This window comes from Melitaea cinxia, chromosome 14 (assembly GCF_905220565.1).
Source record: "Melitaea cinxia chromosome 14, ilMelCinx1.1, whole genome shotgun sequence".
NCBI classification, from domain to species: Eukaryota; Metazoa; Arthropoda; class Insecta; order Lepidoptera; family Nymphalidae; genus Melitaea; species Melitaea cinxia.
Window position 1 is genome coordinate 8,267,974 of NC_059407.1, and position 114,125 is coordinate 8,382,098.

The following is a 114,125-nucleotide window of genomic DNA, read 5'->3' on the forward strand; positions in this document are numbered from 1 at the left end:
AACCAGTGACCATCGGCGTTTAAATGAGACTTAAAATTGTTAGAGTTTTATTTTACTGTTGATAAGAACTGATTTTAATAGGTCAAATTATTTAAAATCCACGGTCAGTTATATACATAGAAAGCAAAAATCCTATACATAATATAAATTATACATTTAACCAAAAACGTACCTAATGTAACCAGGAAATTCTCGTTGTGCAATTGTGTTTAACAGGGTGGATATGTTTTAAATATTTGTAACAATTATTTGTGAGTCTTGCCTTGAGTTATTCACTGCAACAATAATAAAATAACATTGCAAGACTAGTATGAATGTGATGTAGTTTTTTTGTTGTTGAAGGCTTTACGCTTTTCTTTCATGATGGTTATTTATATTAAAAATTTACCAAAATACTTATTTGGTTAAGTTCTTTAATGATATTTTATGATCACAGTAGCATGCTTAATAAGTATATCAACTGTTGTTTACATATTAGTTCTATAAGTATATTAAGGCTCATTAATTGTCACAAAATCCGCCATGATTGTCTTTTTATCTTTGGATGATATAAATGTGTATGAATTGAATATGTATGTATTGAATGTATATGTATGTATTTGTATATATATTTATATGTTTATTTATTTGTTTGTATATATGTATAGTTTTATATTAGACTAGCTTTACCCGCGGCTTCGGTCGTATGTTACTTCTAATACCTTCAAAAATATAGGTTTTATGATGATCGGTTAAGTAGTTTTCGCGTGAAAGCGTAACAAACAAACTTATATTCACATTTATAATATTAAATCATTACGGACTGTATGTAACTTATTCTAATTTATATAACAATTATTTGTACAAGTATTATACGCTTTTCTGTGCCTTGTCCTATACCCAAAGGTTGTCTGGAAGAAATCGCCTTTATAACGATAAGACCGCCTTTGTACATCTTCCTCTAATTGTACTACTTTTGTTTGTATCTTTTAATGGTGTGTAATAAAGAATATTGTTATTATTAGTAAAAAAAAACTATTTTTAGACAAACTAAACACAGAATGATGAAGTAACATTACATTAATAATAACTTTATTGTAAAGAAATTACATACAAGATTAAGAATTTAAAAACCCTATATCGTACATAAAATAAATATACATATACACCCTACCCTTAGTTTAACATACAATTTTTACAGGTGATTGAGCTCTATGCGGATCAATTCTTCGCTGACCTGTAAAGTATACGGAAATGTGATAACATAGCGGCCGCGTATGGTAAATTATTGTTGTGCTTGTTACTTCAATAGGAAACAAAATGATATACATTGAAATTAAAATGAAAGACGCAAAATATTATAGCCTTCATATGTAGATCAAGAAATGTACTATGTATATCAAGAAATCCGACTATTCGTCTATCGACTTTTTATAAAAGTTACAAAATAATAAATAAATAAAATAAATAAATATTATATAACATACACACATGGTCGTCTGTTCCTATGGTAAGCAACTTAATGCTTGTGTTACAGGTAACAGCAGACTGTTATAACTTTTTTTTTTTTGATAAATGTACATAGAAATAATACATATATAAATATATAAACACCCAGACTCAGGCGGGAATCGAACCCGCAACCCGCGGCACAGAAAGTAGGGCCACTACAAACTGCGCCAACGGGCTAGTCACATCCATCTATAATAGTCCATCCACATTTACAGTGTGTTCCATAGTTACTGTGTATGTGTGTGCTAAGTCAACTTGAAATATAACTATAGCTCATGCAAATTTTGGTAAGATGCAGGAATTTTACTACGAAAAAGCGTTTTTATTAAATAAAACAAGTGTTTAAATTTATTTATATTTATACGGTCTTACATAACAAACATTTCTTATCCATTAATTTACTAGCGACCCGCCCCGGCTTCGCACGGGTGCAATGCTGATACTAAATATACTACACAATGTCTTTGTTTATAGTGTGAAGCTAGCTTATAGCATGGTTATTAACATAATAACAACAACATTCAAATATGCGTCGTTAGATTACGCGTTGTTACAGAATGCGTTGAAGAAATAAAGGTTCACTGCTCGTTCTCCGTAGGTGATAGCGTGATAATATGTAACCTATATGTTGACCCGACTTCTTAATAATATTCGTGCCAAATTTGAAGTAAATCCATGCAGTACTTTTTGAGCTTATCCCGGACATACATACAGACAAACAGACAAAAATTCTAATAACCATATTTTTGGCTTCGGTATCGATTGTAGATCACACCCCAAGTATTCTTTTAAAAAAATATTCAATGTTCAGTTTTGACTTTCCTACCATTTTATTATACCTATGTATAGATTACTATTACTAGATTATCATTCAGCAAAATTAATTTACCTTGTAGTTTCTCCTTCGCAACCTTTAAACATGATAGGTAGAAACAAGTTCAATTGAAATAAAAAAAATTACACATATCGATATTTTATCCTTGATAAAAACTGATTTACTTTATTTCAATGATTTAACACTACATTGTTGATTTTTATTTTAAAAGAAATTACTTCTATACCATATTTTTCAATAGAACGACAACAAGTTTCGTCAAGACAACAAAAGGCAAAGATAATTTGCTTATGGAAAAATCGTTTCGTACATAATGTATTTGACTTATTAATTACCTGAATATAATTATTAAAAAGTGAATACAAACAAACATATATAAATATGTATTTCATAAGCACAGATCTTATCTATACTTATATTAAAAGGAAATGGCAGTCGTAATTAAACCAATAATACTCATTTAAAAATGTTGGCATTCAACAAAATATTTATTTTATAATTGTACTATACGTTGCCACTGACTTTGTTTATTCTTAGTAGCTTTGGTATTTATTTATTTATTTAGTAAGAACCACTAATAGAATTACACGTTTAAAAGTAATTACAATTAGTTATATGCCAAGGTATTAAATATATATATATATATATATATATATATATATATATATATATATATATATATATATATATAAATTACCAACAAAAAAAACAAAAATTTTTGAACATTCAGGATTTAAACAAAAAAATACATACAAAATAAAGAACTAAATAACTATTAATATTATAAATTAATATTAGTGCTACATAGCTTTTGAATTGAGGAATCAAATGACTTTAATAGTTTCTTCTTACATAAAGCTAGGTTATCTGCAAAGATGTCTAATGACTCGTTTATAACTGTTTATTTTCTGTAGAGCTCAGTCTAGGGATGAGGGAATAATAACCGAGGTTTGTTCTCTGGGTTTTATAAGCAAATAGCGAAATGGGATATTGTATTTGAAAACGTACTAAATTTTAATTTTGAAGATATAATTATATGATTATACTAGCCGACCCGTGCCCACCTCGTTGGGCGTTTATTATTATTTTTGTGATGCAAATAAAGTATAGTTTTCATATCGCTCGCATTTCTATGACTTGATTTACATATATTATTATTTTTCACTGTTGTTTTTTCTTCAATAACAATAAAATTTAGCCTATATCACCCCTGAATTGTGTAGCTATCTGTCAGTGATAGAATTTTTATGATCGGATCAGTATTTGCGGAGATTACCCCCTACAAACAACCAAAGTTTGAAACTTTACCTCTTTATAATATTAATATAGATAATACTAAATTTAAAGACTCTATTTAAGGGATGAAATTCAAAAATATATTACAATTATTCTATTAATTTCAAATTAAAAATTAGAGCTTTATGAAAACTCGTAAAAAAATTATAATTCCTCCAGTTACACCTCTTTTGGGGTTAGATTTCGAAAAATCATTTTTCAAATCACATAGTGTCACTTCAGCCTATCGCAGTCCATTGCTAAACACAGGCCTCCACAATTTTGCGCCAAAATGGCATGAACTCATGTGTGTTGCCCAAAGTCACTACGTTGGGCAGGCGGGTTGGGGACCACAGGGCTGGCTTTGTCACACCGATGACGCTTCTTCGTCTTCGACCTACGTCTTTGAAAGCCAGCAAGCAGTTGGATGGTTGTCCCGCCATCGGTCGTCTTTTAAGTTCCAAGGTGGTAATGGAATTTTGTTTTCCCTTAGTCGCCTCTTACGCCACTCACGGGAAGAGAGAGAGTGGCTACATTCTTTACTGCCATAACCACACAGCAATGACACAGTGAAAAGCTCACAAACTTTCAAACTCGAAATCGATATTCCATCAAAATATGAATTTTAAACTTATAGGTGATATTGTGTAACGTAATAAAAGATTTTGCATCTAAGTCACGTATTTTGCTTAATATAAATAAGCTTTATATATTAAATTTAAGCTTTATATATTAATTAAATTTCATAAGCTTTATTTATTAATATAAAAAACTTTATATATTTCAAATAAGATTTGAATTTTTTTTGTAAATTGCAATATTAAACAATAAAATTTATGTATTTATCTTAGCTATATACGATTTGTTTTATTTAATTATTATTTTTCATATTATATTTATATTTAGAAATTGTATTGTAATACAAAACTAGGGAATACGGTATAATAGATACAGAATACATATACATATACATATACCTGGTTACATATACAATTATTAGACAACAAGTAGTTAGGTACGGTATAATAAATCCAAAAGTAAATAAACCAAAAAAATCCAATTAATTTTCCTAGGAAATGAGACAAAATTGTACAATTCTGTGTCACCGCGTTGGTACCAAATTAAACAAGTGTTCTTTGGTCGTCAACACTCGCAAAATAAATATATTATTTACCGTAATGATTTTACTAAAAAAATTGTTATTTTGAAGCGGAAAAATATTGGCTTCTTATAATTTAAAATTATTATTAAAGCCATTATAAGAAACCGTACTTGGAGAACATTCACAACATTGTTTTTTTACGCCTCTTGAAGTAGTTTAAGCATATCTCAATTAGAACACAAAATTAATTGAAATAAATTCATATATAACAATATTTTTAATCATAGCCAGCATAATACCACATAATCACTTAATCGAATTATTAAGGAAGGCAAATAACAAATACAGTTTTTTGCTTTCAAACAAAGTTAAGAAATTTTGATAATCACAACAGCGTAAAATATTTTGGGATTACACATATCTGGGAACACGTTAACATTTTTTAAATCATCATTTATGTTAAAATTATTTGACATAACTTAGGTACATTACTGGGACTACGTATGCGAACCTTTCCAGTTTTTTATAATTTATTTTACAGCCGTCTTAATTACAGAACAGGATCTATTAAATTAAAATTTACTATATGAATTAAACATGTATGAACATGACCGATGTTAGTGACGAACTCTATAAAATTTATACAAATATGTGTTGTAATACGTTACCTACTATTTAAATGAGATGTTTATATTAACAGACCCGTAAATATTTAAAATATTCAATTTGGAGTTCCGATGATCTATAGTTATCTTAAAACAAGAATTTTCAGTAACTAGTGGTCGTAGTTTGCTTCACGTATTTAATATACAAAAGATTATGTAAATTAAATTCAATTGATGAAGAATGACAAGCAATTTTCTTAAAATACGTTTATGAATCACTTCAGCCTATGGCAGTCCACTGCTGGACATAGGCCTCCCCTAGTTCGCGCCAGACATCCCGCGGTTTTCCGCAATCCTCATCCAGCCTACACCGGCAATCTTACGTAGATCGACGGTCCAACGATTATGTATATGACCAAACATTTTGGAACAAAGCTCCTTATGGAACTATGCAGAGGGGTGTCCTAGCCGACAAAAAACGTCCGTAACGAAAATCCGCACCGCACCGCACCGCACCGCACCGCACCGCACCGCACGACTACGACTACGACTACGACTACGACTACGACTACGACTAGACTATTTGTATGCGATATACTTACCATATTACAAAAAAAAAATTGGCTGTTATTTATTTATTTATAATCGAGTGGAAGGGAGTTAGATGCGGCGCAAGCGTACAATGAGCGTAATGGGACAATGAGTCACTCTTTTTCGTGCATGCAGCCGGCGTTCATCGACTTATTAGACGTTGTAACGTCTATAAATCCTATAAACACAATTCTAAAATGTTATTAATTAGGAGTATATATTTTATATGTGTTAATTATGATAAAAGTCGAAAGATAATTTCATTATTAAGGAAACAGTTTGATATTCAACCGGTACCTTAGAGATTTTGCTTTTTAACATATTTATAACACCTTGACTATGGCATTAAAATGCGTTTTAGTCTTATATATCTCAATAGACATTTTTTTAAAGTTTTTATATTATTTTGTATCGTGATAAGTCTATAACCATTAAATACTGGTTCGTATTATACAACCTAACGTACCGAAAACATAATGAAGCAATATATAAACCCCAAAAAACCATAATCGTTTAACAGTCTGCTAATGTGTGATTATACTTGAATTGATTTTATCTCTATGTTGTAAGTTTCACTTTTGTTACCCACGATTTTCTATCTTATATCAGTGCCAAATCAGTTCAAATTGAATTAAACATTACCTTATCAGCTCGTTTAATTTATGAACTGTTTATGACGCGTAAATAAGTTCACGTTTCTTTTAAGAATTATCTCAACGAAATTCCTGATTTATACAAATAACTTGATGGTACCCGCGACTTTTTTTTAAAATCAAATTTAAGGGCTTTATCGCAAGAACAATTATGTCGCCCTGGTTAGGAGACTTAGATTATTACATATACATAAATATAACTTAACTAACATTCGGGCCAAGTCTGAGAATTGGTCAACCAGAATACTATTACATCTTCCTAACTCATTAATAAAAGAACATCTATCTCTGCTGTCCTTGTTCCGGGCACATCCCATCGATATGAGGTAGAAGTCATCAATAACATTACAGATGGAGCAATTCGGAAATGTAATTTTCCGCATTAGAAATGCGAATTTATTGCATGGCATGTGTCCGGAACGAAGCCTCAATGCCGTTACAGTTTCTGTTCTACTCAAACATGATTTATCGCGACTTCGTCTGCGTAGGATTAGTAAGTACTTCGAGTAGTTTATTATCGTCTCAATATCTATCTTTATACCAAAATCCATCTAAATTGGTTCTGCGATATAAAAATCAATTTCTTACTACCAAATGTGCATTAGAAATATATTAACAATTTTTATTGTATTTATTTATTTATTTAGGTTCACTGTTTTGTCCATAGTGGTTTACTAATAAAAGAAAGATATATGCTAGCGCGGACTTCATTGTAGGACTAAGTAAGATAAACATTTCTCTCATACATTATATATGTATGTGTAAACTCCTCAGTTGTTGCAGTACTTCACAACTATTATTATATTTTGAACAAATCAAACACTATCTTCAAAAATCATAGCCTATTAGTTATTCTAAGTTATATTATTGTAAACTTTTATTAAAATCCGTTCGGTAGTTTTTGCGTGAAAGAGGAACAAACATCCATACATCCATACATACAAACTTTCGCGTTTACAATATTAATAGGATTCACATATATTCTAATAAAAGAAATTTTAATTTGTATAAGAAATAATTCGCAAATAATAAAAAATCTGCTTTACTAATTATAGCAGAAAACGAATTTCGAAGACTATTATTATAATAAAAACAAAAGTGGCAGGAAACGTTATTTGCTCAAATGTAAGAAGGTAACAATCGTTCTTGACCCAGATATAAATCTTAGATTTACACAACTGCACTCAACATATTAAGAATGTGATTATTGTCATCGTGAGCTTTAAAAATATTATTTCAGATAAGTTTGTTTTGTCCTTACAATTTCACAATTCATATTATATTGACAATAATTTTTTTACCAAATATTAAGGGCCGAATTTCATGACGTAGAAATCGCACACTTAATTTATTGTAAAGTATTACCAGTACATTAAAAGTTTCAGTGATATTTAAAAAGAAAATTTCTGGAATAGAATTTACACAATATATTGAACTCTACATTTACTCGGGCCGTAGCGAGAAACTAGTTTCATACGGCTCGGACCAACAATGTATAATTATGGCGAGTGAACGGCCACTTACATAGTCTCTCAACTAATTAATCTTCTACTGTCGAATTTGGTCGACAGTATTAAAGGCAGTAATATGAAATATAAGCTCAAGAAATTCCATCTTTCGAGGAAACATTTTATAATAATCAATTGTACAATGGAGTGATGTAGCACCTTTTGAAACCTTACTTGAGATTGAAAACGCTAACTGCACCTTGTAGGTTTTGTACGAATTTTAGTCAAAATCAAAAAGGCTTCAAAATCACCTTCGAGTCTTACAAATGTGGTTTTCTCGTGCTACTTATAATTGTAATTTTGCACATATTGTGTTGATAATTAAATAAATATTAATAATAACTAGTGGTCGCCCAGTGGTCGAAATTCGACCATAATTAGAAATTTAAATTAAAAAAAAATACAAAAAATACTGAAAATAAAGAACGTTTTTAAAAAGTTTCAATTTTTTGACAGACTTTGACAATCAACAAAAGAGTATAATATGCGTGTGTGTGTCAAATACATGGTAGTGTGTGTAATTTTTTTTATTGATTTAATATATATTAATGCATAATTAAAAAAAAAATATTAGCATTCTGCACCCCTTATCTATATAAACTATAAGATAATAATATATTATTTGATTATAACAAAATAAGTTCAACATTTTACCAGTTATCGTAACTTGTAACTTGAAGATACTAGTGTAAAATACTCTTATACACGGAGGCAGGCCAAGTTAATACAGTTTTAAATCAAAATAGAAATTAAGAATATAATATATTGTTCAATTGTCGATTGTGGTTAGGGTATAATGGGACTGAAGTAAGGGATTTTTTTAGTAAGGCCAAATTAAAAAAGAAAATAAATAAATACAGTTGTAGAGAAACATCAGGTAAGTAGGTAAAGAGTTTTATTTTTTTAGTTACAATATTTATTTATTTATATTTGTTACAATCGCTTACTAACCTTTAATAGCAAATAAAATATTTTTATGTAAAATAAATTTGATCTTGATTATAATTTTGTCTCATGAAAATTAAAGATTAGGTAGTTATTAGTTAGGTACGGAAATGGGATCTGTTTTAATAACGTTGTTTGAAAATATTTCAATAAATACTAATATTATGCCTTGAAGTAGCAGAAGTAAAAGTTGAATGTCAATGATTTAAATTGTGGGGATATTTCATCATCCAGATACCTGAATAACTTACCACTGAATGGCCCTTAGAAATAACTAATCAAATTATTACAATGCCAGTACATATTTTAAACGTAGGTATATTAATTAAAACTGTTACGCATATACTTAACTACAAATTAGTATTTTTCTGATGTTGGTTATTCTCTAGTATTTATTTAATACATATATATTAAATCTGACATCATAAATAATAATCAAATACGTCTAAAAAAATGCATAATAATTAAATATATATATATATTATATAAATATATATATATATATATATATATATATATTTATATAATATATATATATATATATTTAATTATTATGCATTTTTGTATAAAAACATTTTGTTTAATTTTTTTCTTTAGTTGTCCACTAAAAAAATAATAAACACGTCGAATAAGTCTTTCCAAATAAAGATAAATATTTAAATATTTTTATGAAATTAATGGCCAACCCCGCAAACGCTGTTTTGCCATATTATGCCATATCTGCTAAATTTTAGTTTATAAACTTTGACATATTATTTAATTCTAAGATGATATGAATTTAGTGGACTGTTTTTGTTCGTTTACTTTTTATTGTATTATTTACTGTATTAATACTATTACATCTTGCTAAAATATATGTAATATAATTGTGTTTGCTCGCAAACGAAAAAAAAACCGACTTCAATTACATCGACGAGTAATACAACGTAGATCGACGAAAAAATAGTCAAGAAACTACGCGTTATCAAAGATTACTCAAAAAGTAGTTATCAGATCTCAATAAAATTTATATGTGACCACATGACAAACACCAGCTTTCGATTAAATTAAAAATTATTAAAATCGGTACACCCAGTAAAAAGTTATTGCGGATTTTCAAAAGTTTCCCTCTAATTATCTGGGATTTCATCATCAAATCCAGATTTCCTTATCACGGTACTAAACTAGGGATATCTTCTTTCCAACAAAAACAGAATTATCAAAATCGGTACATCCAGTAGAAAGTTATGCGGTATAATACAACGTAGGTCGACAAAAAAAGCGTCAAGTAAAAACGCATTATTAGATATAACTCGAAAAGTAGTTGTTAGATCTCAAATAAATTTAAATGGAACATACATAAAAAAAATACAGTCGAATTGAGAGCCTCCTCCTTTTTTGGAAGTCGGTTAAAAAATAAAGAACTCATATTATCAAAAATTGAGCGATTGTGTGGTAATTCTGTTGTTTATGAGATCTCTTAATCTTAAAAATATCTAATAAAACGTGCAGTACCTTTTATTCTTGTTTCTACGCCTAAAACGTGAGATATTTTATTTCACAATTGCCTTTATAAAATAATTTGATTACTTTAAGTCAAGTAAAAATTTGAATGTACATTCCTTCATAAAACAGTTTCATACGTTTGTATAATACTAGCTGACACCGTAAACGTTGTTTTGCTATATATGTTATTAACCCTCTATATGCCCCCCTCTTGTAACTTAGGGGTATAAAAAAAGATGTTGGCTGATTCTCAGACCTACCCGATATGCACACAAAGCTTCATAAAAATCGGTCCAGCCGTTTCGGAGGAGTATCGTAACTAACACTGTGACACGAGAATCTTATATTTAAGATGTTATCATGATGATGTTTATCATGTGGTCACATTTAAATTTCATCGAGATCTGATTACAACTTTTGGAGTAATCTTTGATAATGCGTATTTACTTGACTATTTTTTCGTCTATCTACGTTGTATTACTTGTCGATATAATTGAAGTCGGTTTTTCTTCGTTTGCCTGCAATTATTTACGTAGAATGAATTTGAAAAGTACATTTTCTAGAAGTCACGAAAATTGTATCATCTCTTACGCGGATCGCATGCATGAAATTACGAGGCGTACTAACGGTAGTATAAATTTTAATTATTTTTTATCAATTTTTAATATCTTACAGAGTGGTAAATGACTGTAACCGATACGAATACACGTGACAAAGAAATACATATCCGTATACAAAACACCTTGAGGTGCAGTGCAGCCCTGCACAAGGTCTTGGTGTCCAAAGCTTCTTAGTAGGAAAACAAAAATCACAATTTACAAAACCATTATTCGCCCAATCCTGATGTACGGTTGTGAGGCTTGGACACTTACGCTCAGAGAGGAGAATAGGCTTCTGGTTACGGAAAGGAAAATTTACCGTAAGATCTTAGGACCAACTAAAAGGCAAGACGGCAACTGGCGAATGAAAACTAATACTGAAATTGCAAAACTGGTGTCTGAGCCAAATATCATTGGAGTTACCAAATCCCATCGGTTGCGGTGGCACGGACATGTCGAACGCATGGCGGAGGATCGAGCAGTTAAGTGAGCGTACCTGGGTCGACCAACTGGACGTAGACCGGTGGGTCGCCCCGAATACCGCTGGAGGGACATGGTTGAAGCAGACTTGAGAAAGATCCAAGCCAATAATTGGCGGGAAATCGCGCAAGATCGTGCGAAGTGGAGAAATCTTGTTTCGCAGGCCAAGACTCACTTCGGATCACTGAGCCAGATGAGTCATCGTAAATAAGTGTATGTTTCGCCTGTGGTTACCATAGCCCTTGGACCATATGGACTTTTGCAACACGAGTCGCCTCGCAAGCGCGTTGCTGACCCTATCCGGTCGGGCTGCTCCAGATTTTGAGCAAGACAATCAGTAATAATAATACAATAAAAATAATACATACGTACTAATACTACACACACACGTGCCTTGATTGAAGCATTAGAAAAATTTAAAAAGAAAATACAATCATTTTAAATAATGTTTTTATTAGTTTTAAAAAGTATAAGGGTCTTTGTCTAAAATATTTTATACATTTTTAAGACATAAATATTCAAATAAGTCCTTATCAAACGAATATCTGCTGCATTGCATGTTTTGTAGGTAGTATAAATAATTTTAAATGATAAATATGTACTAATTAATTTTATGCATTGTAATTATACGCGTCGAGCAAATCATTTTTGTTCATTTTGTATTTTTGTGTGTAAAGGTCATACAAACTTCACTTTTCACTAGTTATTTTTTTTAAAGTTTATGAAATCGATCCAGATTAGCTATAAATATTTATTATTACAGTTACGAGTAATATGCTATAGGTATATATTGCTGGAAAAAACAGGAATGTTTAAGTTTTTTTTTTTTTGTAATTATTTGTTGAACTTATTCCATTTCCTTCCTTAATTCTTTTAACAATTTATTATGAAACGCGAATTGTTCGAGAACTTGGATCAAAGACGCGTAGTGTATTGTTTCGAACTATCGAATCGATATTTCTAACATGTTACGTTTCTCTAAAGTCAAGTTCGGCAAGGTCGAGGAGCTTTCGTTTCATATTTGAATTATGTTGTTTAGCTGAACATTGGTTATTACATTATAATTTTGACATTTTTGGATTTCTTTTACAAGGGAATATGTTTCATTAGCAACAAAAATTAATTTTTTAATGTTGTGATTAAGAAAATATTGTGGTTTTATCTAGATATTATAACTTAAACATTCATTTTGAAACTTAAACATTCACTTTTTACTATCAAAATACACTAAATAAATAATTACAATTATTGGTTGAGTAATTTAATATCAAAAACTGTTAATGATCAAAGTACGTTCATTTCGTTATACTAAGCAAACCGTGAAAACATGAATATTCTAATACAATTATACTAAAGACAAAGGCTTTTATTTTCGTGAAGCAATCGTGCTTACATATATTTATAAAAAAGAAGTCTGTTTGTTATTTCATTCGTATATCAATTGCTCTAATTTTATATATTTTTTTGTTTTTAAAACTCATACATCCGGAATAGGTATTAGCCAATATAAAGGAGAAATGCATAGAAAGGAAGCAATAAAACAAACTCCGATAAAGCCACGTGATTTATTCAGTTTATTTATTTGTGTATATACATAACTTGTCTCAATGTACTGGATCAAGGTAAACTGCGCGGTCGACCAGTTGTTTTAAGCTCCCCCGCAAATCGATTCAATATGTAATTGGCAACTTGTATTTGTATTTATTATTTACTATAATCGGTTAGTTTTACAATTGCTCCTTATTTAGCTAATGCCACATTCGTACATATATATAATGCAATAAGGATATCCTTTATTAATATAATACAAGGCACTTCTCATGGAAAATATAATTATGTAAACAATAGAAATACTTGTAAGTTGTAAAATATTGCTGTGATATCAACAACATATACAAACAGTATTTTTGTGTATATGTTTGTAAAGTATAACGTGTTCATTATCCTTAGTGTAATATTAACTGTGCCCCGCGATTTCCGTCACGTTAATTTGAGGAAATACTACTACTAAAATTTTACATAGCCAATAGCCTTCTACGGTAATTTGGCTATCCAAAACAAAAATAATTTTTGAAATCGAATCCGAGTAGTTCCTGTTTTTGAGATTAGTTAGTGCGTTAAAAAAATAAACGAACTCTTAATCTTTATAATATTGTATAATAAATATAAATGTAAAAATAGATATTTGTTAGAATGGGGTCAAAATTTCTAAGAAGAAAAACAATATTAAATCCTATTTTTTAAATCGTTGTGCATAGTTTTTCTATATATATAAAATCGTTAGGCCATTGACTCATATCGAAATCTCAAAAATTGCTGGACGCATAAAGCTGTAGATAAGTCCATCATTTTTTTGCTATGAACTTAAAATTTGACTAGTTTGTATACGTTCACCAATAACGGATTTTGCAACAAAGTTGCACTAAAGAGATCTAAGGGCGATTTCGAACTACTACATTATTTGCCAGTTACTTGTTAGTAGACATCCTCTAAGAAAGGATTTTGCGCCGAGAGCCGCAAAAAAGAGCTCTAGCGGCTTTCATGAAAAAAAGGAACAATTATTATCTTTTGTTCTTAAATCCTATATATATATATCTAAACTGTAGATAGTGTTAGGATATTACACTCTACAGATGTTCTACAGTAGAATATTGTACTCTCGACTAATAAAAAACATAGTAATTTTATAGTGAAATGAAAGTCTCCATCAAAAACAGTAATTTGTGAATGTAATGGTACAATTTTATTTTTACTTCAGTTTCCATTCGCTCATGTTCAATGAAGGAAGTGGTCTGATTATTGGTTCGACTAGATTTTTTATAACGTTTTTATACGTAGCCCCTGACCTTCAGTGGCACACCGTCCGGTCTCGTTCGATGGCGGAAATTATTACACATTGAATTGCGTATAGCGAGCTATTTGTGGTTCTTTTGTGTATTTTCTTCCTGCATTTTATAATTTTAATAGATTTTGATTATTTTTTATTCTGTTTATGAAATTTCTATAGTTTATTTAAGGAAAACGATTTTTTTAATAGTTATTATAAAAATCGATCGATGCGTTTTCAAATGAAGGAATAATACAATCTTTTCCATCTATTTTTTGCTTAGAAACCGGAATCATATTAAACTAAGTAATTATATTAACTAACATATAAAAAGATATTACATGTGAAAAAGTATTATTTATTTATCTATACTAAGTAATACTATAAACCTGAGAAGTTCTTTTTTGCTATAAACTGTTTTTTCCCTCAAATAAACGTGTATGCACACACCACAAGGCACACCTAGTTTATGTAAAAAATGCTACAACAATAACGGTTTTCATCTCACTCACACACATAAACACACACACACACATATATATATATATATATATATATATATAATTAACAATCTTGAAAAAAGTTTAATTGTATATTTAGATACTAGCCGACCCGTGCCCACTTCGTTGGGCGTTAATTAATATTATATTAACCAAATAACATACTTTAAAGAACAAATTTTATAGCACTTAAATAAATAATGTTTTGCTCCAACGCCATCTAACAAAATCGAGAAAACGTCGTCGATAGACTAAAATTAGACTAAATTAATAACGTCGAAAGACTAATAAATTGTTTTCTAATAGCGATAGATGGCGCTAGTTTATTGACCATTTTGATATTATATTTTAATCTTTTTCTTCTTTACTGAATTTTTTCTTCAATTACAATAAAATATAGCCTATGTCCCTCCTGAATAGTGTAGCTTTCTGTTAGTGAAAGAATTTTCATGATCGAATCAGTATTTGCGAAGATTACCCCCTACATACAAACAAAGTTATAAACTTTACCTCTTTATAATATTAGTATAGATAAGTATAGATAATAAAATAGAAAACGCTAAAAAAACATTATGTATTAATGTCAAAAAACACCCGTACAAGTAAAGTAAGTAAAAATAAGTAAATGAAATGACAAAACTGCCAAATAAAGTTATTGTTACTGTATGTTAATTGCAATATTTACTCTTACGTAATATGTTATTAAATAAAGGCAGATTACTAATAGACTATTCACAACGTAAACATACAATATAAATAATGGATGTGTATTTTATATAACGTTGTAGTGAGAATGTACAGCTAGTTATCTTACAAACTGTCCACTCTGATGGAATTCACAATGCATTCGTGCAAGTAAAGTTGTAAATAACTCGCTTTAATCACGCCGCGTCGGTGTAAATATAGTAATAATTTGAGCTGTATCCTATTTATAGGTATTTAGTAAATTAATGGTATTGATTTAAGGGCTGATTTTATGTTAAAGTTATGTTTCATTTCCCTTTTGTTTTGACTTTTTAGTTCAAGCGGCGACCGTTATTAAAAAGTGGGAAAAAAACAAGACAAATATAAACAGTTTGGTAATCTGAAACTTGCCTATTGTTTTTTTCTTGTATTTGTGCAAATTTTTTAGAAATAAGCGCGATGTTACTATTTGACGGAGGTTTTATCAGTAAAATATAAAATTTAAATCTTCTTGTTTTTTTTTGGCACAATTATTGACGAGACAACTCTCAAAATATTTGTTGCAATGATGAATATTTTATACAATGTATATTCAAAAATTAAATGTTAAACTTTTTGCTTTTATCTCTCTTTGAATAGAATTTGTCTGTCACTAATAATTGACCAAAGTTCTGCCAGACCATGAAAACAAATAATAATAATAATTAGACTAGTTTTAGACCACCAGAACGTTGTTGTTGTATGTTTATTTCAAAAAAATGTCTCATAAAATTAAACATATTAAACGAATATGATAATTTTAAAAGGCATAGGAATAATTTAATTGGCGTAGAATAGAGACCTTGCTTTGTGTGACAACCGTCAATAAAGTAATTTCCTGACCCGGGTTTAAAATACTTTTTAATTTATACTCAACGTGGTCTTATTTTTTTAATGTTTCGTTTTAAATATTTATTGTCTTATTTTTTTTAGGATATTTCGTTTTCTGTTATAATGAAAAATGATGTTTGAGTTACATATTCAAGCAATTGGAGGTAGTAAGTTTTTCTTGTGATTGTTTTATATTTATATCATACAAATAAATAAATAAATAAATACATAAATAAATAAATAAATAAATAAATAAATAAATAAATAAATAAATACATAAATAAATAAATAAATAAATAAATAAATAAATAAATAAATAAATAAATAAACAAATAAATAAATAAATATCTACACAATACACACACGGTCGTCCGTTCTTTTGTCTGTTGTTTTGTTCTGTTTCGTCTGTTTCTGTTTTAAGCAACTTAATGCTTGTGTTATAGGTAACAGCCGACTGGTATAGCTACACATTTTTTATTCGATAAACATACTTATAAATAATACATATATAAATAAATATTTATATTACACCCAGGGGTTTATACGGTAATTATAGGTATTGTACACTCGGGGTGGGAATCGAACCCACAGCCCCCGGAGCAGAAAGCAGGGTCACTACAAACTGCGCGAACGGGGTAGTCAAAACTTTTTATATACATTTTTTTTTTCTAGCCCGTTGGCGCAGTTTGTAGTGGTCCTGCTTTTCACTCCGCGGGTTTTTATTTATATCTATATTTGTGTTACTTCTATATATATTTATATACAAAAATAGCTATAACAATTAACCGTTACCTATAACACAAGCATAATTGCTAACCATAGGCACAGATGACCGAGTGTGTATGTTATTAGATAAGATATAAGATATAAAAATAAATTAAAAATATTATGTACTAGCTGACCCAGCTAAATTCGTACCACTTATGAATAAAATAATGTATCAACGTTCATAAACCAAAATTTAACAGAAAACCAAAAATAATAACGATACAAAAACATACTCCAAAATAATCATAATACATATTTAAACTATATGCCTTTAAAATTTCTGTACGCACTACTCCGCTTTTCATGAGACCAACAAACGTCATTTCATTTTTACATTTATAAGATGATATTACTATGTAAACGTTTGCAGTATTTAGTAAAAAAAATTAAGAATCGAATATTACCTAGATTTAATCACTAGTAAAATCCTTATATTATAGACTTTTATTAAAAAGAACATTTTAAATTATGCCAGCAGCATCACATACACGCACGTACGTATACCGGTCAAACGTCTATTTGTGGACCGGAACTGTTATACAAGTTTAAGTAGTGTTTTTGGTTGGGCGTTTTTTGACGTCATGCAGTCATGTAAATGCTTACGTAGAAAAATTGCATTCGGAAATTATAAAGATCTATTTACATTCACGTAATGGAAGAATACATTGCTAAATAAATGTAACAGAAAAATTATTTTCTGATCTCTTATAGTTTGATCATCTTGATGTCATTTTTATTAATGCATACTAAAAATGGAGCAAAAGTAGATAAGAAATAATTCAAAAAATGTGTATGGAGTTTTACTTTAAAATCAAAGTTAAATTATGTACTTACTATCATGTTAGGAAATAACAACTAGGGAGCAACCTAAGTGTTTATTTTATATAAATTCACAATCTCAATAATATCTCTAACTTATCACGCCTTTTTAACCGACTTCCAAAAAAGGAGGAGGTTCTCAATTCGACTGTATTTTTTTTTTTTTTTTTTTTTTATGTATGTTACATCAGAACTTTTGACTGGGTGGAGCGATTTCGACAAATTTTCTTTTAATCGAAAGGTGGTGTGTGCCAATTGGTCCCATTTAATTTTATTTGAGATCTAACAACTTATTTTCGAGCTATATCTAATAATGCGTTTTTACTTGACGCTTTTTTCGTCGACCTACGTTATATTATACCACATAACTTTCTACTGGATGTACCGATTTTGATAATTCTTTTTTTGTTGGAAAGGAGATATCCCAAGTTTAGTACCATGATAAGGAAACCAGGATCTGATGATGGGATCCCAGAGAAATCGAGGGAAACTCTTGGAAATCCGCAATAACTTTTTACTGGGTGTACCGATTTTGATAATTCTTTTTTTGTTGGAAAGGGGATATTCCTAGTTTGGTACCATGATAAGGAAACCAGGATCTGATGATGGGATCCCAGAGAAATCGAGGGAACTTCTTGAAAATCCGCAATAACTTTTTACTGGGTGTACCGATTTTAATAATTTTTAGTTTGATCGAAAGCTGATGTTTGTCATGTGGTCACATATAAATTTTATCAAGATCTGATAATTACTTTTTGAGTAATCTTTCATAACGCGTAGTTATTTGACTATTTTTTCGTCGATCTACGTTGTATTACTTGTCGATGTAATTGAAGTCGGTTTTTTTTTCGTTTGTCTGCAAACACAATTATATTGATTAAAATCAAACATTTGGGTTATTGTTGTTAGATGCCATAGTCTATTTCTATCTAGTATTCATTTATTCTTAAATTAATTTCAGATCCTGGTTTCCTTATAATGATACCAAACTAGGGATATCTCCTTTCTGACAAAAAAATAATTATCAAAATCGGTTCATAAACGACGGCGTTATCTCCGTATAAACGGTCGAATTGAGTAACCTCCTCCTTTTTTTGAAGTCGGTTAAAAAAGAAGATACATTTTAGAACGATTAAATACAAAAACAAATAATGTATGCAAAGGCGGCCTTATCGCTTATAGCGATCTCTCCCAGGCAACCTTTAATAAAAGTAGAACATAAAAATATGTCGGTAATAGTGCGCAAGCAACAACGCAAGTTTATTACACATAATTAAATCAATTTATAGTACTAAGCGTAGTTATATAATACAATTTTCATACACTTAAACGGTATATAACTACATAAACATATACACATATATGTAAATACATACAAAATATATTTATACAAACATACAAATAAAAACAATTTACCAATAGAATACATATATTTAAAACTATGTAAGAGTTAAGTAGTATTTGTGCAAACGATTCTTAACTATTTATAGACTCTGCTGGACGTATGTTATTGGGCAGGGAATTCCAAGGTCTGATCACTTTAGTAGTGAAGGAATTACTATACGCATTAGAGCGACAAAGAGGTACCACAAGCAAGTTATTACTACGGGAACGCAAGTGACATTCAGTGTCATGTCCTAAAAAACTAAACCTTTCCTTAAGATAAGCGGGTGTGTGAGGTTGATAAAGGATATTGAACAATAAAGAAAGAGCATGCACATTTCGTCGCTGCCTCATTAATAGCCAACCCAACTGTTGACGATATTGAGATATATGGTCTTTGCGCAACCCGAATATAATAAAGCGAATACATATGTTTTTTAATCGTTCCAATTTTTTTAACAGTTGTTCAGATAAATCGATATAAACAATGTCAGCATAATCTAATAAGGGTAGCAGTAAGGAATTAGTCAAGGCAACTTTGGTTTTAAAGGGGAGAAAGTTCTTCCAACGTTTTAGCGAACTTATTGTTGCAAAGACCCTTCGACTGACTTCGGCAACTTGAGGCGCCCAGGTAAGAGTCAATTAATAACCCCAGATCTTTAACAACAGGAAAATGTGAAAGAACGACGGAATCGAATAAGATGGTAGATAAGTCGAGTGAATTAATTTTGGATAGCTAATATGAGTTGCCAATACCAGTTACTTGAGATTTATTTGGATTAATCAGTAGACCGCATGAATGACACCACGTAACGATTTTATTTAATTCAATATTTAGAGTAGTGATAGCATCAGCGATGTCAGCAATAGTTGTAGTAACATATAGTTGCAAATCATCAGCGTAAAAGTGATGTTTTACAGTGAGAAGTGAAGACAAAGAATTGATAAATATAGAAAAGAGCACGGGTGACAGAACTCCTCTCTGAGGACCCCACAGGGACTGTATTTAAATTTATTTATTTTTCGACTCTTTCATAAAATTTCCTTTAATCTGACTTTATTAGTTAAAAAGAAATCTACAAAATTAGTCACTCAGTCAGTCAGTTCAGTAAGTTTAATTTGTTTTTTTTTTTAGTTTCAGTTAGTCACTCATTTAATACAAATTAATTTGTTTATTACCTTGATAAAAATGTAAGTCATATAGGTATCTTCATGATAACACGAGATGTAAATTAGAATGGGTCATCTAAAGTTGTTATAGTGACGGTGTAAAGGTTAACGACCTTATTACTGCAACTATTTAAACAAACTGTGGTTATGGTAGTTTAATTGTTGTTTATGTCTACAAAGTCATAGTCACGTATTTGAAATATTTAAGAGATATAAGATTAAATTCAAATTTCGAAATATTTGAACCTTTACTTCAATAAATATAAACTGTCTAAAGATTATTTATAGTTGTAATAAAACTGTAACAAATTATACGTACTTTGAAGATATTTTAAGTTTTTTGGAAGACATTGTAATCGATACTGTATCACGCTTCAGCTTATAATATCCCACTACTGGGCATAGGCCCCTTTCCCTATGTAGGAGAAGGATCAGAGCTTAATCCACCACGCTGCTCCAATGCGGGTTGGCGGATATATTCCCTACTATGAGTAACGATCGTTATCAGGTGTACATGATAACAACCGGGACCGACCTAACGTGCTCTCCGAGGCACGGTGGGGTGAACTACAAATACTGCACAAACACCCAGACCACGGCAAACACCTGTATGGCCAATACAAATGTTTGTCATGTGCGGGGATCGAACCCGCAACCCGACAACACCCCCACCCCTTTAAGGCCAAAACGAAGGTGCGCACAATGGCGTCCATACTGGCAAATGGTTTTCGTGAGGGCGTTAAGATAAGCCGATTAACGGTAGACGAAGCCCTTATGAACCATTTCGGAGCCATAGTCATGGCTGCCCGGCTATCGGCAGCAGAAGAGGTGGTCCTCATCGGAGACGTAAACCAGCTGCCGTACATCGACAGGGAAAACCTGTTCGAGATGCGGTACAGCAGACCTTACCTGACAGTAGGTATCTCATACGAGCTGTCCTGCACGCATCGAAACCCAAAAGACGTTGCTTTCGCCATCAGTGAGGTGTACGACGGGATCTACAGCTCGAGCCCGATCATCCACTCGTTGCGCATGGAAGGATTCACCGACTCACGAATACCAGCAGAACAGGACCGGACCCTGTACCTGACTTTCACGCAAGAGGAGAAGAAGGCGTTGATAGGTCGGAGATACGGAGCTGGGGAGGGGTCGAGAATCCTGACCATTCATGAGGCGCAGGGACAGACGAGTGAAAACGTCATTGTTATCCAGACGAGGGCGGAGAGGCTTCGAATCCATGATAGTGTCTCGCACGCGGTGGTCGCGGTGACTAGACACACTAACACCTGTGTCTATTACACCGACGACAAGGACGACGCAATTGGCTACTTCGTCAGAAGGGCGGTGGAGGCTAACCGTAGGCAAATTCTCGAGCACAGCCTCAAAATGGCGATCCATAGTAGGGATGCGAATGTTATTGAGGATGTGCTCGCGAAACTGGCGGCGGGCGCTGGTTTAGAAAAATGAGAGTGGCCGTCGACAATGCGGTAAATTAACAATGTAAGTCACACAATGTAAATTATAAAGCATGTAGTGCATTATAAAATTAATGGAGCATGTAGAAAAAAAAAAAAAAAACCATAGTCGTAAGTGATTATTCTAGTTATTGTTATTTAATTTAATTCTAATAATTATTCTAATTATTATTATTATAAAATTATATATATCTCTCACGGTCAGTTTTGGACTCACCATCGAAATAGGGAAAATAAGCTTTAATTCGTAATTCGAATGCAATGTTGAAAATAATACGCCTCAATACTTGAAAATTAAAATTGAAATAAAAAAAGGCATGGGCACTCAAGAGCCTATGGATGTTAAAATTTAAATAAGAAAAAAAAAACACCCCCACCCCACAACCCGCAGCCCGCGCAACAGGCAAATCCATAGCTGTGACCGTTGCGCCAACGCGGCGTTTATACTGTATACAAAAATGTATTCTTTGTTTATTATATTCTGTTTGCATGCATAACCAGAATCAGAATCTTGGTTGCGAATACTGTTTTTAAATTTCTGTGTGAAATGAAAATGAAAATTAGGTTTAGAGAATTTATTCTCAAAAAGAAAATTAAACACGGATTAATTTTTATTTATATTTAGGAGTTAGTACTAGGCATCTTTTATTTGGAAATTAGTTAAGAGATAGGGCGTAAGTCAATATGTGTACTTAGGTCGTAACGAAAATACGTTTTTCTATTTTAAAAAAATTCAGATTTCATAAACTTGAAACTCAGAATGTAATGAAACTTAAGCTAAAGGCATACTCTATTTAATAGGCTTAATAGAAGAAATAGAAAACATTCAATCAAACGAAACTCTTAAGCTTTATAATATTATTAATTAGATTTGTAATTCAATTCTGTCTCATTTGCATTTTTTCTGTTTTGAATCTAGATTGAAATAAAGAGGAAATTTATCATTTTGATAATGTGCTAGGGTCAATTGATCCTACGACTTTACTGATAATTTGACTAACTTTATACTATAAAGTATTAAAAATTGCAAAGTTATAAAATGATGTGTGATTTAAGGCAAAAATTTTACACTATGATTTCATACTGATTGTGTTATTTTATTATATGAGGTAATTGTCAATCATCTTTTCTGCTGTGTATTATTTTGTACAACAAAACATGGAAAGAGCATTCTAATCCTGAAAGAACCTCTAACGCCACATGCGAAGGTTAAGTATTAATTGTGCTGCTTTACAACCACGTTGATTTTGGACTGATAATTATATATATCCCTTGTCCAGAAATCACTGCGAAGTTGATAAGTTCTTATCACCCTCTGACTCTCTCTTGCAGTGGTTTTTGCTACTCTTATTGAAAAAAAGAAAATATACTAATATTATAAATAAGTTTCTAACTTTGTTTGTTTGTAGGGGCTATTCTTCGCAAATACTGATCCGATTACGAAAACTCTTTCACTAACAGAAAGCTACAATATTCAGGTGTGATTTAATTGTGATTGAACAAAAAAATCAGTGAAAATTTTTATATATAAAATTCTTGTGTCACAATGTTAGTTACAATACTCCTCCGAAACGGCTGGATTGATTTTTATGAAATTTTGTGTGCATATTGAGTAGGTCTGAGACTTGGCCAACATGTATTTTTTATACAGCTAAGTAATAGGGGAGGGGAGATTAAGCGGGGTTAGTGACATATATGGCAAAACAACGTTAGCGGAGTCAGCTGGTGTGTTATAAACTACAATGCATGTTTCAACATTGACGTAATATAAAGACCTGATTTATGGTATACCTAACGTAAGAACTTAACAAAAAAATATAGCAAAGATACATGAGAAAGAAATTGATATAACATTTTTAGGCTTCAAAAGAATCAAAGAACAAATGTTCTTGTTTAAGGTAAAATATTTCATCTGTAGTCTTCAAGAGTTCATCGAAGTTGTAATATTAACCACATCAATTAATCTCCTTCGTGTTTTCTTCATTTTACGTAAAATTGGCGAAATAAAATGTGCTACTTTGGTGCTATTGGAAGCCATTAATATAAGTGAATGAGTAAATCAGATGAATAATTCATGAAAAAAACAAAACTTAGATCAAATTCTATTAAAAGAACTATATTATTTTCCAGTAATACAATACAGGTCGGTACGAACCCCACGAATGCGGAGTTCGTCGACCGACCTAATTGCTGTTATTTGTATTTTAGAGAACGCTTATTTATATCACATTTATATATTAATTTTGGAAGCAAAAAATTTGTACCCTTTTTTACGAAAATTGCGCAGACGGAGCAGTATGAAATATCGCACACTTAATAAATGAAAATAAAGAACTGTGTTTTGAAATTTTTCAATTAGATTACAGACTTTGACAATCAACAAAAGTGTATAATATATCTATACATATAATAAAAGCGAAAGGTCACTCATCACGAAATCTCTAAAACTATAACACCTACGAACTTGAAATTTGGCAGGTAGGCTCCTTATAGGACGTAGACATCCGCTAAGAACGGTGTGTCAAGTGTGTCAAATACATGGTAGGGTGTGTAATGTTTATTTATTTATTTAATGTATATTTTATGCATAATTTAAAAAAAAACATGAGCATTCTACACTTCTTCTCTATATAAACTACTAGCGGCCCGCTCCGGTTTCGCACGGGTATAAAATATAATTATAGTCTATGTCATTCATTGAAAAAATGATTAAAATGGATCCAATAGTTTTGATTTATTCATTACTGCCCGTGGCCCGCACGCGTTAACTTTAGAGTAAAAGCCGTCCGGAACCGCCGCAAACGCTATATGCTGTAAAGGGCCATTACAGATCTATAATATAAAAATGAGTCGCTGAATGTGTTGCTAAGCGCAAAACTCGAGAACGGTTAGACCGATTTCGCTAATTCTTTTTTTAAAATGTTCCTTGAAGTACGAGGATGGTTCTTACGGAGAGAAAAATTCTAAAAAAAAAAATTTAAAATTTCTCGAAGAAGTCTAAAAACAACACTTTTCTATACTCCCATACAAAAGATTTGTGATAATACTTAAAAGTCAATTTGAACTTTAATACCATACGATAAAGTTTGTGTTAGGCGATACGAAGTTCGCCGGGTCAGCTAGTCTATAATAAATCAACAATGTATTTAAGGTATTTAATTAGATAAGGATTAATGTTGTATTGGTTAAAATTGCTTTGAAAATTAGCCATTATTTGTCGTAAAAAGTAAATGACGAAAAAATGTTATTGTGGGATGTCCATAAGAAATAGACATATACCATAGCAAAGTTTTCTGTAAACCTTTTCAATGTGCTGCAAACCTTTTCAATGGCTGCGTTTGCAATGTAAGCGGAAAAAATGTAATTATTTACGACATCACATTGAAACCTTAAAAATAACAGTATTTCTCCACTATTTAATGGATGTTATTATACATATAAACCTTCCTCTTCAATCACTCTATCTATTAAAAAAAAACCGCATCTAAAACCGTTGCGTAGTTTTAAAGATTTAAGCATACATAGGGACATAGGGACAGATAAAGTGACTTTGCTTTATACTATGTAGTGATAAGTGTGCGAAATTTCATACTCCTCCGTCCGCGTAATATTCGTAAAAAGGGGTACAAAGTTTTTGCTTTACGTATTAATATATAGATTTTAAAATAAAAGACTTCAAATTTAATTAGCAAAGATGCAAAAGAACTGATGAATTTTATGTATAAAATTAGAACTTATCTACTTGATTGTATCGTTTACGCTTTTAAATGAAATATACTTTAGACATGGTGTACATATCAATGTTAGTAAAGTGAATGGATCTTTGTGATGCGGAAAAAGTTATGTAATTTGTTGACATTGTATAGGACTAATATTAGACGTTATAAGGTTTATTTTTATGTCTTATATTGATTATTTTCAAGTGTCGTTTGTCCTATCCTTGAAATAAATATCTTTCTCAATATGATGTTATAGTAATGTACTATTGCATAATCTTAAACGTCACAAAGCCATCTGGAATATGTCCTACAAGTTCAACCGGTATAAAAGGCTAACCTATCGAGGAATTCTTCACAGTTAGCTTTTGAACTGATAACAGCACAGACCAAAATGTTCAAACTGGTGGTGTTGTCTGTCGTATTGGCATTGGCGGTAGCCAAGGCTTCCGTCGTTGCTCCACTATGGGGTGGCTTAGCTACACCCTGGGCGGCACCTTGGGCTGCACCTTGGGCTGCACCTCTTGCTGTGGCTGCACCGATCGGCGCTCACAACTACAGAGGTCCATTGTCACTCGCCCCCGGTCAGCCCGCTAACATCCTAGCTGCTGATGGCAGGCCACTTGACACCTTGGACGTAAACGTCGACCGTGCTGCTCATTTAACCGCCAAAGCTATCGACCACGCTGGAGTTCATTTGTTAAAGAAGAGATCGTTAGTCGCCGCTCCTCTGGTAGCTGCTCCAGTAGCTGCTCCTGTAGTGTGGAACGGTGTGCACGCTGCACGTGTCCTCGCACCCGTCGCCGCTGCTCCTCTTGCTGTGGGGTGGGGACACGGAGCCTGGGCTCACGGTTGGTGAAGAGCAAACACACATTGAATTAGGATAAGGTCAAAGAAAATAAAATTAATAAAGAGAGTTAGTTACCTGTATATTTTCTTTTATTTCATTTTTATTTATTTAGAATAATGACCCTAGCACAATGTTTTTCAAACAAAAGAATAAGGCAACCTTTTAGAATTTTTTTTTATTCACTTATCTATTCACATAATTAACCCGAATTTGACCAGTTTATGAAAGTTCTTGGTTCAAAGACATACAACACTAGACACATCAGTATTCACGAAAAATGTTTTGAAAATTAAATGTGAAATGAAATGTGACAGAATTTAACTCACAAAGTACGAAAAATAATGTTGAATACTTATAGTGATTGATTACTGACAAAAGGGACAACAACTTAACAAATATCGATTTTCACATTTTTTTTACAGAGTTACACTTTGTAAAAAAATATTTTTTTGAATATAGCGGATAGAAAAACGTAAATTACCAAAAAAACGTTAATTTTTTCTAATGATGCCCACGTTAAAAAAAGGTATATAGCTCGACTTAAATATATAGTGATATATATAAGTCAAGCTATATACCTTACTTTATGAGTGCATCACAGTAAGCACAAATATTATACCTATAATTTGCAACAGCTTAAAGCGCTGAAAAGCTTCACCCTCAGCATCGCTACCGTTTTGCTGTTTCACACCCTTACGTCGTTTCATAAGGAGTAAACTCAGAAACAACTACTTTTATAACTAACTAGCGCCCCGCAGCGTTTTTGCACGGGTTGATTTCAATGGCAGCGAAGCGCGGCCACGGGTCGTGGTCGCATAAAGCGAGATTTTTTTAAAGTTAAAATGAGTATAGCTATGCTTAGAAGATAGACATATATCTACTATAGCATACTATGCAATCAAGATCTTTTTTGTAGAGCTTTAAAAAAGGAATAATTCGACCATACATTGTTTTATTATATAAAGGTAAAGTAGTAGGTTTAGATAAGAGCTTATTTTCAATAAAAGCGAATTTAATTCGATTTCTTTAATGACCATCATATATATACTTATAATATAATATTTCAACGAATGAAATAAAATCATACCTGCTAAATTTTCCACTCATCTATTGGCAAAAATCCCATTAAAACCCCATTCAATAGTTTTTGAGATTATTTTGAACAGACAGACACAGTAGGAGAATTCGTTTGGTTTGGTCGTTTGGTAACTACATCAAGCTATCGTAGTCCACTGCCTCTTTAAGTTTGCGTTAAATATCTTGGTCCCTCGCAATTGAATCCTCCTATCGGCTACGTTCTCGAAGTTGTTGCGGCGAACTTGAATTGTACGGCCTAGATAGAGATAATCCTGAAAAACTTCTAAAAGGGTACCATCGACATTAACATAATTAAACATAAATATTGTTTTGTCCAAATTCATACCGAGACCGACTCGGCAGGAGGATTCGTTTAGGTCGCCCAGCATTTGGCTTAGCTCCTTCAGTGTCTTCGCAAAAATGACGATATCGTCGGCGAACCGAAGGTGAGAGATGTACGTCGATGCTTCATCCCCCGAATCCAAGATCTTAACGACCTCCTCCTGCTCAAATGTAAACAGTTTCCGTAATATTACATCTCCCTGTCTTACCCAGTGACGAAAGATAATGAGCATTGTTCGCTGGTCTTGGATATGGACGGTCATCATCACCGCTTCGTAGAGACATCTCAGTACCTCAATGTATCGCGAGTCGATATGACATCTCTGCAGATAATCTAAGACAGCCAAGGTCTCAACAGAGTCAAAGGCTTTCTGTTAATGGTCTTTTTTTAACTTGGACTCCTTATTCTGATTCATAAGCCGCATCTGATCCAAGGCTTCGGGAGGAAATTCGGACTGCTTCGTTGATTTCCTCGACGGAAAGTGTCTGTGACCTAGTGTATACGTATAGATCGTCTTTATGCCGTTGTTGATCATTTCGTCCACGTCGATATTCGTTTCCAGTGAATCGAATCGATTTTTGATTTCCAGTTGGAACTGCTCGGAGCCACATAGTATATTGGGGCACCGTGGGTTGGAGAGTAGATTTTATCAAGTAGGCTCGCTCCTTTCGGAGGCAAACTATCTCGTTAATCGTTACAGCATCGGAACTCTGCATGCCCACTGCATATATTAAAGTTCATTAAAAAGAGCTAATCTTGTACTCCTACTTTAGCGTTGAAGTCTCCCATTTGAACGTTGTAGAAGGCTGAAGTAATGTCAAGTATGGCGCTTGTAATATCTTTGTACAAGGCTTCGATTTCATCTTCAGAGTTTGACGAGGTCAGTGCATATACCTGTACCACATTTAGAGACTACCTGTCAGTGAATTTAAGTACTAGGTTGCTAGTGAGAGATCTGTGAAACAGAAAATCAACGTTACCTTGGGAAAGCTCATTAACTTTACGGAGGTAGAATAAGTGCCCGGAATCCAGGAACATCGTGTCCTAGCACTCTCTTTGCACTTCACATAACCCCGGTATACTCCAGTTAATACGACTTGGACTAAGTCAAAGTACTTCGAGTTCGGAAAGGTGATGGCCCAGCCACAGAGTGTATTGGGTGGCAGCCTCCCGTAACCCGGTGATTCTTCACACCCTTCAACCAACTGTTACTTCAACCACTGCCATTGCCAGGAATAGCGGGACTGCCGGAGACTGATGGTCTAAATTCTTGTCGCAATCTCATGTATTTTGCCCATAGTCACCACACTGGGCAGGCAGAATAGTGACCACAGGGCTGCCTTTATCGCACCGAAGACGCTTCTACGTGTCTTCGGTCTTTGTATTATAAAGCTAACAGTTGGATGGTTATCCAATTTGGTTTTGTATAATAATATATTATTAATATATATATAATCTAATTATTAATATTGTAATTATTGACATTTGTTTAGCGTTTATGTAATAATATATCATCTATGAATATGTATTTATTCTATGAGTTTTTTTCTTAATGGTAGTAAAAATCTGTCGATCTAGAATTGGATTTTCCAAGAACATAGTCTAGCTAATTCATACATGCCTCTAAAAATTCACACTTACATTACGAGATGTAACATCAACTCCGTTGTTAAGTGAACTGCCTTTTATTTTATTTTTTTAATTTCGCATACAATTTTGAAAAACCTTAAAGATTGGTGGAATTAGCAATAGAGAGTCGTAAGTTACTTATACACGCATATACAGATAGTCAAATGTGTGTGTATGTTATAAGATTATTTATTTACTGCGATTCAGGAATCTCGTGGAATGACACTTACATTACGAGTATGAGTTTATAACATATTTTTAAGGTTGCTCAAAAGTATGAAAAGGACTTTGTTTTAACAATAAAACTCTCAGATTGTATTAATTTATTTTTTAAGGGAAACTTCTTTATCGGCGTTGGAAAAAAAAATTACCGTCACATTTTTTCGGTTACGCGTCACATTTTTCCGTTACGCGCCATCTTTTTCTTGTCTTTCAATCTACCACGGTTGATTCGAATGGAGTTTCTACTCGGTTACTAAATCTTTTTTTTTTTTTTTTTTAACAATTTATGTACACTAGGAAAGCAAAAGGAAATAGCTCTTATAAACAATGCTGGTACAAAGGCACTACTTATCCCATGATGGAATCTCTTCCAGTAGTCCTGCTACAGGAAACTTATAAAACAGTCGCAAAATTAGCGTGTACAATCCAAACATATAGATAATAAAAATATAATATAAATACATAATTATACAATATATAAATAAATACATAATAATTTATACACACGTAGATACAAATAATACGATACTTATACATACATACATACACATATACGATACATAATATAATACATACGATAATAAATTCCAATACGCATAAGGGCACTTAATTAAATTGATTTTAGACTAGGATTGATTAAGGTAGAATTTTCTCACTCTTTTCTTAAATAGCGATAGTGTTTTGCAATCGCGAATTTCATATGGTAGGGAATTCCAAAGTCTAACGGAATGTACAGTAAAGGAGTAAGAATAAAATTCGGTACGGTGGGTGGGCATCTGAAGAAGAGAACGTTTAAGTGATCTGCACGGAGAATCATCGTCGTGAGAGAAAGAAAAGCGGTCCCGTAGATACGAAGGAGAACGAGGATTAAAAAGAGTCTTAAAAAGGAAACAAAGTATTCTAAAATTTCTACGATGGCGGATAGGTAGCCATTGAAGCTGTTTACGAAAGTGACTTACATGATCATATTTTTTGAAGCCGAAAATGAAACGCAAGCACAAATTTTGTAGTCGCTCAAGTCTGTTAAGCAATTCTTCGGTGGTATCTAAATAAGTGACATCGGCGTAATCAATGATCGGATGTATGAGAGTTTGCACAAGAGAAACTTTAGTCTTGAAGGGTAAAAAATTTTGTAGTGCTTTTAGAGAATGGAGCGAAAAGTAGTAGTAGTCTTGTGGAATGTAAACAATATATTTCATATTTTAGTTACCATATGCCATTAATAACAAAAATATATAATAACGATAACAACGATAGTAATAATTCTATTACAATTAATTAATAATAATAAGGTAAAATGAAATAATTGTATTAGTTGTATTCATGTCTATGATAATAAAAGCCTTTTGTTAAACTTTATCTAATTTAACTTTAATAACTAATTTCTGTAAAGTTGCACATAGTAGATCATTTTTAGAAAATATAGGTTTATAAGGAAGTTTCACTTCTTACGTGTGTACTGTAGTAGTACACGCACACATTTTTTTATTACATTTTTATTGTGTTAAAAGTTACCATAGCCCTTGGACGTCTGTATAATCGTAGTCGTATCACGTAAACTTTTTTTGTTTGAAGTCGAGATTTTCAAAATATAGGCCGAAAAAGTAAAAAAATACGTAAAATTTGACAAATAGACTTTAAAAACACTTTTTATCAGTCTGTTATAAACAAAATATAATGTATGTTTATTCATTTTTAAGTATTTTTTAAGAATTTAGGATAAACAACATACTTTAAGTAAGTATCGGTACAGAGAATGGACCTTAATGCAGTTCAAGGTAAACTCGGAAGTGTTATTATATTGTTAGAACTTTAATGGTACTAATTCAGTACGCTGTAAGGTCTAATATGAGGTTTTGTTTTTCTAAAATCTGCTATGTCTGCGCTACCCTTGCAACTATTTTCTTTCCGAGTACGGTTGACCAACGCCTTGTTGTTTATTACATGACGTCACAAAGGTATTTCGACTAACGCCTCCAAGTTCATTTAGTATAAAAGCTATGCCTAAATAGGACTAAATATCAGTTATCTGTTAAACTCATAGCAACACAGACCACAATGTTGAAGCTGGTGGTGTTGTCCTTCGTCATTGCCTCCGTGGCTGCTAGTGGTATTGCACCTCTATGGGGTGGTCACTTAGCTGCATCTTGGGCAGGACACGTGGCTGCTCCCTGGGCAGCTGCTCCTTGGGCTGCCGCTGTTGCACCTGTAGCTGCTCACGTCGCCACTGCTCCTCTTGCACCAGTGGGTGCTTACAACTACAGGGGTCCTCTTTCTTTGGCTCCTGGCCAGCCAGCTAATATTTTGGCTCATGACGGCAGACCACTTGATACTCTTAGTGTAAATGTTGATCGGGCTATTCACTACACTGCGAAGGCGCTTGATCATGGCGCTATTCACCATCTGAAAAAGAGATCAGCCGTCGCTCCTTGGGGTGTCGTTCCATGGGCTGCTGCTCCTTTGGCAGTTGCATCACCAGCAGTTGCTTGGTCTCATTCTGCACACGTTGCTGCTCCAGTAATTGCACCTGCTGCTGTCGCTGGACACATCGCCCCGTGGGGTTTGGGACATGGAGCACATTGGTAGAAAGTACAAAGGAAATATACCCTAGGATCTTTTAATCGTTACATGGTAATAAAAGAGAGTTATTCACATTTATGTATTTTTTTTTCTTTTACCTGTTACAGTTTACTTTTAAAGGTGCCTAAGAACAGATAAATATAAATGAGTCTATAATAATATACAGGAAGGAGCCTATTTTCTAGGCACCGTAAATTTTTATTGTTGAGCAATTGTATTATTTTGATATTACATACGAAATACATTTTGACTGCCTTAAAACCAAAAAGAAATCATTTCAAAAATATCTGATTGTTTTTATAATGATACTTTCAGTCAGTAAACCTCAAACAAAAATGCGGTTCGGGTTTATAAGTTTTTTTTTTTTACAAAACGATTTAAATTTTTTTTTCGTTTAGAACTATAAATATAATTTTTTATTACTTAGGACATACCAATATGTGATGAAAACTTCGCTTCAGCCTGTAATATTTGTATTTAAGAGAGATATAAGATTAAATTCAAATTTCGAAACATTTGAACCTTTACTTCAATAAATATAAACTGTCTATAGATTATTTATAGTTATAATAAAACTGTAACAAATTATACGTACTTTGGAGATATTTTAATTTTTTTGGAAGACATTGTAATCGATACTGTATCACGCTTCAGCCTATTATAATATCTCACTACTGGGCATAGGCCTCTTTCCCCATGCAGGAGAAAGATCAGAGCTTAATCTACCACGCTGCTCCAATGCAGGTTGGTGGATATATTCCCTACTATGAGTAACGATTGCTATCAGGTGTGCATGATAACAACCGGGACCGGCAGCTTAACGTGCTCTCCGAGGCACGGTGGGGAGACTCATAAAGACTGCACAAACACCCAGACCACGGCAAACACCTCTATAGCCAATACAAATGTTTGTTGTGTGCGGGGATCGAACCCGCAACTGCCAGCGCAACAGAGACAATCCATGGCTGTGACCGTTGCGCCAACGCGGCGTCGTGATGAAATCAAGAGCGAGCTTGGGTTTCGTTCTCGCTCCCGTTCTGCCGCTTGCAAATGCATAATGCTGCAGAAGGAGGAATCGGATTCATATTCCTATATTGAATTATTATAATAACAAGGTAAACGTTAATAAAATATACAATTTAATTTTTCTTTTCTTTTTTCGCATTTAATGAATCTTTTTTTCGGAATAATTATAATAAAATTTTAGAAAAATATAGTCTGGAATAACAATCTGAAATGCGAGTATATTTTAATATGTTGAACTGTATTAGACCAAGTGACGAACACATTACATGACAAACAATGAGGCTTTCACTTATAAGTCCTTTTTTTATTCTATGCTCATCGGGGAAATAATCTTTTTATATTTTGTGTATTGCAGCAGTTATTTCTAATTGGCCGTCAATTTCAAATTATTTTTATCGTACACTGGTTGATGACTTTAAAAATACTCTTATACCGATATATATAAACCGATATCTGTTTTATCGATGTCACCAATTAATTATCAGATTTCTACTCGATTATAAAACAGAGTCATCATCTGTTATGGTTAATGATCCGACATCTGTCATAAAAAAAATTAAATTAAAAATTAAAAAAACACCTTACAATAACCTGAGTTGCCTTTAAAAAGTAAAAAATAATAAAAGAAACTCAATCTTAAAGTACCTAAGTATAAAAATATAAAAATATATGAATAAAATATTAAAATTAAAATATAATAAAATTCATAATATAATTCGAATATTAAAATTCATCGCGTAGGGGGACCGCTCCTACTTATTTATTACCCACTATTCATTTTTTCATTAGTATTACATGCCTACCTAACTAATTCTTATTATTTGGGCAGAGGTCGTTGACGGTCGTATCCGAAACGCAAAATTTTGAAGTAATTTTATAAAAGTTTTCTTTTCTTAATTTTATTATTAAATTCATCTATGTTGCTTAATTAAGTTAGGTTAGTTTAGACTATTTGCCATAGAATTGTTAGGTATACTGAGGTAGGGCACAGCAGGAATTTCCTGCTCAAAATATAGAGAAGCCCGACTGAGGTAGTACCTCGACCTTACAGAAGATCACAGCAAAATAATACAGTTTTCAAGCAGTATTGTGTTCCTGTTGGTGAGTAAGGTGACCAGAGCTCCTGGGGGGGATTGGGGATTGGGTTGGCAACGTGCTTGCGATGCTTCTGGTGTTGCAGGCGTCTATAAGATACGGTAATCTCTTACCATCAGGTACGCCGTACGCTTGTTTGTCGACCTAGTGGTACAAAAAAAAAGTTTGGAGTGGTCCCCCAACGCGATGTATTTTTTTTAAGAAAGTCAAGCGTGCGTAAAGAATTTTCTTTAAAAAGGCAGCTGTCTAATGTTTGTCTATAAACCAATCAATAAATCAATCAATGTTTGTCTAACTGTCTCTAAGCCTAAGTCGGAGGACTACCGCAACCCACCAACGACCAATCTAAGTAAACCTTTGTCTAAGGTTTGCAGATAATAATTTTACAGTTGCCAGAAAATAATTTTAAAGTTTATATTAGAAAATGGTTTAATGGTTAAAACATATTATCGGTTCAAGATTATATTAATGATGAAAATGTGTGGTTACGATATGTACAAAAAAAAAAATCATCATCAATCTCAAAAGGAAAAACCGGACCCTTATAGGATAATTTTTGTTGTCCGTCTGTTTGTCTGTCAAGACTCTTTTTCTCGGGAACGTGGAGGTATCAAGTTGAAATTCATATCAAATACTCAAGTCTACTGTCCCTGGGAGCCGTTAAAAAATTCTACGCTAACGTAATCAAAAGATATAGCCGTTTATGCTGCAAATTTTCGACACTCGAAAGGGAATCAAACCTACAGAGTGCTTCCCGTGAACTTAGAATCTTGAAAATTGGTTCGAAGTAACGTCTTATAGCACAGATAAAGGAAAAATTGCGGAAAGCATAAATTTTTTGTTACATCGTGTTATAAAAATATTTTCAGTAGTTTTGTTTGTACGGAACTCTCGGTACGCGAGTTCGACTCGCACTTGGCCTGTTTTTTAAGTGTAACTGATGAGTTTCGTAGCGATACTTTTCTGCAAATTCTTCATTGCGATTCGGTGCTTGTTTCACTTTAACTATAAATAATTCATTTAAAAACAAAATATAATTCTAATGTGTAAAATGACGATTTAAAAGTGTTTTCGAATCCTATTTGAATAAAGTAATTTTGGATTTTTTAAAGTAATCTACTAATTTCGCGTACATTACTCACATACGTATTTAATGTGACATAATCAGTGGAGCTGAAGTCCTTTACCGACATTGTTATTCTAACTTACTTGATAAATGTTTGGCAGGGAGGTGGTTTACAGTTACTAGACACCTATTATTAAGGAGTTTTGCGAAATTCCATTCGTAAGTTGATAAAATAAGGATTGCAGGTTTGTATAGAATTCGCTCATTTTTGAAGTTACAAACACAAAACTTTAGTTTTGGACTACTGACTGGAACAAAGAACTACCTCTTACTTACTACTACTTTAGCATTTGTTGCTAAATAAGGAAGCATGGGTTACTATACTCGTATACATTCCGAATCGGTGCTAGCTTCTCTTTTAAGTGTAATTGATTAAAATAAATGTAATTTTGATCTGTAAAGTGACGATTTAAAAGTGCTTTGAAAGCACATTTGAATAAAAATTAGTTTTTAATATTTTATGAGGTACGTAAAATAGTCTAAGTTATTTTACATACGTCCTATTAGACGGAGCGGCGTTATAAAAAATTGTAATAACAATTTCTTAAAGTATCGCGTTAGCGCAGCGGTCACAGCGTTCGCTGTTGCGCTGGGGGTCGCGGGTTCGATCACCGCTCACGACAGACGTTTGTATTGGCCATATGTCGTGGTCTGGGCGTTTGTGATTGTGTATTGTGTGTGTTTCCTGTAATCCTACTGGAGGCCGTTGAATGTGAAGCGTTTATTTATAATGACTGATATTAAAAATTGACCAGGGAGGGACTCAATTGCACCGACGACTTAAGAAGTCTATACAATGCGAACTGATCTGTTTTGTTGTATTTTCTATGCTTTTATATGTACATACTGACGTGTTGACATTGTGTATTTTGCATATATTAATATTAGAAAAGTGAATGGATCTTGAATGCGGAAAAAATTCTTGTTTATTGACATTGCATAGGCCTAATATTAGACGTTATAAGGTATATTATATCTTTGATTAATAAATTGTCTTGAAACGAGTATTTCTAAATATGATGTATTAGTAATGTATAATTGTTATTGCATAAACTAAAACGTCACAAAGCCATCTGGAATATGTCCTACAAGTTCAACCGGTATAAAAGGCTAACCTATCGAGGAATACTTCACAGTTAGCTTTTGAACTGATAACAGCACAGACCAAAATGTTCAAACTGGTGGTGTTGTCTGTCATATTGGCTTTGGCGGTAGCCGAGGCTGCCGTCGTAGCTCCATTATGGGGTGGCTTAGCTGCACCCTGGGCTGCACCTTGGGCCGCACCTCTTGCTGTGGCTGCACCAATCGGCGTTAACAACTACAGAGGTCCATTGTCACTCGCCCCCGGTCAGCCCGCTAACATCCTAGCTGCTGATGGCAGGCCACTTGACACCTTGGACGTAAACGTCGACCGTGCTGCTCATTTAACCGCCAAAGCTATCGACCACGCTGGAGTCCATTTGTTAAAGAAGAGATCGTTAGTCGCCGCTCCCCTGGTAGCTGCTCCAGTAGCTGCTCCTGTAGTGTGGAACGGTGTGCACGCTGCACGTGTCCTCGCACCCGTCGCCGCTGCTCCTCTTGCTGTGGGGTGGGGACACGGAGCCTGGGCTCACGCTTGGTGAAGAGCAAACACACATTGAATTAGGATAAGGTCAAAGAAAATAAAATTAATAAAGAGAGTTAGTTACCTGTATATTTTCTTTTATTTCATTTTTATTTATTTGTAACTTGCCTTTGTATAAATTCTAGAATAATGATCCTAGCACAATGTTTTTCAAACAAAAGAATAAGGCAACCCTTTAGAATTATGATTTTTTGTTATCCACCTTGTCTATTCACATAATTAACCCGAATTTGACCAGTTTATGAAAGTTCTTGGTTTAAAGACATACAACACTAGACACATCAGTATTCACGAAACATGTTTTGAAAATTAAATGTGAAATGCAATGCGACAGCATTTAACTCTTAAGCATTTAACTCTTAAGTACGAAAAATTATGTTGAATACTTATAGTGATTGATTACTGACAAAAGGGACAACAACTTAACAAATATCGATTTTCACATTTTTTTACAGAGTTATTTATTAATGTATTAAATTTACTACTACTTCAAAGATACTTCATAATGGTCCTCTTCAATGGCATCAGCTTTTGCTGGCGTAGCTCTGGAGCGTTCTTGGTCTGCTGCTCCATTGGCAGTGGCAGAACCTGCACCAGTGTCCTAGTCTCATTCTGTTCACATTCATGCTAATTCAGTAATTGCCATTATTAAAATAAAGGAAATTTATGTATTAATTTTTTTTTATTCTAATAATTTTATGTAAGAAATTAGATAAACACTAAATATGTAAGAAATTAGATAAACACTAACAATAATATTATTATTAAAAAAATAGCTTCAGTGGGCAAGATCTGTCTTGGCTTTTTACAAATTTATTACAGAAAAAGACATATTACTTGACTTATAACACTCAGTTGCAAACAGGGACTAACAGCCAATTCCGATTATTTTTACTTTATTACAGTTATCTGTGCAAAAATATTTGTGTGTAGAATAGAGTTTTAGGCTCTAAGATAAGGTAACGCAACAAATAGGCTTAGATGAACATTATATTAGGCTTCTGAACCTTTTTAAATTGTTACATTGTTCAATTTTAGCGTATAAATGTCACATGTTGTTTGATTTTTTTTATAAAAAAGTAGAAAAACGTTGATAACTTCTTTCCGAACGCGTGTAAATATGCATTCTGGATTTATAAGTAGGTAGGTATATTGAATTACAAACAAGTAATGATAAACTGTTTTTTATTTAAGCAATGTTTTACTTGACTAACTATTTTATGAACAAGCACTACTTATTTTAATAAGATCTGTTTCCAAACACCCAAAAAATAACTTCTTGTTCTTACTATAATACGTAGACTGCGAATATATTTTACTCGTACTTTTAAGAAAATTGTGCGGACGGAGGAGTTTGAAATTTCGTACACATATAGTTTATACTGAGAAGGAGTGTAGAATACTAATGTTTTTTTTTTTAAATTATGTACAAATATATATTAAATCAATAAAAAAAACATTACACACACTACCATGTATTTGACACACACCCGCATATTATACTCTTTTGTTGATTGTCAGTCTGTAGTCAAATTAAAAAAAAAAGGTTCTTTATTATCATTATTTTTTGGTTGTCTTTAATTAAATTTTTTAATTATAGTCGAATTTCGACCTCTGGGCGACCGGAGTATATAATTACTTCTAGCTGACCTGATAGGGCACGTTCCATCTAAGGCCCACAACGCCTACCCGGGAATTTATTGTTGTGTTTTAGCAGAATTGAATGAGAGATAACTTTCATAATTTGATATTGACAGTTGTTTTTTTTGAAATTCCAACCACGTTTTGATGAAAGTCAACTTTGACCCACCTAAATTTTGTGGCGATGGGCGATGTGGTCGCGAAAAGTGACGTTATCTATGACGTCGAGCGATCGCTCGCGACGACCACGCACACCTTATGTGGAACGATAGAATGGGCGCCACGGGCGTTGAAGGCGCTTAATGGAACGCGGACATAGACGTTATCCTGTCTTGCGAACTGTCAAAGGCGTGAAGTTAAAATAACTGTAAGTTGCAAAACGATTGTTGTGTTTTCTAAAATTTTACAATTTTCTGCGTAATAATCTTATTTTTTTTATTAAGTAAGAACCGCTTAAGTACAAAAGATTGCAAAAATATTTTTTTTTAAATATTTTTTTGGTAGAGTTTAAGAGATAATGAAGTACTAAAATAAAGGCACGTTTTGTCAATTCTTAAAAAAAAAAACAATAAAACTCTTAAGGTAATCACATGTTATATATTTCATTTCATTTTTGTATTTACAATGAACTCGTGTGTTCCGTTTTATAGGTAGTGAGCGAAGGGGGTAGCGGCATAAGTTATATGTCTTAGGGGAGCAGAAACGATGGGCGCTGAGTAGGTGTAGGTGGAGGCGATCAGTGGTGTCCTGGCAACAGCAACGGTGCTGATGGGAGCAATGAAAGGAGCAGAACGCTTCTTCAAGATATGTTCACCGCTAAGAGCTTTCGCCGTTAAATGAGCAGAACGGTCCAAATTGACGTCCAAGGTATCAAGAGGCCTGCCGTCAGCACCCAAGATGTTAGCGGGTTGTCCAGGAGCTAGCGACAATGGTCCACGATAATTGTACGGTTGGTAAAGAGGAGCAGAGTATGCCAGACGAGTGGAGTATGCAAGTGGAGCGGAGTAGGCTAGAGGAGTAGAATAGGCCAGAGGTGTTGCGATGGGTGCGGCGATAGGAGCAATGAATGCAGCGGAGCGTTTCTTGAGAACATGGAGTCCGTTGTCAATTGCCTTAGCGGTGAAGTGGGCAGATCGGTCTAAGTTTACGTCCAAGGTGTCCAGAGGCCTGCCGTCAGCTCCAAGAACGTTGGCGGGTTGACCGGGTGCCAAGGAGAAAGGTCCGCGGTAGTTGTAAGGCTGCAACAGCGGTGCAGCGTAAGTCAGAGGTGCAAAAGGTGCCGCGTATCCTCCATAGAAGTTCATTGCGGACGTCGCCGCCAGGACGCAAGACAACACCACCAGCTTAAACATTTTGTAAGTGGTCTGTGTTGCTTTCTGAATTCAGAAACACTGATGCTGATTTGTAAACAGGAGACTCTTTTATACTTGCATCAATTGAATAACTTGTACGACGTCGTCGATACAAATTGACGACCATGAGAAGACAACTTTTGATAAGGAATAAAAGTTCACTTGAAAGGGCATTTTTTTAATGCCTCACATATAAACATATCATATTTAACGACTTAATGAGCGTCATATTTAAAGTTAATTTTTTTATATGCCAAATTTTTTGTTACAAATATTTTTTTTTTTATCTGTGTGTTATAAAGAAAAGTGTAACAGTCATAATATTGTATACTGAAAGAAATTTGGCGGGTACTCTATAAGGAGTGATTATTGATATGATTAATACTATTAGCATTAGGTTCAAAATAACTTGAAAACCGGAATGTCTGAAACGTTGTATGCTCATCTTAAGCTAAATTATTTATCTGAAGGGCGTAATAAAATTGGAATTTGCGACGAAATGATTTCCGGTAATATAGTTACTTCTTATATAATACGCAATTTTAATGTATAAACCACGTATAAACTTTAGTAGTGTGAAGAATCACATCGGCCATCGAAAAGGGAGGATCCTCCACCAGACGGGTGTTGTGTCTGGCGGGCTAACGCCCCGACGGTTGTTGTCGGGATTTTGTATATATACTTAATCACTTTGAAAACTCTGATAGCGCGATGTAGCATACGTCAGTTTTCTCTAATTACGTAGTTTGTATTCGTTCGTATTTCGCGCGATAGATGTCGCCACATCACTCCCCTCTGAGACCGGAGGTCGATAGCAGGTTAAGTCGTCCATTCATCTTGTGATGCTTGCCGGGCCAGTGGAATGTTCCAGTGAGTCGGAACCAGATGCCGCATAGTTCACGGTGAGTCGGAACTGTCTGCGGTAATGCTGCATATGCTCCAGTGAGTCGGAGTGGTGTAGTGCTGCGTACTGGCTGGCTGCTGCGTCGACCAGGAGAGAAGTGCGTCTCTGCTTGCTGACCGGCCGAAGTGCAGTGTGCTGTGCCAAAGTCGCTGAGAAGGCTGTGGGTGATGACCAGGAATGCGCGTCCGCTGCATGAGCATGAGTAAGAAACAAACTTACATTCACATTTATAATATTAGTAGGGATTGACAAACAATAATTAATTATTGTTTATTAGCTGACTCGCCGATTTTGTAGATTTTAATAATACGTAGATTTAATAATACGTATAATACGTAATCATCATCATCATCATCCTCATTGGCCTTAGTCCGTCTATTGCAGACAATTTAGACAGTGTCAGGCAGAGACTGTGTCGCCTAGGACACTCTTCAGGCAAACGCAGAGTTGCCTAAGCTCTGCGTCACCCTCTCGACCTCACTGGCTAGACCCACAGGATCGACGAGTCGATACGTGTGGAGCCAGTTCGGCTGCAGGAGTCTTTCGTATTTTAGAGCTATGCCACGAATGCTTGACGGAGAGCCCATTCCGGGTTTCAAATGAAGTTTTCCTTCTCCAGGACCCTGATGATTTTAAGCCAGGTTTATCCCGCGGTCGCCTTTTACGACCCCCACGGGAAGAAAGGGGGCGGTGCTATTCTACTCGGCCGACACCACACGGTATAATATGTAATAAATAATCTATATTATTATTATAAAGCTGAAGAGTTTGTTTGTTTATTTGAATGCGCTAATCTCAGAAACTACTGGTCCGATTTCAAATTTCTTTTTGTGTTAGATAGCTCATTTATCAAGGAAGGTTACAGGCTATATATCATCACGCCAAGTTCAAAAGGAGCGGAGCACCAATGAAGAATGTTTCAACATCGGGGGTTTTTTCCTTTTGAGAGCTTCCGCTGCGTGCGCTGTGAAAACAGTTAAAGTTTCGCAAAAATCACACAAAGAAGAATTGATCCTTTTTAAAAGTTCTAAAAAAAGTCCACAACAGCATATATCTATCTTTTAAGGTTGGCTCACTATAACCTTTTTTATGATAACCAAGTTTGTTCTAAAATGATGCATTATTTGCGAAGATATTTTTATAAACATGATATTAATCCTTATCTAAATAAATACGTTATTCATCACAAGTATTTAATTTAAAATATAATAAGCCTTTTACATACTTCGATTTCAATGAGTATCTCAGGAGACATCGCAGTTTTAAAATAACATCGCAGCAAAATAATGATCGAGTATTGAGCGCGCCTCTGTTCCACGCGGACGCAGTCGCGCGCAGAAGCTAGTAAATAATATAATAAAAACAATAAGTAGATTCTTAATTTTCATTCAAAAAATCTTGTTGTGATAATGAAGTAACCTAAGAAAAATTATCTTATTTAGTTTCGTTCGGAACTTATGTGCGTACATATATTTTGGCGATTTATTTTATTTACATTATAACTTCATCATCATCACTTTAGCCTTCACACAGTCACACAGTCACAGGTCCAGATACATGATCTGGATGAGCTTGACTTTTGTTCTAGTCGAGAATGACCATAACATCATGTATTTACAATAATCTATATATGTAAATTTAGTGTACTTATTATATTTAAGCGACGATCCTTTAGAATGATATAATACAATTGATTGATAATCGTCGTAACTTATTATTTTTACAATTATTTTTAAGAACCAAATATAAAATTTACAACAGGTTTTGTATAAAGTTTACTCTAATAAAGCATTCTAACTCTAGATCGTTCTACAACCTAACTAAAAGCAGGAAAATAAAAGAAATATTTAAATACAACTACACTAGAATCGAATACAAGCTTTTATAGTTTTTTATAGTACATATTGTGAATTAGCTTCTTTACTTAACTTTAAAAAAAGTACGGCTATTATTTAAAAATTTATGATATACCATAAAATAAGATTTATAAAAAAGTATTTATTCAAATATGACGCGATTGACGACGCGTTGGCGCAACGGTCACCGCACTGGTTTGTGGCTGTTGAGCTGGCAGTTATTGGTTCGATCCCCGCACATGACAAACATTTGTATTGGCCATACAGATGTTTGCCGTGGTCCAGACCACACCCGGGTGTTTGTGAAGACCTTGTGGGTCTCCCCATCGTGCCTCGGCGAGCACGTTAAGCCGTTGGTCCCGATCATGTACACCTGATAGCGATCGTTACTCATAGTAGGGAATATATCCACCACCCCGCATCGGAGTAGTGTGGTGGGTTAAGCTCTGATCATTCTCCTATATAGGGAAAGAGGCCTGTACCAAGTAGTATTATATTAGAGGCTGAAACGTAAAGCGTATGTAATAAATAAGGAAAAAATGTTTTTATGACAATAATGCATTCTTAGGTATTCCGTAGTAAATTTTATTTAAAAATTTTTAATTAACATCACAATACATGTTTTAGACAAATAGAATTGAATAAAGTTCTAGATACACTTACACCATTACATTACTACTACGATTTTAGACAGTGGAGCCTCATTCAGTCTTGCAAAGAGTTCTGTAAATATTCTTTATTATTGCTATACGAAACCTGAAAGGGTATGACGATAATTTAAAGTAATTTCTTCCGTTTTATTTACTTTACAGTAAAAATTACTGGGATGATTAGTCATGAATAATTATTTATAGCAAACATAATTGTAATTTATGTATGTTCTATAAAATGCAAGAACAACTAGACAAAAAGAACGTTTCATAATTTAAATATTTCTAATCTTATGAAATAGAAAAAAAAGTGTGTGTGTCGGCCCCGACGCACGACTGAAGTTTACTTCTTCAGACCGAATGTCAAATAGGCAGAAGAAAGGCTTACTAGTCTAAGAAAAAGATTAATACCATATCAAATAGTAAATAATCGAATCAAATAACGCCTTTTAAGAACCATACTAGGTTCCGATAGATGGCGTTAACAAAAACGTAACAAAGTCATTCGTTCAGTAGGTTTTACTCTTCATATTTTTTCATACCGGGGGCTTATATGAAAATGGATTCTTAATGAGTTCACTTAAAAAACAGTTTTCAGACTATATTAAAACATACTTTTGACTTTTAAAAGCGATAATGGACATTTGCATAAGCCATAAAAATGTTTGTTTTGGTTTGGGTGATAACAATTAAGAAAACGCTATTTATTATATTTAAAAGATACTAGTTTGAACCATAATTCAATGTTAAAACCTTAAAACTTAAATCTCTTGTTATTTATTAAATCCTGTCAAAACTTAGAATTTATAAAACTATGGACTTTTACACTGATTTATATATATATATATATATATATATATATATATATATATATATATATACATAAGTTAGGTCTAAGAGTACTATATGTGTTGATAATAATGTGTGTATGTCTTTTCACGAACTTGTAATTTTTTTATATACATATTTACTTCCAAAAATGAAAGTAAACTAGGAATGAAAGTAACAATCTTTAAAATGGTTTCATTTTATTTTATTACCAATTTATGGCCCAAATAATGGTAAGCAGTTATCGGAGCTTATGAGCATTTGCAACACCAAAAGTATTGCAAGAATGTTGCCAACTTTACCCTGACTTTCCCAGTAGCTTTAGCTAACTTACCCACCGCAAGAATACAACACCGCTTAAGAGCTCTATTTTTTGGCTGTTATTTTCTATAAGGTTGAGACACTTCGCCAGTCAGACTACTCAAAATTTTGAGCAAAATATTTCCTTCGACCTCAATGATAGTCAAAAGCCTGTTATTGGAACCCAAAATGTTGGCGATATTTTTAGAAGACTATGATGTCCACACTTCTTGTATGGCTAAGGAACTGAGTAAGGCTTATATTTACTATCTTAGTTAACATCAATAGCGCAATGTTGTTACTGTATTCTTTATAGAGGTAGAGAAAAAATTTCTCCCATTTTAAAAATTAATAATAAAACTCGTAAAATAGTCATGTATTATAAAATTTTATTTCCTTTTCGTATTTACAATAAATTCAAGTGTTAAATTTTACAGGTAGTGAGCGAAGGGAGTGGCAGCATAAGTGATGTGTCTTACGGGAGCACCAACAATGGGGGTTGAATAGGTGTAGGTAGAGGCGATCAGTGGCGTCCTGGAAACAGCGACGGTGCTGATGGGAGCAATGAAAGGAGCGGAACGCTTCTTCAAGATATGTTCACCGCTAAGAGCTTTTGCCGTTAAATGAGCAGAACGGTCCAAGTTGACGTCCAAAGTATCAAGAGGCCTGCCGTCAGCACCCAAGATGTTAGCGGGTTGTCCAGGAGCTAGCGACAATGGTCCACGATAATTGTACGGTTGGTAAAGAGGAGCGGAGTATGCCAGACGAGCGGAGTATGCAAGTGGAGCGGAGTAGGCTAGAGGAGTGGAATAGGCCAGAGGTGTTGCGATGGGTGCGGCGATAGGAGCAATGAATGCAGCGGAGCGTTTCTTGAGAACATGGAGTCCGTTGTCAATTGCCTTAGCGGTGAAGTGAGCAGATCGGTCTAAGTTTACGTCCAAGGTGTCCAGAGGCCTGCCGTCAGCTCCGAGAACGTTGGCGGGTTGACCGGGTGCCAAAGAGAAAGGTCCGCGGTAGTTGTAAGGCTGCAACAGCGGCGCAGCGTAGGTCAGAGGTGCGAAAGGTGCCGCGTATCCTCCATAGATGTTCACTGCGGACGTCGCCGCCAGAACGCAAGACAACACCACCAGCTTAAACATTTTGTAAGTGGTCTGTGTTGCTTTCTGAATTCAGAAACACTGATACAACTTCAGCCCTCAGAGGCCTTATATACTGAATAAAATGTTATTAACGTCGTGTTAATATATCGTTGACCATGAGAAGACAACTTTTGATAAAAGTACCTACTTAAAAGGGCACATTTTTTACAGTTATTGTATTTTGTTAAGGTATTATTAATTTTTATTTATTTCAAATAGGGTGCTATCTTAAAAAGCCTAATCAACTGACTAAAATGTATACTTTTTTTTTAATTCTTACACGATGTATTTTTATCTCTAAACAATATTAATACAAAAAAATTACACATACTACCATGTATTTGATACACACACGCATATATACTCTTTTGTTTTTTATTATAGAACTTATAATTTAAATTAAATATGCCGAATTTCGACCACTGGGCGACCACTAGTTAAATAATTTTAATGTTTATTATTGTTAGTTTAGCTAGTTAATTTAGTAGTAGCAACATAATTTAAATATAATTATATATATATATATATATATATATATATATATATATATATATATATATATATATTTAATACATATATATTATATTTGCATTGAAGTCAAATATTTTTGTGTCTTGTTAGTATTTTTAATAATGTCATCAAGTTATTTCCTTTTCTTAAAAAACATGTAATATTTTCGTTCATTAGGTTTATCGTTTAAATAAACCTATGGTTACTAAATATCTTTTAAATTCTAAAAATAAATTAAATTTTTTCTGATTTTTTTTTGTTTACAATTGAAAAATCCAACAATAAAAATCCAGCCTTTTGAAGATTATTATTTATGTGTTATTTATATTAAAATTGTAGTAAAACTCGGTTGCATTTAATGTGTTATCATAACCATAAACATTATTTTGTCATTTCCACATATCTTCATCAGCTATACTGGTTACACTATCACCATTCTAATGCGTCACCGTATAAAGATAATCTGCATGCTCCGACAAGCGCGATAAAAAGTTAATCTAAATTATCTTTGAAGTAGTAATATTCATATTACGTAATATAACGTGCCATTAAATAATAAAACCTCTTACATAGTAACACACGCCAACACGGAGTCTTATTATACTAAAAAATATATAAAAATTACATTAGTTATTTTTTAATTTCATATTGCACGTAATTTATTTATTTTTCCATTGTTTGCATTATACCGTTCGGCTCGCTGGATGATTACTGGCGAAGACTGGGTGAGGATTGCGGAAAACTAACAAAAAAAAGGATTGCGGAAAACTTGCGATAGGTCGAAGTAAAGCCGAAGCTTAACACAAACATTAATTGTTTATTGAAATTAAAGTAAAATAAAACAAATTAATATAATGAGCAGTACAACAATAATTATAAATAATAATTTTATGGTACACTGTGTATAGTGTACGCCTACGTGTTTATTACATAGTATTTGGAACGGGTAGTTTAGAACCAAACGAAACACCTATCTATAAAAAATACAGAAAATTATTGCATATAATTTATCTGTATTTTTATTTTTATTTTTATTTACACAACTTATTTTGGCGTGCATCATGTGCGACCTAAAAACTGTCTTTATTGACTTACTTTCACAATTCAGATTGAAATAAACCTACTTTACCCGATTCAGCAAAAATTTGATTTTTAAATCTAATAGTAGTTAATGAAAAATTATTTATTTTTATTTTAGTATATTAAAAAAAAATCTGAAACTGAAAAATTTCTGACTGGGCAAATATAGTGTAGTAACACTAAATTTATAATGTTTTTATTTTATTTTTATTTAAGTAAAACTTATTTACGCACGTTTAACTTGGGGAGTAAGCAGGTGAAAGCGTGACGAGAGCGTTACGAAAAGTGTGATCGGTAGAGGCGAACAGAGCAAGAGAAAGAGGTGCGAGCACACATTTTCTTTCTCTCTATTTCTCTAATAATCAGTTACGTTTCGTTTATCTAAGACTAGTGCAGGTTTATTGAGCAGAAGTTTTACTTCAGTCGTGTGGTCTAAAGCACACTCGTTTTTTGAAGTAAAACTTCTTTACGTTCGCTTGGCTTGTGGAGTAAGCTGGTGTTTTGACTCTTAGATAAAAGACTTGATTGACAGTTGTAGCAATTTAAATAAGCTATAGGTGTTCTATGCTGAAGGTATTCGACTCTATTGACAGCTGAAACAACAATGAGGTTGCTTACTTATTTCGCTGTCTTATGCACTGTTTTATCCGTACGAACGTGCGAAAATGAAACAACTTGGTATTGTAGTTACAAGAATATTGGTACATTTGTAGAATACAAAGAAATACTAAGATTCTAACTAGTCATGTTATGGAGCTCTATAAATGAAAATCTAACTGGTAGTGCAAAAATAAAAAGATTCGGATATCTGACATAGAAATGTCTTTATAAACGTGACTGAAACAGATGTCAAATTTCTGGATAGTGGACAAATTCAAGTAATAGGTATATGTCTTTATATTTTTAGTCAAACAATATAAGCCGTATTCATCCTTTATTTTCATATAGTCAGTCAATTTAGCAACGAAATTATTTTGGGATTCATCGCAGCCTTACTTGTAGACAGGGCAATCAGATTATGTAACAGTAACTAATATAATATTATTAACACCACTCATTGTAGTGACAAATTATAAAAGTTAAATCATGACGCGTCATTTCTTTGGTGGTTTTTTGAAAACTCTAATTAATATATGTAAGGAAACTGTTAAAAAGTAGATAATAATGTTAATAGAAATGGTTTAATATCTGTAACCATAACCATATATCACAGTTCAAATATTCGTATTAATATCCGTATCCGAGACTTCACATTCGTAATATCTCTGATTTAAACCGCATTCATAACCAGTTTACTCAGTCTAAGGAAAAAAGGCACACAAGTAGAACTGGAAAAAAAAAACAGAAAAAGATTTTACAAAACTATAACTTTATCGATAGCACGAATTAATCTATAAATGTTGAAGCTGCAGGATTTTTCCCACAGCTACATTTCTAATAAAAATCGATTTTATTTTCTATATTTAATTTATTTGAAATATTCATTGTTCTTTCTTTTAAAATGTAGTCTTATAAAATCGTACATATTACTGTTTTTTTGCACATTACGGTCTATGTTAGAATTAAAAAAAGCTATGTCATTATGACGTCATCAATCTGGATTAATAACACTTTGACCGAATACGGTCGGATTAAAAACGAGTTTGGGTTCCCTAGGCAATCCCTAGATGGATGTACATCACCGGCAGCTAAATAGTTAATATATACTAAGAATATTTTGTACCGTGTCGATGCGATTTACATATATAAATTATTTAAGAACCACAAGATATTACGTCATTTATAGATGAAGCTTGGGCGACCTAAATCTTAAGTAAGAACACGTTCATTGTTCACGAATACGTCTGAAGTGTTCCACAACATGAATGTAGCTATTATTATTTTAGAAAAGTTGGTAAGGCGTGTTGAGGGGAAAATTTAAATGAACGAAAGATATAAATAGTATTTAAATATTTCATAATTAAATTAAAAAAAAAAATTACTGTCCTTTAGTTAAAAAATCGGCTTATGGTTTCAGTATCGCTAATTGCATTTTCGTCATCTTAAGTACCTATCTAGTTTACATGTTCTATTTTTAGCAGAAGTACCGTTTACAATAATTTTCTCGATGATTTGTGTTTAAAAAAAAGTTTTTTGTTTAGACGAGACGTAGAATTAATTTTGTGTTTAAGCAATAATTGTGTTTACTAGTAATACAACATAGGTAGTCGATAAAACAGCCCATTAAAGACACATTATTAAAGATAACTCAAAAAGATTATCAAATAAATTTTTCAGATTTCCATTAAATTTCCATCAAAGGCTTTCGACTAAAAAAAAGAATCATTAAAATCGGTATAAAGTTAAGACATAAAAAATACAGTCAAATTGAGATCTTCCTACTTCTATTTTTTGAAGACGGTAAAAATGTTTATTTATTTAATTGAAGTTGTTTTGTTTTGTATTAAGTAATGACTTTAATGTCATACTAAAATGAAATTCACAAGCTATTTATAATGAATAACAAATTAAATCTATCTTGTAGAAATTTATTTGAACAGAGAAGAGTTATAAACAAGTCAATTAAATTGTGGATAGTATTTTTATTTTTAATTTTTAGTAGTTTAACATTTACTTCATATTATCTTACTCGTGAACAAGTCGTACACTTAATTCATTATTTGCTTTTATTTTGTGACAATGGACTTTCGTGACAGTGATGAACTGAGTAGTTATAAGTTCTTGGCGTCCTTGCTCTGTGTAAATATCAGCTTCCTATGCGACTCTTACACACCGGTTTGCAATTCGAGATTACCCTTATTATTTCGGACTACATTGTATAAATACGGCGAAATACAGAACAGGGCATCAGTCGTTCTATATCCGAACAACACAGACCAAGATGTTTAAGTTGGTGGTGTTGTGTGCTTTTCTCGCTGCGGCGGTGGCAGAACCGAGTGGGCTCTTTGCACCTTTGGCGTACTCTACAAGTGTGATTTCACCAGCTTCTACTACTATCACCAGGCAGGCCAGCAGTGTCATCCATCCTTCACCAGTAATATACTCCGCTCCATGGTCTTACAATGCACATTTCGCTCATCTGATCAAGAAACGATCCGTCTTGGCACCAGCGAGCTACATTGCACCGGCCTCATTCGTCACTTCATACGCAGCTGGTCCCTTGTCTACTAGTTACACATACAGCCCATACACATACAGCCCAGCCCTTCCTTTGACGACGACTTATTCAGCACCTATCTACAGTGCCACCGCGCATTTCATTAAGAAGCGATCTGCTGTAATTCTGCCAAGTACTTATGTTGCTCCAAGATATACTGTTGCAACTTCTTATGTGCCAACCACGTATGCTGCTCCTGCTCATATCTTCTCGACGCCATTTGTATCCTCTGCTCCGATAGCGTATTCACATCTAATTAAGAAACGATCGGCTCCTTTTGCCATTACAACTTACTCAGCTCCTGCTGCCTTCTCTCATCAGTCTAGAATTGATATTAAAAGTTCACCTGCTTTTGCTTCTTACTCCTACCCCTTACCCCTTGCTTACTCAGGTCCTGTCCTGCTACACAAGTAGTGTGGGAATTATGTGAATTAAAGTTGCCAATGAAAAAAACAACGTCATCGAAATTTCAAAATTTATTTTCACAATAGTCATCTTTTGTTATTGTACATACATGTTAGATCACTGTAAATAAATACCAAACAAAAATGTAATTGAAGTTTTTTTTTTATCCTTGATAATTGTATTATAAAACGATATATTTCAAAATATTTGTTAGTCTAATTTTTTTGTTTACTTAAAAACCTTGACTAAAACTTATTAATAATATAAAGTGTTTTTACTCATTATAAATAAATCAGATATTTTATTTCCGAATGTAACATGTAATTTATTAATGTCTATACATAATATGGAACAAAAAAAAACATCAGAAAACCAAATCTCTCAACACTTACGGAGTACATTTTACATTTTAGAGATAGAATATGACATAAAAAAAAAATAGATTAACTAACTAATAAAATTTAAATCAACCTTGTGTAGATAACACTACATTTTCTGTACTTTCTTCCACATTTGTTTTTCCGGTACTTTGAATGGTGTTTGTTGTCACTTCTTTCGAATCTTGACCTTGTCCTATTTGGATCGGGTGTTCTAGAGCCCGAGCTAATGGCATGTTTTGGAATATAGTTAACGCTATAGGTGTAAGTCCAGTATCACTGACCACGGGTGTTAATAATAGCTCGCTTTTTAGCTCTTCTCTTGATGGATATGTCGCATACACTACAGGGCTGTAAACCAAAGGGGTTGCTATGATATTAGATGAATGCTTTACATGTATCTGAGATTGATGTGAAACAGCGCTTGGCGCTGCGTATATCACTGGTAAAAGCTGACAATTGACTGCACAAATGAAAAACGATATTAAAATTAGTCGATACATTTTGAAGACTATTTCGTTATTAGAAGCGTAACATCGTGTTTCGTTGTTTTATACATGACTGTGTAACGGTAAATATGCATTGACCACACGTGGTCGTGTATTCAAGTTCATGACCGATGGTCTGACTGGTTGTTGCATCACAGCGGGCGATGGCCGGATTAAGATGAACGATATTATTCCACTTATACTTATGACTATTACTGTATGTACTTACACATATTTTGATGCCTCACCTGTATATGAGTTATAATAAATGTTTGTCCTTTATTGTACCGTAATTTTTTTTTTCATAAATATGTAAAGATTATTGAGTGAAGTCTTATTTTGTGGTGCTATTAATACGGACAACATGTAATTGTAAAATAGATTTTTTTTAAATAAACTGTAAAAACATATAGTAGCCTTTCTTTTCTGAAAATATTTAGTATGACATTTTTGTTTAGCAATAACCAATTTCTAACAACAAAGCTCACAAACTTGATCACTTGTCATTTGATAATACCTAACGAATGAGCTTCCCGAAAAATTTAGAGCTTATCGTAAGACCATACAATGTTTGTATATGTAAAAAAATCGACCGCACGAATCGTCCGAATATTTTAATGAATACAATACACATATTATCGAAATGCAATGCTCGTGCTTTTTAGAATCGGTTTACAAAAGATGAACATAAACAAAAAAAAAAAAAAAAAAAAAAAATACGTATAGAGAAAAATAGAAACTTCTCCTTGTTTCATTGAAATCAGTTAAAAATTGTACCGCATATGTATTATCCTGTTATGATTTCTAATCACATAGAGTTTGCCCAATTAGATAAGCTGTTTGTGATTACCTCGCTGATTCTTGTTATATTATAGAAAGATAATTAAAAAATATTTTTTAATAAACGGCACAAAACTCTCAGATAATATGGCATAATTGAATATAAAAATTACAATCTGACGGTGAAGTATTTGAATCAATGTCTATTTTGGGACAACTTCAGTTTAGCAATATTCGATTTGTATAAGATATCACAAAAAATAAATAACTATTTTTTTTTCTAACAATAACAATGTTCAATACAGTAACAAATCTTTTAAAACTTTTGACACAGTCACTATGATGCAAAATATTTAAAAAAAAATCACAGATATGCGGAACTCGGTCTTGGACATGGATATTTAACAAAACCTTTGGGACATTACAAACTAAAGAGATCGCTGCATATTGTTCCTGTTGATAAATAGGACCCTAATAGAGCTGGACTGGTCGGTACCGTGGGCCATTTGGAAGAATACCTTCTGTAGCTTCTTTTGACCGATCGCTGCCATTTAGTCAGCAGCTGTTTCACATCAGCAACGTGTGCCATGCGTACTGCGCCCACAGTGGTCTCATTTACCTGTAGTCACAGTTACCTGTAGTCAGTGTTTTACCTGTAGTCGTAAAAGATATACATACACCAGTCGGTGCTCCATATATTTCGAAGTCTTTATTTAACTCTAATTATGACCATTATGAACTAGGATACATTGGACACAAATATTAATTCAACCACATATAATTTTAAAAATGTTTTTTAAATGTGTAATTGTTTATGTATTGTTATAAAATATAATTATGTTTGCTCACAAAGGAAAACAAGTAATTCAAAGTACGTAAGTAACTACGATTTTCGAGGTTTTTCCTCGATTTCTCTGGGATTCCATAACCAGATCCTGGTTTTCTTATACATTTGGAATGTCTCCTTTCCAAGAAAAAAAGAACAATCAAAATCGGTTCACAAACGACGAAGTTATCCCCGAACATACATTAAAATATATATACAGTCGAATTGAGTAACCTCCCCTTTTTTAAGTCGGTTAAAAATAAAGATTTTTAAATTTTAACTAAATTGTAATTATTTCTTTTTATTTTGCTATCAAACCACTGTTTTATTTTAATTAATTTACCTTATAACCTATATGCCTTTTTTTAAATATATACAAACTACTCTTAAAGTAATTTAAATTAAGTTATTAATAGTACATTTACATTGTTATAATAATTTTGTAGAATAGTATAAATATCATAAGGTTTTCTAATTTGAAACTTATACACTTAAATAGAAAATAACACAACATTTGACTTTGAATTTGTTAAAACAATCTTAAAACAAATTTTCGAATTTTATTGTCAAAAGTTCATTTGATACATATGAATAATAAAACCAATTTTTTTTTAGTGATTCATTTATTTCGGCAGTGTTGACTTATTTATGTATACAATATTATTTGTCGTAATCGGGTCGATTTACCATGGGTGTACGGAGAAAGCTTTGGGTACTACAGCAGGGTATGGGTAGGAGGGGGCGAATGGAGTTGAGTAGGTTGAGACAAAGGATGAAGAGTAGCCTAATGGAGATACAACACCGTTATAACTGGCAAGAGGAGTCACAGTGGCTACAGGGCTGACTACTGAACTGTAAGAGACAGGAACGACAGAACGCTTGGCGAGATGGTGCACACCAGAGAGGGCTTTGGCTTGGTAGTGAGCAATACGGCTGGAAACTACCTCGGGGGTGTCCAAAGGCACTCCGTGAACGGCATCTAATACGACAGCGGGAGAGTTAGGTGCTTGTGCAAGAGCAGACACTGCGGGTACCACGCCTGTGACATACGGTGAGTAAGGAGCGCTGTAGTAAGCAGGCACGACGTGCGATCCATGAACTACGTTGCTGCTGTACTGGGACACAGAGCTTACAGCAGGTACCGTGTTGTAAGTGAAGGGCGCCCATACATCGGGCTTGGCAGCGGCCAAAGCGAGCACGGAGAACAACACCACCAACTTGAACATTTTGGTCTGCGTTGAGATGTTCGATCGATGAAATAAATCGACTGATGATCCACGCACGGTCGCAAATGTTTATATAGTGAGATTTGAAACCAGTGTACTACAAAAAATATACCAAATCACCTTCAAATGATAGTCTTAGATAGCCGTTGTCAACTAAAATTGTTTTTATATCTTGTTATACAGAGACGCATTTTTTTAGACGGAAGTGTTGGATCTAAATATCAAGGCGGACATAATTACATTAACATCAGTGGATAATAAATTTTATTTTAATTTACTAAATGGTCGTTAATAAAGGGTTTTATGGTAACAAAAAAAAAGTGAACTATACATTAATTTAGTTTGTAAAGTAAAAATAATGTTTGACTAAGAATTATTTTTATTTTAATCAAAGTATATAATTTATTTTAAGAAACTATCAGTAAAAAGTAAATAAATAAATGCCTTACCCTCAATGGATTCCACTATATCGGACGTCTGGAAATATTAAAAGTACAGACCACCTAATGTAAGTTAGATGTATGTATATGAATGAATAGCAGGGGAAGAAATCAAGCTTGCAATATTTGAATTTAGATCTAACGCACTTAACTTTATTTGTTTTATGTATATTGTATATTAGTTTTTAACTTTCTTATTCCTCTTTTATTGCCTTATACTATATTCAATTTTAATTTTAATCACTCAGAACAGCTAATAGAAAAAAAACACTTGTAATGAATGTAGGTGGCATATTTATGTTATACTAATACTAAGACATCATTACCGACAGATATTAAGTAAAAATAATTGGCACGTTAATATACAAAAACGATGGTTAAATATTCATCGACCAATATTCCAATACATTAGTACTATTTATAATGGTCTAATAATAATATCCGAATAAGACATGATATTCAACCATCTGTTTAATGGAAAAAACTATTTCTTTTGTTTACTTTAGTATATTAAAAATATCCAGCCAGGATTTTTTTAGCCACTCCATTCGCGATTAATTAAATGAATATACAAAATTAAAAAAATTATTTCTATTCATTAAATAGATGGGTGAAGTTCTATTCCATTTGGGATTTAGGGTTTTACAGTTTTGTATATTTTTTGCTATTAAATAATTTAGTGTTTAGTAGCAACGCATACTACATTCAAATTCTTTTTAACACTTCAAAACTTGAAACAATAGCTATATTAACACCTGTCTAGAATGTAAAAAGTGTAAGCCATGTTCGTCCACTATATCGCAGTTCGCATTCAGCATTCTCAATACCTTCACAGAATGAATTAGTTCTCTTGGCGTCAGAGAAATGGAACAGAAAATTTCACAAACTACTTATTTTCACCTAATTTGAAGTTCATGATTATAGATTCATACCTAAGAGTCGTTTGGTATACTTTATAACAAGCTTCTTAATTAAAAATATTCTTTACTTAAACAATTATGAAAATAGGGCCACTAATCAATTAATGAATAATTAGCAATTTATTGTGTACTATATTACTATTATATATAACATGACGGTATCATTATCTTTGTTTTTTTTTGTTTAAATACCTATAATTTAAATAAAACAAATTTTTATGTTGGTTATTTAAAAAGTAGTTTAAAAAATTTCGAGCGAAAAAGCGAAAGTACTCCGTATTTATCGAAAGATTTTTTGCTCACTAGCGTTGAAGACTGGGTCACACGTGGTCGTCGTAGACAATACCCAGTCTGACGCGTGTAAGTAAACTTAGGTGTCGAGGATGCAACGAGAGTGATTTTCTTAATATCTTTAATGGAAAATACGCAGCTTTTGTTTTGTAGAAATAAAGTAAGTGACGGAATAATAGTTGAAATCGTATTAGTTTTCGGTATGGAATTATCTTTTTTTTATATTCTGTCTTTAAATCTAATAAAAATACAGGGTTACTTTAATTTAATAAGTCTATAAATAGTAAGTATTTAATAAGAATTTTTATTAAGGATTTTTTATAAAAAAGATATTTCTAGAATCCACTCAAAAGATTTTGTATAAAATATACTTTTAAGAATACATTTGTCAAAACTCTAGTTATAAAGAATTTCAATCATTACAGATTATAAATAGAAATTTCGTCAACGTTTAGCTTTTACAGAACATGTGAAGTTAAACAGACGAGTAAGTATTTGATATTAAGTTTAATAGATGATTTTTCTCAACTTGTTAAAACGCGTGGTTAACTGATCATGCTTTTATAGAACACATCACATTTCAACAAATTACTTGGTATTACGATTATTGTTTAACTTCCTGACTATTTATACCGCCATTATTTATCAAATAATTTTTTTCAATGTGAGAATTTGTGACATTGTTAATAATTGTAGTTGAAAAAAATCAATTTATTCAACTTTTAAAAATTGAAATTGTACTGTCATATGTATATGTTACCGTATTCTGCTAATCCAATAATAAATATATGTTTCTTTTAACGAAAATGATTAAAGTGAAATATAAATAACATAAGTATTTAAGTAGTAGTACCTATATTAGTTTTTCAGTTTCAAACTTTGATAAATGCCTTCAACCTAATTTATTTATACATTATTGCTAAATACATTAATTAAATTAATCAATTGATTTTTAAAGGTACCTTAAATAATACATTTATAAGGTGTAATGAAACTGAATTTTTATTATTTGAAAGTTACTAAAATAAAAGCAAAATTTTATTGATTTTATTTTTAGCAGTACAAAAAAAAAAACAATCGGTTTGGTGTTTTTAAAAATAAAAGAAAATAATTTAATTTCATGATTCATTTATTTCGGCATTACTGACTTATCGATGGGTACATTACAACCGTTATATAACACATTCAAATATTATCGTTCGTGATTAGGTCGATTTACCATGGGTGCACGGAGAGAGCTTTGGGTACTACAGCAGGGTATGAGTAGGCGTGGGTGTATGGAGCGGAGTAGGCAGAGACAAAGGGTGAAGAGTAGCCTAACGGAGATACAACACCGTGGTAACTAGAGACTGGAGTTACAGGGCTAACAACTGAACTGTAAGAGAAGGGGACGACGGAACGCTTGGCGAGATGGTGCACACCGGCAGTTGCTGGATAGTATGAGTATTGGGCGTTGTAATAAGTAGGTACGACTGGGGATCCATGATAAACGTTGCCGCTGTACTGGGACACAGAGCTTACAGCAGGTACCGTGTTGTAAGTGAAGGGCGCCCATACATCGGGCTTGGCAGCGGCCAAAGCGAGCACGGAGAACAACACCACCAACTTGAACATTTTGGTCTGCGTTGAGACGTTCGATCGATGAAATAAATCGACTGATGATCCACGCACGGTCGCAAATGTTTATATAGTGAGTTTTGAAACCAGTGTACTACAAAAAATCACCTTCAAATGATAGTCTTAGATAGCCGTTGTCTACTAATTTAATTTATGTGTTAATTATGTAGTATATTAGTAAAATTATATACACGTTATTTTTTTTAAAACAAGGTTGGCAAACAAGCATACAGCTCAGATGATGGTAAGCGATTATCGTAGCCTATAGACGCCTACAACACCAGAAGCATCGAAGCGCGTTGCCGACCCCACCCCAAAACCCCTAAAGGAGTTCTGGTCACCTTACTTACCACAAGAACACAACACTGTTTGAAAGCAGTGTTATTTAACTGTGATCTTCTGTAAATTCTAGGGACTTCCCCAATCGGGCTGCTCCAGATTTGAGAAGGATATTTCCTGCTGTGCTCTATCTCAGTTAAGTTCTTTTGTTACGTTATTTTAATAGCAATAGCATAGTCAGCAAATATTTTTCCTATTAGCGCAGAAGCAATGTACTTATTAAACAATATCATCTAGTAATGTCGTAATATGTAAGGTAGCATAAATATTATAAACATGGAGATGTACAAAAAAGGGGAATTTTAATTAAAATTTCCAGTTTTAAAAAACTGCGTTGCTTTCTATAGTTTTAAATAAAGAAGAAGAAATATACTTTATTGTGCATATTACAAGCTATTATACATAGGTATCTTTAAAAATAAAACTTACAAAATAATATTATGCACATCTTGGTCTTATCGCTAGGTAAGCGATTTCCTTAGGGTAGAGATTTTAATACAAAACAGAGTATCAATAAATCATCAAAACAAAAATTAAAAAAAAGTGGATCCTACATTATTATATAGGTTTTTATCGCAACATATTTTTGTGATTCATTATAAAAAAAAATCGGTCTAGTACCAGTCGGACTTGCACGCCGAGGGTTTCGGATAAACAAAATTATTAAAAATATTGTTATTATATGATGTAATTAAAAATTTATTCTTCTCGGAATTTTTCTTTATCTGTGCTATAAGATGGAGCTTCGTACCAAATTTTAAAATTCTGAGTTCACGGGAAGTTTTGTAGTATATCTGTATCTTTTAATTGCATTGGCTTAGAAATTTGATTTTTTCACCGCTCTAAGGGACAATAGATTTAAGTATTTGATATCAATTTCAGCTTGATACATCCACGCGTTCCCGAGAGAAAAGGTCTTGATAGACAAACGGACAATAAAGTGATCCCATAAGGGTTCCGTTTTTTTCCTTTTGAGGTAAGGAACATAAAATACCTCATCATATCTTAAAGGAAAACACCAAATATATTATATACTTATAATAACTTTTTCTATAATAATCAAAAAACCATGTCCTGTGACAAAAAAGGGTTAGACTTAATTTGAAAATAAAAAAAAGCATATTCAATGTTTGTTTATTTTTGACAAAGGTTTAAATAAATTCATCTTTAGAATACGTTCTTCGCTTTTATGATGGCGCTTAGTAAGAATAAATTCCGTATGCACCAGTAACGACAGGACCCGATACAGCAATGGGGGCTCCGACACGAGCAACTGGTGATGGGTACACAAACGAATTCGCGTAACTGGATATGACTGGAGATGTTGAGAAGGTGGATACTACAGGGGCACTTGCAATAACTCCAACTGAACGTTTTTCAATTTTGTGAGATTCTTCAACAGCTTCCTTTGCTTCAAGGTGTGCAGCACGAGCAGCGGCAACTTCCGGAGTTTCAGTGGGGGCTACAGGTAAGTTCGCGATGTTAACAGGTGCAACAGAATTAACGGAGACAGTTTTTACAATTGGCACAGCGGGAGCTATCGCAGGAGCGTAAATAGATGACGTATACGTTGCGGGAATCGGAGCGCTGTATGTTATAGGACCAGCAGCGAAAGCGAATGGAGCAGTGTAACTGCTAACAACGGCTGGAGACGATTTAATGTCAACACGAGACTGGGATGAAACTGCGGCAGGGGCAGCAACTGCGAGTGGAGCAGCATACGCGGAGTGAGTGACAATCGCAGCTGGCGCAGTGTATGCAATAGGAGCGGTGTATGTAGCAGGGGCAGCAACTACTGCAGGTTCAGCGATGATAGTACGGGTCACTGGTGCTACAGCTTCAGTTGCGACTATAGCAGGTGATGACTTGATATCTAGCCGTGACTGGTGTGAAACCGCAGCTGGAGCTACTGCGAGAGCGGGAGCGGCGTAGCTTATGATATCAGATTTAATGAAGCTTGGTTTGGCTGCGCCTAGCGCCAGAACAGAAAGTAACACCACCAGCGAATTCATCGTGGTCTGTGTTTGTTCAGAAGTAGACGACTAAGGAATTTATACTGACGCTTTCTTTGGGACGTCGGACGTATTTATACTGGATCATGATCCAAATGTATTAAAAGTCAAGTTCAACTTGTATGTGTTACTCATCGCATGAAATTTATATCTAGCCTCGAAAGAATATCTTAGTAGAATGTTCAGTTTTAACAACTAACCCGTATATATCAATTTTAAGATGTCAAATAATCCGAGAGAATATAGGTTAAATTAAAAATATAAAACAAAAGAATTAAATATTGTACCACCTGCTACGACTAATACACCTTTATTATTTTCGTTTACTTGATACACATTTTTTTTACAAAAAAAGGTGTGCAATAAAGGGTAAATGAATAAATAACTAATATTAAGTGCAACTCAAAAGGATCATTAAGTATAATGTGGTCTTTGCATACGATTATACATGTTTTTTCTTGAAATATTTAATTTTGCTAAATTGTGCAAAAATATTTAGGGAAATATTTTTCTATTTATATGTAACTAAAACCAATTACGAGTAAAAATAAAACAAAAATAATAGATCATGTTTGACAACATTTAAAATAATAAATTAATCTTTTCATAATGGTAAATTTATTTTTCTTCTCGTTTCGCGTACCGTTGCAACGTAAATGAATATATTAACGTTACCGTAGATCACAGTCAAGTAGCAAAGTAATTTAATGTTTATATAATTTACACTCCCTCGTAAAGTAGTCTTCTAATTTACACTCCCTCGTAAAATAGTCTTCTAATTTACAATTTTGTAAAAGTTAAAAAAATAATATGAACGTGAAGAGTAAATAGTTTTCACATTCTAGTAAGATTGGTTCTAAAACATAGATTTTGCATTTAGCTGTATCACTACATAGTATAAAACAAAGTCGCTTTCTCTGTCCCTGCACATGTATGTACGCTTAAATCTTTAAAACTACGCAACAGATTTTGATGCGGTTCTTTTTAATAGATAGATTGATTCAAGAGGAAGGTTTATATGTATAATAACATCCATTAAATAGTGGAGAAATACTGTTATTTTTGAGTTTTCTAATGTTATGTCGTAAATAATTATTTTTTTTTCGCTTAAATTGCAAACGCAGCCTGAACCCTACGAGATTTATCAAAATAATGTACTAAGTATTGTACACATTGAAAAGGTCTACAGAAAACTCCGCAATGGTATATACCTATCTCTTATGGATATCCCACAATAACATTTTTTTGTCATTTACTTTTTACGACAAATAATGGCTAATTTTCGAAGCGATTTTAACCAATACAGCATTAATCCTTATCCAATTAAATACCTTAAATGTATTTTTTATTTAATATAGATCTATATGGCCCTTTACAGCATATGATTTAAATGAATATTTTTGAAGATATTACAGATTTAAAAATCGCGGTACGTAGCGTTTGCGGCGGTTCCGGGCGGCTTTTACTCTAAGTTAACGCGTGCGGGCCACGGGCAGTAATGAATAAATAAAAACTACTGGATCGATTTTAATCATTTTTTCAGTGAATGACATAGGCTATAATTATATTTTATACCCGTGCGAAGCCGGAGCGGGTCGCTAGTGGCAAATAAAGCAGCTTAAAGTGTTTCTATTTTGTTGATAGCTATTTGTGCAAATAAGGTATTTTCAATGACTGTGAAAATGTTTATGCAAAGATCTATATAAAATATCTGAAAAACAAAATTTAATTCGACATTCTAAATTTATGAAATAATATCACGCTTGATGGAAACAAACAAACACCGAGAAGAAATCTGCAAGGCTTCGAAATAAGTACCTGTATATTTATATCCGCTACTACAAAGTGAGGATTACAATTCTCACCCTATTCATAGTAAAAATAGAGGTGTTTCTCTATTCGAGATATTATTACAGTGCGGTATCATACACAGAACGCTCTGGAAATATCCACACAACAGTAGCATAGTGTTAAATGTTTTGGATGTGTGTTGATGTGCTCCAATATGGAAGAATATTGAAGTATTTATCAACATTATCGTTAGTTACAAAGTGACTAAAATATTTTTATTTACCAACATCGTTATTTTATATTCATTCAAAATCGTAATTAACGAGATATTTTCAAGTATATTGCGTATATACGACAATTTCTTTCCAAATTAAGTCTCTTATGACATTAATGTGTTAAGTGATAAAAAATATGTCATAATGTATTATAATGGTATACGAGTAAACACAAAGAAAATATTTCACTTGTTTATTCTTAATGTTTTATCTCGAAGTATAATAAATTATACTTCTTATTAAATCAGGTTTTAAAGGCTCTTTAAATAATTTAGTAAACGTCGAACAAGTCGGGCTGGTATAGTAATTTAAACCCGTCGACTTGTTAAGAGTGTGGTTGAATATTTCTTCTTATTATTGTTCTATAAAGCGAAATGTTAAAGTTTACTGTGCGACCTTGAGCAAGCTTTCGTTCCTTGCCACTGGACAAGCGGGCGGAGTTTTGTTCTACTATCTATATGGAGCTGCTATAAAATTATTTTTAATATTAAAACTATTTTTTTATTACTTAATATTCAACAAAAGCATAATGCTCCACATGTATAGAATTCTGATTATTAATAATTTATTATGTTAATATTAACAATAACAAGATAACAAATAATAATTTAAAATTTATGTACGAGTATATGTAGTCTATAAATATAAAGCACTATCAAATTAAAAATAATAACAGCAAAAAACATGGTCTGACTTAAATAACAGCTCGTAGTTTATGTGGAACAGTGACAGATACCGGTCACATAAAATGGTATGCGGAATACTACTACCATATACAGACAACGCGTTATTTACAATGGTTCATTGTGTCATTAATGATTACTTTAGAGACAGACGGTGAGATGTAGGTAAATATAATTTCACTTATATTTTATTTTACTATATGTAAGATCACAATGTAATGAAATAGTTTTGTACAAAGACATTGTTAATTTTATAAAAAATAAAATAAAGTTCACTTGATCAGAGAATTATATATTCAAGGAGGTAAGGAAATATTGAATACACAAAGTTTATAAATAAATTATTTAATTTGTGTGTTTTTCATATCCAGACAGAATTTTCAAATTAACTTATGTTATATATTAAGTGTGATTGACTGTTGCATATCTTGACTGAAGTCTGGTGTTAGGCTTTGTGAGCTGGTTGTTTACCAGCCGTGGCTGTAACCGTGGGCAAGAGGGGCAGCTACCACGGGTGCGTGAGCAACGAGCGGCGCATGCGCTACGGCAACAGCTGGGGCCGCGACCTATCATCAAAAATTTGATATTTATTATTTAGATATTTGTAAGTTCCATACACGAAGTGAACTGAGTAAAGGCTTCTTTCTCCATATAACACAAGATGTAGCACTTAATCCACCAAACTGTTCCACTGCCGGTTGTTACAATACATACACATGATAAATATTTTTTACTTATTGGCTAATTTTAAACTACCGAAAATCCGCTTCAAACTACCTAGAAGTTTTTTTTGCTACATAACCAGTCTTTATACCTACTGAAGGACAGTTGTGACATATTTCATAGTTTTAATTGGTAAAACTATTATAATATAACCATATAACAATTACAATGTATAATATATTTTTAGCTTATTGAATTTTATGAAAGAAGTTTTTTTTTTACCCTAAGAGTGTTAACGTTAGCGTATGAAGTGGCAACTGGGACTGCTTGTTTCACAATTGGGGCGCTAAGGATGGGGGCGCTGACAACCGCAGGGGCGCCAACAATACCATGGCCCCAGGGTGCGACTAATCCGGGGGCAGCGGCGACAACAGCCAGAAGGGCGGCGAATACAACCTGAAATTCGAAAAATCGTGAATCGTTGCGAAAATTTTAGCTAATATTTTTTATAGTAACGCAGAAAATCATTGTTTTTATCTCATAAGATGTTAATTATGTAAAAAAAATAATTCTATCAACACTTAACCCTTGTAACAGAATTAAAGTTGAGTGCAAATAATGGGTTTAAAATATGAAATAATTTGAAACAACCCGTTGTGAAAAGAAATATGGAAAATGGCAAAAATTAATATGCACATACAACATACATATACATAAATTTGGATAAAAATACGACGAGTATAACACTGCATTAAAGGAAATATTTTACGAATTAAAAATAAAAATATAGACAATTTAATTAATTAGTTCAAACATGTAGGTCTAATAAATGTAAATTCGTTTCTAAGTTATAGTTCGTAATTATAAGTATTTATAATAATTATAGTTCTTATGGTAGTTTAATACTCAAAAGGACTCTGAGATATAGTAATTATAAAGCTATGTTGATACATAGCTTATCGTTTATAGTGAGTCCTTTAAAGTGATTGTCATACAAACGTAGCCGATACAAGTTTCTAGGGACTCGTGATATTAGATTTAATGTTGTGATATTTCAAGTTAGTGACACAAAAAAACTGGATTATTTTTTAACGTTTTTCTTAGATAGTTTAAACCAATAGTCACTATTTATAATTGTTTGAAGATAGCTTTAGAGAAACTAATGATATATTTAATTTAGCATAATTTTAATAATTTTTTTGACGACGCGTTGGCGAAACGGTCACAGCACTGGCTTGTGGCTGTGGCACTTACGGTTGCGGTTTCGATAGCCACACATGAAAAACATTTGTATTGGCCATACAGATGTATGTCGTGGTCTGGGTGTTTTTGCAGTCCTCGTGGGTCTCCCCACAGTGCCTCGGAGAGCACGTTAAGTCGTCGGTCCCGGTTGTTATCTTGTACACCTGATAGCGATCGTTAGTCATAGTAGGGAATATATCCGCTAACCTGCATTGGAGCAGCGTGGTGGATTAAGCTCTGATCCTTCTCCTAAACGGGGAAAGAGGCTTATGTCCAGCAGTGGGATTACAGGCTGAAGCGAATTTATTTATTTACAGGAAGCAACTATGTAAAAAACTGCTCTGGCGTAGTGTTATGGGTTACAAAAAATGTTTAAATATTAACTCTATTTAACATTTATTGTCATTGATACTGTATAATAATTTAATTTATATAAAAAACGTTGATTATAAACGCTTTATTAAATAAACTTGTCGTCAAAGGCAGCGTAGGTTTATTGATTTAAATTTGTATTATTTCCTTTCTAAAAAGGCCGCGGTACAAGTCATGAAACTGGCTCACGCGTCACCTTAATACCTTTTCTATAAAAATGGAGTTGTTACTTTGTTAAAATAAAGAAGAAGTGAAAAATAATTTTTAATAATTTATAGATGTATAAATTTTTAATGTAATTGTTCTAGTACAGTGTCTATACTTATAATAAAACTATAATAAGTTCAATTCAGTCAGTGCATGAAAAATATTTTTAAAATGTTTTGGAAAGGGCTACAAATAACTGATATTGTTTTATAAAATAGTAAATACTATTTAATACGATGACAAAAAGTTTTGTTTAGATTCGTCATGTACTGTATGTATCAGTATAGCTTAAATAATAACTTTATCCTTAATATATTAATATTTATTACTTTATATAATATTAATCAACCAAAAGTGAACCACCTTTTTTGTCTAAGAGTTGTAAATGTTTAAAACTCGAATTGTTTAGTTTTATTTACACAATTAGTAACTGGCAACTCAATGGCTTAATGAGACTATTTACTATCAATATAAAGCAAGACATGAGAGCCAATGGTCGCACTCAGAACGATGCAAAAGATAACGCAAAGTGGATAAGCTTTAGGCAGACCTTGCCAATAAAAGCTGACAAAACAAGAAGATAATACAAGATTTATTTTCTATTAAATTTTATATATCATTACATAGTATAAATAAAACAAAGTCGCTTCCCGCTGTCTGTATGCTTAGATCTTTAAAACTACGCAACGGCTTTTGATGCGGTTTTCTTTAGTAAACAGAGTGATACCAGAGGAAGGTTTATATGTATAATACATGCATCATATAGTAGAGGAGAAGTTCTAGTCGGTCACCAACCCGCCTGCCCAGCGTGGTGACTATGGACAAAACACATGAGTTCACGTTATTTGTGGCGTCAACTTGTGGAGGCCTATGTTCAGCAGTGGACTGTATAGACTGTAATGATGATATAGTAGAGGAAGACTGATAGTTTTTGCAGCCGTGCGAAGCTGGGGTGGGTCGCTAGTATTATAATAAAACAAGTAAATAATGGCGACAAAGATTCATTACGCTACGGCTATTTAGTTGTAACGTTAAAATTACTTTTTATCATTTTAAATATGTATTATTCTGAAATCTGCTTAATATTAAAATTGTTAAAATTTAATTTCTTCTATTATCATTGTCACACAGATGAAGTTTTATGTTATGTTATTTTTATTAGTCTCTTATCTATATAATCAAAAATGAATCACAAAATGTGTTGCTAAGCGCTAAGCTCGAGAACAGTTGAACATATTCTAGCCCATTTGTTTAGTTTTCTAACACTTTGTAGACAGTTTCTATGGAATGAAATATTTAAAAAAATGCGCTAATTTAAAAATAAAAATAGTAACGAATATTTCATTTTCATGCGCTTAATAGTCAAGATAGAAGACAAAGTCTGTCGAGTTTACTAGTTTGAATCATTACATAGTATACAACAAAATCGCTTCCCGCTGTCTGTATGTTTAAATCTTCAAAACCACGCAACGGATTTTGAAGCGGTTTTCAAAATTAATTAATAAATAAAATCATTTCAGAGAAAGGTTTATATGTACAATACATGCATAATACAATAGAGGAAAACTGATAGTTTTTGAGTCGCTAGTACGTATATACTATACTTATAAATAAAATTATAATAAGCATAAAATATAAACAATTATAACGTATGTGCATGTTTCAATAGTCGCAATTAATAAATTTAACGATTCAGGCTGTACCATCCCGTGCTGTGCATAGGTCCTCCACCATGCAGCTGCGGGTGTCGGATATATTTTATGTAGGCTTTTATATGAGTGAAAAATAATGCTGTAAGTCATTTAATCTATGCTCAAAAATTACTCGTGTCTATCAACGCGTAACGTAAAATACCTAATGTTACAGTTTTTATATTGTACAAGAAGTTGGCCTCGCCAGGTCGTTGTCGTTATCGAGAATGTCAAGTTCAAGTCAATAAAAACTCGGCAAGATATCCAAAAAAACCCATCACTTTCACGACGAGATGACGGATTTAAATGACTGATCTATTTTTATTTAGATTGTTTACGGATTTAATCACAGGTGCATTTTTTGCTATCATACAGACAAATCTAATATGATAACTATATTGGCAAATACAGATATAGAAAATTGATGGTTCATATTTAAGAACTGTGTATTACATTATTATTTAAATATTAATAAAAATATTTTCTTAATAAAACTAAAGAGTGAGGGAAATTTTTGTGTCGCAAAGTTTGTTTGTGATTGATTGCGTTTACGATGAAAGTTTTTGCATTACAAATAGCGGTTTGGGAATTTATACGTGAACGTAAGGAGCATTTTATAAGTTGTATTAACTGTATATGTTATATAGCTAAACCCATACAATAAATAATACGATTCTTTAAAAAGTTATAAAGTTCAATTTAACAAATAAAGAAAAAAGAAATATATAATGATATTATTGAATTCTTACCAGCTTGTACATTTTGATGGGGGTTTTGTGATTGGTTGGTGACCGGAGAATAATGGAATAAGTATGAATGTGTGAAGGGCCTAGAATTACGGAGCTTTTATAGTGCTTAGAGACATAACTCGGCCAAATCTGTCTAACCCTACCTCTAGTTGGGCCTAGGTCATCGATATCAATTTTAATCTGATATGTGTGTACAGACAGAAGAACAGATCTGTAATAAAATATAATTTTTTGTCAAATATTGTTGCCTAAAATACACTGGGCCCACTTTTTTACTTATATTACAGGTGTTCGTATATTAGAAATAAATATTTTATATGTAGTCCTTTGCATAATATATGTAAAAATGTTGCCTTAAACGTGAAAATAAAACCATTAACTAATAAGTAAGAATTAAAGACCACAGATTGTCTAGCGTATTAATTCCTTTTTTACTTACTAACACGACTGTGAAAATTTAAAAATCATTTTTTATTTGAGATACATAATACATGTATATACACATAAGACCGTCCCCATATCAATTCGTAAACTCGGAACAAATAAACCAATGCTACTTCGATAAGTTCTTGCACAAAGAGAGAGTTTTAAGTGCTGTTTTTGTCTTTAAAATTCATTTGGTGCCTGACAATGGAAGAAAACGTGACGATATCTGCATGATTTGAAAGAAATTTTGAGTCGCGTATATTCGGCACCTACGAGGTACATAACAAAGATAATCGCTTGAAAGTTTATTGCTATTATTAGTAATAATATAGGTCTATATTATAATATATAAATTTGGAACAATATTAGGCTTAGTTGTAGGCCTCACTAACAAATAAACTAAAAAAAAAAAAAAAGGCTAATGATATTTTTGTTACTACTTAGTTTTTTACAACAATTATGCGTTTATGCACTAAAACAAAATAAGAATATTTAAAATAAATCATTTTTCGGTTAAATGTTAAGAATCTTTTGGCGCGTTTGCTCCTTTAGATCGCAATTCCTATTTTCTAGGATCACTTTAAACCAGTTTTTCTGTGAACAGTGGATGGCACTTTAAAAATTAGATTATGCAGAGGAGTTTACTGGTTGTTAAATATATATTTTTGTTTTTAAAATTAAATCAAGGGAAATTAAATTTTACAAACAAAAATATATGTGTACCACAATGACAAGAGAATATGGATTCAATTTACCAGTAATTGCTTATGACGTAATCATACAGAATTATTACATCATTGTTGTTTTGTACTTTTTACAAATTAAAGGAAACAAAGTTACATGTGACAAGGTTTTTGATATTTATATTGTATTAAACATGATATAAATAACTGAATAAAATAACTATCACCTCGCTGTTCACAAAGACTATCTTCATGCTTTTATTACTTAATCATAACAATCGATATTAACATTTAATTCAGTATTACCTTTTATATACTGCAGGGATAAATGTAACGTTTTAATAATAGAATTAATCTATATCTATACATCTATACATTATATAAAAGCGAAAGGTCACTCATCACGAAATCTCCGAAACTATAACACCTACAAACTTGAAATTTGGCAGGTAGGCTGCTTATAAGATATAGACATCCGTTAAGAACGGATTTTACGAAACTCGACCCCTAAGAGGATAAAACAGGGGTTGGAAGTTTGTATTCAAGTTCTATGTTTTTGAAGTAAGAGACTTGAAATTTAAAATGTATGCTCTATGGATGGTGAGAAGGTGTCCAAATAATGTATCTTTAGAAATCAACTCCCTTTTGTGGTTAAAACGGGGGATGGCAGGTTGACTCACTCATCACAAAATCTCCGAAACTATAACACCTACGAATTTGAAATTTGGCAGGTAGGCTCCTTATAGGACGTAGACATCCGCTAAGAACGGATTTTACGAAACTCGACCCTTAAGGGGGTAAAACGGGGGTTGGAAGTTTGTATGCAAGTCCTATGTTTTTGAAGTAAGAGACTTGAAATTTAAAATATAAACTACTATATACAAATGTATACTATTATATATATATATATACTCTATAGATAGTAAGAAGGTGTCCAAATAATGTATCTTTAGAAATCAACTCCCTTTTTTAGTTAAAATGGGGGATGGTAGGTTGACTCACTCATCACGAAATATCCGAAACTATAATAGCCACAAACTTTAAATTTGGCAGGTAGGTTCCTTATGAGGCATTGACATCTGCTAAGAACGGATTTTAGGAAACTCGACCCATAAGGGGGTAAAACGGGGGTTGGAAGTTTTTATGAAAGTCCTATGTTTTTGAAATAAGAGACTTGAAATTTAAAATGTATGCTCTATAGATTATGATGAGGTGTCCAAATAATGCGTCGTAATCTTTATATCTAAAAGAGAAAGGTCACTGACTCACTCATCACGAGAACTCAAAAACCACTGGATGGTCCATCCATCCAGATTGAACAAAGATGAAATTTGGCAGGGAAGTAGATTATAGTTAGTAGACGTCCGCTAAGAACGGATTTTGCGATATTCCACCGCTAAGCGGGTTTAATTGGGGTTGATAGTGTGTACGAAACATGTACAGCAGCTGTAAGTTCGCCTGATAGGTTATTTATACTGTAGTCTGAAAATAAAACTAAGAATGTGGTGTATGGAGAGGTTCTATTAAAACAACTATTAAATTATACTAAATTGTGCCTTTTAAAAAGTTACTCAGTATGATAAACATTTCAAGTGACTGAAATAAAAAAATAATTTACGTTAAACATCTTGTATATGCATATCTTCATAACCACGCGGACGTAGTCGCGGGCAACAGTTAGTTTATTATAAAACAAGGTCCCCAAATGTGTATGTGATTGTTTCCCTCAAAACCTACTGAACGAATTTTCATGCGGTTCAAGAGGAAGATTTACGGAACGGCTAAGCCGATTTTGATGAGAGTTTCACTGGAATTTTGCCGGGAAAACTTTGTGACACACTGATTTCTACGCGGGCGAAGCCGCGGGCACAGCTAGAAACATATAAATTTTCCTTTGGTAATAATTTTCTGAGTCAAATACAATAAGTGAAAATTCTTGTTTATTGGCAGGAACTTCTTAAAAGTATATATAACTTTATTAGTTACTTTTAATGTTTTAATAAATCTTATTTAACTTAGTTCCTTTGATTGAGGAACAGCTATCAAATAAACGCTTATTTTTTCATAGCATTGGTCTTTTTTTATACGACCATGATGACAAACAAGCCTACGGCCCACGATGATGGTAGGCGATTACCATAGCCTATAAATGAATGCATGGTCACTCACCACAAGTATACAATACTACTTAAGAGAAGTATTACTTAGCTGTAAACATAGCAATAAACATAAATAAATAAAAAAAAAATAATAAAAAAAAAACATCTTTAAAAGTCGAGATACTTCCCTAGACGGGCTGCTTCAGATTTCGTACAGGATATTTCCATCAATGTCCTACCTACCTTAATGATTTCAACGAAACAACGACTTTTCTTATAAATAATTAAAACAAAATCCAATGCTCTTAGATTTTGTAAATCATATATTTTTTTAACAAATGGAGAGAAAAACAACACGATTTCACATATTTTTTTACTAAGTGATGATATATTTATAAATCGCTATTGACAAAAAATCAAGAATAATTTTTTAAATTAAAATATTTAAAGTAAATATGCCTACTTTTTTTGCTGACAGTACTGAAAACACTTGGTTACTGTTGAACTTATTTTTAATTCCACTCATTCCATACGCATAATATACAGCGACTGTACAAGTTTAATAGTAAGTGAAAATAAGAATAGAAGTTTAAATATTTCATTACAAGACGAAGAACTGTTTGTTCTTTCCTGCTTTAAAAGTACTGTGGAGGTTGGCTATTGATCACGTGAGACTTGTAAGCCCTCCTCCGACTTCGGAGAAAAATTACAAAATATCATAAGGGGAGAGGCTGTATTGTAATTGTCTAATAATGCGCCAATATACACCACATATCACTAATGGTGGTAATGAAGGTAGGTAAGTCAAAAAGGTAAGGTCAAAAAGTTCCCAAAAACATCATGTGATTAATACAATAATACAATAATACTCTTTATTGTACACAACAACAATCAACACAATAACATATCACAAATAAAAAACAGTGTACAAAGGCGGTCTTATCGCTAGAGGAGCGATCTCTTCTAGACAACCTTTCAACATCATGTGATTAATAAGCGACCCAATATAAAAAAAATTGGAACTTGAAAAATGTTTCATAAATTTATTTTCAATATTTTTTAAGGAATATCATTCATCTTATTATATATATATATAACTGAATAATTTCATTTGACTAGCCCGTTGGCACAATCTGTAGTAACCCTGCTTTCTGCTCCGGGAGTTGTGGGTTCGATTCCCACCCCGAGTCTGGGTGTAATGTATATTTTTATTTTTATATGTATTAATTATATGTATGTTTATCGAAAAAAAAAATTGGTTGCCTGTAAAGTCGGTATACGGGCGAAAGTTTTACGTGACAACGACTTTGAGTGGTAAAATAATTTTAATGTGAATATTCATTCGTATAGTAGGAAGAAGGATGAAATAATAGTAACAATTTAAAACATTTATTTTTATGTCTGTCTCTCTCGCTCTTAGGCGGGCTAACCATGCCCGAGTGGAAGGGACGCGTGCCTCTCACTCGCTCTCATTGTGAGCGCATAACGTGAGCGGAGCGTAACGCAGTTTCTTGAAGTGTCACCCGGCAAACCAATTTATAAGACGTTGTCACGTCAAAAAATATGTAGCTATACCAGTCGGCTGTTACCTATAACACAAGCATTAAGTTGCTTACTTTAGGAAAAGACGAGCGTGTGTGTATTGTGTAGATATTTATTTATTAATTATTTATTATTTATTTACGGTTCAGTTTAAGACACACCGTGACGACTACTAGGTAAATTTTACAATTACGTGTTATATTTGTTTAACTCTTTGTACTGCCATACCTTCAGCCAAAGGGTAAAAATGGGACCCTATCACTAAGACTTACGCTGTAGCTGCTGTTCACCAACAGGAACATAACACTGCTTTAAAACAGTATTATTTAGCTGTGAGCTTCTGTATGTGTGTGGCTTGCATTCTATACCACATTTAAATTCTTTTTTGCAAATAATATCACTATAGTGTATATTGATCGGTATGTTAATATGTCACTAAATAAATAAATAAATGATTGTTTATAGATCTTTAACTAGTATTATGAAATAATAAATGGATGATTGAGAATATTTTGCAAGCTTTATCTATCAATGATCAAAACGCTTTAATCTAACTAAAACATTTGTATGAATTGCTTGTTTGTAACATATGACACTTCTAGAGCAATAATTATTATTCCAACAGATTTATGAATACTTTACTTAACTATTAACACAGCCGTACAAGAAAACAACGTAATAAATACCTACGTGTTAATATAAATGAGAAACTATATTTCTGTAATAGATAAACATTTAAAGGACTTTACTAATTCTCTTATTAGAAACCTGCATTATCTAAAAGTAAAATCTATTATAAAAATAAAAATAGGTCATCATAATGTACGTCGTAATATCGAGTCTTCACTTCGAAGATTCCGCAATGCTTTGTGAAGAAAAAAGTCTTCGAACAATGCGTCCTGCTCATATTAACATACATCGCCGAGACGTGGACACTGACGAAGGGACTGGTCCATAAGTTTAAAATCGCTCAGGGTGCAATGGAACGGTATACGCTTGGGGTTTCTCACAAAGATAGAATTAGAAATGAGACTATGAATACGCGAGAGAACGAAAGTAACCGACATAGCCCACATAATTAGCAAGTTGAAGTGACAGTGGGCTGTGACCTGTTTCGCAGGACCGATGGCCGTTGGAGCAGACGTGTCCCGGAGTAGATACCACCTCTTAGCAAACGTAGTGTGGGATGTACTCCGTTGCGCTTGAATGACGATCTTCGTAAAATTGCCGGTATGTAGGCTGGATGAAGGTTGCGGAAAATAGAGATGTCTGGCGCAAACTTGGGGAGGCTTATGTCCAGTAGTGGACTGCAATAGGATTAACTCACTCAAATGCATACTTTTTTTACATTCATAACTTTTGAACGAAGATCTTCTGTCAAGGCAAGGTTTGTATAAAAGATAAAATGTATATTTGTGTTTGCTTAAGACAAACAATCACTTATAGCAATACCTTGGAATCTGATACAAAACGATAGTATATATTGAGGACAAAGTCCCATTATTCCCATTATTTAAGAGATAGCTCTGATGATGGTAATCTCATAACTACTGACTCCAGACTTCTAATAATCATTAGGAATAATGTTATTTCAATTGAGACTACCTACATGGCATTAAAAATATAACATACGAGTAAGATATGAGATTTGTGTGTGTACAGAAATCTGCACACGTCTAAGGCAATAAGAATATTTGACCATTTAAATAAGTGTTTTAAACAACTAATAAATAAGTTTTATTTTGTTGCTATATGTTTTATACCTCTATAATATTTATTTTGTTAACGTTGTAAATACTTAACAATTAAGTTGCATTTTTGTAAATGAAAATGTTGTTATAAAATTTCTTGTCTATTGATCTGGTTATCTGTATCTTGTCGGTAAGTGTGCAAAACGAGGGCAGGGCCAACGGCACTAATCTATGGTCAGCTTACTTGTTATCATTTCGCGGTTCGACACAGGCATTCATCACTGATTACAGTTTCACACCCATTTTAAGCTTTTGTATTATGTAATGTAATTATTGCTATTATTTCCTACTAATTCTAAACTTAATGATATTAGTAATGATGGCATGAAATATTTTTAGAGACTTTGACTATAAATAAAATCACGGTGATGTTTGTCATTTTAGAACAATATGTTTTATTAGCATAATATTAAGTATATACCTACATATATACATAAACGTAATTATATATTAATAATATGACTATAACACAGCATTTTTGAGCAAGTCACTAGGTAATGATAACGCCAAATATTTGTCTATAAGTAATACGGGGAAGAGATGTATTTTGCAGCTACGTAAGGAGCAGGGGCAGCAACGTAGGGGGAAGCAGCAGCGACATATGGGGCAGAGGCTACTATAGGAGCGGAAGTGAAAACTGGGGCAGCTACAGCGTGGTTGATTGAGTGGGCGGAGTAGGAGCTAGCGTAGGGAGCCACGGCGTATGCAGCGGGAGCCACAGCTGGGGCCACGAGAGCGGCAGGCGCAGCTGCGAGCGGCAACACTCCGGCATTGGAGGCGGCAATGGTGAGGGTTAAGATGATCTGTCAAATAAAAGATAATAACATAAACATGAATAAATTAAGAATTTATCTATTCTATTGGTTTCTTGTTAATTTTTATAAGTTTAAATTACTTACAACAAATTTGGCGATCATTTTGCTTGATTTGGTGACTGCTCACTAGCGAAGCTACAAAAGGATACGAATGAATGTGTCGTCTCAAAGGTACCATCACGTTTTATACCAATTGCTCATTTCATTGAGCAATTGCACGTACAACGAATACGTAGGTTGATAATGCGCAGGACGTTGCGGTTGGCACCACGATTTTTGACCCAGACTCGGCTGACGGGGATCGCATTCTAATTTCAGCTTTGTGTATATGAATTTCACTGTAGGTTATATAACGACCAAAAGGGAAAAGTGCTTCCTAGATAACGACATTCTACCTTAGTATATAATTAAACTAGAATTACATTATTCTTAAATGAAATTAGCTCTCAATTAAAACTCTAAATTTAAATAAGGGATTATGTGTTTTTTTTTTGAAAGTTTGGAAATGGGTTGTCTGGAAGAAATGGCTAATTAGCCATAAGTCCGCCCATTGTACTTCACTGTCGGTAACTATCTTTATGCTTTGTTTGTAATATATTTGTGGTTTACAATAAAGTATAAGATAAATAAATAAATGTGATGCATAACATAAAATAAAGACTTCGTCTGTGTGTATTGCTTTGCTCTTTCTTCTTTAAAACCTCGCAAATGGATTTTGTTACTTTTTTTTTTTTTTTAATTATAAAATATATAATTTAATGGACATTCTGATTCAATTCAGATTTGATCAAAAATAAATCTTTTTGGTAAAGTAATAAAAAACGATTTTTCATTATCTATACTGGTTAAACCTTATAAGAAGATGTATAAAAAATTATTCCTTAGGAAAAGAGTATTCACATTACAATTGGTATTATACCTTTTTCTTAAGATTGACTCTCAATGACCATTATAGTAAGATTCTTATTTTCAAATAAATTTTCTCCGCTAATATATTCGTATTACGAAAATAAGTGTCAATTACTTTAAGACTTCTGTACTCATAATAAGTTATTTAAGTAAATAATGTGAAATGTATCATTGTTTATAATTTATTAAAAAAATATTATCAACTTCCATGCCTCGGTTGAATCGTTAGCAAATCTGATCTATGAATCATACATTCATACATATCAAACATGTATACGTGTGCAAAGCCAGGTGAGTCGCATTTTTACATATTTATTGACACATACATGTTATTTGAAAATCCTATAATTTACGAACTTTACTGATATTTTACAGTGAAAAGTAATAACTTTAAATCAGTGCCCCAATAGTTGAGTGCATTGAAGAAATAAATATGCAGGTCTTATGGCATACGTACACGGCTGCATTAACAAAAATCACAACGAAAAAAGTTTCCTAACGTGCTCCATTTCTCGTCGCGATCCTTCGCGAATCCCAATTGATCGACCGCAATCCGTCAAATGTTTATTTTGTCGAACGTAATCGGAATGATAATATACAAAGTATAAAAAGCCTTAACTTTTCGTGTTAGACACACTTCACATCCTCTTTTCAATAAGGAAGGTCTACTTCAAAAACCAAGCAAAATGTTTTCCTTAAAATCTGTAAGTATTATAAATCTTCTTTCATTAATATTTGAATAAAACTTATCTGATTGCGATAAAATTTCTTTTATCTTATTACACATTATATAATGTTCTAATTCATTAAATAGTTTATATTGTTTTTTCTTTCAGATCGTGCTCATTGCTGTAGTATTCGTTGGGGCTAAAAGCAGTGCTGTTGTGCCAGCTGTTCCTGCTGCTCCCTTAATAACACAAGCTCAAGTGGGCTACGCTCATGCTGTACCACAAAATATCGCACCATATGCGTCTCAAATCAGCGTAGTCAGCAAGGCAATCAATCCAATAGTTGCTGCACCTCTAGCAGCTCCATATGCTGCATCTTTTGCTGCTCCAGTTGCAGCGCCTATCGCCGCAAGATATGCACCTGCACCTTACTTTTCTGCTCCGTCGCCTATCCTTCCAGCACCGTATAGCGCTGCTCCTTACGGCTATCCCGCATCTTTTGCAGCGCCCGCTGCCTATGCTGCTCCTTTCCCATACGGTGCGGCTGGACCCTTAGTACGCACTCCTTACGGTTTTGCGCCAGCATTTGTTCGATAGATTTAGAGTAAAACTATTCGACCTTCCTAATTTTTTAAAAGACTTTGTAAATAGATTAAGTTTTTTATAATGAAATAATAAAATATATAAAAATTTAGAAAGTTTTTTTAATGTGATTACTTTTATTCATCTATACTATCTATACATCTAGATACATATAAATAAAATTGAAGTATCTATCTGTATTTTAAAATAACTGATTTTTTTCAAGTGCATATACGACATCAAAAAGTAAACAATTTAAAAAAAAGTCTCAGGCTAATTTGATCCAACAGCTGAACCGGTTTTTATGAGTTTCAGTACAACATTTGTATTATCAAGTTATAACTTTTTTTACGTTTTGTTGTAGTCGGGAAAAGAACGTAGTTCTATATCCTAATATAGAGGTTATAGAGCTAATATAGAGGTATAGGTATAAGATAATGTAATTGTAATGATAAGGCTTTATATATGTACTTAATAAGATAGGATTAGTCATATAATACATAAATAAAAATTAAAAAAAAGAAAAGAAAACTGGATAAAACGATTTTCTAAGTACACAAAAAAGTACCTACTAACAATAACATAGGTTAAGTGTACATTGTAAGTAGCAAATAAGTGTACATATATTGTAGCTAGAAAATAAGTGTACATATATTGTAGTTAGCAAATAAGTGTAAATATAATAAAAATAATAACTATAAAAAAATATGTAGAATAGTCTTGGTCAGTGGACTCGCGTCGATTTTTAGAGATTCTAAGGCTAGTTATTAAGTTTTCTAAAGTTGCAGTGAAGTACCGATGAATGTTTAAAAAAAATATGGAATAACAAAAGCACGGGCATTATAAGCCTGTGGATATATCACTTACATAAAAAAATAGAGGTTATTTTTTTATGTAACTAGGTCGGCAAACATGTGTACGGCTTACCTGATGGTAAGCGATTCCCATAGCTTATAGACCCCTGCGAAACATCGCAAGCGCGTTGTCGACCCTATCCGCAATCCTCTCCAGGAGCTCTGGTCACCTTACTGACCAAAAGGAACACAATACTACTCGAAAACAATATACTCAAGTCGGGCTGATCCATATTTCGAGTAGGAAATTTCCTGCTGTGCCCTACCTCAGTTACATTTTTGATGACTGAACTGTAAGAAAAACCTTGTAACTAGCGCACCATATCGCTTCAGCCTGTAATATCCCACTACTGGGCATAGGCCTCTTTCTACATTTAGGAAAAGGATCAGAGCTTATGCACCACGATGCTTAAATGCGGATTGACGGATATATTCCCAACTATGAGTAACGATCGCTATCAGGCAATCTTTCTTTCTTTCCATTACCATAATTATCTTTCCGATACACGGTAGGGAGGAACACCCAGACCACGACAAACATCTGTATGGCCAATAATAAATAATAATATAACTATCCTATCATACAAATGTATGTCATGTGCGAGGATCGAACCCGCAACCGCCAGCACACAGCCAAACCAGTGCTGTGACCGTTGCACCAAGGCGTCGTACCATATAGTTTAAATATAATTTATCGTTAGTAAATATTTGATGATTTTTGAATTGTTTTTTTTTATATTGCTTTTACAATAAAAATAAATAATTTTAAATTATTTATAGACCTGACTCTTTATAAGGGAAGTGTCGGAGTTTAAGCTTTCAAAATTGCAAGCTAAAGCTCCCTAGTAGGCCCTCCTCGTAGGGCTAGGGCGTCAATTCCTAATCCACACAACACACTATGTGATGACACACATAATATGTCTGCCTAATACCTATTTAATTATCTAATGATTATAGTAAATATAATGATATTAAAATAACTTTTTAATATATTATAAAAAACATTATTATATATTATACATATTGAAACATCGACAAACACGCTGTACTTTATATATAATACTCGTATAAATTTATTGAACAATAATAAAAAAAATTGATCCATAACTGTGACTATTGTAAGCGCGCCATCCCATCGGTCCAAATGCAACAATGTAACTATACTTGTAAATATTATAAAGGGAAACCTGTTATTGGCCTTATTTTTTTTGTAATTTAGTTATAGTATGTATTAACTGAAACGCTGTTGGTTTTCTTAATAAATAAATAAATAAATAAATAAAATCACATGTACTTTATACGAATAATATATCCTTACTCACTTAATACCTTGAAACCCGGGTCAAGTATTTTCAGCGATTATTTTTATATACTTGAGTAAATGTGAAATAATCTTCGTCCATTAAACGGATGGGTAAAACCCACTAAAAGAATTTTCGTCTATTGCACAGTGGGTACATATTTTGAATGTCTTACGTACATGATTTACTATCAGCGACAAGAATAATAAATTCTTCCTATTCGTAAATACCTTAATAAAATCGACTTGGCCTTTTCTTATGTACTAAATATATTATATTTATAGAAAAAAACAGTATGTATATGTTGCGCTAGGTCAGGCATGAATTTAATAAACGCTTATTATATATAATTGTCTGTTAAAAAGAATATACGAAACTGAGTCCGTACAACGATTATTTTGAATATCGGTATTTTTTTTGTATTTTCTAAAGAGAGCTTTCAAAATAAAATAGTAAAAGAGCTAGTAGTCATATGAATACTATATGTAAAAATAAAAATGCCATTAAAATTGTATAAACTTTATTTTTAAACGTATAAAATAGCTTACAACACAACAACAATAACAAAAAAACCTCTTCAATAATGAAATAACAATGTCTTATCACTAAACATCAGACTAGAATCATTTCCACGCTAGGTGTCTGTCTAAAGGGGTTGGTAATAAATGGGCTGGGAAAGGATAAGCTTTAGCTACAGCTATTGGAGCTGGCGCAAAAACTGGACCTGGGGCTGGTAATGCTGGCGCAACGGGCCTAACAATTGGCGAGAAGGGTACCGCTGGTAGTCTATGAAATACTGGGGCTGGATAAGCAGGAACTGGAGCAAATCTGGGATATGTCGGATAAACAGGGGCTGGAGCAATTACCGGCGTAGGTGCTAATACCGGAGCAGGAACTGGGGCAGAAAATAAAGGTGCCCTAAAAACTGGGGCTGGAGCTGGGAATGCAGGAGCTGCTACTCGGAATATAGGGGTTGGGGCTGGGTATACGGGGGCTGGCGCTGGGAATACGGGAGCTGGCGCTGGGAATACCGGAGCTGGCGCTGGTAAAACTGGAGCTGCGACAGGTGCAGGTGCAATGGCTCGCACTACAGGAGCAACAGCATGTATAGATCGAACCCCATGTGGGAAACTATAGAAAGGTGCATATCGCACTACAGATAGTGACTTTATTGCTGGTAAGACATGTCCAAATCCACTAGCTTCGCAACTAGCTAAGATAGCAATGATGGAAACGACCTGAAATTAAAAAAACAAAAACAAAATAAGAATTTTTTTAGGCAAATAATTTGTTATGACACTTGTTTTAAAATTGTTACTTACTAATCTTAGGTAAGACATATTTTTAGTTGTGTCACGACTTGATTAGTCGAGGGTGAATGTAGAAGTATATTAATATTATGTGTCACAGGTCGTTATATACTTCATACTGTTGCAAGTATTACGTCTATATTGGTCGGTATCGTTTTCACTTTCCATCGCCAGGACATATGCATGTTCAATTAGATGTCAACGCGGACATTATCGATAACCGAATGTATCATACACTTGGCCATCAAAGGCAGCTTTATGTAACTAAACTAGACCTCTAGGTGATATATTATTTCGTAATTTTATACCATACACACTTCTATAAGCGGACTATAAAGTGTGTATAAAGTTTGTGTCACATATATTAAACTAATATAATCTAATGTTAGACAAAGTATCTAATGTATTATTTTAATTGAGCAATAATTTAAATAAGTAGTATTGTAAGGAAGGATTAAGTAGCATCTTGACCTAAACAAAAAAAAAAAAAATTTTTTTGAAAAGTTTAATACAATTATTGTATTTTACAATACATCTAAGTTTCATATTTTTTATTATATTGTTAGCACGAAGTTACAATTATTAAATTTTCTTTAATGTTTCTTCAAATTGAATCTTGACATTTTGCTGTCAGAAAGTCCGGACACTATAAAAATCATAAAAATAGTAGTAATTAAATTTTTTAAGACAACTTTTTAGAAGGTAATTCAGTAACAGTTTCCAGAGAAGGAATGTAAGATGAATGTAAGTAAGAATGGAGGAATGAGAAGGATAATCCTAAATCCTTAAAAATTTATTCTTATTATATTATATTTGGACCGGTCTGATTATGGAATTTAAATTAAATGAAATTAAAGATTATTTCATTATGAACACGGTTGAATAGGGTTGTCTGCGAAAAATCAGTCCCGGATTCCGGTTGTCAACTTTTAAAAGTGAAATATTGCTGCGAGTGAATGTGTGCGACTGAGAGGTCCCAAAGGTCGACAAAGAGATGTTTATACCTGGCTACCCGAGAGTAGGGACCGAAAAAGAATAGGCAACCTAGCGTTTGCATATTCTATGGGCTTCATACTTTCGATTGGTATAGAATTTGTCTAATAATCAAACCGGCGAAATGTTTAAAAAAAAATTTAATTATTAATTAATCATATCCTGGACTGAAATTTGTTAGGCAACCCATATGCAATAGTATCTCGGTGAAGGTCGTTTTAAATCGGGATCTTATACTATATACCTACTATTACTACCTACGAGTATACTTCTTATTGGAAGCAGTTACCAAAGCCTATGAACGCTTGCAACAGCATCGCAAGCGTGTTGCTGAAATACAAAAAATACATAAATATATTCTAATATCATAAGTATATATTTTTAAATGTATTAATTGTGCGTTTACATATTGTATTTTATCTTCCCTTTAGCCTATCCACTGCTTTATTTTACGTTATTTCATGTTACGTTAAGTATTTATCATTCTGACTATTATCGTTTCAAATACATGTTGATAAATTACTGTCCTTTTTCCAAATTAGTCTGCTATTGGTTCTAGCGCTCTTCACAGTGTCAACGGAGGCCAACGCAGTGAAGATTGTAAAGAATAAATTAAACGTCCCATATTTGTCTATTAAAGTTGGTTCACTTTAAATTTAGTTCAGGGACATAAACCACTAAATATCGAGCAAAGTACGTAGTATTGCCATGTTTGAGTTGAATACCTAATGAAGCGAGTGAGTGTAGGTTAAGTATTTGTATTCATCATTCGTATTACCATAACTCATTCAAATTACGCTAACTGATGGATTTACTGCCAGTGTACCTTATTTACCAAGAAACTTCGTGATCTTTGATATTTTTATAATAATATGTGAACTTTTACCGTCTAACTATTTGTGGAAAATATATTTTTAGAATTAATAGGTTAAAGAGTAATCTTAAAATATGTTTAGATATATTACTGAAGACACAACACACACACAACACAATAAGAAATGTTTGGAAACATCTTGGTCAAACTTACAGAAGATCACAAACAAATAGTTGAAGTAGCAGCACTACTTGAACTATTTGCCTTATTTCTGTGTTGAGCAAAGTAGTCAAGAGCTCTCTCTAAATATTTGAAATTGGACTAAATTAACTATAATTTGTAATAAGGATTTATGTTAATTATTACTACAAGACGCACTGACGACGCGTAGGCGCATCGGTCATAGCATTGGTTTGTGGCTGTTGCGCAGGCGGTTGCAAGTTCGATCCCCGCACATGACAAATATTTATTGGCCATACAGATGTTTGCCGTGGTCTGGGTTTTTGTGCAGTCCTTGTGGGTTTCCTCACAGTGCCTCGGAGAGCATTTTAAACCATCGGTCCCGGTTGTTCATCGGTACACTTGATAGCGATCGTTCCTCATAGTAGAGAATATATCCGTCAACCCGCATTTGAGCAGTGTGCTGGATTAAGCTCTGATCCTTCTCCTACATGGGGAAAGAGGCCTAGCAATGGGCAGTATTATCTTACAGTGTTACTACAAGAATGTTCACGAACAATTATTTTTACAAATTATAGCAACTTTTGAATTTTTAGTATATTTAGAACTAAAAAATTCTAAGTTCTAAATAGTTTTTGGTTCTCTTAAGCACTTTCTAGTCTAAGTTCGAAAAAATATAAATTGTACAACAATTGAATTTTTTATACAAAAACTTTTTCACATAAATCTACCGAGGTTGATTATAGAAATCTTCCATTATGCCATGTTAATGATAACTTGTGAGTATTTTTGTGAAATCCTGCATATTTTTTATTAAATAAAATAGATAATATTTGCATTATTAAAGAAGTACTAGCTTCTGCTGATATTTACTACTCATATTTAATATTTTATGATTACATTTAAATCGAATTATTTCATATGATAACTAAAAGGACGAAATGTTTACGTCAAAATTTTTAGAATCATAGTGTTCATGAATAATAAAGTTCATATTGGCTTGTATTTATTAACCTTTTTGTCAAACTGTCAATTATCAAATGTCTAACAATAATTAAAAAAATTATGAATTTTTGTTCTTTGATAATTCCATTACCAACATTAATTCTTTTAGTTTAGATAAACATCAAAAGAACAAAAGATTTCATACGCAATTAGTTTCCAACATCATAACAGGTGGGAAAATACCTAGATATTTACAATAATATAGAAGACATAAATGTACTAAGGCACGTTTTGTTGTTCCCTTTGTTAATTTGGCTTCTCTACGTAACAAAGCACAATTCCGCAACCTAATATGAGTACTTAGATCAAGGACTTAGTTTCCTTGAAATAGTAAAACATAAGAAAAAAAACGTCTCTATTTATGTTTATGTTAAATTTCATAAAACATTTATTTGGTAAACAAAATTTAGTCTGTTTGCTACATTTTAAATTAAATAACAGTAATAAACTCAATGATTCCCAGTAAGAAGAGAGTTCAGTGGCGAGTGGATGAAAAAAGACAAGTCAAACACTTGTATAGAATTATTTGTTTTGAGTGAGATCGCACCTACGACCATTAGTGAGAAAACCACTTTCTGGGACCACAAAAGCCTTTTCTCATCATCATATTCAACAATAATAATACATATACAGCACAATTTTAAATTAATGGTTTTCTTATTTTAATTCATTCAGTCTATAACATCCCACAGCTGGGCATAGGCCTCTTTTTTCATATAGGAGAAGGATCAGAGCGTAATCCACAACGCTGCAGCACTGCGGATTGGCGGATAATATTCCCTACTAAAAGTTACTTAATTTTTAGAAAAGATAAAGTCAAAATAATAATAATAATGATTGTATTTAAAATGTATTCATTACAACAACATGGCATAAATTGGTTACTAAAAAAACAACTCTTTTTACTTAAGAGCAATAAGAGGTGCAGAGGGGGCGTAGTAAGGTGACGCAGCGTAATAAGGTGAAGCAGCGTAATAAGGTGACGCAGCTACTATTTTAGCTGCAGGTGCGTAGTACGGAGCAGCATAAGTATATGGAGAAGAGATCACGGGAGCAGCAGCAACCAATGGTGCGGCAAGACCATTGTAGTTTCTTGAGATATACTGAGAACTAGATGCAGTTACTACTGGTGCCGGCGCAGCAACAAGAGGTGCAGCTGCGGCTACCAATGGAGCAGGAGCGACTAGAGCCGTTGGAGCCAAACTAGGCTTGGCAACTGCTACTGCGATGGCGGCAAGGAAGATAATCTAGAAAGATAACAAAAAAATGCTTAAAAGTTTTGTCTAATTGTATATAAAAATATAATGCTATTTTAATTAAGATGTAGATATTTCAAACAAGTTAATTTTTTATACATTTTAATTGTATTTGTGTTTTTACCTTTCCGATCATTTTGATTCAGTTTTGGTTAGTTGTGTTGATCGAAAGATCTCGTTGTGATGTACAAAGTTTGGTGACAGTATGTACCTTTTATACGAAAAATGCAAGATTCACCTTGTGTGTTTCGTCACTGGTACGAGTATTGCACGGATTTAAATCGCCACACAGCAAGCATTCGGGACGCGTGCTTGTCGTATACGATTACAAAAGCAAGGCTGAACTAACTGATAACGCATAAATAGACGAGTTACGCACAGTTTGAATGTCAGGTGCATACATTGTTATGATTTTCTGAAGATATCATTTACAATATGGAATACATGAAACGCAATTAGAAAAAGTTGCTTCATTGTTTAGTCAAATCTGAAAATTAATAATGCAAAATGCCTACATAAGAGTGTGACTATACAAGTCAGGCTGTGTTAAATTGTAACTATTTTTTTTTTAACTTACCACGAGTGGTTGGTCACCTTAAATTGAATTATGAATGGATTGTAATTTGTAAATTAGTGTTCTCTTATTATTTATTATTTTTATTTAATTATGTGTAGAATAAAGTTTCTCTACATACATGATAATTTGATTTTTAATGTTTGTAAAAGATATCTTAAATTGAGTAATGATTATACAAACAAAAACATACTTCAGCTTGTTTGTTAGGCATTCAAGAAAAACATTAATCAACTGTGAAATCCTATCTAATTTTGTATCACAGACCTGTTACAATAACATATCGTAGATATTTAATTTAATAATTCCATTTGTTGGCATTGCACAAAGAAATATTAAGTTAGAACTACAAAAATACAACTACAAGATTCACATTCAATTCCGTATGATTTTCGCTTGATACTCGTAACTATGACTACTTGGCAACAATCCTTTACGATTTTTTTCTCTTATTATGCGTAGAAAAAATTTGCTATTTTTTTCAATTTATAAATCATTCAATCATCCATTAATCAACCACAACAAAATTTAACTTTAGCAAAGAGGATAATTCTACAAAATCATCTTTTTCTACACTAATTGATATCATAATTATGTCAGTGAAACATATTAAATTATTTTTATTATAACAAATAAACACAATAATACATTAAAAAAGCAAAATTAATAACAAATTCCATTTACAAAAAAAATCACAGGGTAGTTTTCAGGGAATGTTAGTCAGTATTAAACGATGAAGTAAATTCAAAAAGAATTAGACTGACTGAACAAGTCTGTTACCGACAGCCGAAAATTGACCCGTCTTTCCTTAGGAGACAAGTAATCACTTAACAACAGCATATAACCCGCTGCTCATATAGTCGTTCTCTAAGTGTTTTGAGATGTCAAAATGGAAAAAAAATGTCAATTGTTTCTTTCAAGAATTTATTAGGTACTGTCTATAGTTAAGCACGTCACGACCTCCTTTAACGAGTATTTTATGGTATATGTGTAATTGTGTTTGCTAGCAAACGAAAAAAACCGACTTCAATTACATTGACAAGTAATACTACGTTTGTAGACGAAACAAATTAACGAACGTACTAGTCATCACTATGATTTTAGAGGGTTTCCTTGATTTCTCTGGGATTCTATTATCTGATCCTGGTTTCCTTATCATGGTACAACCCTTAGGATATCTACATTCCAACAAAAAAAGAATCAGCAAAATCGGTTCAGAAACGACAAAATTATCCCCTAAAATACATTTATTTTAAAGTCGGTTAAAAATAAATAACAAAAAACATCAAAATTAATGTTAAGGTTTGTCTTTTACAATAACTATCGACATTTTGTGTGAGATATCTCTTATATATTAGTTTTTTTTTTTTTTGTGAGATAGTTGTTGTATGTTTTAATGTAAAGCTTTTCCTATGTTTACGACATTTAGACATTGACTAGTTTATATCTAAATTTCCGGTATCAAATCTGGACTAGGTAATAATACAAGTACTATATTAGTTAGCACTTAAATTGACAAAAACCGTGATACGTTGTATAATAAACACAACTCATTGTACTAGACCTTATGTAATATAATATATATAAATGCGTGCTTTTAGTGTTTAATCGAATAAGTATTAAAAAAAATCTATTCAAAAGATGGAGTGATGACATAGTTGCTACGGTGGGAAATACCTAGAGCAGACTGGCAAGAGACAGAGCGAAATGGAAGGAAATGGAGGAGGCTTTCACCGCCAGAGCGGTCCTTACAACAAAACGCGTTAACGCAGTTTAATAACATACTAACAAACTAGAATAAGTATTATACGAGTACTACAAATATTATTTAGAATTAATATAAACTAATGTGTAAGAAATAAATAAAGCTTTATTATTATCATTATTATGATTATTATTATTCATTATATAAACACATTCATTATTTTGTTATTTATTATTTTACACCTTTTTAGTATTAAACGTTTAGTGACGTTTTTAATTTCAGAAGAAATGCTTTATATACAACTATATAATTATCCTTATTCAATAAAATAACAAAAAATCCCAATTTCAATAAAAATCAATAGAAAAAAAAGTCAGATTTTATATAATTTTTTGTAGGCCAGTGAAATAAAATCAAGGTATAAAAAATATAAATATATTATATTTACAGTGTCCATCTTAACAAGTGTATATTTTAGCTATATTTTACTTACTAATATAAAAAGTCGATAAATAAAAATTATCGTAACAATCATAGCCTTGGTAACTTATTATAGGACAGGTTTAAGGGACGAAATGTCGTAGGTTCAGCATTCGATTTGAATTTAATTTTTTGTGGAAACCTTTTCACAACTTTTTTACCTGATTTCGGTGGACCATAAGATGCAAAACCTGCTGGAATACTAACTTTTCGTATTCTTAAGGGTGAAGTTACAGGCCTAATTATAATTCTTGTCTTTGGAATAAAACTATGAATATGTGGAACTACTTTAAGCGCTTGATGCTGATGGTGGTGATGATGGTGTTGATGGTGATGGTGGTGATGTAAGCTAAGTGGTGGTGGGGCAATGTACTCCAATGGAACAGGTACAACTTCCACGTTAGTTTTGACATTTTGCGGCCTATAAACCGGTGCAGGTCTTGGAACGGGAGATGGTGTTAAATATTGTTTGAAATTAATATCTTGGTTAGACGGTAAAGCTTGTGCAAAACTATTATCAATGTTTGAAGGGACCGCTGTTGTAGCTTCTTGCTCTCTTTCTGTTGTTGTTATTTGAGTTGTAGTTGTTTTTCTCGTTGTCGATTCTCTGTCAAAAGTAGGACTTTCTGTTGGCTGTAACGGTGCTTGAGGCGCTTGAGGTATAAATCCAAATGATGGGGGTAATCCAAATGGATAAGGTGGAAGAAGTATTGTCGCAACAGGAGCAGCAGCATGTGCAGTTGCAACTGCTATTGCGATATTTGGATCCTGACCATTTTGTGGTGGTGACGGGTTTGTTGGAATTACAGCTACAGGTGTAGATTTTGCATCTACAATAACTGGTCGAGCTGGTGGCAGAGGTAAAACTGGTATAGTAGGGGCAGGGGCTGGTGCAACAGGCAATGCTGGTGCGACGGGTATAAATGGCTGTAGTGGTGCTGCAACAAGACGATTAAACGTTCTTTCAAAGTATTGTGAGCTCGCAGCTGTAACCACCGGGGCAGTACCAGCAGGTGCAATAGGGTGGAATCCAGAGCTTTTGACGATACTGCATGTCATTGACAATAATATCACCTGTTGAAAGAAAATATATTAATATAAGTACAAGTTATAGTAATTATGTCTTAAAATATATAAGTTATGATGTTATACCGTCACAAGCATGATGGAACGTCTCCAATGAGACAATTATTGAATTGAAATGCGGACCATAGAAAATGGGGTGCTCGCTTTTATATAGGTGTAACAAATTTTGCATCGCGGTGTGGCAATGTAACCCGTGTAGCGGAATACCTAATGTTGCAATAGGTAAGGACATGAGCCTTGATGGCTACAAAAATCGTATTGAAATTACGACGTAGGAATAATAATAACTAGATGTGGACATGCGAAAGTACCGGTTATCATCACTTATAAGTGAATGTATTCAATAAATGGAAACTTTGTTTAAAACCTGCGACAAAAGTCATTTTATTCAAAAACGACTAACTTAAACCAAGATTAAGCTTAGAATGCTTAGTACATTTATAAAAATATTCTTTACAAAAAAAACATAAATTGTCACACTAAAAAATTATATACACACAAAACATTCGTACTAATGTACACTAAACAAACATCTTCACTGTTGTCTAAAAGACAAATGATATCCTCATGAATTCTTCCAATTTAGCTTTCTGTAAAATAAAACGTGCGTTGAATTGCTAAAAGGCGCAGGAAAAACGTCACAAAACGTTGGTAGTAACCATCAACAACAATCAAAGCATATTAATAAACTTAAAAGTATTTATTACTTACATTGCGATAGTATTAGAAATGTTCTGCCAACTCATTATTTTAGCGATCAACAATCATTTAATTAGCTCTCTTTGGTGCCGACAAATTTCGTAACTTAAAAAGCGTGAAACTTCGCAGTTCTTGTATAACCTAACAGTACCTGGGTGACCAAGCTTAGCTCGGTATTTTTAGTAAATCGTGTTTTTTGGAAATCATATTTAAATACAAATTACATATTGATGAAATATGAATAATATAACCTAACCTAACCTAACAGTACCTGGGTGACCAAGCTTAGCTCGGTATTTTTAGTAAATCGTGTTTTTTGGAAATCATATTTAAATACAAATTACATATTGATGAAATATGAATAATATTTTCCGATTTACCGACATAATAGTAAAAAAATATGAACTGGTTATTTAAATAAAAAATCATGAGTGTAATTAGAAAAAAGGATGATTTTTATTTTCGGTTTAAGCGAACCGTGGCGCCGTCTATAGTGAGTTCTTTACAGAGACCCGTAACTATTCAAAGTTTCATATTACAATGAACTAACTAGTGCATAGTGTGCATGTGTTGCCTGCTATTAAAAATATAAAGGTCTATGTCCAGCAGTGGACTGTGACAGGCTGAAGTGATGATGAGTGAAAAATATGAATGTTACATCATATCGTCGGCTTCGCAGTGCCATTATATTTTTATAGAGATATAAGTTAGTGAAGTTAAAGAGAGAGAGAGAGAAATACGTTTCGTAACTTTTACTTCAGTCGTGTGATTTAAAGCACACTCGTTTTTTTTTGACATTCTTAATTAGTAATTGAGTTACCAATTGAGTTAATTGCGTTTTTATAACTGAAACAACAGTGAAATATCCAATTTGTAACGTATGACATCTTACGAATAAGAATAAATTTTTACTTAAAAACAACAGTGTTTATTTATTAATTTTACAAGATTTAATTTTCAAGTTCTTACTCTCAACCAGAAATACTTAAACAATGTTGATAAAATAAAAATTCAATCAAGGGGCACAATGAAATTAAAAAAAAAAAAAAAAAAAAAACGAATGACGCCTGTAAGTTTGAATTACATTTTTCCGTTATTCTTGTTTAGCAATTCAAATAATGTAGGCGCTTTTATCAATTGTTCTTATATAAACGTGGAAAAATACATCTTTTATACTTTGAAACAAACTATATGATTCAGAAGCACTATATTTTTTTAATAACTAAACGAGTTGAATTAATGCAATTATGATATTCTTGATATTTTTAAGCATCTATAAATTAAACTTTTTAAGCTGTCTGTCATCCTATTTGAACGTTTATCACATGAAAACTGTTGTATTAATATTAATAAAACTTATATACTATATAACTAAATGTTTAGAGTTAATCCGCTATATTTAAAGATGCGTAAATCCCGAAAAGTTGAACGAACTTCGTCAAGAGGTCAAAAAACTCAAATCACCGGTTTAGCTTTTTGTAATAAATATTTTCGTATTTTCGCTTTCAGATGAAGTGTATCTGACATCTTTACAGGCGTTTGACGATTGAACTCATTACATAAAAAAATAAGAAATCTGTATTCTTCTAGATTTAAACATGAATAAAATTGCAAATGGGTAAGTCTGTAAATACAAAAGCCACATTTACGATAAATGAGTATCAGATTTCAATTTGAGAGGAATGAAAGCTAAAAATTAAAAAAAAGTGTGTGTTTCAGCTCCCACGCACAATTGGAGTTTATTCCATCAGATCGACTTTCTAAATAGGCACAAGAAGGCTTACTAGTCTAAGAAAAAGATTAATATTGTATAAAATGGTAAATAGACGAATCAAATAACGCCATCTATCGGAAGCCAATAGGGTTGTTAGAAAACGTCGTAAGGCCATCTATCGGAACCCAATAAGGTTAGAGTAGATTGCGTTAACAAAAACGTAACGAAGTCAGATAGATACTCTTTATTGTACACAACAACAATCAACACAATAACATATCACAAATAAAAATAAAATAAAAATAAAACAGTGTACAAAGGCGGTCTTATCGCTAGAGTAGCGATCTCTTCCAGACAACCTTTGGGCATATAGGACACAGCGTAGTGAAAAAGCGGTAGGGGAAGTGTATACAGAGAAGTGACAATTAGTGTCACCTAGAACAATATCAAACTATCGAGTATAAATACACATACATATACAGCACAATACATACATACATACATAGATACATACATACAAACATATATATATATATATATACACAGACATACATACACATATACATACGCATAAAAATACTATACCTACATGTAAACGAAATACATATAATATGAATAATAGCATAGAATACAAAATACAAGTGAAGCGATACTCCTACAATATGTTATGCAGAGATAAAAACAATTATGACGTACTAAGTGACAAATAGTGCGCCTTGAGGTATTTTTTAAAGCAAGACAGGGATTGGGCTTGTTTTATAGGAAGAGGTAGAGCGTTCCAAAGTTGAACAGCTTTAACTGAAAAAGAATTGGAGTAAAAAGAAGTAGTGTGAGCTGGGGTTTCGAGCATCAAAGTAGACTCAGATCTAAGGGTGCGTTCGTGTGTATTACAAAGATACTTGAAACGCTCCTTAAGGTACAGAGGTGTATCAGAATGAAAAAGTATACAATATAGTAGCGAGAGTATGTGAGTATTCCTGCGAAAGCGTATCGGAAGCCACTTGAGACAACTGCGAAATTCGGAAACGTGGTCATATTTGCGAAGACCAAATATGAACCGTATGCAAAGATTTTGAAGGCGCTCAAGCTTATTTAATTGCTCCTCTTTAAGATCAGGATAGCAAGTGTCAGCATAGTCAAGAATTGGTAGAAGGAGTGACTGTGCTAATGTAATTTTGGTAGGCAAAGGGAGGAAATATTGCAGTCGTCGTAGTGATCCGATAGCTGCAAATAGTTTACGGCTCATCTCACTCAGCTGAGTTGCCCAAGAAAGATGTCTATCGAAGATAATTCCGAGGTTTTTGACTGTGTCGCTGTAACTGATTACGGCGTTGTTATAAACGACTGGTGGTATAAGTGACCAATCTATTCGACACACAAGCTTAGGACTACCGATAATAATGACTTGACATTTTGAGGGATTTATGTTTAATCCGTAGGAGTTACTCCATCTATATATGTTCTTCAAGTCATTATTTAAATTGCTTATTGACGTAGGTAAATCTGTCAACTTAGCGTGAGAATAAATTTGAAGATCATCGGCATACAAGTGGTAGAGAGAAGATATGCGGAGAGTTATTGAATTTATGAAGATCGAAAATAAGAGCGGAGACAACACGCCACCTTGCGGAACGCCAGCATTAACGTTGGACCAGTCTGAATATGAATCCTGGACACGAACGCGCTGCCGACGACCAAACAAGTAACTATGAAACCAATCAATTGCTGATGGAGATATGTTAAGTGAGCATAAAACAGCCAGCAGTAAATCAAAATCCACCGCGTTAAACGCATTGCTAAAGTCCAGCAAGGTCAACACGGTGAGATTCTGACCGTCCATTGCCCGCCTAATGTCGTCAGTGATTTTCACAAGGGCCGTTGCCGTACTATGACCTTTACGGAAACCGGACTGATAAGGATTTAGGAGATCATTGGAAGAGAGAAATAAAGTTAGCTGTTGATGGACAAGACGCTCTAAAACTTTGGACAGGAAAGGGAGAATGGCTATCGGGCGAAGATCGGAAAACGTAGAGGAATTAGGTTTTTTAGGTAGGGGAATGATTTGAGCGTCTTTCCAGCTAGTAGGAAATGTATTGGAACTTAGGGATTCGTTGAAAATATGGGTTATGACAGGAAGGACTGAGTCTATTATAGGAATGATCATATTACGGCTGATGTTATCGAAGCCCACTGCATTAGAACTAACAGCTAATATGCTCTTCTTAACATCACATTCAGACAATTGTGTGAAGGTAAAAGTTGACGAAGAGTCAGGAGTTTCAATGGCAGAGAGATGACTAAGGGTATCGGCTTTAGTCGCACTGTCTATAGTGACAGAAGAAGTAAAATGTTTATTGAGATTATTGAGATCAAAGGAATTTGAAGGTACGTATTGTTTGACTTTGCCAACTCCAAGTGTTTTTAGAAATTTCCAGATTTTTCCAGGATCTGCTTCCTCTGATATAGATGTGTGGATATGGCGTCGTTGTGCATCTCTACAAGCCTTGTTGCAACGATTTCGATGAGTTTTATACTTCTCCTTATTAGATAGGCTCGGACTAGATTTATATCGAGCTTTAGCTTTATTTTTTAACTGCTGCAGTGCTCTTATTTCAGCTGTTAACCAGGGAGCAGGAGTATGCTTAATACGCACAGGTCGAACAGGAGCGTGTGTATCGAATAGCTGGGTCAGGAGAGAATTAAAAGCTGCCAATTTTTCGTCCACCGCAGATGCGGCAAATACTCTATCCCAATCAATCCCAGCAGCATCTTCACGTAAACGGCTCAAGTCCATGCCTCCAAAACTACGCTGCAGAAAAATTCTTGACTTTGCCTTTGGGGGCCTAATTTTATAGGAAAGATATAAGAGATCATGGTAAGAGAATGCATCAGCTGGACACTGACCATGCTTTTCAACGTGATCAGATGAAGAGACAAGGATCAAGTCAAGAAGAGAGGGAGAGCAGTTAGGATAAGAGTGAGTAGGATTCAGGGGAAGGATGGACAAATTTGTGGAATTCACAAGAGAGCGCAAGCGTGAAGCTCTGCAGTCTTGCTTAAGCAGGCACGTGTTAAAGTCACCCATCACTACCGTATGGCTATATTGAGGAGTATATAGTTCTAACAGATTTTCGAAGGATGCAAAATAGTCAATAGTAAGTGATGGATTATAATAGACACCTAGAAGGAGCTTTGTGCTAAATAAAAGGAGTTCAAGGAAGAGGTGATCAGGGCCATGTCCATCGTGAGAAATGGATTTGCTGATGATGTTAAAGGAAATGTGTGAGCGAAGATAGATGGCAACGCCACCACCAGTTCGCCCAACACGGTCGTTACGGATTAATTGGAACCCTGGAAGGGAATAGGAAGATGATGGCAGACAGGGTTTAAGCCAAGATTCACTTACCAAGATCGCATGAATGTTTTTATTTTGAAAAGATGACAGAATATCGGGATAGTGTGCAGGAATACTCTGCGCGTTAATGTGGATGATATTAAAGTTTTTTGAAACATCTTTAAATTGAAAGTCAAGAGTTTCGCTAAGAGAGGGAATGCTAAAAAAACTGGAGTCATTACTCCGAATTGCAGAAGAGGAAGAGGAAATAGAATGGAACGAATCATCATTGTCACTTGTCATAGATTTAGAAATAGAATGTTAGTAATATAAATATATAAATAACAGACCTATAATATACTAAATAAGTATTAATAACTAAAAATAATTAAATTAAAATAAAATTAAAAAAATAAATATATAAATAGAATATAATAAAATAGTATAAAGCTGTGTCTATAATGTGGTCCATCTTTTAGTAGATTTTATTCCTCATATTTTTTTCATACCAGTATCCTTATATGAAAATCGATTCTTAAGGACTAAACTTCAAAAATAGGTCACACTTAAAATCTAAATGGTATATACCTTATCTTTATTATTCGATTTACTTGATGGGCGACCATAATTGGATTGAGAAGAAAGCTGAATCTTATGGTATTCAATCTCTCTCTTAATGATAAACTGAAATAGTTTTATTCCATAGCTGAGCAAATGTGACTTCTTTATATATGAGACGGAACGGGAGAAGCATAATATGCGAAGTTTTTCCACGGCGTGATGGTGGAAAAATTTCCTGCCCAAAGTAACATCAAGACTAGGAGTCAAATCCGCGATCGTCGGCGTTAATAAGCCCTTTGCGTAAGTACATCGGATTTGTTGCCTATTTTCAGTATTTGGTAAATAACATGGAAATATTGAGTAAATCGTAAAATAAGTAAGCCTATATTTCGACCATTCCAAACAAATCTTTAATTTAGAAACAAATCTTTTTTTTTTCGTTGAATATTGCTATAGATATCTTGAAAGGAGCTAATAAAATAATGAGTGTTTGTAAATTTCAAGTTAACACTTTCATTTTGATGAACCAAGGTGTGGTAATTTATACTACTCGTAGCATATAAAGTGATTCGTAAATATGAAAAAAAAAAAATAGAACAACAATGGATCGTCTTGACGGACTTATTTCCATTGTGTCTAAAAATTTACATGAACCTTTTTAATATTATTAAAAAAAGACTAAAAAGTAAAAAGATAACACCTCGTCTTATTGCCTCCATTGGTGACAAAAGGGCAGGTGCATACCAGCATTCTTGGCACCATTCTATTTGGACAAGATTCGTACCATAATATTCATCAAAAATAATAAAAAAAAAAACTAAAAAGTATTTAACTTTTAATATAGAAAAAAATATCTTACTAGTTCTTTAATAACCAACTAATTAAACAAATATCTGAATTATTTTTATTCATTTTGAATTGTTATTTAAAACCAACCATTTTATGTCGGCATGAATTTTTTTTTTTACTGATTCATTTCATCACTACGATTCACCTTACATAAGATTCTTGATATGAATAATAAAAAGACAAGCTTATATAGTACAGCGTTTATTTCATAATATCACATCTTTCTTTCTTTTCTTCTGTATTAGGAATGGCAATTTTTAGTAAGCATAGACATAAGGAGAAGCTGCGGCCACATAAGGTGCTGAAGCAGCTGCTACATAAGGAGCTGGTGCAGCAGCTACATAAGGAGCAGCAGGGGCAACATAAGCGGCAGGGGCAGCTACGTAGGCAGCAAGACCATTATTGATTCTATGATAGTACTGAGAGCTGGTAGCTGTAACTACAGGTGCTGGGGCGGCAATAAGAGGCGCGCTGACTAGAGATGGCTTGGCAGCAGCAATAGCGGCCAGCGCTAGGACGAGGACAATCTGTTAAAATTATAAAAATGAACATGTTAATAAAGTTAGATATCATTTCAATTTATAATGTTTATTTGAAATAATATAATGTTATTATGATGCGTATACTTACAATTTTCATCATTTTGATTTAGTTTGTGTTTTTGATGCTACTGCAAGTAAAGAAGTGATGATCTTTGTCAGTTTCAGTGGACGTTTTATAGTAGTCTGTTAAAAAGTGGCGCAACACGTTCCAAACGTGGCTACGTCTCTGGCATTGGACCACGCGTGATTTGAATCAAATTTAAGTCCCATTTCGACACTTGGAAGGATCAATCATTGTGTTACGCTTTTTTTCCTCTTTGTCATTAAATGTATCACGTATTAGTCTTAGCATTTACGGTACTAATTTATAAATTTATTCTGATTGTTAATTATCAAAAAATATATTGTTTAATTACTTTTGTACAACTATAATCATCAAACTAACTGCTGTGAAGCTGAACACGCGACTTTGTTTGACATTGCTATCGTTTTTATAAATTCTTTAAGATAAATATCAGCTTTAGACAAACTAAACGTTCAAAAGTCTCCGTACGTTCCTGGATTCAAGCTATTTGAACCTAATGCAGTGATGTCTCGAAACTCTATTCGATTCGATTTCTGAAAAAAATTAGATTATTGATTTTTTTCAAACTTTGTACACTTCTCTTCTATATACCTAATATTTTCTATTGCTTGAACGAAGGATTTTTCTTCTTCTCAATTCTAAGTAATTTTTCAAGGCCAAAAATGGGACTTTTGGTTTATAGCTCCGTCAATAATGTAAATTTTAGTTAAATTTTTACTTTGTTCAAGCACGAGCTATAAGTCTCTAATAACAGTTTTTTTTTTTTTTTTTTTTTTTTTAATTTCAGACGAGTCTGTTATGAGTTGTCCTGGTTACGCCAACAGAACGTTTTTTGTAGGGTGACAGAAGATGGGGTTCAAAAGGCTGAATTTTTAAATTCATTTAATGAAAATTTCACAAAGTACTTATTATCCAACTTTCGTATGGTAAATAGTTTAAAACATGATTGGATTTACAAATAAAAAATCATGAAAATGAACTCTTTTTAAGCCTTTAAAACGTACCTAACCCCTTAAAAATTCAAAAAAAATTCAAAATAGTTTATTGATAATAATAAGTTTTAACAAACAAGTCGCAAGGGCCCCTGTACTGGGTGGTGTCCCGTATTACTGGGTACCCCGCTCATCCACCAAGGCTTACAATATTAATCAATATCAGACAAATAATAATTAAAGAAAAAAGTTAAAGACACAACTTTTAGGTGCTATGCGTATTCTTTGATTGTTAAACCTTGACTACAAATGTAATACATTATAGAAATAATATAAAGAAAAACGACATATAGTGAGAATCGACAATCTCTTAATATTTGAAACCTCCAAAGCTATTATAACCCAACCTCAACATTCTTTCGTTGTTAGCTACGTTACCCAGAATCAAGTTGGGGTGGAAAAGCAAACTACGACTCGTGGCTGCAATATTTACCATAAATCTTAATACAAGTAAAACAAAAAAGGTTTGACGACGCGTTGGCATAGCGGTTACATTACTGGATTTTGCGCTGGCGTTCGCGAATTCGATCCCCACTCTGACATTAATTGTATTAGCCATATAGATGTTTGTCGTGGTCTGGGAGTTTCTGCTCGCGTATGTGTATGTTTATGGACCCCAACATATTCAAAAATCCTACTGTATAAAAAAATAATTTCATGATAGACATCTATTTTATAATATTAAACGTTGATATAATTTTCTTAATTCTTCATTTCGTATGTGATATGTCATATTAAAAAACAGTTTTTTTTTTTCTTAGAAACACATACAGTGATTCATTTTTATTTTAATATAGATTATAAATAGTTATATATACAGTAAAAATAATATAAATCTTTGCTTATGCATCAAACGTTTCAGTTGTAACGTTGTAATCAATATTGTCCATAAATACGGTTTACATCATGAGCAGGTGCTTGCTTAATATGTGCGGGAGTGTTGTCGACGTCTGCGCTGGACAGTACGTTGTCAGTCGCGATCATTTATCTCCGAAACCTATTATGTAATTGTAACATATGATCCATTATGTATATGATGTGTCTTAATTATAGGCTAAGCTTGTATTGATTGTGTGTATTGTACTAGTTAATGTCATCTTTATTTTGCCTGCTCAAATGCTTCTATGACTGACAATGTGTGTAACAGTAACATTTATACTTAATTTGACATAATAAGTATAAAAATATACAAATAATTTATGCTCTATAAATGGATAGTATAATTCGCAATAAAATGAATTTAAATTTGATATTAAATAATAAGTAATAGTAATTTAGTGAACTTGCCATTATTGAGGTGAACCAATACATAGAACTTAAGTCACTATTGATATCAGACAGTCGTGGGCTCTTATCTGGGTTTGTTTATTTTTCTTCAATAATATAGAATTTGTCTCGTGATCAACGATGAAAGGCAACAGCATAGCCCGGAAACCTGCACATTTTGCAAGAACTTCTGAGTCATAGGCATCTGCATTCAAACCGTGACTGGTTTATAAGGTTATAAGTAATGGCGGATAAGGTTCTTTAGCATTTAAATCAGAGAATCAATAACACATTTCTAATTCGTTAACAAATAAATAAAGGATTGCAATAGTTAAACGTGGGATTTGAATTCGGTTACAATTTCTATTAAAATGACTATTTTTGGTAACCAATGTAAAAATAATTGTAATGAAGGAACCGTTCTGTTTCTTTTCTCTCCTTTTTTTACCTGACTGCCAAAAAAGGATTATGTTTTTCGAGCGTATCTTGTATTTAATATTCTTTATTACCTAATATCTCCAGAACAGCTGGACGGATTTACATAATTGAGGTATCGTTAGATTTGTCTTAGCACCCCAAGTGTTTTTAGATATATTGATATTGTTTCGATTTATTTCGCTGGCTTTGTGTAATTATTCAATTTTTATCTTGTTCCAGCCTTTTCAGTTGAGTTTCTATTAGTTGTTCTTCACGCAGACGGCTTTTTTTAATTATTATTTTATTTTCATACTTACCTACTATAGATTATTTTAATCATAATGTGTGAAAACAATTTTATTACTATGACATAATTTTGATCTTTAGTTATTTATTATTAAAATTCAATATAGGCTAAAATAGAAGCTTCGACAACGATTTAACGAACATCATTTATTTTATTTTTATTTAGGATTATCGGTAACTTTATTGAAAATTCTACAAACACTAAGGACTAATAAGAAACTTCTGTTTTAAAAGTCAAATAAACAGTTTGTCAATTAGATGAGAAAACAAAAATAATTCTGAAAATTCTGGGAAAATGTGGAATCATCATCACTACAGCTTACATGGATCACACTGGGAAAATGTGGAATCATCATCACTACAGCCTATTGCAGTCCACTGCTGGACATAGGCCTCCACAAGTTCGCGCCAAAAATGGCGTGAACTTACGTGTGTTGTCCATAGTCATCACGCTGGGCAGACGGGTTGGTGACTGCTGACGGCTGACTGAGGGCTGGCTTTGTCGCACCGAAGACACTGCTGCCCGTCTTCGGCCTGTGTATTTTAATTGGATGGATGGCCAGCAATTGGATGGATATCCCGCCATCGATCGGCTTTATAAGTTCCAAGGTGGTAGTGGAACAGTGTTATCCCTTAGTCGCCTCTTACGACACCCAAGGGAAAAGGGGGGGTGGCTATATTCTATAATGCCGTTGCCACACAGCATAATAGTGGAATAGTAGGTACAATAAGACATTGTCATAATTTAGTGACGGAACTTATTTACTAACTAGACTACGGAACTAATTATATATAATATTAAATCTATTAAATGATAATATATTTTATGTCTTAAATTTTTATTACTATAACTATTATTTTAAAGTTTCTCTCAAAATTTTTTTTATTAAAATACAGATGAGAGATTAGATAAATAAATTTTAAATTAAAAATACATAGTGTGTATAAAATAAATATATTAATATATTAAGCAATACATTAAATATAAAAAAGTTTAAATTCATTTATTACTTTATTGCGCTGTCAGATTTAATTTTAGAACGCTTAGTAACTATTAAAAACATTTAGTATTGTTTACTGTATACAGAAATCATCGATGTAAAACGTGACTATTATTTTAGCCTAAATTTGTAATCGAAATTTAATGCAGTTAATCTTTACTTTCTGGAAAACAACATCCACGTGTTGTAGAAATCGATTAAGTTTATAGTACAGTATATGTAAAATTTGTGAATAATATTTTATTTCTAATTTATTTATTAATTTATTTAAGGATCACCAGTCTGTACAACAGTGAATACATATATCAATTATCAAACATTATGTATATGTTACAGTGTAGTGCAGTTATTATTTTATACTATATAACCAAGAAAGAGCATGAACAAGCTAACTTTAATCATCATCATCATCATCATCATATCAGCTCACGGACATAAGCCTCCCCCCTAATGCTTTCCACGACGATCGGTTCTGCGCGCACGTATCCAGCAGCTTCCCGCGACCCTGACCAGATATATATTTTTGTTATTTTATCTTAATATATTTTATTTAGTAATTGTATATAATAGTTTATATCAGCTCGAGCTGTGTCTAAAGAACTATTCGTCTATTAATTGCATGCCTGGCATCTGCATTACAAGCTGTGTTTAGTGCAGATGCCGTTATAAATAATTACATTGTATATAGTTTTTCATGGCAATAAAATAGTTTTAAGGATTTGAGACTCTGTATCCATTCATTAGCCACATAACTATATTTTTTTTTTCAAAGTTCTTTAAAATGTAGTCGTGAAATCAATAGTTCCATATAATTTAGTTAAAACTCAAGGATTTTTTAAATGTGAAAGGTTGGACAAAGAAAAAAATTATAATTTTTAGTTATTTGAATTATTAAAGTCTTCCGTTCCTTTTGGCACTAATTGAATTTTGAAATTAATTCAATCGTTGTTCTTAATACATTTTCAACTTTTAAAAACCAAATATTTATTTATACTTTACAGAAGATATTATTCTGAAAGTTTCTATATACACAGTATGCTTTCCAGCGAACAATGGTGGTGAGTATTGACGCAACTCGACTTTGATGAAGGGTATGAAAGCCTCTCAAGGACTAATGGCGCGAGATCTTAAATCTTACAATTTAAATTTCACATAAATGAAATAAGAAGAAATGTACTATTTACAACTTAATTGTACTACAGAAGATCACAGACAAATAAAACTACTCTCTAGAAGAATTGTGTACCTATGGTGACAAAGGCCTAATGCGATGTGTCGATAGCTGGGTAGGATCAGCAACGCAATTTCGATACATCTAGCGTCGATAGGCTAAGGTAATCGCTGACCATTAGATGGACCATTTGCTGCTTGCCCTAGTAGTGTAATATAAAAGTATTGTATAAATCATGTCCTATAAATGTAAAAACCTATTTCGCAATATATTTATTTCTGATATACTAAATATCCAAAGCGCGGTGAATCTATAAAATCAGTGTTAATATCAAAACGTAAACCTTAGCTAGCTTAGATTCGTCAAAGTTCTTAAAACAAATGAAATTCACCACCACGGTCTCTTAGACCGAAAATAAAATCATCATATCAAAAGTTTCGATCTAGCGAGTACATCGTTCCATAGCTTATTGGCTAAAGCACCGACACGGTAAGCCGGAGATGCTGGTTCGAGCCCCGCTGGAACGGTCGATTTTTGATATGATATTTAAATAAAATTGTTTACAAACGAAATTATTTAATTTATAAGTTTTAAGACTAGGAACTATTTAGTTTGTTTTCGAAAATTTTAGTTGGTAAGTACTTTATTATACACCAAAGACTGATACAATTTTTAAATATATTGTATTTTTTACAAATGGGCCTTAACTACGAGTATGAACAATTTTGATAGATACAACAGTGTTGCAGAGGATATAAAAATATATAATATTTAAAAAATTATAAGCTATTTTAATTTATATAGCTATTTTATTTCAATTGTGTTATATTTACAGACTTAAATGAAATAAATAGAGATTTACAATAAGTTTTTAATTGTTAGAGCTGACTTTTAAAGTAATAATTATGTTTGCTACCAAACGACAATAACCGACTTCAATTAAATCGATAAGCAATACAACGTAAGTAAACGAAAATATTAACAAACGCACTAATCACCACCACGATTTTCGAAAATACCCCTCGATTTCTATGGGATGCCATTTGATCCTGGTCTCCTGATCATGGTACCACCCTTGGAATATCTCCTTTCCAACCAAAAAAGAATCGGCAAAATCGGTTCATAAACGACGAAGTTATCCGCGAACACACATTAAAAAAATATATACTCGTATATACGGTCCAAATGAGAAACTTCCTCCTTTTTTAAAGTCAGTTATAAAGACAACTTATACAAACTTACTAAACTTACGAACTTGGTTACTTATAGTATCAGATGCACTTCTTATCTGTGTTACGCTTTCCAACTTTCTGTCTCTTTCCCTCTCTTTCTCTCTCTGCCTCTCACTCGACTAACGATTGTGTGTTATAATTGTCAGTTTAGTATAACACATATCCACATTTATTTCGACAAGTCAAACAACTCAAAAGATCGAAATATAAATACAAGTTTCTTTTATATGTATTTTGTTTATAAATAAGTTACGTCGTTTTTCCTAAGTCTATAACGAGACGACGAATTAATTGGAAAACGAAACTTTTCTTTACAGTCAATGAACAACATTATACAAGTTCAGGTTAATGAGGCTAAATATAAAATAACTCTTAAAAATAAATGTTCAGAGCTTGAAAATTATTCCGTTTATACGGTGGTAAGTCATAAAGAAAACGTTGGCAAGTTCACGTGACAAATGACACGTGGTTCAGACGACGCCGGTGACTTGTTACATCAGAGGTATTTACAGAAGAATAAATCGAATTTACAAATATTAGAATGCGTATTCCCCGCGTGCGCTTAAGCGTGAACTTTCGTCACGAAGTTGAAACCTGCTACAAATCTTGAATTGTAAATTAAGGTTTCAAAAGTATTGTACGTGTATGTTAAATTTTCAGAATTATAAATACTTTTTACTAATTGAAAGCTGGGTTTAATAATATCGTAGTTAATGTATATCTTAACATTATTAGCTTAGCTTAACATCATTATATTTTTAATTTGCTTAAACAGCTTCTTGGTATATTGAAGAGTAGCTGTAATTTTGTGACTCGTTTGTATAAGGTAGCAAAGCTTTGCAGAAATTTTAAAAATAATGAGTTCTGCGGCAGCGTTTGCAGTGTGTGAAAAAGGAAAAGAAAGAAGATGTAAAACCAACATTCCTTTTTCTGAACTGTTTTGCCCACCTTTAATTACCTTTCAAAACTTAGAAAATCAATTTTTAGGTGGTGGTGAGCACTTGATGTCAGTTGAATTGTATTTTTGTAAGCTATGTCGAGAAAACATTAGCGTCTCCTTTCAACTTTTTTAAATGCGCGTGGTAAGTAATAAAAATATTTAGTTAAAAAAGTCAAATAAATAATCAATAGGTCGTCTAACTTTAAAAATTGTCTGATTCATTTGCTGTTTCTGCTGTTCGTCTCTGGAATTCGTTACCCGAGTCCATCCGTAAAGCTCCTTCACGTGACTCATTTAAGAAGCAAGTTAGGGGCTTCTTCTTAGCCAAAATTTAACCTAATTTAGTGAACTCAATAATCACTGTAATTCTGTTTTGATTATTATTGTCGTCATCTTATTAAGTATTATGTATGTAGGTATGTATGTATGTATGTATGAATGTTTATATGTATGTATGTATTTATGTATGTATGTGTGATGTAGGTATGTATGTATGTATGTATGTATGTATATGTTTATGTATGTTTATATTTTTATGGTATATATATATGAATTTATTTGCTCATGTATATACTAAGCCACTAACTTTACTTTATATTTCCTTCCTTTATTTTCTTCTTTATCTGAATTTTACTAATACCCGATTTTGCACACCTACAAACCTCTGCTCTTGAACGTCCTAAGGTTGGCTGGTAGAGAATGCTTTTAGCATTAAGCCCGCCTTTTGTACAATTCTTTAATGTATTGTGCAATAAAGTATTATTAAATAAATAAATAAAAATATTAATGAATGACCCCAATGACAGCAGCTGCTATACTAAACTCAATTCCTAGTTTTAACGATAAACTATAATATATTAAATTACTATTGTAACTATAGAAAACAGTGGAACCATGCTTTTGACTTTCAAATGACGTAAAGCAATAATAATATAGCATAATAACAATAACACGTTTTGGTTTATTGTATGTTCTACAAGAGGCGGTCTCTATTACAAGTTAATTTACTTAACTACGCATAATAGGGGTTATAGAGAAAGTCCTCAAAGTACGTCAGGAAACGAAAACGTGACGGTGTAGCAATCAATTCGTTAAAGCAATTAAGCGAAATTTGAAATCTTTCGAGTTCTTATAATAAATTGTTAAATAAATCGCAACATTTTGAAGTCATTCAACTAAACTGAATTTCGGTGAGTTTTAGGTAACAGACGTCGGCATTGTCCAATATGAAAAGCAGAAGTGAATGTGGTAATCGCCTTCGAGTGTGGCAAAAACAATTTTCTGCTCACTTCACTTATTTGGTGAGTAATATTACTCCTCTCGAGTAGTGCTGTGTTCCTGTGGTGAGTAATATGCCTAGAGCTCCTGAAGAATTAGGGGAGGGTCGGCAACACGCTTGCGATGTTCCTGGTGTTACCGGCGCCGGTAACCGCTTCCCATCAGGCGGCCGTACGCCTGTATGCCGAGCTAGTCGTACGTAAAAAAATAGTTGACTATCAACTGACTTCTTTTTAATTGACTTGTACAATTACTATCCTTCTACAACAATGATAATAACTAATACACTAATAAAAATATTGAATTTTGTGTAACCTTTCGGAAGTTATGCGGGCTATATAGATTATACGTCACGTGTCTGTTACGTTTATAGCTAGCCAACAATACGCATTTATATTGTGAATAGAACGCAGACGAAAATATCATTTTTCATATGACAGAACATCATCTTCCCTAAAACATTAGTGTTGAAAAATTATTTATCGGGACGTTGACTGAATTGTAGAATATACTCGCTACGTTATTGGTGTCTAATTTAATGTATTATGGAGGTTCATTCACCATATATTATACTAAAACTACAGAAGAGGCGCGGCTTCATCTCCAATGACGTGGTAGTTGTTCCTTCGCTGCCATGACTGATAGTATGTTTTTTGACCCAAAAGATTATTAATTAAAGTCGTTTTTAAAATTCAATTAGTTGATCCTACAGTTTACACAAAAAGATAAATAAACAAACTGAAAAGTTTATTATATTACCATAGATTTAATGAAGACGTAGTAAGTAGCGTCTTTGGTGCGACAAAGCTAGCCTTGCTGTCACCACCTGCCCAGCGTAAAGACTATTGGCAACACAGATGAGTTCATGCCATTTTTGGCGCCAATTTGTGGTGGCCTGTGTATGTGTATGTGGACTGCAATAGGCTGAAGTGAGTAGATTTGATAACAACAAAGCCGACGCTTTGAATTTCTATTTCTATTGTAGAGTAAATTGTAAAATTAATTTCTTCGACTGACAGGAAAGTTCTTCCGGCTTTTTTTTAATTTTACAAATTGAAGACAACTACACTTGAAGCTAACTACAATTGAAATTCAAAATTGTTATTTTAGTCAATTAAAAAAATGTCTGAAACGGGTACACTGATTAAAACATGATATATATGGGAATAAATATATTTGGTTTTAATTTAATTAATTTAATGCTTCTTAACGTACGTAATAACTATACGGGTAGGTGTAAGCTGCATAGTCATAGGCAGTAGCGTAACCTGGGTAATAATATGGTGCAACATAATCGTAATCCACTGCTACCGGAGTCGAGTAGGAAGCTACCGAAGCTATTGGGTATTCCACTACTAATGGTTTTGCTGTGGCGAAAGCCAGAATAGCGGCGAAGAATACCTGGAAGAAATTCAAAATGTTTTATACAAATAAATAAAATTTTAACCGGTCTAAAATAAATATGCACAAACTATAATATCCTGTTTCTAGTTTTAGTTTTAATTTTCATGGTATTTCATTTATTTTTCTCATTGGATTATTTTCACTATATTAATTTAACAAGACAGAGTCGCAACCTTACAATTATAAACAAGATAAAAATCTCTCTGAATACTTTATAGTATAAGATTGACATAGACACATTTTTACATTACAATAAAAGGCAACTTTACTCGAAGTAAATATGTGTAGTTTGTATAGGAAGTAACATATTCAAAACATAATCAATATCAAATAATTGCACCATATTAAGATATATATATATATATAACTAAATATCGTTTAAAAGTATTACTTACGTATTTGAACATCTTGATAGTGATTTGATTGTTTATTTTGAAGGCTAGTATCGTACTATGATATCAATCAATTGTTCCTCTATTTATATAGGAACTTGACACATGGTGTAAACCGGATAAATATCTGAACATCCTTATGGTTCTCATTTAAAATATTGTCACGAACAACCTCGCAGGAATCTGGTAAATGTAATATAGGTCAAGGCTAGACATGTGGACCTAAGTACGGATTACGACTAAGATTTTTTTTCTCACATGAAAGTAAAATGGTCGCAACTTCAACGTGATTTATCTACTCGAAGATCTGGTTCAACAAGGCTGCTGTGTACATAGTCAAGCTGTGAAGGAATGTGAATATATTTATTGTCGAGTCATTATTACATTACGAGCTATTTTTAAGATAAACTTAGATATGTATTCACAAGTCTCAAGGTCAATATTTGGGTGTACTGACGGTATTTCATGCAAAACATAACTATATATTGTTTATAGTTTTCGTAAAGTGTACCTTCCTACCCGCTAAGGTTTTCGCCGATTCTTCACATCGGAATCTACATTCCGGACCGTCGGTAGCTTCATGTTAACCATAGTTAATTTTCTGAAGGCAATGATATTTGTAACATATACAATTATGATTCAAAAGTGCTTTTGATCTCTATTTGGATAAAGGAAATTTTAATTGAAATTTTTATTGGTCATATATTTTGCCAATTTGTTTAGGAAAATTTATCTTTTCCATTATTATTATTTTCTCCAGTGAATGAAAAATAGTTCATTAGAAATGTCTACTAATGAAAATATTGGCCTATTACATTTTTTACATTAATATTAATACACCGCACAATATAATTGTTTATCTTCTTGCTTAACTAGTAATAAACATATTAAACAAGCAATTAATATAACCTAAACAAACATAAAAGTTACACATAAATTATAAGTCAAATAAAAATAGGTAAAAAAACTTTTTAAGTTAAACGGTTTTATGTTAAACATACATTGCAATGTTTAAGATAAATGTACTAAAAACCAAAAAATAATAAAATAGATACAGTCGTGGGAAATATAAACATATGCATAGACTAGACTAAAATAAAACCGTGGGGCACGTCAATTGTCTACAATCGTTGATTAAAATGTTTGTTTTGTAATGTTACACTATAATTAGGCAGTTGTTCAACCGACAACGATGGACGTGTGATAAGTAGGGCTAGAATGTGGAAACAAGCTAGCAAGCTCGATTATAAGCGAGTTTTAGGGTTTCATAGTGGTGAGCGAGTAGTACTTTTATCATATGTTTTGTCGATTAAAGACAAACTACGAGCAGTGAAACGATTCCTCGCCAGCCAGCAGTGTGAATGTCCAACGATAAACTAGTTGAAACATCTCTTTTATTTACATGGAGTGTATAACTATTGGAATTTCCATGAGCAAGAAAATAGTAAGTAATTTCCTCACCGTCTGCGGGCCAACTGCCTATTTTAACGACGAATTAAACGATTCTTCTATCGCACATTAAGTCGATAATTTGTAGACAATTGACGTGCCCCACGGTTTTATTTTAGTCTAGTCTATGCATATGTTTAAAATTCCCACGACTGTATCTATTTTATTATTTTTTGGTTTTTAGTACATTTATCTTAAACATTGCAATGTATGTTTAACATAAAACCGTTTAACTTAAAAAGTTTTTTTACCTATTTTTATTTTCTAGTTTTTAGTTTTTATTTCGCATTCTGTTTAATTCATTTAGTGCTTCATTATTGCAAGGCCCATCTTAAATATTGAGGTTGTATAGTGCACTGTATTCTTCTTGTCAAGCCCTTTTATTTGATACCCATATTGGTGGGATTGATAAAAAATTGTTATCAGACATTCGGTAGCGGCGGCCAGCTTAGATTTCAATTTTGCATAGTAAATTGTATTCTACTTGTTGAGACCTTTCATTTGATACCCATGTTGATGGGATTGATAAAACCTAAGTTATCCGCCATTTTGTAGAGGCCGCCATCTTGGATTTTAATTTTATATAGTACATTGATTATACTGGTTGAGCACTTTCATTTGATACCCATATTGATGGGATCGATAAAACCTACGTTATCCGCCATTTTGTAGCGGCCGCCATCTTGTATTTCAATTTTTATAGTATATTGTACTCTGCTTGTTGAGCCCTTTCATTTGATACCCATATTGATGGGATTGATAAAACCTACGTTATCCGCTATTTTGTAGCGGCCGCCATCTTGGATTTCAATTTTTTATAGTATATTGTATTCTGCTTGTTGAGCCCTTTCATTTGATACCCATATTGATGGGATTAATAAAACATAAATTATCCGCCATTTTGTAGCGGCGGCCATCTTGAATTTATAATGATAATGAATAAACATAATTGTATTGTCACCAAAATCCAAAGTGTATACAAAATTTCAGATTAATCGGTTGACAGGAAGAGGGTGAAATTTGACTTACTAAATTTGACCCAAGAATAAATAATAAAAAATAAATAAAACAAACGGGGTGAGCTAAATAAAACCGTTTAAAAAGGCTGCTAGGATAATGGTTTTTATTGTATTTACAGAGTAATTTAGATGAAAATAATGAAACCGTTGAAATGACAACCGCTGTGTTATAGTGCATGTGCCATGTACGCGTCTAAACAGCGGCGGTTTACGGGTTCGATTCCCTCTCGGAATGGATATTTGTATTTGTACATTTCGAGCCGAGTATCACAATAGTATCATGTAACTCTAAAATTCATGTAGTCTATTAATTTACAATAGTTATTTCTAATATTGTAATAAATCATGTCTTGATGCAATAAAACATATTGCTACGAATATTTGCTCTATTCTACTCTACATTTGTATTTTCGTCTAATATATATTTCGTACTGGCCGTTGGGGTAAACGTGTTCAGGAGTTGAGACCGCGTGTTGACGAACGCAGTGCAGGACGTCCTCCTGGCCGCAGGACCGACAATCTACGTAAAATAGCCGATGGAGGCTGGGTTAGGATTGCGATTAACCGGGATGTTTGGTGCGAATTTGGGGAGGCCTATGTCCATCAGTGGACTATGATAGGCTGAACTGGAACTGAGAAATTTATAAAATATAGACATTTTTTTTATTAAAGTAAATTTATTAATATAACAAAAAAATTAGAGTATTGATTGTTGTCACAATTTAAAATGTATTATAGCAAAAATAATACATCTGCGTAGTTTTTGAAAACATGTTTTATGTTTCAAATGTAGTAAGTAGTAATTACTATCAATAAGCAATGAACGAAATTTAATTAAGTTTACCTTGAACTTAGGTCATTAATAAAATAAAAATAAATACTTATCACTGGTCGTCGTTACCTTTATATTCCAAGCGCGTCTCACAAGGCTGTTTCTTCATAGGAGGTAAAATAAAGTCAAGTATAAAAGAGCTCAGCATCAAACAGTTAACATCATATACATTCTTTGTGTCCATTTGTTCATTTCAGAAACAACTTTAAACGATCAAAATGTTCAAACTTGTAAGTGTTTCGTCCCGACTTCTGATCTTTGTATAATTTGTATATTGTGTAAAATAATTAAGCAAATTCTTATTTTAACAGTTCATCTTCGCCTGCTTCGTCGCTCTCGCCGCCGCCAAGCCCGGAGTCCTGCCTCTGGCGTACACTGCTGCGTACACCGCCCCCGTCGCTGCTGCGTACACAGCTCCAGTGGCCGCAGCGTACACCGCTCCAGTGACTTACTCCGCGTACGCGGCTTACACCGCACCAGTGGCCTATTCCGCTTATACTTACGCGTCTCCATACTCCGCATACTACCTTCGCCGTTGATTTTACCATAACAATGAATTATATTTAAATGATGAATAAATAATTTGAACAGTTTTTAATGATTTAATTTCTTTCCTATGACACAAACAATACTCAAGAAAGTAAAGGGGTAATATATGATTAAAAAGATAATAGCGTTAGCTTAGAAGCTGTGGCTTTTAGAAAATTTTATGATCTCTGCTCGTTCGTTAATTGGAATATTAAAAAGATAAATATTAAAAACAGACTTAAAAATAATAACTCCTTCAGATCGACTGTCTAAATAGGCTCAAAAAAAAAACTTACTAGTCTAAGAAAAAGATTAATACCATATCAAATGGTATATAAACGAATAAAATAACGCCAACAATCGGAACCCAATAGGGGTCGTAACAAATTAATAAATTACATTTTTATTTATTTTCATGCGTAAACTATTTTGATATCGGATTGGAAAATATAAAAATCGTGTATTATCCTATGTTTACTGTAAAAAAAATTACAACTAGTTCGGCGAATAAGCGTACGGTTCACTTGATGATAAGCGATAATCGTAGCTTATAGACGCTTGCAACATCAAACGTATTACAAATGCGTTTTCGACCTTACACGCAATCTGCCCCAGAAGCTCTGGTCACCTTACCATAGGAACACAAAATAAACACAACACTGCTTATAAACAATGTTATTTAGCTGTAATCTTCTGTAAGGTCGAGGTACAAGATTGAGTCGAGCTGTTCCAGTTCGACCAGGATATTTCCTGCTGTGCCATAATACCTCAGCTATTTAGAGAATTGGTACTATGAGCTTATTGTTTAAAAAAGTTAACTACGAAAACAAATTTGTTTGTTAGTCTTTGCGATTATGGGAAAACAAAAAAAGATCATTTTATAAGTACAAAGCAACAATCCAGTGACTGTATAAAGTACCCTCCTACGCTTATACGTATGCTTATGGCCCAAATAATTGAGCACTGGGAGAAAACAGACTGATCTTCTTGTCGGCTTTGATTCTCAGAAAGCAAAATGAGATTAATGATCTATTACTATCCAAAACCGACTTCTATCGCCTTCTTTTCACACCTTTAAAACTAGAGTCAGCAGAACAGTTTGTAAAAGCCTTAACAAAGACGGCCAATGTTTCATATACACTGCAAAAATATTTTCGAAATTAAGTGGTGGAAAATTAAAGTTGAAATTTTCGATGGTCAGACATAAGAAAGTTAATAGAGGTCAAAAGTTCCATTCCATACTACAGCTATCGAGAAATGTACATGGGAAAAGTTAGTTTGCTTTGTGAGACTCCCTTTGAGAAATAGAAAGGCTATATTTAGTACAGTTGCTCTCTAGCTTCCAGCAGATTGGGGCATATTATATTATTATAACTTCATTACTTTTATTATTTAGATTATTTTTCTGAAAATATCGTTGACCTAAGCAAGGAACAAGTGAGAGCTTTGAAGGAGAAATGTTGGGGAAAACAAAATAGTACCTATTCCCAATATACTTCATAATAACATCACATAAAAGCAAAATTAAACCCAAAGTAAATAATTACGGCGTACATGTGGGCGCTCATTCACCGGCGATTGCGGTTCAATTCCTGCTCGGGATGGATATTGTATTTACAATATTTCTTACCAGTCTAATTGTCTGTCCTTGTGGGTTTCCTCGTCGTGCCTCGGAGACCACGTTAAACAGTCGCGGTTGTAATTATATACGCGTGATAGCAATCCTTACTCATAGTAGGGAATATATCCGCTAACCCGCAATGGAGCAGCGTAGTGGATTAAGCTCCGATCCTTCTCCTACATAGAGAAATAGGCCTATTCCCAGCAATGGAATATTACAGTATGAATCGTATCGAAGAAATACTATTAATAAATTTTATACCTTAAAATAGTAAGTTTGTATATTTTTAATTATAGCTCTTGACACTTCATAGTAGCAGAATTAGAGAAAAATTAGCAGATTACATAAAACGGTATGTATTTTTTTAATTAACGTAGAAAAACTATTTAGGTTCCTCCTATTAATAGATAATATACAGCGGTCTGTGCATTTATTGGCGCATAATTTCATTTTACAGAACACTATCCACCTGGGTCACAAGCTATAGATAAATCGTAGGAATAAATTAAAACAATTGGAAAGTCCTCTAATAGCACTTTAATTTGTTTAATATTAATGTTTATAGTCTGACTTTTAGTCACAAGTACCTACTGCGCAAAAGAGCAGTGCTTGGTTGAAAAAAGAGAAAACAAACTTTGTCAAAATAGATCAACCTTGGTTTCGTAGGTAGATCAATTTTTGTATCGATAAATGTTCAAGTCCATACTATTCTTAGTTTTTAAATAATAGCATTGGCGGCAGCATATTGTGGCTTAATTTTTCAACATAAAATATACGACGAAAATGAATTTTCATAGAAACACAAATGTTTCTTGTTTAAGACTATTTCATAAAGAATTTAAAATTAACAATTTCTAATTCAAAAGTACTATAGTTTAAGCCTTGACCAATAGATCTCAGTACAAGGTTCAAGGTCATTTGAAACCTGGAATGTATAGAAAACCTTTAAGCTTAAGCTGGAATATCTTCGTAATATTGTAAACTTTATTAGAGCAATAGAAACTGCGGATAAAGTTACGTGTACAAGTTGTTATAAATAATTACAGAATATGTACTAAATACTTTATCCTTAACATGTATATTGTTCATATATTTGTGGAAAATTCTGTGCATAATATTTGTGGAAATATCTACAAAAAAAAATATTATAAAAAAATAATATTTAACTTAACAAATCATTGAGAAGTTCAGGAATATTATAAGATATTAAATAAAAATAATTGCATTATTTATAAAATATTTTTTTCAATGTAATTTATTATTTTATCAATTTCATAATAATCATTTTATAATAAT

The 114,125-nt window shown here is 33.0% G+C and overlaps 15 protein-coding genes and 1 long non-coding RNA gene across 17 annotated transcripts; 6 read left to right on the forward strand and 10 right to left on the reverse strand.

The window, feature by feature from the left end:
- The first annotated feature begins 26,110 nt into the window (after positions 1-26,110).
- Positions 26,111-26,711, forward strand: LOC123659861. Its single transcript, XM_045595027.1, has one exon. It carries the CDS (start codon positions 26,176-26,178, stop codon positions 26,638-26,640), a length of 465 nt encoding a protein of 154 aa, XP_045450983.1. The 5' UTR covers positions 26,111-26,175; the 3' UTR covers positions 26,641-26,711.
- A 5,182-nt stretch (positions 26,712-31,893) lies between these two features.
- Positions 31,894-32,556, forward strand: LOC123659694. The gene has a single exon (XM_045594884.1). The coding sequence runs from the start codon at positions 31,961-31,963 to the stop codon at positions 32,486-32,488; it is 528 nt and encodes a 175-aa protein (XP_045450840.1). The 5' UTR covers positions 31,894-31,960; the 3' UTR covers positions 32,489-32,556.
- A 4,276-nt stretch (positions 32,557-36,832) lies between these two features.
- Positions 36,833-38,024, forward strand: LOC123659695. Its single transcript, XM_045594885.1, has 2 exons — positions 36,833-37,375; positions 37,817-38,024. Exon 1 carries the CDS (start codon positions 36,899-36,901, stop codon positions 37,349-37,351), a length of 453 nt encoding a protein of 150 aa, XP_045450841.1. The 5' UTR covers positions 36,833-36,898; the 3' UTR covers positions 37,352-37,375; positions 37,817-38,024.
- A 1,547-nt stretch (positions 38,025-39,571) lies between these two features.
- On the reverse strand, positions 39,572-40,384 carry LOC123659690. Its single transcript, XM_045594880.1, has one exon. It carries the CDS (start codon positions 40,344-40,346, stop codon positions 39,639-39,641), a length of 708 nt encoding a protein of 235 aa, XP_045450836.1. The 5' UTR covers positions 40,347-40,384; the 3' UTR covers positions 39,572-39,638.
- A 4,869-nt stretch (positions 40,385-45,253) lies between these two features.
- On the reverse strand, positions 45,254-46,061 carry LOC123659691. The gene has a single exon (XM_045594881.1). It carries the CDS (start codon positions 46,021-46,023, stop codon positions 45,316-45,318), a length of 708 nt encoding a protein of 235 aa, XP_045450837.1. The 5' UTR covers positions 46,024-46,061; the 3' UTR covers positions 45,254-45,315.
- Positions 46,062-50,455: 4,394 nt separating this feature from the next.
- LOC123659692 lies at positions 50,456-51,324 on the forward strand. The gene has a single exon (XM_045594882.1). The coding sequence runs from the start codon at positions 50,495-50,497 to the stop codon at positions 51,182-51,184; it is 690 nt and encodes a 229-aa protein (XP_045450838.1). The 5' UTR covers positions 50,456-50,494; the 3' UTR covers positions 51,185-51,324.
- A 2,937-nt stretch (positions 51,325-54,261) lies between these two features.
- Positions 54,262-54,913, reverse strand: LOC123659693. Its single transcript, XM_045594883.1, has one exon. It carries the CDS (start codon positions 54,870-54,872, stop codon positions 54,330-54,332), a length of 543 nt encoding a protein of 180 aa, XP_045450839.1. The 5' UTR covers positions 54,873-54,913; the 3' UTR covers positions 54,262-54,329.
- A 2,721-nt stretch (positions 54,914-57,634) lies between these two features.
- On the reverse strand, positions 57,635-58,137 carry LOC123660009. The gene has a single exon (XM_045595151.1). The coding sequence runs from the start codon at positions 58,135-58,137 to the stop codon at positions 57,739-57,741; it is 399 nt and encodes a 132-aa protein (XP_045451107.1). The 3' UTR covers positions 57,635-57,738.
- A 1,459-nt stretch (positions 58,138-59,596) lies between these two features.
- Positions 59,597-60,534, reverse strand: LOC123660008 (cuticle protein 16.5-like). Its single transcript, XM_045595150.1, has one exon. It carries the CDS (start codon positions 60,489-60,491, stop codon positions 59,679-59,681), a length of 813 nt encoding a protein of 270 aa, XP_045451106.1. The 5' UTR covers positions 60,492-60,534; the 3' UTR covers positions 59,597-59,678.
- A 3,035-nt stretch (positions 60,535-63,569) lies between these two features.
- On the reverse strand, positions 63,570-68,240 carry LOC123660010 (larval/pupal cuticle protein H1C-like). The gene is made up of 3 exons (XM_045595153.1): positions 68,165-68,240; positions 64,186-64,359; positions 63,570-63,806 (listed from the first exon to the last, which is right to left on the reverse strand). Exons 1-3 carry the CDS (start codon positions 68,174-68,176, stop codon positions 63,708-63,710), a joined length of 285 nt encoding a protein of 94 aa, XP_045451109.1. The 5' UTR covers positions 68,177-68,240; the 3' UTR covers positions 63,570-63,707.
- A 6,794-nt stretch (positions 68,241-75,034) lies between these two features.
- On the reverse strand, positions 75,035-85,544 carry LOC123659905 (calphotin-like). The gene is made up of 4 exons (XM_045595067.1): positions 85,477-85,544; positions 85,002-85,343; positions 80,661-81,032; positions 75,035-75,468 (listed from the first exon to the last, which is right to left on the reverse strand). The coding sequence occupies exons 1-4, from the start codon at positions 85,486-85,488 to the stop codon at positions 75,184-75,186; spliced, it is 1,011 nt and encodes a 336-aa protein (XP_045451023.1). The 5' UTR covers positions 85,489-85,544; the 3' UTR covers positions 75,035-75,183.
- On the forward strand, positions 77,027-77,684 carry LOC123660030 (translation initiation factor IF-2-like). Its single transcript, XM_045595173.1, has 2 exons — positions 77,027-77,093; positions 77,226-77,684. Exons 1-2 carry the CDS (start codon positions 77,076-77,078, stop codon positions 77,652-77,654), a joined length of 447 nt encoding a protein of 148 aa, XP_045451129.1. The 5' UTR covers positions 77,027-77,075; the 3' UTR covers positions 77,655-77,684.
- LOC123660029 (predicted GPI-anchored protein 58) lies at positions 80,298-81,186 on the reverse strand. The gene is made up of 2 exons (XM_045595172.1): positions 81,117-81,186; positions 80,298-81,032 (listed from the first exon to the last, which is right to left on the reverse strand). The coding sequence occupies exons 1-2, from the start codon at positions 81,132-81,134 to the stop codon at positions 80,418-80,420; spliced, it is 633 nt and encodes a 210-aa protein (XP_045451128.1). The 5' UTR covers positions 81,135-81,186; the 3' UTR covers positions 80,298-80,417.
- Positions 85,545-88,052: 2,508 nt separating the features above from the next.
- LOC123659906 lies at positions 88,053-97,095 on the reverse strand. The gene is made up of 6 exons (XM_045595068.1): positions 96,985-97,095; positions 96,627-96,881; positions 95,017-95,082; positions 93,239-94,419; positions 89,264-89,285; positions 88,053-89,185 (listed from the first exon to the last, which is right to left on the reverse strand). Exons 1-6 carry the CDS (start codon positions 96,994-96,996, stop codon positions 88,163-88,165), a joined length of 2,559 nt encoding a protein of 852 aa, XP_045451024.1. The 5' UTR covers positions 96,997-97,095; the 3' UTR covers positions 88,053-88,162.
- Positions 97,096-106,741: 9,646 nt separating this feature from the next.
- LOC123659668 lies at positions 106,742-107,653 on the reverse strand. 2 transcript variants are annotated; one of them, XR_006744053.1, is made up of 3 exons: positions 107,639-107,653; positions 107,384-107,563; positions 106,742-106,985 (listed from the first exon to the last, which is right to left on the reverse strand). It is a non-coding gene; the product is annotated as an uncharacterized LOC123659668 (long non-coding RNA). The 2 variants fall into 2 exon arrangements; XR_006744052.1 differs by lacking the exon at positions 107,639-107,653 and having other exon boundaries at positions 107,384-107,588.
- A 3,109-nt stretch (positions 107,654-110,762) lies between these two features.
- On the forward strand, positions 110,763-111,273 carry LOC123659981 (pupal cuticle protein C1B-like). Its single transcript, XM_045595134.1, has 2 exons — positions 110,763-110,910; positions 110,992-111,273. The coding sequence occupies exons 1-2, from the start codon at positions 110,899-110,901 to the stop codon at positions 111,217-111,219; spliced, it is 240 nt and encodes a 79-aa protein (XP_045451090.1). The 5' UTR covers positions 110,763-110,898; the 3' UTR covers positions 111,220-111,273.
- Positions 111,274-114,125: the final 2,852 nt, after the last annotated feature.

What these genes read in the sequence shown, in the direction of transcription:
- LOC123659693 (XM_045594883.1), bottom strand. Translation starts at nt 54,872, where the DNA reads ATGTTCAAGTTGGTGGTGTTGTTCTCCGTGCTCGCTTTGGCCGCTGCC.
- LOC123659906 (XM_045595068.1), bottom strand. An exon ending in TGGCCGCAGCTTCTCCTTAT is followed by an intron (nt 95,083 to 96,626) that starts GTCTATGCTTAC and finishes ATTAACGCGCAG; the next exon opens with AGTATTCCTGCACACTATCC. An exon ending in AACGTTAATGCTGGCGTTCC is followed by an intron (nt 89,286 to 93,238) that starts GCAAGGTGGCGT and finishes GTCTCATTGGAG; the next exon opens with ACGTTCCATCATGCTTGTGA.
- LOC123660008 (XM_045595150.1), bottom strand. Translation starts at nt 60,491, where the DNA reads ATGAATTCGCTGGTGGTGTTACTTTCTGTTCTGGCGCTAGGCGCAGCC.
- LOC123659691 (XM_045594881.1), bottom strand. Translation starts at nt 46,023, where the DNA reads ATGTTTAAGCTGGTGGTGTTGTCTTGCGTTCTGGCGGCGACGTCCGCA.
- LOC123659695 (XM_045594885.1), top strand. Translation starts at nt 36,899, where the DNA reads ATGTTCAAACTGGTGGTGTTGTCTGTCATATTGGCTTTGGCGGTAGCC.
- LOC123659692 (XM_045594882.1), top strand. Translation starts at nt 50,495, where the DNA reads ATGTTTAAGTTGGTGGTGTTGTGTGCTTTTCTCGCTGCGGCGGTGGCA.
- LOC123659690 (XM_045594880.1), bottom strand. Translation starts at nt 40,346, where the DNA reads ATGTTTAAGCTGGTGGTGTTGTCTTGCGTCCTGGCGGCGACGTCCGCA.
- LOC123659694 (XM_045594884.1), top strand. Translation starts at nt 31,961, where the DNA reads ATGTTGAAGCTGGTGGTGTTGTCCTTCGTCATTGCCTCCGTGGCTGCT.
- LOC123659861 (XM_045595027.1), top strand. Translation starts at nt 26,176, where the DNA reads ATGTTCAAACTGGTGGTGTTGTCTGTCGTATTGGCATTGGCGGTAGCC.
- LOC123660010 (XM_045595153.1), bottom strand. An exon ending in CTAACGTTAACACTCTTAGG is followed by an intron (nt 63,807 to 64,185) that starts GTAAAAAAAAAA and finishes TTTTGATGATAG; the next exon opens with GTCGCGGCCCCAGCTGTTGC.
- LOC123659905 (XM_045595067.1), bottom strand. An exon ending in CACCTCTTATTGCTCTTAAG is followed by an intron (nt 81,033 to 85,001) that starts TAAAAAGAGTTG and finishes TTTTAATTTCAG; the next exon opens with GTCGTTTCCATCATTGCTAT. An exon ending in CGGTATTAGCACCTACGCCG is followed by an intron (nt 75,469 to 80,660) that starts GTAATTGCTCCA and finishes TTTATTTGACAG; the next exon opens with ATCATCTTAACCCTCACCAT.
- LOC123660009 (XM_045595151.1), bottom strand. Translation starts at nt 58,137, where the DNA reads ATGTTCAAGTTGGTGGTGTTGTTCTCCGTGCTCGCTTTGGCCGCTGCC.